This window comes from Oncorhynchus clarkii, chromosome 18 (assembly GCF_045791955.1).
Source record: "Oncorhynchus clarkii lewisi isolate Uvic-CL-2024 chromosome 18, UVic_Ocla_1.0, whole genome shotgun sequence".
In the NCBI taxonomy this organism is placed as follows: domain Eukaryota; kingdom Metazoa; phylum Chordata; class Actinopteri; order Salmoniformes; family Salmonidae; genus Oncorhynchus; species Oncorhynchus clarkii.
In genome coordinates this window covers 6012784-6129478 of record NC_092164.1, presented here as the reverse complement: position 1 = coordinate 6129478, position 116695 = coordinate 6012784, and the positions used below count along the sequence as shown (strand labels likewise).

Below are 116695 nucleotides of genomic sequence, written 5' to 3'. Positions count from 1 at the left end.
ACAGTAGGCTAAAGTTAAGCACATTAGAGTAGTCTAAAGTTATACACATTATAGTAGGCTAAAGTTATACACATTATAGTAGGCTAAAGTGATACACATTATAGTAGGCTAAAGTTAAGCACATTAGAGTAGGCTAAAGTTATACACATTAGAGTAGGCTAAAGTTAAGCACATTAGAGTAGTCTAAAGTGATACACATTAGAGTAGGCTAAAGTGATACACATTATAGTAGGCTAAAGTTAAGCACATTAGAGTAGGCTAAAGTTATACACATTAGAGTAGGCTAAAGTGATACACATTATAGTAGGCTAAAGTGATACACATTACAGTAGGCTTAATATCTCATACAATATCTGTCAGATCTCTCTGTGTGAACATACACATAGTCTCTAAAATAACCCTGCTGTGGCTTTTCTGTGTGGTTGGAGGGTAATATTGAGTCATGTGCCAACATTGTGTGGTGGCTTTATGATCTATGCTGTCGTTGTTTTGTCAGCTCTACTATCCTCTCATTGAATGATACTAGGAAGTCTGAAACTTACTACTAATTTACATTATGAATGGACGTTATACAATAAAGTAATCTTCTTCTTAAAACTTATTTCCTTCTTCTTCATCTTCATTCAGCGTAGCATACAGGCAGAGATTTTCTACAGGGCCCTAAAACAGATGAAAGGGCTTTAGTTATCATAATCTTTGGCCCTATTCATGAAATCAAAATGGATGCAATTGCGCCCCCATGAGAGTTTTAAGGGGAAAAAACAGACAAGATAAGAGCGTATGCAAACGACAATGACGAAGAGCACAACTTTTGCCTCTGTCAAAAAAGCGGCAAGTGTCGAATACATGACGTGGAACACCATTTAGTTGACAAACCGAAGATGGCGGAGTACCTGGCCTCCATTTTCGGAACAGAGAAAGACAAGTAGGTTATTTCGTCTTTTTGTGAAACTGCTGAAATAATAATGCTAATAAAATGGCTATTCTGTAGAACGTGCACGTTTTAACCCAAAAAGCTATCAGGTTACTTACAAATACGACTGCTACTGCACCCGTTGCTTTTCATTCAGACCTGTGTGGCTAGCTAGCGTAGCTTCCTGACTATACTGTAGAAGGCTAGTTAACTTGCTTGAATGGAGGAGGCGGCGGCTTGGTTTGAAAATGCGGCATGTGCTGCGTCGCGTCAGTATCCCTCCAAATCGGCCAGACTAAGCTAAATCAGTCTTTATTTTCTAGATCAATTTAGTATCAAATGTTTTACGAGTCAGTAGCTAAATGGTTTGCTATTTAGTATAACCTCAAAGTTTGGTTTGCTAAGCTAATCTGCAGCTAACTAGCGTGCTACTGTAGCTAGCTAACTCTTTAGCATTGTCTCGAGACGACTCCAGTGGCTAGGTTGGCTACTGCACAAGTATACACCGAATCATGTTTTTGTTTTCCATTGTAGCTAGCTAGATGCAGCAACAAACCTATACAAAGCGAACACTAACCTAGCCATTTATCAACATCTAATTTGTTTACTTTCTTGTCCATGTTCAAGGGTCAATTGTTCATTCTACTTTAAAATTGGAGCGTGCAGACATGGGGACCGCTGCTCTAGGTTGCACAACAAGCCAACTTTCAGCCAGGTAAGCGTACGTCTTGAATATGATTAGCTAGCTAGGGGTTTATGGCAAGCAATTGCCCGATGCTTGTGATATAGCCCACTAGAACGTATCAGGACTTCCTTAGGTTTCTTTGTTAGCTAGCTCGCGTTACTGATTATACTCACATTTGATTGTTTGTGTGGAGATTGGACTTAACCTTGTGTAGGATCAAATAATCATTCATGAAGTACTGAAACATGCAGTGTTGTCAATTAGCCCTAATTCCATTCACGTGTGCAATGTTGCTTCCATGTTCCAATGGGCCTAGGTACATACTGCAATAGCATCATGTGGAAGAACAGGTTGCTGAGCAGATGTAAAGTAGACCTAAATGTTTGCCGATCTGTTTCCTCTAACCCTGTGCACGTTTGCATTTCAGATTCCACGATTGGCTTACCTACAGAAGTGTGTGTGTATATAACATTGTGTTATGTTGCCTTTCAGAGAACCTGCATTATGATTGATGAGGATAGGCTTGGCAGCATGTCAATGCTTCTCAGTCAATATTTATCATCAGAAGAGAAGCAACTGCTGTTGGTAGGGTGACCACATGTTTAAAATACCCACATGCGGGACAACAGGATGATTTTGCGAGACGTGGGCTATACTGTCCCACGAACGTGAATACATTTTTTTTTGCAGCTGCACCAGGGTAATCGAAGCGCATGAAGCCTACTCTTTTTCCGGGCTCGCACAAAATTTGGTGACGCAAAAGAGACCACATGTGTGGCTGTTATGAAAATCAGGGAATATTTGGCCAAGGAACCATTTCTGTTTTGTCAGAGAATTTAATACATTTAGGAAGGAAGACTTAAAACGGGATTGAGTGAAGTACCAGCAATTACGTTGAATGAGCAACTGAGTATGGAGTGCCTTACAAGTGTGACAAAATTACCTTCTGTCAGTCTAATGTTTACTCTTGTAGCTATTCATCAGAAGCACACTTTTTGTAAGTAGTTTACTCACTGTCAGCAGCAAATCCCGAAAGGATTTGACATATGATTTTGGTTGACAATATGACATTGGCCTTAGTCTCGTCTTGCGCTGTGCAGAATATCAGAGATCCTCAACGATTGGAGAAGTGTTCAACGTTACCAGTACCACGGCCTTATAATATATCTTGTCAAAAGTGCAACATGACTACAAAAGAGACGGTTAAGAAAGTCAATTCTCATCAAATGAATAGAAAATCTGACTTAAATACAGACATCTAACTTTTTTGTAAATTAGTGGTGTTTTAATTGAATTTAAATGTGGGAGTGTCCTGCACAATCCGGGATATGTGGTCACCCTAGCCACTGGTAGGCTACTGCTGATTATGGTATGCATGATGCAATGGCAGATGGCACAACCTTGATGAAAGGAAGTAGTGTTATCCTGAATGGTATATATTTTCCTCCAGCCTGGTTCTTTTGACTATGCTCACATGGACATGCGGCCAACCTGCTCCCCTCCTATAGACGGCTTGTCTGGCTCTTTGGTAGACACGGTGGCAGCTCAATTCCCCTGTCCTTGTGCTTCATTAAACAGCTCAGCCACTTCATATCGAAAGACTCAATCTGACCCAACCCTAGGTCTCCCAACTCAGGATAGTTGTGCTTGGCCCTATGCCGAACCATGAGAAACAAAACAAAGCTTTCTATCAGTAGACTGATTGGATGATCCTCCTCTACCAGAGCATGTGGGCGGAGTTGAACCGGTCAGAAATCCCGCTCATGGAGTGGTGCTTGCGCGGCGATCCAGGTCCTTTCCAATTGCTCCGCTAAAAAACCGCTCCGCAGACACAGAAGGAAAAAAAACAGCCGCTCCATTCGTTTAAATCACAATTTAACAAATAATCCTATAATAATTGAAAGCTTGAAAGAGGTAATATGCCAGACCTATTGAGCCAAAATCAATTATGGCATATTGTATAGATAATAGAACCAAAATTTACAAAACTTAGTTTATAAATACTTTGCTACAATAACACTCTTAGCTAGCTGCCCACCTCGTTCCTTTCTGTTAGCATGTACACGTAGTAAGTTCCCCATCATGCTTTCGGGATTTCTTTCAGATTCCAAAATGATTATTTTTTGGTGTCATTTTTTACCCCCTTTTTGTCCCTGATTTCGTGTTCACTATTTTGTCTCGTCACTGCCACTCCCCAACGAGCTCAGGAGAGGTGAAGGTCGTGTCGTGCGTCCTCCGAAACATGACCCGCCAAGCCGTGCTTTTTCACACCCGCTCGCTTAATACGGAAGCCAGACGCACCAATTTGTTGGAGGAAACCCCGTTCTACTGATGCCCGAAGTCGGCCTGCAGGCGCCTGGCCTGCCACAAGTCACGAGCACGATGAGCCAAGTAAAGCCCCCCCGGCCAAACCCTCCCCTAACCCAGATGACGCTGGGCCAATTGTTACGCCACCATATGGGACTCCCAGATACGGCCGGTTGTGACACAGCCTGAGATCGAACCCCAGGCTGTAGTGACTCCACATCACTGCGATGCAGTGCTTTAGACCTGGGAAGCCGCCAAAATTATTCTTTAGTTGTGGACACTACATCACCGCAGTCTCTCTTGGTCTTTGTAAGTCACCTTGATTATTATTTAAAAACCTTTTTTTTTTTTATGGAAATAAGTAGCATACTTGATGGCAGTAGCTAAAGCAAGGGGCTATAGCAGCACACAGGTAGACTACAAATGCATGCTGGGCTGGGCATGCTCGGGAAGTGAGCGCTATTGGAATCGGGCAAGAAGGCTGACGCTCCAGCCTTTGGAAACTCGCTGCATTCTCCAGTCAAATTGAGCTCGCTCCGTTCACATTCTGTCCTCTACCCCAACTTCTCTGAAATACAGCCCATAGATTCTAAGGAGAGATTCGACTCCTAAGTCAGTAAACACAATAGCGTATCTACGTCAGTAATCAGGGACCTAGACTCATTTGGAATTTACACAAATTTAATGATTTATCTCTTGTATTCTTGTCATCCCGGCAGACCATCTTGATTCAAAACATCTACCGTAACCCCCAAAACAGTGCACAGACGGCCGACGCCTCTCGCTGTAAGTCCAAAGATCTGTTAGCCTCAGGGGTTCAGAAATCCCTCCTTTCCCCCCTCCTGCTCTCCATATGTAGGTCACGTAGCAGCCGAGCTGTGAGGGACTGCCTCACCTCTGTTAGCAGGGAACCCAACATTACAGTACCTCTCTCACACTTCAGCTACTGTAACTGCTCCTCCCAGTCCCCACCCCGAATGGCAAACCATTACTATCAGATAAATAAACAGGATGCTCCTCAATCTCTTTTGTATCGTCAAATATTTCTGTTTCCTCTGCCTCAGTCTTTGACCTCTTATACACAATCTCTCAGCCACTCAAAACAAAAACATATTCCATAATGCTATAGGCTATATTGACCAATTTATATCCCAAACTACCTTGAGTACAAGTCTTATAATTGGGTAGACCTAGTTGCAACCATCCACTGTGTGAGCAGTACCCAGTGTTGAGCCCTGTCTTACCAGAGCTGACGCCTCTCCTCTCACACAGGTAGGTATGGCTGTGGACTCTCACAGGAGACTCTGTCTGGGCCACGGTTCTGTTCTCTTCTGATGACTGACTTTCCAAACAAGGACCTCAGAACTAGCCAAACACCTCCCTCCCTCCATAGCCCAGAGATGGCTTCACATGTGCTTACTTAGATGACTTTTGTACTGTGGCCTATTCACAAACAGCTATTTCCTTTGGGAAAATGTGTTGGATTGAATGATCAACACATGAATATACCAGAGTCCTTGCTACTTCTCCAGTAACACTTGTCAGTAATGTCTCTTTTTAACTGGCATTACTTTGATTCGTTCTGAGTTCCTTGTGATTGCAGCCTCCTGTGAAGCCCTGGCAGAGACGTCTGTGGTCAGGAGACACGCCGTTACCTTCTCTTTCAGCATTTCAGATCACACCATGCACTCTATGGTTCAGAGCAGAGTTCCATAGAGGGGACTAATGAAGCTAGTTATGGCTTCAAATGTGTCCATTGAGGAAGTATTAGCTGACCCAGTGTGTTCTCTTCAGGGCCAGGAGCATGATACTTTATCTAATTTAACTTTCTTCCCCCAAAACCCCATTTCTGCTTGACATGTATCACAAAAATGTACGTTTTGTATTTCAGACCATTGCCCTGTTGAACATTTACCGTAACCCTCAAAACACTGCCCAGTCTGCCGATGGTATACGCTGTAAGTTCCCCCTACATTTGCAAGGCCCTGCGGCATGGACTGCTCATTATATTATAGTTATCTGGTGTACACCTACCTACACTACAACAACACCTCTATATTATTCTGTTATCTGGTGTACACCTACCTACACTACAACACCCCCATTATATTATACTGTTATCTGGTGTACACCTACCTACACTACAACAACACCTCTATATTATACTGTTATCTGGTGTACACCTACCTACACTACAACAACACCTCTATATTATACTGTTATCTGGTGTACACCTACCTACACTACAACAACACCTCTATATTATACTGTTATCTGGTGTACACCTACCTACACTACAACACCTCTATATTATACTGTTATCTGGTGTACACCTACCTACACTACAACAACACCTCTATATTATACTGTTATCTGGTCTACACCTACCTACACTACAACAACACCCCCATTATATTATACTGTTATCTGGTGTACACCTACCTACCTACACTACAACAACACCTCTATATTATACTGTTATCTGGTGTACACCTACCTACACTACAACACCTCTATATTATACTGTTATCTGGTGTACACCTACCTACACTACAACAACACCTCTATATTATACTGTTATCTGGTGTACACCTGCCTACACTACAACAACACCCCCATTATATTAAACAGTAGCAATACCTTTGATTTTTTTTCCTGGGAAACATTTCGTTTGTTTTTAGTAGCCTGGACCTGAATTCAATGTGCCCAGACAACACCCAGATGCTATTATATCCAAACATGTACACTGTCATCCCTGTAGGCATCACTGATGTGAGCCTGGTGTGATGGGCTCAGTGTGGATAGCTTTCCCCATGGCACACAATAATGCTGTTGCTCATGCGAAATATAAATTAAGTAGTGTTTGTGTCATGGAGAAGGCCAGACATGTCACTTGATCAATAGCTCTGAAAAGCATACCATTCCCACAGACCCCCTCTGACTGGCAAGATATCAGCTATATATTTGCCTAGGTTCTTATGTCGATTTAGTATGAGTAAATGTATCATGCTTGCATTATATTGCTTCTTGCATGAGGGTCATTCAGTTTAATACCAAGACCACAGGCAAGGGAGAAATGGGGAGCCGTCTGTCCTGTCCTTCAGGTTGAACGTTATGGGTAAAATACTCCTGAAATGCAGTAAATGTTTCTGTATATTTCTAGACTTTCAACTTCTAAAATTGACTAGTTTGCATGCATTTCTTGCTCATACTAGCTTCGTTGGGACTCATTTTCAGCACCAGCCAGCTCCACTGTCATACTAGCTTCATACTAGCTTCATCGGCACTCATTTTCAGCTCCACTGCCAGTGTTCTCAAACGCCGTCATTGGAGCTGGCTGGTGCTGAGACACTGTCATTAAGGTTGTTGTTCCAAAGTGGTGTCATCTTAATGTGTGCACGAACTTGGCTTAATTGATACAAATTTAATAGATCACTGGCCTGATTTACTAAGCTGTTGCACCATTGTAATGTTTATCTGGGGATTTCCAAGGGGGGTGAATTAACAGGGAGTTAAAATGGTGGCTATAGGACATGTGTGAAACGTACACAAAGTTAACTTGTATGTTAGTTTCATGGTTCAGCTTGGTATGTTGTCTATATATTCTCGTAAGTCGTTGGATGTGAAATTGCACTGATGCAGATGCTTAGTGACTCTGCCTCCTCCGCCTAGCTGCTTTCTGACTGGTTATTTGTTCATGGTTTTAGGTGCCGTCAGCGATGTGGAAATGCAAGAGCACTATGACGAGTTCTTTGAGGTGAGTGACCTCGGCACGAGATACTTGTGATGTTTCACCTCATCTCTGCCAAACCTGCCTGTTGCGCACCGTATCAACCTCCTCTCTCCCATTTACTTTTCACAACAGGATCAATACTGCTGTGCCAATATTGTCCCTGTTCACCGATGTGAAAGGGTCAGTATTTGTACAGTAGAGGATATGTAGTTGGGTAATGGAGAAGACCCTCAGTGAGTCTTGTCAGCCATGTAGAAACCATGGGTATGTTCCACATTGCAGATGACTTTGAAGGTCGAGGCGTAACTGACATACAAATCGCCTTGTATCATAAATAACTACTCAATAATATTCGTAGATTACTCTGTCACAATTTACCCATAATACACCATGGTTTTGATGCTCTCAAACAGGGCCTGTCAGTGCGTTATGTCATTGGTTTGACCTGCGGTGATGACCTGTCCTAGAGTATTAATAGACTCATGTTGGTGTCGTTTCCAAGAGCAGACTGTTGTTTACTGCTGCTGCTTTGAACACACTTAAAGAAAAGAGTCTAGACTAGTGGGTCTCTAGATAGTCTAATGATAAAAGGATCTAGTTATTAATTGGATCTCTAAATAAAGTGTTGGTTTCATGAGCTGAAATAAAAAAAATCCCAGGAATGAACCACACGCACAAATTTCTCTACAATTTTGTGTATAATTTCGTTTACATCCCCGTTAGTGAGCATTTTTCCTTTGCCAAGATAATCCATCCACCTGACTGGTGTGACATATCAACAAGCTGATTAAACAGCATGATCATTACACAGATGCACCTTGTGCTGGTGACAAAAGGCCACTCTAAAATGTGCAGTTTTGTCACTCAACACAATGCCACAGATGTCTCAAGTTGAGGGAGTGTGCAGTTGGCATGCTGACTACAGAAGATGTCCACCAGAGCTGTTGCCATAGAATTGAATGTTAATATCTCTCATTAGCCACCACTAATATAATTTTAGAGAATTTGGCAGTACTTCCAATCGCGGACCACGTGTATGAGGTCGTGTGGGCGAGTGGTTTGCTGATGTCAGCATTGTGAAAAGAGTTCCCTATGGTATGGGCAGACATAAGCTACGGACTACTAACACAATTGCATTTTATCCATGGCAATTTGAATACACAGCGATACGTGATAAGATCCTGAGGCCCATTGTCGTGCCATTCATCCACCGCCATCACCTCGTGTTTCAGCATAATGCACTACCCAATGTCACAAGAAGCTGTACACAATTCCTGGAAGCTGACTGTGTCCCAGTTCTTCCATGGTTTGCATACTCACCAGACATGTCACCCGTTCAGCATGTTTGGGATGCTCTGGATTTACGTGTACGACAGCGTATTCCAGTTCCTGCCAATATCCAGAAACTAAACTTTGCACAGCCATTGACGAGGAGTGGATCAACATTCCTCAGGCCATAATCAACAGCGTGATCAACTCTATGCGAAGGAGATGTGTCGCGCTGCATGAGGCAAATGGTGCTCACACCAGATACTGACTGGTTTTCTGATCCACGCCCTACCTTTTTTAAGGTATCTGTGACCAACGGATGCATATCTGTATTCCCAGTCATGTGAAATCCATAGATTAGGGCCTAATGAATTTATTTCAATGACTGATTTCCTCATGTGAACTGGAACTCAGTAAAGTCTTTGAAATTGTTGCATGTTGCATTTCTATATTTTTGTTCAGTGTAGTTCTTAGTGGATCTTTTAAAGTGGGTCTCCATGGTGCTGCTTTACTTATCAATCAGTGATTGTTTTGTCAATGACCCTAACCCCATCTTCTGACCCTAACCCCTACAGGAAGTCTTCACAGAGATGGAGGAGAAGTACGGAGAGGTGGAGGAGATGAACGTGTGTGACAACCTTGGCGACCACCTGGTCGGCAACGTCTATGTGAAGGTGAGGGTCAGAGATCCCATGTCAGCCATGTTAAATTCTCCCTGCATCCATCTTCGGTGTGATTGCGTTAATCTGTCTGGAGAAACAGGAGAAAGTCCTGTTTTTATAGTAGCTCATCGACCTTCATTAGAGCATAAATCTGTCTAAAACATGGCCTCTCTTCTCTCTGTGTGTGTGTAGTTCCGTCGGGAAGAGGATGCAGAGAAAGCGGTGATGGACCTGAACAACCGCTGGTTCAACGGTCAGCCTGTCCACTCAGAGCTCTCCCCCGTCACTGACTTCAGGGAAGCCTGCTGTCGGCAGTATGAGATGGGGTCAGTGTCGATCTCTCTTTCTGATGAATGTCTATACACTGCTGTGTGTGACAGTCGGTGTACCTGCAACAATAACCAGGCGCCTTGTTTCACCACTGCATTCCACCATATTTTTACAGTTCCACCATGTAATCAGTAGTCCTAAAACTATTTTCAACGTAAACCATTTACACCAAACGGAAAACGTTTTACACCCGAAAACTAGAGTTTCTATTGGACAAATTCAGAATCCTCCCTGTTTTGTTCCATTTTCTTCCAAATGAATACACCCTTGGCTTGAGGCTTGAGTTGCCACCTCTTATCCGACAGGAAGAATGTAGTCTTGTTTCCCTGCAGCATATTAACTCAGGCTGTGTTGGGAAATGGCATCCTATTTCCTATGGGCCCTGGTCAAAGTAGTGCACTATATAGGGTGTCATTTGGGATGGTGCCTCAAGTGTTTTTCCATTGGAACACCCATCGTTTGCTTAAAGGCTACAGTTGAACTGTTTGGCTAACTCCAGCAGGAGAGATACATGTAGCTAGCTAGGCCTCTGCTTTGGAGTGTAGGGTGGTAAACGTGATAGTCAGTGGATACAGGTGGAGATTGGAAAAGCTTTTCTCACACGCGGTAACAGTATTAACCCCCTGCTTGCCTACCATCCACAGAGAGTGCACCAGAGGAGGCTTCTGCAACTTCATGCACCTGAAACCCATCTCCAGGGAACTCCGCCGGGACCTGTATGGACGCCGCAGAAAAGGGTAGGACGCATTCTAGGGAATGTTTGTATTCCAGGAAGACCTTGTTCTGTGTCACGGTCAACTGTTTCATGGGATTGAATGGTGAAGCATCCAATACTGTACTTGGCAGTGGTGTAAAGTACTTCAGTAAAAAATACTCTAAAGTACTACTTAAGTAGTTTTTTTGGGGGTATCTGTACTTTACTATTTGTGTATTTGATTGCTTTAACTTTTACTCTACCACATTCATAAAGAAAATGATGTACTATTTCCTCGTGATATTTTCCTTGACACCGAAAGGTACTCGTTCCGTTTTTAATGCTTAACGGGACGGGGAAATTGTCTAAATCACGCAAAGAGAACATCCCTGGTCATTCCTACTGCGTCTGATCTGGCGGACTCACTAAACACAAATGCTTTGTTTGTAAATGATGCCCGAGTGTTGGAATGTGCCCCTGTCTATTTGTAAATGTAAAAAAAAAGAAGATTGGTGTCGTCTGGTTTGCTGAATATTAATATAAGGAATTTGAAATGATTTATACTTTTACTTTTGATACTTATGTATATTTTAGCAATTTACTTTTGATAATTATATTTAAAACCAAATACTTTTAGACTATTACTCAAGTAGGATTTTGCTGTGTGGCTTTCACTTTTACTTGAGTCATTTTCTATTAAGGTATATTGTACTTTAACTCAAGTATGACAATTGGGTACTTTTTCCCACCACTGGTACTTTTTCCCACCACTGGTACTTTTTCCCACCACTGGTACTTTTTCCCACCACTGGTACTTTTTCCCACCACTGGTACTTTTTCCCACCACTGGTACTTTTTCCCACCACTGGTACTTTTTCCCACCACTGGTACTTTTCCCACCACTGGTACTTTTCCCACCACTGGTACTTGTGTAGTTGACTAAAGTAAGAGCCTCATTTTTAGTTGAGGTTTTTGAGTATTCTCTAGGCTGGTTAAGTTGTGCTGTGGTTCAAGCATTTTATTTCTCCCTTTCTAGCAAAGGAGGAGGAGGAGGAGGAGGAGGACACCGCTCTCGCTCGCGATCCCGGGAAAGGCGTTCTCGCTCCCGAGACCGTGGCCGTGGTGGCGATGGTGGAAGAGGTGGCGGACGAGACCGCGAGAAACGGAGGTCCAGGGACCGGGAACGTTCTGGAAGGTTTTAAGATGAGCCAAGACCTAATTATCCCCCTCTTCCAACCCCTTGTCCCCCCTCCTCCTACCTCTCTCTCCCGTGATGAAAAATGTGTGTAACATGTTGGAATCCTCGTTAATTTCATTTCTTTTATCCCTTTTTTTAAAGACACAAATACAAGCTTCCGTTGCTTTCTCAATAAAACAGACTTTGTAGTGATTCTCTGCTGTGTCCTCTTTCATTGGTTGGTGTTGGAGTTACAATCTAGCAGGGATAAGACTGGGTGAAAGGGTTTACTGCACGGGCCAGGGCTCTCCAACCATGTTCCTGGAGCGATACCCTCCTGTAGGTTTTCGCTCCAACCCCAGTTGTAACTAACAGCTTATCAACCCAGAGGATGGTAGCGCTCCAGGAGCAGTGTTAGAGAGCCCTGGTATAGGCAATGAGCTTAAGAAATCCTTCTGCATTTATCACACGTTTGAATGTAATGTATGCAAGTGTGGCCGATGTGAAATGGCTGGCTAGTTAGCGGTGGTGCGCGCTAATAGTGTTTCAGTCGGTGATGTCACTCGCTCTGAGACCTAGATGTATAGCTTCTGTCCCTCTCCTCGCCCCAACCTGGGATCGAACCAGGGACCCTCTGCACACATCAACCACAGTCACTCACAAACTTGTTGTTCCCCTTGCTCTGCAAGGGCCGCGGCTTTTGTGGCGAGATGGGTAACGATGCTTCGTGAGTGACTGTGGTTGATGTGTGCAGAGGGTCCCTGGCTCGAGCCCAGGTTGGGGCGAGGAGAGGGACGGAAGCTATACTGTTACACAGGGTTTCCCCAAACTCGGTCCTGGGGCCCCATCTGGGTGCATGTTTTGGTTTTTATCCTAACACTACACAGCTGGACAGAGTTTGTCTGTTGGTTTTGGGGTTTTCCTTTCAATTAAGACCTAGACAACCAGGTGAGGGGTGTTCCTAATTAGTGACTTAATTGATCAAGTACAAGAGAGGAGGGAAAACCCGCAGACACTTGGCCCTCTGGAATGAGTTTGACAGGTAGAGTAAAGCTACTGTCACTGGGCATTTAAGAGCTGACCTTAAGCTTACTGACGTCATGATTTGACTTATTTTTCAGAGTTCCCAATTTTGAATGGAGCATTTGAACTTGGAAAAATACGAGGTCAAATCATGACGTCATTTGGAGCTCTAGAAAACGGCCTGAGATCCGGGGTTGGCTCGCCCCCCCTCCAAGTTCCCAGTTATTTGAAGTTATTTAAGTGTGTCGTGAGTTGTACAGTTGCCCGGTTCAAAACAACTGGGAACTCGGTGGGGGGGGAAACGAACTCCGACTGGGAAAAATCTTGTGAACGGTCACCCAACTCGAACTTCAGCCTCTTTCTAGACTCCGACCTGAAGGTCACTGACGTCATGATTGAACCTATTTTTCCGAGTACCCAGTTGTTTTGAACTCAGCAAATGTAATGACCGTGTACCCAAATGTATCCATCCGTATTATGTCTAATGGTTACGCATGGAAATGACCTTGGACAACCAAGATCAACAGTTGGAAAAATACAGTCCTCACAAAGAATAGTGACCTAAAAAAAAAACAACATTTACGACCATAAACCATGCGTGAAAGGCACGTTAACGCATTGAATGGCACACTGGGATGCGCGAGTTGCGTATAGGCTCCGATGTTTCTGAAACTAATATTTGAAAAGGTTCTTTACTTTTTGGAAATTAATATAAATAGATCCCTGGTAAACTTCCATACGTTTTCGCCATGTACTATTTGTTTCACCAAATCTGCATCTCTTATTGGAGGAGGGGCAGAAATAGACTCCCTTGCTGCAGCCAATCAAAGTGCGCCCTAAACATGCATTCTTCCCCAACGATTGGCTAACCTCCTCGCGCTGATGGTCATCTTTATTATCCAACTGTTGTTACCTAAGTCTCTTTCTATCACCGGAGGAAGATTCTTTACCTCTCCAGATTCCCAGACCATCAGATACATAATAGGTAAGTTGAAACTGATCGACCACTTGCATGATGATGTTAGTGCAACTTTTTTTTAATGCACATGTATTTTATGATGCCATGTTCCATTCATCGAAATAAGGTTCTGTGTCCTTGTAAAGTTGTGTAATTATGCTGTACCTACCTTCTGAGTCATGGCAATCAAAATAATAGTAAGAGGTGGGTACTACAATGACCGTTCGTGTTTTAAACAAGCACATGGGTTTATTTCCGGGGTCCATAAACCCTCGACCATATGGGGTCATGGCTAGAAGGGATGCAACGTTTGTCAAATTAACGTCAGATTTGACTTTTCGTAGTACAGTAGGTTAGGAGTTATTGTGTTTTTGACTACGCTTGTTTATTCCATGTGTAACTCTGTGTTGTTTGTGTCGCACGGCTTTGCTTTATCTTGGTCAGGTCGCAGTTGTAAATGAGAACTTGTTCTCAACTAGCTTACCTGGTTAAATAAAGGTGAAATAAAAAGGAACATGATGGTACATTTAGGAAACGGGTTTGGGTTAGCAAAAAGGCACACACAAACATCTGCCTTTGACCCACCATATGGGACTATTTCTGGGTCCTACTGTCTATCATCAGTTACCTGAATACAAGATCGCTTTGTGTTGAGAAATGAAGTTATAATTTATACCTGTGAATCCTCCATCACACTTGTCTCTTTCTGTTCTGGTGACTGAGGGCTGCAGGTAATGAATTTGAGCTGCACCATTAGTTCATTTTGCCCACCACAATTTGCCATAGTTGAGTGCACTCTTGTGCCATGACTAAACAAAATAAATGTTTCTTGTATGGCCCTAAAAAGACATTGCCTGTCATAACTATTCAGAGGCAGAGCCCATCTAGTCATAGCTCGATTCCAGAGAGTCGTCAGAAACTTCCTTCACCATGGTGTTTAATCCGCTATTTTATTTTACCTTTATTTAACGAAGCAAATCAGTTAATAAGAACGAATTCTTATTTTCAATTGCGGCCTAGGAACAGTGGGTTAACTGCCTTGTTCAGGGGCAGAACGACAGATTTTCACCAGCTCGGGGATTCGATTTTTACAACCTTTACGTTTACTAGGCCAACGCTCTAACCGCTAGGCTACCTGCCGCTATGGCCTTCATGGCTCTGAATATAACTATTCAGGCGTTATTGGACACTGTCTTGGTAGGGCAGTTATATGTAGTATTATATGGTTGTAAATCCTGTCCTTTTTGTTATTTACCCTTGTTTTTAGCCAGGCTATATATCATCGCACACTATCGTTTAATTCCACTTTTGGGAATTCTGAAAGAGATTTAAAAAACAACATACTTTGTGGTAGAAGGTATTGAGAATATCTGTTGAGAGAAGCTCCAAAGGCAGTTTATCCCATGTAGTAACTGTTACAACCGGCGGGTTGGGTCTGGAGGGTGTCAGCTCAACTGGTTTGGTTACACAAGCAAGGCCAGCTGTGACGTAACACAACCCTCTGAACATTTCAGCCTCAACTCAGCCTCATTGCCACTCAGTGAACCTGTCTGCAAGGGGGATCAGATTGCAAATGAACCTACCCAAGGAACACTCAAACCTCTGCTCCCATATCTGTCATAGCAGTAGTTAGACAGACGCTGTAACAGCAGTAGCATGACCAGCAGTAGTAGTTCCATTAATAAATGCGCTGGCTCAGGAGGGAACGTTTCCTTTGGTCTCTCTCTGTCTCCAACCCTACGTTGTTTTCCTAAGGACACAATGCTCTCCGGTGGGTTTATTGTGTGCTGGTCATTTGGTGTCAAGCCACTCAGGCGAGGTTTGTGTCTTCAGTGCAGTTCAGAAAGAGGTCCATTTGAACAGCTGCTTGGAAGTGTACACTGCCTATTAGTATTAGACAGGAGCAACACAACAGACTGAACTCTCTGTCTGGGAATCCAAAGAATTAGTACCATTTTAATACGTTAGGGACAGTATGTTGTCTTGTTAATATGTTAGGGACAGTATGTTGTCTTGTTAATATGTTAGGGACAGTATGCTGTCTTGTTAATATGTTAGGGACAGTATGTTGTCTTGTTAATACGTTAGGGACAGTATGTTGTCTTGTTAATATGTTAGGGACAGTATGTTGTCTTGTTAATACGTTAGGGACAGTATGTTGTCTTGTTAATACGTTGTCTTGTTAATACGTTAGGGACAGTATGTTGTCTTGTTAATATGTTAGGGACAGTATGTTGTCTTGTTGATACGTTAGGGACAGTATGTTGTCTTGTTAATATGTTAGGGACAGTATGTTGTCTTGTTAATACGTTAGGGACAGTATGTTGTCTTGTTAATACGTTAGGGACAGTATGTTGTCTTGTTAATATGTTAGGGACAGTATGTTGTCTTGTTAATACGTTAGGGACAGGATGTTGTCTTGTTAATACGTTAGGGACAGGATGTTGTCTTGTTAATACGTTAGGGACAGGATGTTGTCTTGTTAATACGTTGTCTTGTTGATACGTTAGGGACAGTATGTTGTCTTGTTAATATGTTAGGGACAGTATGTTGTCTTGTTGATACGTTGTCTTGTTGATACGTTAGGGACAGTATGTTGTCTTGTTAATATGTTAGGGACAGTATGTTGTCTTGTTGATATGTTGTCTTGTTGATACGTTAGGGACAGTATGTTGTCTTGTTAATATGTTAGGGACAGTACGTTGTCTTGTTGATATGTTGTCTTGTTGATACGTTAGGGATAGTATGTTGTCTTGTTAATATGTTAGGGACAGTATGTTGTCTTGTTGATATGTTAGGGACAGTATGTTGTCTTGTTAATATGTTAGGGACAGTATGTTGTCTTGTTAATACGTTGTCTTGTTGATACGTTAGGGACAGTATGTTGTCTTGTTAATATGTTAGGGACAGTATGTTGTCTTGTTAATATGTTAGGGACAGTATGTTGTCTTGTTAATATGTTAGGGACAGTATGTTGTCTTGTTAATATGTTAGGGACAGTATGTTGTCTTGTTAATACGTTGTCTTGTTGATACGTTAGGGACAGTATGTTGTCTTGTTAATATGTTAGGGACAGTATGTTGTCTTGTTAATATGTTAGGGACAGTATGTTGTCTTGTTAATATGTTAGGGACAGTATGTTGTCTTGTTAATATGTTAGGGACAGTATGTTGTCTTGTTAATATGTTAGGGACAGTATGTTGTCTTGTTAATATGTTAGGGACAGTATGTTGTCTTGTTAATATGTTAGGGACAGTATGTTGTCTTGTTAATATGTTAGGGACAGTATGTTGTCTTGTTAATATGTTAGGGACAGTATGTTGTCTTGTTAATATGTTAGGGCCAGTATGTTGTCTTGTTAATATGTTAGGGACAGTATGTTGTCTTGTTAATATGTTAGGGACAGTATGTTGTCTTGTTAATATGTTAGGGACAGTATGTTGTCTTGTTAATATGTTAGGGACAGTATGTTGTCTTGTTAATATGTTAGGGCCAGTATGTTGTCTTGTTAATATGTTAGGGACAGTATGTTGTCTTGTTAATATGTTAGGGACAGTATGTTGTCTTGTTAATATGTTAGGGACAGTATGTTGTCTTGTTAATATGTTAGGGCCAGTATGTTGTCTTGTTAATATGTTAGGGACAGTATGTTGTCTTGTTAATATGTTAGGGACAGTATGTTGTCTTGTTAATACGTTGTCTTGTTAATATGTTAGGGACAGTATGTTGTCTTGTTAATATGTTAGGGACAGTATGTTGTCTTGTTAATATGTTAGGGACAGTATGTTGTCTTGTTAATACGTTGTCTTGTTAATATGTTAGGGACAGTATGTTGTCTTGTTAATATGTTAGGGACAGTATGTTGTCTTGTTAATATGTTAGGGACAGTATGTTGTCTTGTTAATATGTTAGGGACAGTATGTTGTCTTGTTAATATGTTAGGGACAGTATGTTGTCTTGTTAATATGTTAGGGACAGTATGTTGTCTTGTTAATACGTTGTCTTGTTAATACGTTAGGGACAGGATGTTGTCTTGTTAATATGTTAGGGACAGTATGTTGTCTTGTTGATACGTTAGGGACAGGATGTTGTCTTGTTGATACGTTAGGGACAGTATGTTGTCTTGTTAATATGTTAGGGACAGTATGTTGTCTTGTTAATACGTTGTCTTGTTAATACGTTAGGGACAGTATGTTGTCTTGTTAATATGTTAGGGACAGTATGTTGTCTTGTTAATATGTTAGGGACAGTATGTTGTCTTGTTAATATGTTAGGGACAGTATGTTGTCTTGTTAATACGTTGTCTTGTTAATACGTTAGGGACAGGACGTTGTCTTGTTAATACGTTGTCTTGTTAATATGTTAGGGACAGTATGTTGTCTTGTTAATACGTTAGGGACAGTATGTTGTCTTGTTAATACGTTAGGGACAGGACGTTGTCTTGTTAATTTGTTAGGGACAGGACATTGTCTTCTATAACCCTGGGTCTTTAGGCAATACAAATTAGCTGGACACACACAATTACCTCCATTAATGATTAGCCCTTCTGAACAGGGGTCATTTCTTTTAATTGTAGCGCCTCACACCTAGCAACTCGGGTATAGGAGCCAATCTCACATTTGACCTTTCACATATTTTAAGTGATTGTTTTGTTCATTGACCTGAGGATGTTCACTGACTTAAACATCAAACGTGTTGAGGTAGTGCGTCTGCCTGAGTAATTTGTACCTGAACTGTGGGGCTCCCAGTACCACTCTTCAGAGGGACGTACAGCATGGCATGGTGGTGTCAGGTGTGCAGGTTAATATGCACCTCACTAGGCCTCTTGGGGTCAAACGTTTTAGATTTTTTTTTTGTGTCATTTTTGTCAGGAATGTTCTTAATGGTTTCCTGACTGTAATTAGTTTGAAGTCGTCAGTCTGTCCAGCAGTGTGTATAGTATGAGACAGACAACAGCAGCAGCTCCTCGATTCCCTCAGATATTCTGAAGAGTGGCCTTCTGCTGCTCCTGTCCCTCAGACCGCTAGGTGGTGTTGAAACGTCTGGACGTTGGACTCTTAAGTAACCCCAAACCACTGATACAGGGTCAGATCACTTATTGTCCAGCTAACGGTTACAATTAGGACTGGGGTAAGGGGAATATGATCCTAGATCTGTGCTTACGAGCAGGACAGAGCCTATGTGCCATTTACTAGCCCATGTGCCATTTAACTTCCTAGGTGAGACATGCCTGCGGTCCCCTCCCTTAAAGACAGCAGCGTCCTGGGCCCTGTGTGCCCGCACGCTGCCAGGCTACGCGTCATCAACGGCAATGGGGACGCCAACGGATCCTCCAAGGTCCAGGAAGGGCTGTTACAACTCCCAACCAAGGGGGGCGTCAGAGACAAGCTAGAGGTGGAGGACGTGACTGGAACCATCCAGGCGGTGGGGGAGAGGAAGTGGATCCGTCCCGACCTTCCCAGCCGGTGCACCTGGAGACTGGGGGGCAACCACGCCGACTCCCCCCACACCCATCCTCAACAGTAAGACTGGTCACCCTAACCGTAACCCTCAACAGTAACAATGGTAACCCTCAGCAGTAAGACTGGTAACCCTCAGCAGTAAGACTGGTAACCCTCAACAGTAAGACTGGTAACCCTCAACAGTGAGACTGGTAACCCTCAACAGTAAGACTGGTAACCCTCAGCAGTAAGACTGGTAACCCTCAATAGTAAGACTGGTAACCCTCAACGGTAAGACTGGTAACCCTCAACGGTAAGACTGGTAACCCTCAACAGTAAGACTGGTAACCCTCAACGGTAACACTGGTAACCCTCAACGGTAACACTGGTAACCCTCAACGGTAACACTGGTAACCCTCAACGGTAACACTGGTAACCCTCAACGGTAAGACTGGTAACCCTCAACGGTAAGACTGGTAACCCTCAACGGTAAGACTGGTAAACCCTCAACAGTAAGACTGGTAACCCTCAACAGTAAGACTGGTAACCCTCAACAGTAAGACTGGTAACCCTCAACGGTAAGACTGGTAACCCTCAACGGTAAGACTGGTAACCCTCAACGGTAAGACTGGTAACCCTCAACGGTAAGACTGGTAACCCTCAACGGTAAGACTGGTAACCCTCAACGGTAAGACTGGTAACCCTCAACGGTAAGACTGGTAACCCTCAACGGTAAGACTGGTAACCCTCAACGGTAAGACTGGTAACCCTCAACGGTAAGACTGGTAACCCTCAACGGTAAGACTGGTAACCCTCAACGGTAAGACTGGTAACCCTCAACGGTAAGACTGGTAACCCTCAACGGTAAGACTGGTAACCCTCAACGGTAAGACTGGTGACCCTCAGCGGTTAGACTGGTAACCCTCAACGGTAAGACTGGTAACCTTTTATGTTATTCCTTCCACCCGTCTCCTCCTCTACTCATTTCCACTTTATTCCATTATCCATCTTTTAGTCAGATTCATGTCAATGTGGAATGAGCATTGATCATTCATCAACGTCGAGTTAGTCAGTGACATCATAAACTCCCCTCTTCCAGGACCAAAGCTCCTAAAATCCTCACCAACATCCTCCGGAGGATCGGTGACACCCCGCTGGTGCGCATGAACAAGATCCCCAAGACCTTCGGCCTCAAGTGTGAAGTCTGTGAGTTTATCAGGGAGTCTTTTCTCAGAACCCTTTTGAGATTAATGGTTGAACCTTAACTTGCTACATGGGTGCAAATGTTTCCCACTCAATGTTTCAGCCTTGTTTGTGCACTTTTCTCACGGAGAGTTACCAATTTATTTGTGCCTCCATGATAAAACCTATCCCTGAACCTTGCATTATCTGCCAGTCAGACATAGTCCTGAGAATACCGTTCAGACAGTATTCAAGGCTGTCTTCCCCCTCCACGTCTCTTTCTGTTGAGGCAGACAGTCCTGAGAATACCGTTCAGACAGTATTCAAGGCTGTCTTCCCCCTCCACGTCTCTTTCTGTTGAGGCAGACATAGTCCTGAGAATACCGTTCAGACAGTATTCAAGGCTGTCTTCCCTCCATGTCTCTTTCTGTTGAGGCAGACATAGAACACAGGCAGTCAAAAACCTTTTTCATTGAATTTGGATTTACTTTGGGGCGTCTGTGTTCAGCTTCTTTGTAGATTTCTTTATGCTTGACTCCATGATCCCATTTGGGATTTATTGACAGTTATATTGTATCGAATGTAACAGTTTAATTATATTGTTGGCTTAGGACTTTTGCACAGAAAATGACCCCACTTGTGATCCATACATTTTATGGTACCATTGGAACCAATGGAATAGCTACAAAAGTGCAAACTCTAAACTAAATGAGATGAACATGTTTGACCCAGGTCTGGTTACGTTATCAGATGTTTTCAGACAAGGTGCTATTTTAATTCAGAATTAAAAACATTTTAATCTGTGTGTGTGATCCAGTGTGTACCGTTCTGTTTTGTCTCTGTGCAGTGGCCAAGTGTGAGTACTTCAACGCGGGCGGCAGTGTGAAGGATAGGATCAGTCTGCGTATGGTGGAGGATGCAGAGAGGGCAGGACATCTGAAACCAGGAGACACCATCATAGAGCCCACCTCAGGCAATACAGGTAACTGTGTGTGTCTCAGTAAATGAATAGGAATGTGTCTCACTAGTGGTAGATTCACTGAATTGTGTGTGTGTCCCTGTGTGTGTCCCTGTGTGTGTCCCTGTGTGTGTCCGTGTGTGTGTCCGTGTGTGTGTCCGTGTGTGTGTGTGTGTGTGTGTGTGACAGGTATCGGTCTGGCTCTGGCTGCAGCTGTGAAGGGTTACCGCTGTATCATTGTCATGCCTGAGAAGATGAGCATGGAGAAGGTAGGACTGCTGTACGCCTGCCTCATCAATCTCCCCTCCGGGAATTTGACAGGACCTCTTTGATTGTGAAGTCTGCACAAGTGGTCATGAAAACGCTGCCTGTCTGTGTGTCTGCATGCACCCAGGTGGATGTTTTGAGAGCCCTGGGCGCAGAGATCGTCCGTACTCCCACCAGCGCTCGTTTCGATTCACCAGAGTCTCACGTGGGCGTGGCTTGGCGCCTGAAGAACGAGATCCCCAACTCTCACATCCTGGACCAGTACCGTAACCCTAGTAACCCCCTGGCCCACTATGACACCACAGCAGAGGAGATACTGGAGCAGTGTGATGGTGAGACAGACTTCCTCTCGGCTCCCTCCCTCTATTCCTCCCTCTCTTGTTCTCTCTTTCCTTCTCTCTTGTCTTGCTGGTATTCTCTCTCTCTCTCTCTCTCTCTCTCTCTCTCTCTCTCTCAAAATACTGTGATTGAAGAACATTTGTTCAGAGATTAAGTTATTTAGAAATGTAAATTCATAATTTCTATACACTTTCTACCTGGTTTAGTTTCAGACTGGAGTATTTTTTTCATAGAATAAGTAATAATAAAATATATATAAAAACACTTATTTTTGTATTATTACTCAGACACCCGCTACCCATTCAAAACCTCGTCGTCATCCACTAGCTGAGAATCGCTGTTATACAAGCGTGTGTGTTTGAATAAGGTTTAACTCATGGTTTTGGTCAACAGCAAAGCATTGTCTGAGCAGTTGTGTGGGCTTGTAGCCCTCATAGAGACACTGTTCATGATCTGTATGAGCTAACCTGACACCCTCCACGTCTGTGACCTGGCAGGGAAAGTGGACATGCTGGTGGCAGGCGCTGGCACAGGCGGCACCATCACTGGCATTGCCCGCAAACTGAAGGAGAGGTGCCCAAACATCCAGGTGAGTGAACTCTGGGTGTCCACCTGGAATCAATTCCCATCCCCAGGTGGCTTCTGACTAGGGTTGTGGACAGTTCAATTGAAATTGCTATTCAAGTATGGAAAGATCCATACAAATAGAATCAGTCTCAACTTGGATCTTCACATCCACTACTTCAACATGACGGAATAGAAACGGTTCTGGTTCTGATCACAGGCTATGGCCGTCCTTACTGGGTGTTAACTTGTGTCTGACGTGGTGTGGTTCAGTCTGTTGTGGTTCTGTGTGGTGTGGTTCTGTCTGGTCTTGTCTGGTGTGGTTCTGTCTGGTCTGGTGTGGTTCTGTCTGGTGTGGTTCTGTCTGGTCTGGTGTGTTTCTGTCTGCGCCGGTTGTGGTTCTGTGTGGGTGGTGTGGTTCTGTCTGGTCTGGTGTGGTTCTGTCTGGTGTGGTTCTGTCTGGTCTGGTGTGTTTCTGTCTGCGCCGGTTGTGGTTCTGTGTGATCTTGTGTGATTCGGTGTGGTTCTGTCTGGTCTGGTGTGGTTCTGTCTGATCTTGTGTGATTCGGTGTGGTTCTGTCTGGTGTGGTGCTGTCTGGTCTGATGTGGTTCTGTCTGTGTGTGTGGTCAGATCATCGGTGTGGACCCTGAAGGCTCCATCCTGGCTGAACCAGAGGAGCTGAACAAGACAGACAAGACCCAGTACGAGGTGGAGGGCATCGGATACGACTTCATCCCCACTGTACTGGACCGATCAGTGAGTCAGATGGACACACACACACACACTTAAACACACACACACACACACACAAACACACACACACATAAACACACACACACACACACTACCTCACCAGGGTGTATCTACCTGTAGGTGGTGGATAGCTGGTACAAGTCCAACGATGAGGAGTCCTTCAACATGTCCCGTATGCTGGTCAGAGACGAGGGCTTGCTGTGTGGTACGTTTGTCACCGTTCTGTTTCTCTGTCATTCATCTCACTGTCACCAGTGGTGACTCTGTGGCCGTGTTGCAGGTCATCCGTATTGCACATCAAATGAAGGTGGTTCCTGAGACATTCAGTACTTCTCCAGGGACTGGGATATCTGCACATTACCACTTCAATAAAGACCACCTGGGACGCCACCTATGTCATGTTCTGATTTGTGGGTTGACCTGGCCACGGGTCGTCATGCCAACCAGTGTGCCCGTCTCTTGTCCCCTGTGCCAGGTGGCAGCTCGGGCACGGCCATGGCAGCGGCGGTGAGGGTGGCCAAGGACCTGAAGGAGGGCCAGCGGTGTGTGGTCATCCTGCCAGACTCCATCCGCAACTACATGTGAGGAACCAGGGACTAGAATATACTGTTATATTATGACTATAATATACTGTAGTCCTATAGTAAATCTAATGATCTGTCAGCGTTTAGCTTAGCCTGACCCCTTGTGGCCATGTCTGAATATTGCCTCTTGGGAATCACTGATTCATGATCCCCTCTTTAATCTGAACCTTTAACAGCTGTTCCTAGTGGATGAAGTAACTAACAACCCTTCTCTTTAATCTGAACCATTAACAGCTGTTCCTAGTGGATGAAGTAACTAACGACCCTTCTCTTTAATCTGAACCTTTAACAGCTGTTCCTAGTGGATGAAGTAACTAACAACCCTTCTCTTTAATCTGAACCTTTAACAGCTGTTCCTAGTGGATGAAGTAACTAACAACCCTTCTCTTTAATCTGAACCTTTAACAGCTGTTCCTAGTGGATGAAGTAACTAACAACCCTTCTCTTTAATCTGAACCTTTAACAGCTGTTCCTAGTGGATGAAGTAACTAACAACCCTTCTCTTTAATCTGAACCTTTAACAGCTGTTCCTAGTGGATGAAGTAACTAACAACCCTTCTCTTTAATCTGAACCTTTAACAGCTGTTCCTAGTGGATGAAGTAACTCACAACCCTTCTCTTTAATCTGAACCTTTAACAGCTGTTCCTAGTGGATGAAGTAACTAACAACCCTTCTCTTTAATCTGAACCATTAACAGCTGTTCCTAGTGGATGAAGTAACTAACAACCCTTCTCTTTAATCTGAACCTTTAACAGCTGTTCCTAGTGGATGAAGTAACTAACAACCCTTCTCTTTAATCTGAACCTTTAACAGCTGTTCCTAGTGGATGAAGTAACTAACAACCCTTCTCTTTAATCTGAACCTTTAACAGCTGTTCCTAGTGGATGAAGTAACTAACAACCCTTCTCTTTAATCTGAACCATTAACAGCTGTTCCTAGTGGATGAAGTAACCAACAACGACTCTTCTCTTTTTTTCAGGACCAAGTTCCTGAGTGACAAGTGGATGTTCCAGAAAGGCTTCCTGAAGGAGTCAGACATCATGGTAAACAAACCCTGGTAGGTCTGAACAAACCCTGCTTGGTCTGTGTCTCTGAATAAACCCTGGTGGGTCTGTGTCTCTGAACAAACCCCGCTGGGTCTGTGTCTCTGAATAAACCCTGGTGGGTCTGTGCCTCTGAATAAACCCTGGTGGGTCTGTGTCTCTGAACAAACCCTGGTGGGTCTGAACAAACCCCCCTGGGTCTGTGTCTCTGAACAAACCCTGGTAGGTCTGAACAAACCCCCCTGGGTCTGTGTCTCTGAACAAACCCTGGTAGGTCTGAACAAACCCCCCCTGGGTCTGTGTCTCTGAATAAACCCTGGTGGGTCTGTGGGTCTGTGTCTCAAACAAACCCTGGTGGGTCTGTGTCTCTGAATAAACCCTGGTGGGTCTGTGTCTCTGAATAAACCCTGGTGGGTCTGTGTCTCTGAGCAAACCCTGGTGGGTCTGTGTCTCTGAGCAAACCCTGGTGGGTCTGTGTCTCTGAACAAACCCTGGTGGGTCTGTGTCTCTGAACAAACCCTGGTGGGTCTGTGTCTCTGAATAAACCCGGGTGGGTCTGTGTCTCTGAATAAACCCGGGTCGGTCTGTGTCTCTGAATAAACCCGGGTGGGTCTGTGTCTCTGAATAAATCCTGGTGGGTCTGTGTCTCTGAATAAACCCGGGTGGGTCTGTGTCTCTGAATAAGCCCGGGTGGGTCTGTGTCTCTGAATAAGCCCGGGTGGGTCTGTGTCTCTGAATAAACCCTGGTGGGTCTGTGTGTCTGAATAAACCCTGGTGGGTCTGTGTCTCTGAATAAGCCCGGGTGGGTCTGTGTCTCTGAATAAGCCCGGGTGGGTCTGTGTCTCTGAATAAGCCCGGGTGGGTCTGTGTCTCTGAATAAGCCCGGGTGGGTCTGTGTCTCTGATTTAAACCCTGGTGGGTCTGTGTCTCTGAATAAACCCGAGTGGGTCTGTGTCTGAGCATGTCTTCATCTAGTGCTTCATTGTCTATTTGTTTGTAGTTTTCTCTTAAAGGTGCAATATGAAGCTCTATGGGCGACCTGACCAAACTCACATAGAAATGTGAGTTATAGATCTGTCATTCTAATTGGAAGCAAGTCTAAGAAGTAGTAGATCTGTTCTATGTGCTATTTCTGTGCTTCCTGTCCTTAAGTGTAGTTTTGCGTCTTTTGACTTTCGGTTTGGTACACCAGGTTTAAACAGTTAAATTCTATATATTTAGTTAATTGAAAATATGTTTCACAGCGGTTTAGATGGTACAATGATTTTTACACATTGCTTGTTTTGTCACAAACTGATATCAGGTGTAAATTGTAGAGTTTTAGCAACCAGGCAATTGTGGGGTGATTTCTGTGTATTATGCCTTTTAAAGGTTGTCTTTTGTTTTTATTTATTTAATTGGTTGTCTCTCTCTCTGTCTCTCTCTGTCTCTCTCTCTCTCTGTCTCTCTCTGTCTCTCTCTCTCTCTGTCTCTCTCTGTCTCTCTGTCTCTCTCTCTCTGTCTCTCTCTCTCTCGCTCTCTCCCTCCCTCCCCAGGTGGTGGAACCTGAAGCTGCAGGGGTTGAACCTCTCTGCCCCTCTGACCGTCCTGCCCACGGTCAGCTGTCAGAAGACCATCAAGATCCTGAAGGAGAACGGCTTTGACCAGGCCCCTGTAGTGGACGAGGCTGGGTGGGTGTCCTCCTCCACTGTCTCATCTCCTGCCTCTTTCATTAACCAGAGGACGTTTCCCAAATGGCACCCTATTCCCTTCAGAGGGCACTAATGTTGACCATGTAGGGAATAGGGTGCCATTTTGGACATGTCCATTATCTTTGTGTCGCTTACTAGTTCACGGTGAAGAAATTAAATGGTTGTAGAGAATCTGAAGATATCTTCCATTGAAATAACCCTGGAATTAAATTCATTAGTATTGTTGATTTGTAAATGTTGTAGACCCATGTTCCACCTGTGGACACTGACCATCTGATTCAAGTCATTCAACTGTTCTGGTGACATTATCCATGGGTTAGTGTTGTTCTGCTGCTAAAATAACTGTGTGTGTGAGTGTAGGCTGGTCCTAGGAATGGTTACTTTGGGGAACATGCTGGCCTCTGTGCTGGCTGGGAAGATCAAACCCTCAGACCCAGTCAACAAGGTGATCTACACCCAGTTCAAACAGGTCAGTCTCACACACACACACACACACACGTGTTTGCAGGCACACTTTTTCTGTAAGTAGTGCAAATAGGTCTCACACACACTGAAATCACCCATGTTTGTTTATATAATGAAACGGTCCTCTCTATCTTACGTCTGACTGATAACCTCACGTCTCATCCTATTCTCAGATCCGTCTGACTGATAACCTCACGTCTCATCCTATTCTCAGATCCGTTTGACTGATAACCTCACGTCTCATCCTATTCTCAGATCCGTCTGACTGATAACCTCACGTCTCATCCTATTCTCAGATCCGTCTGACTGATAACCTCACGTCTCATCCTATTCTCAGATCCGTCTGACTGATAACCTCACGTCTCATCCTATTCTCAGATCTGTCTGACTGATAACCTCACGTCTCATCCTATTCTCAGATCCGTCTGACTGATAACCTCACGTCTCATCCTATTCTCAGATCCGTCTGACTGATAACCTCACGTCTCATCCTATTCTCAGATCCGTCTGACTGATAACCTGGGGAAGCTCTCTCGTATCCTGGAGACGGACCATTTTGCCCTGGTGGTACACGAACAGATCCAATGTAAGACTTTCTGCCTGCTATAATGGTGAACATGTTGCGATAAGAGGAGTGAAGGTTCGTTGACCTTTTTCTGAGGGCAGTAACAAGGTGGTAAGGTGGCTGGTCTGAACCCATTTAAACCAGTCTGGTTTAATGTCTGCTGTGTGCATGTGACTGGTATACAGCGCATTTGGAAAGTATTCAGACCTCTTGACTTTTTCCACATTTTGTTACGTTACAACCTTATTCTAAAATGGATTAAATAAATAAACAAGTATCATCAATCTACACACTATCTCATAATGACAAACTGAAAACTGGTTTCAAGAAATTTTACCACATTTATAACAAACAAAAACATACCTTATTTACGTAAAGTATTCCACATTTATAACAAACAAAAACATACCTTATTTACGTAAGTATTCCACATTTATAACAAACAAAAACATACCTTATTTACGTAAGTATTCCACATTTATAACAAACAAAAACATACCTTATGTACGTAAGTATTCCACATTTATAACAAACAAAAACATACCTTATTTACGTAAGTATTCCGAATTTTTGCTATGAGACTCGAAATTGAGCTCAGGTCCTTGCTGTTTCCATTGATCATCCTTGAGATGTTCTACAACTTGATTGGAGTCCACATGATTTGGAAATGACACACACCTGTCTCTACGTAAGGTGCCAGAATTGACAGTGCACGTCAGAGCAAAAACCAAGCCATGAGGTCGAAGGAATTGTCCGTAGAACTCAGACAGGATTGTGTCAAGGCACAGGTCTGGGTAAGGCGACCAAAAAATGTCTGCATCATTCTTAAATGGAAGAAGTTTGGAACCACCAAGACTCTTAACTAGAGCTGGCCGCACGGCTAAACTGAGTCTTGCCAGGGAGATGACCAAGAACCCAATGGTCACTCTGACAGAGCTCCATAGTTCCTCTGTGGAAATGGGAGAGGACAACCATCTCTGCAGCCCTCCATCAATCAGGCCTTTATGGTAGAGTGGCCAGACGGAAGCCACTCTTCAGTAAAAGGCACGTGACAGCCCGCTTGGAGTTTGCCAAAAGGCATCTAAACAAGATTCTCTGGTCTGATGAAACCAAGGTTGAACTCTTTGGCCTGAATGCCAAGTGTCACGTCTGGAGGAAACCTGGCAGCATCCCTAAGGTGAAGCATGGTGGTGGCAGCATCATGCTGTGGGGATGTTTTTGAGGACTGGGATCGAGGGAAAGATACAGAGATCCTTGATGAAAACCTGCTCCAGAGCATTCAGGACCTCGGACTGGGGCGAAGGTTCACCTTCCAACAGGACAACAACCCTAAGCACACAGCCAAGACAACGCAGGAGTGGCTTCGGGACAAGTTTCTGAATGTCCTCAAGTGGCCCAGCCAGAGCCCGGACTTGAACCTGATTGAACATCTCTGGAGAAACCTGAAAATAGCTGTGCAGTGATGCTCCCCATCCAACCTGACAGAGCTTGAGATGATCTGTAGAGAAGAATGGGAGAAACTCCCCAAATACAGGTGTGCCAAGCTTGTAGCGTCATACCCAAGAAGACTCAAGGCTGTAATCGCTGCCAAAGGTGCTTCAACAAAGTACTGAGTAAAGGCTCTGAATATTTATGCAAATGTGATTTCAAAGAATAAATTTTCTTAGCAAACATTTCTAAAAACACTCTTTTTGCTTTGTCATTAGGGGGCATTGTGATGTCATTAGGGGGCATTGTGTGTAGATTGATGAGGCGGGATAAAACTATTTAATACATTTTAGAGTAAGGCTGTATCGTAACAAAATGTGGGACAAGTCAAGGGGTCTGAGTACTTTACAAATGCACTGTATGTGCCAGTCTCAAAGTCCTCAGTTGTTTGGTCCCAACATTGATTTGGGCCTGCAACCAACCATAACCCCACCCTCCCCTCGTCCAATGATGGCTGTAAGAGGGAGCTAATGCCACCCTCTCTATCCTTCCCTCTCTCCTACTTTCAGACTTGACGGATGGCTCCCCCAGCCTGAAGCAGATGGTGTTTGGTGTGGTGACGGCCATCGACCTGCTCAACTTTGTCACGGCCAGGGAGAAGAGGGAGAGGTCCTTCTCTGAGTGCAGTGACCTGTGACCGTGTCCCCGTGACGGCTGGGTCATGTGTGCACAAACACCTTGTGTACACACACACACGTGGAACACGTTAATTACACCCACAGCCATACACAAACACACTGTGATATTAACGACAATATAAAGAATATGAGGTCGTATGAACTTGATTGGTGGACAAACTGTTGTTGCTGCTTTCTCATATGACATGTGAGTCATTTAGCAGATGCTCTTATCCAGAGCGACCTACAGATAGTGAGGACATACATTTTCATACTGTTCCCCCCCAACTGGTCCCCCGTGGGAATCCACCCACAACCCTAGCGTTGCAAGCGCAATGCATTCATATGAAAGTCTTAAATCTTTGCTATATTTTGCGAGCTTGATCATAGAATGTAGACACTGCCTACAGAGGGATTTCCCATGTTGCTTTGTGATGGGTATTTAAATGATCAGACTGTACCCCATCCCATGTACTGAACCAATAATTGTGAAACCAATCTTTTACTGAAAAAAAATATGGTTTTAATTGTGAAAACATCAATCAACGCATTTCAACGCTATGCATAATGACACAACCCTGCACAATTACAACAGGTTTGGGAAACAGACCTGTATGTTGATGTGTTTTTTAAAGGTTCAATGCAGCTGTTTTTATCTGGATATCAAATCATTTCTGGGTAACAAATAAGTATTTTACTGTGATTGTATTCAATTAAAACAAGTAGTTTCTTAACAAAGAGAAATTTCTCAAGCAAGACTTTAGCTAGGACAGTTTGGGTGTGGTCTGAGTGGGGAGGGGAAAACTCAAAACTAGCTGTTATTGGGAAGAGAGGTATGGAACATTTTGCTGTTGGTCTATTAAAAAAAATGTATCGCATGATGTCACAATGGAAAGTCTAACCTCCCGCCCATACAAACCTGCTGATTAGAAGGCCCTGTGTAGATTGCATTTTCAACCAGCAACTATCAGGAAATAACACTGTCAGTTTCATCAGCTGTATGATATTAAACACAGGAAAAACAGAATTTTCAGAGTGTTTTTTTCTGTGTTTATATGCTGTCGCACCAAAACAGGCTGTGATTTCAAGGGCATCAGAATGTTCGCGATTTACATTCAAGTTATTTAGCAGACGCTCCTATCCAGAGTGATTTACAGTAATGAGTTATTTAGCAGACGCTCCTATCCAGAGTGATTTACAGTAATGAGTTATTTAGCAGACGCTCCTATCCAGAGTGATTTACAGTAATGAGTTATTTAGCAGACGCTCCTATCCAGAGTGATTTACAGTAATGAGTTATTTAGCAGACGCTCCTATCCAGAGTGTATTACAGTAATGAGTTATTTAGCAGACGCTCCTATCCAGAGTGATTTACAGTAATGAGTTATTTAGCAGACGCTCCTATCCAGAGTGATTTACAGTAATGAGGGCAGACTTTTTCAGTCAATCTAATGTATTTATAAAGCTCTTTTTATATCTGCAGACGTCACAAAGGACTTATACAGAAAACTCAAAGAGCAAGCAATGCAGATGTAGAACATATTAAATGTACCGTACTCTTCAACGATGAAAAATCTGAGGTTTTGTTCTGGAATGGTCAAATATGTCTAGCTAGTAACTACCAAAATATATTTTTTTACAAATATGTCTAGCTAGTAACTACCAAAATAGCCTTTTTGACAAGATCATATGAAATAGAATGATTGATATGCCAGTATAATACAAAGTCAGAGTTAATTTGGTATGCCAACAATGTATTTGTACGGTTGTTTATGCTTTTCACTTAGGACTTTTTACTCTGATACATCCAATCTGGATTTGTGTGCTATAAAATCACTTTATAATCTTATGAAAAATAAAGTTGTTAAAACATCTCAATTTATATTTGCTATCAGTTTGTTTGTGTGTAGAATGTGTAAAGTGCAGCGCCAGCTGTGCCATCAGAGACTCTGGGTTCGCGCCCAGGCTCTGTCGTAACCGGCCGCGACCGGGAGGTCCTTGGGGCGACGCAAAATTGGCCTAGAGTCGTCCGGGTTAGGGAGGGCTTGACCGGTAGTGATGTCCTTGTCTCATCGCGCACCAGCGACTCCTGTGGAGGGCCGGGCGCAGTGCGCGCTAACCAAGGTTGCCAGGTGCACGGTGTTTCCTCCGACACATTGGTGCGGCTGTGTAAAGAAGCAGTGCGGCTTGGTTGGGTTGTGATCGGAGGACGCATGACTTTCAACCTTCGTCTCTCCCGAGCCCGTACGGGAGTTGTAGCGATGAGACAGATAGTAGCTACTAAAACAATTGGATACCACGAAATTGGGGAGAAAAAGGGGTTAAAAAAAAAAAAAAGAATGTGTATAGTGAAAATGCATGAGCTTTTAATAGTAGTTTTAGATTCCATTGTGATTAAGATAAATGGTACTCTAATTATGTTGACCCTAAGCCATAGTAGTTTGAGATTCCATTGTGATTAAGATAAATGGTACTGTAATTATGTTGACCCTAAGCCATTACCTGTTTAGAATGTACAAAGTGGCTGCGTGGCCGAATTCTCTGGACATCTCTTCTCGATAGCTAAACAACCGAACCTTCTGTGATAAAATGTGTAGCCGAGCTGTGCATATGAATAACAGTATCAGCAGTTACACCACCCTACCACTAGGCGGCAGTGAAAGAGCATAGATTTGGTTGGTCTAACATTCTATGTATGACTGCTCTCGAGTCTGCTTGGGCTTGCAACAATTTAATTATTTAAGGTACTGTTTAGGGTTTTAAAGGGTACATCCATTTTTTGACTTTTAATTAATTACATTTCTTGAATACAACTTATAAATGCCCCATGAGCTTAGTTCAACTGACACTCTACCAGGGGTATCCAACTCTTACCCTACGAGGTCCAAAGCCTGCAGGTTTTCTGTTCTACCTGATAGTTAATTGCACACACCTGTTGTCCCAGGTCTAAATCAGTCCCTCATTAGAGGGAAACAATGAAACAATACAGTGGAACTGGCTTCGTGGTCCAGAGTTGAGTTTGAGGGCTCTATATCATCCAAACATGGTTAAAACCATAATATTGATAACATGGATGGTGAGTCCTCGCATAATTGTCAGTCTTGTAGGCTAGAAATGTCCTTCAACCATGCAAACAGCAAGCTGTTTAGTTATTACATGTTAACACATTATGACCAATCCAAATCACACTTCAAATAGCAATGGAACATATACGCTCATTGATCATTTCAACCATTGAAATAAAGACCGCTCATTGAGTTTTGAATAACAGTGACTTATTAATGCCTAAACTAGTCAATTCCGGAAGTATTGTAGCTACTGTACAACTAGGGGGTCCAAAACCCCCCAATTTAGCTCAGTGTGCTAAAACAGTCTTGTTGTGCACAGGAGACCTGGATTCAAACCTTGTCTACCACATTTCCTTCCTGTCCTATTTCCCTACTCACTATCATTTTGTGATCACCTAAAGGAAGGAATACAAATCAGACTGTAATGGTAACGTACACAGTCGGCATGTATAAAAGGTGCAGTGAAATGCTTCTGTGCTAGCTCCCTCAACATTCCAGTACACAAATCAATATCCCCAACACCCTCAGGTTAGCCCCAGGTTAGCCTCAGGTTAGCCCCAGGTTAGCCCCAGGTTAGCCTCAGGTTAACCCTAGGTTAGCCCCAGGTTAGCCTCAGGTTAGCCCCAGGTTAGCCTCAGGTTAGCCCCAGGTTAGCCTCAGGTTAGCCTCAGGTTAGCCCCAGGTTAGCCTCAGGTTAGCCTCAGGTTAGCCCCAGGTTAGCCTCAGGTTAGCCCCAGGTTAGCCTCTGGTTAGCCCCAGGTTAGGTTACACACCGCTGTTCCAACCAGAGCTGACGATGAATAGCCTGACCTGTCTAGCGTACTGTAGGATATACACAGACCAGGGCTTCTATTGTCTGGCTCATTGATAAAACCCTCTCTGCCCCTAAACCTGCTGACAGGGCTGTAACAAGGCCCAACCCCCGCTACGTCCGGCACCCCTATCCTCTCCCCCATCCCCCTCTGGCCTCCATCCAGCCCCACAACGTCCCCTAGGCGCTCAGCCCTGGCCGAGGCCGGTTGGTCTTGGCGGGTGCGTCTGTGGGCTGGAAAAATGGCCTGGCCGGTGCTTTGTGTAAGCCTCTGTGCTGGACCGGGTGAAAGCCCAGCGGGATTAGGTTAATACAGCAGGGGGCGAGGCCCGGAGGGAAGTCACCGGGAGAGGGATCAGAGCCATGGGAACTGGGGGTGGGTGCAGTGGGCGTGGAGGGGTCTGTTTGGGTGCATAGCTCCTCTCTCTGAGTTCTTAGGCTTTAATACACACACACTGGTTCAGACACACACACACAATTGTTCAGACACAAACACACACAATGGTTCAGACACACACACACAGGTTCAGACACACACGCACTGGTTCAGACACACACACACACACACGGTTGCTTTAGAAACAATTTTGCACGCTACTTCACACAAACACAATGATACAGACACACACACACACACACACACACACACACACACACACACACACACACACACACACACACACACACACACACACACACACACACACACACACATGACAGACAAAATGAGAGAAAAAAATCCAGAAAATCACATTGTAGGATTTTTTATGAATTTATTTGCAAATTATGGTGGAAAATAAGTATTTGGTCAATAACAAAAGTTTATCTCAATACTTTGTTATATACCCTTTGTTGGCAATGACAGAGGTCAAACATTTTCTGGAAATCTTCACAAGGTTTTTACACACTGTTGCTGGTATTTTGGCCCATTCCTCCATGCAGATCTCCTCTAGAGCAGTGATGTTTTGGGGCTGTTGCTGGGCAACACAGACTTTCAACTCCCTCCAAAGATTTTCTATGGGGTTGAGATCTGGAGACTGGCTAGGCCACTCCAGGACCTTGAAATGCTTCTTACGAAGCCACTCCTTCGTTGCCCGGGCGGTGTGTTTGGGATCATTGTCATGCTGAAAGACCCAGCCAAGTTTCATCTTCAATGCCCTTGCTGATGGAAGGAGGTTTTCACTCAAAATCTCACGATACATGGCCCCATTCATTCTTTCCTTTACACGGATCAGTCGTCCTGGTCCCTTTGCAGAAAAACAGCCCCAAAGCATGATGTTTCCACCCCCATGCTTCACAGTAGGTATGGTGTTCTTTGGATGCAACTCAGCATTCTTTGTCCTCCAAACACGACAAGTTGAATTTTTACCAAAAAGTTATATTTTGGTTTCATCTGACCATATGACATTCTCCCAATCTTCTTCTGGATCATCCAAATGCTCTCTAGCAAACTTCAGATACTGCTGTTTCCCCTGCTGTTTCCTCTGCTGTTTTCCTGCTGTTCCCCTGCTGTTTTCTCTGTTGTTTCCCTGCTGTTTCCCTGCTGTTTCCCTACTGTTTCCCCTGCTGTTTCCTCTGCTGTTTCCCTGCTGTTCCCCTGCTGTTTCCCTGCTGTTTTCTCTGTTGTTTCCCTGCTGTTTCCCTACTGTTTCCCTTGCTGTTTCCTTTGCTGTTTCCCTTGCTGTTTCCCTGCTGTTTCCCCAGCTGTTTCGCTTCTGTTTCCCCTGCTGTTTTCTCTGCTGTTTCCCCTGCTGTTTCCCCTGTTGTTTCCCTGCTGTTTCCCTGCTGTTTCCTCTGCTGTTTCCCTGCTGTTTCCTCTGCTGTTTCCCCTGCTGTTTTGCTGCTGTTTCCCCTGCTGTTTCGCTGCTGTTTCCCCATCTGTTTCCCTGCTGTTTCCCTACTGTTTCCCCTGCTGTTTTCTCTGCTGTTTCCTCTGCTGTTTCTCTGCTGTTTCCCCTGCTGTTTCCTCTGCTGTTTCCCTGCTGTTTCCCCTGCTGTTTCCCTGCTGTTTCACTGCTGTTTCCCTGCTGTTTCTCTGCTGTATCCTCTGCTGTTTCTCTGCTGTTTCCCCTCTACTTTACATTCCATACTGGTCAATCGGACAAATACCCATCCTCACAATGTTTGACCGCTGTTGTTGTGATGTTGACCTCTCCACGCCCTCACACAGCCACCCCCAGACTGTATTGTGACTGAAGTCTGCTCTTCATCCTAACAAAGTACCAGAACAATAGTGTGTGTATGTGTGTGTGTGTGTGTGTGTGTGTGTGTGTGCGTGTGTGCGTGTGTGTGTGTGTGTGTGTGTGAAAGACAGAAAGGGAGGATGAGCATGTCGGTGCTCCACACCCAGACAGATTTAATTCCCATCCCCCGTATCCAGTGTCAGAAACCCCACCAACCACAGGAGGCTGCTGAGGGGAGGACGGCTCATGATAAACCATGTTTTTGATTTGTTCAATAACATTCTATTTATTCTTTCCAGCGATTACTATGAGCCAGTCCTCCCATATTAAGGTGCCACCAATCCATTTATTTTCACCCCTGACCTCCTGATTCTCTCTCCGTCTCCCCCTTTTCCTCACCCTCTTCCTCACCCTCTCCACAGGCTTGTTTTGTCAGAGCCTTGTCGTCCGGTTGGCGCTGGCACAGGTCCCGCCACGTTACGAGGGCCAGGCTGTAGCTGGACGGGCCAGCGGGCACTCCACCCACCGATTCTGCTGACTGAGCCCGTCCCACCATGAGATAATGCCATTCCACAGAGATCCGCACTAAAGCCCCTCTTTTCTGCCCCACAGGTATATAAAGAGGGGGCGGCTGCAGAGGAGAGGACACGCACCACTTGGGACCCCTACTCCTCTCTACTAGTACTGCTACTACTACCTCTAGTCCTCCCTCACGCCTCTCTCTCTCTACTCCTAACAGAACACAGGCACTAGCGAGCCGAGCTAAAGCAGAGCAGCAGGAAATCGTCTGTATTGAGCTTGGGCCCGTCGAGCTAAAACCTAACCTACACTAGTATGGATATTGCCATCCAGCATCCCTGGTTCAGACGTGCCATGGGCTCCATGTATCCCGCTCGTCTCTTTGACCAGTTTTTCGGGGAGGGCATGTTCGACTATGACCTGTTCCCCTACGCTGCCTCCACCATCAGCCCCTACTACAGACAGTCGCTGTTCCGCAACTTCTTGGACTCCACCAACTCTGGCATGTCTGAGGTAACAACTAACCTGTTCAACCTGACTGATTGATCACTGTGCTCAGCATTGGAAGTGTTCAGTCTGGTTTACCAGGCTAAGCTGCTCCGTCCTCTGGGGAAGAATAGGATCCACTAAGACCTATTCATTCACCATCACTCTAAATCTGTAGTCCCTTTAGTTTAGTTCAAACTACCCAAATGTATGATTTGCATGTTTCTTGTTGTCTATCTTTATGGATAGAAAGCAGACTTGTTTGTCAGTGTTTGATGGGGAAAGATGTAATACTTCATAGACAGAAGTTGTCCTGGCTAACAGAGAGAGCTTGTGTGTCCTTGGGGGAATCGAATCATCCCCAGGTCGTTGCTGTAAATGAGAATGTTGTCTCAGTCAACAGACCTGGTAAAATAAGGGTAAAATGAATCAATTGAAGCCGAGTTATTAGTGCCATGATGCATTGGTTACATCCTCTACAGTTTCATTGGTTGAACAGTATGCTGTTTTCCTATAAAAAAGAGGATTCACAAAATGGACTGAGATTGGACAGATTTGACTCATACTGTAATTGGCCCTAAGGTGGTCTATGTGTACATATCTAGGAGGCCTTCACTGAATTCAGAAGAGAAAGCTGAGTGGGGGAGACAAGGACATGACCCTGGGGAAGTCGCTATACTAAATCAGAGAGAAGCAGTAGCACTAGCCAGATCTGTTATTGAATGGCTATGACAGCAGTAGCACTAGCCAGATCTGTTATTGAATGGCTATGACAGCAGTAGCACTAGCCAGATCTGTTATTGAATGGCTATGACAGCAGTAGCACTAGCCATATCTGTTATTGAATGGCTATGACAGCAGTAGCACTAGCCATATCTCTTATTGAATGGCTACGACAGCAGTAGCACTAGCCATATCTGTTATTGAATGGCTACGACAGCAGTAGCACTAGCCATATCTCTTATTGAATGGCTATGACAGCAGTAGCGCTAGCCAGATCTGTTAGTGAATGGCTATGACAGCAGTAGCACTAGCCATATCTGTTATTGAATGGCTACGACAGCAGTAGCACTAGCCATATTTCTTATTGAATGGCTACGACAGCAGTAGCACTAGCCATATTTCTTATTGAATGGCTACGACAGCAGTAGCACTAGCCATATCTGTTATTGAATGGCTACGACAGCAGTAGCACTAGCCATATTTCTCATTGAATGGCTACGACAGCAGTAGCACTAGCCATATTTCTTATTGAATGGCTATGACAGCAGTAGCGCTAGCCATATCTGTTAGTGAATGGCTATGACAGCAGTAGCACTAGCCATATCTGTTATTGAATGGCTATGACAGCAGTAGAGCTAGCCATATCTGTTAGTGAATGGCCATGACAGCAGTAGCACTAGCCAGATCTGTTATTGAATGGCTATGACAGCAGTAGCGCTAGCCAGATCTGTTATTGAATGGCTATGACAGCAGTAGCACTAGCCATATCTGTTAGTGAATGGCTATGACAGCAGTAGCACTAGCCATATCTGTTATTGAATGGCTATGACAGCAGTAGCACTAGCCAGATCTGTTATTGAATGGCTACGACATCCTGCTATCCTATACCGCTGTAGTAGATGTTGCTGATTGTCATAAGAGAGTACAGAGAACAGGGAGGTCAAATACCCCTACTACTGGATCTGTAAACAACGATCAGAAGTGCATTTTGCAGTTTGCAAGACTATTGCAAGTATGTTGAAAATTAGCGGCAAATGGAATGCACTAATCTTGAGTGATTCTCAGCAGGGAAGAGCTCAGAGACTGCTGCAGTGTTATCCACCAAGTCTAAACCATGCTCTGTCCTGCCCATAATATACTGACTCATTCCATTACTAGCTCAAACTGCATTTCAACGTGGGTTAAATGCCAGGATATCAGAATTCCGATGTCCAAACAACATGTAGTGTTTTGGTGACTAGTGACACACATTTTGTTTTGCAGCATCTATACTCACTTCAGAAATGGATCATCGTCTTCATATCTCTCTGAGATATGACTCCATGACAACATATAGAACTGAACTGATATGGGGAAAAAATACATTTCAGAAGATGAGCATCACTGTGGTTACCAGGTTCCCGCCACCCGTGACCTTTAACCTTCAACCCCTTTCCCTCTATCTCTCCAGGTGAGGTCCGACAGGGACAAGTTCTCGGTCTTCATGGATGTGAAGCACTTCTCTCCTGATGAACTCAACGTAAAGGTGACTGATGACTATGTGGAGATCCAGGGAAAGCATGGAGAGAGACAGGTGAGACCTCCCACCATCTGGTGACCCCTGGTTGGATGGGTTAAGATTCCATCCCATCTAAGCAGCACACACCCTAATCTCTCTGGACGGACAGGCTGAGCTAGCTCAAAACTACCACTGTGACTTGTGGTAGTACACCCACTCCTGAGTTCAAACACAATCCCTCTACTATGGCTTGGAACACCAACGCCTGGTTTCTCACATGTGCACATATATATCAGTGGGGGCTGCTGACGGGAGGACGGATCATAATAATGTCTGGAACTGAGCCAATAGAATGGAATCAACACCATGGAAACCATGTGTTTGATGTATTTGATACCATTCCACTGATTCCACTCCTGTCATTACCACGAACCCATCCTCCCCAATTACCAACCTCCTGTGACATACTGTCTATACTGTACATGTATAGTGTGAGTGCCTGCACGCCTGTCACATGGAAACACCCTGTGGCAGTAGTTGAAGCAATAAGCGCACCAGATACTGTCATCACTGTGCTTTCCAGGTCAGTGCATTCATCCTTAGGCAGGTTGCTCCTTCCAGCTACCTAGACAGAGCCACTGCTACAACAACCAGCTTTAACCAGCCACGTCCTCAAAGAGATGCTAACAAGATGTGTTATTAGATTCAACATGTTGAGTCAGAGGAGAATTTCTCAACCTAATTAATGTGTGTCGAGCACACCCACCCACAGCTTTGTTTTGTTTATTCTGGGAATTGGTCGGCTTACGCGCATTGCCCCTCATACGTATTAAATTCGACCCTTTTCTAGGCCCATGTTCAGCCAGGATGAAGTCAAACAACCAAGCAGTTACGTGTCCTCAGATGAAACTATACACACTGACACACTTTGCTGGGAAAAACATCTCCAATGATAGGGATTCCTACATAAACAATGGGACACATTGTTTGGGATCATTTCATTTTCTGGGGCCACACGGTGACACAGAACAAATGTGATGTATGTTAGTCATAAAGGTGAACGTGACCCACAATGTTTTGAGTTTTCCTTTGTAAGAGTTAAGAGTCATTAAATTAGATTACAATATGCTACTTATCTCTCTCTTTTCTCTCTCTCTTCTCTTTCTTTCTCTCGTCATTTATTTTCATTCTGGATGTTAGTGGCCTCCAGGGACAGGCTGAGTGGGGGAGCCGTTGTAACTAAGGAACGTTTTGCTTTCTCTCACGTCCTTTCTGCGTCATTCCCAGCAGCCGCACATGTTTTTTTCTTAGAGTGCTGAATTCCTATGGTTAGGCCTGTATCTGACAGTGTGAAGGGATAATGATTTAAAAAGCACCATAAAAAACGTTCATCATTTTCCATCTAAAGTGTTGAACGTGGACACTACATCGTTACTCTCATCCTCATTTGTCTCTCTCTTGTCCCCAGGACGACCACGGTTACATATCACGTGAGTTCCACCGCCGTTACCGCCTCCCCTCCAGCGTGGACCAATCGGCTATCTCCTGCACACTGTCCACCGATGGCCTCCTGACCCTTTGTGGCCCAAAGGTCACCGGTGGCGGTGGCGACCTCGGCCGTGGCGACCGCAGCATCCCCGTCACCCGCGACGACAAGACTAACGCCACCCCCTCCTCTTAAGAAGATGGGCGTGCTGCCGGCTGGGTGGCACTGGGGATGCGGGGGGTGTCGAAGGGCGGAAGGGGGCATGCAGGGGGGGGCTTCTCTTCCAAATAAAGCAGCCGTGTGGCTGGGGCAGGGTGCGGGGGGCTGAACAACACATTCCTTTACCCCCAAAGTCTCCCCACCCCCTCGCCCCTCCCCTCACCTTACCACCCTACCCCAATCCCTCTCTCCCTGACTCCACACTTAGAAGATATCAGTGTATTTCTAGTCTAATATTTTCTCCTTTTTTAGACTACGCTAGACTATTATGGCAGTGTTAATATTCTGGCTCTGATTATGACTCATGACCCATGAGGATGGATAAAGAGAGGGATGGTTGGGGCTTGGGGGGGACAACAAAAACAAAAGGATTTAAGAGAGGGTCACATGACTTAACCCTGGCTTTCTACTTCCTGTGTAAACAAACAACAAATCGGTCACCCCAGGGGTACCGTGGGTAATATTTCACCCAGTGAGGAAGCTGCCGTCTTTCTCCTGGCTGTACTGAAGGGCTTTACTGAGCAACTCTTTCTCAGAGAAAGAGAGGGAGGGAGGGAGGATAGGGGGGAGTTAGGGTTAAGTACGTACCATTGTCTGGTCCTATAGGACTGCTGTAGTACTGAAAAGGGCTTCCATCATTGGGCTTATACCACCACCTGGCTTTTTTCCATTCCTGTGTCGCGACTTTTTCCAAACCCTTCTCTCTTGTCCTTGAGTATTTCCTGTCCTGTAGCGTTAGCCCTGTTCAGCTGATATCTGCTCACTTCCTGAGAAGTAGAAACAATAAAACTGTAATATTAACCAAGATGCAACCCCTTGTCTGTACTTTCTCTGTTTCATCAAGTATTCATTGGATGTGAACGTATCCGTTGCGCAGGTCAACCACAAAGCTACTGAGCAAAACTAGACCACATATTCATTGTAATAGAGGTGAGTGTTTACTCTCTAAGAGCTGTGATTAATCTTATCCTCTTCTTAATCAGTCAAGTGGCACGAGGGCAAAAGAGTAAGACAGAGAGAGAGAGACTGAGACAGAGAGAATGAGACAGAGAGAGAGTGAGACAGAGAGAGACAGACAGAGAGAATGAGACAGAGAGAGACTGAGACAGATAGAATGAGACAGAGAGAGAGAATGAGACAGAGAGAGAGAGAGAATGAGACAGAGAGAGAATGTGAGAGAGAGACTGGGAAAGAGAGAGACTGGGACAGAGAGAAAGAGAGAGAGAGAATGAGAGAGAGAGACTGGGACAGAGAGAATGAGACAGAGAGAGAATGAGACAGAGAGATAATGTGAGAGAGAGACTGGGAAAAAGAGAGACTGTGACAGAGAGAATGAGACAGAGAGAGAATGAGACAGAGAGAATGAGACAGAGAGAATGAGAGAGAGAGACTGGGACAGAGAGAGACTGGGACAGAGAGAATGAGAGAGAGAGAGAATGAGAGAGAGAGACTGGGACAGAAAAACAGAGACAGTGAGAAAGAGAGACAGAGATAAAGATAAGGGAGTGAGAGGAAAATAAATAGCAGAGCCAGGGTCAGTGGTGCCAGTGGTGTTAAAGTACTACTTAAGTCGTTTTTTGGGGGTATCTGTACTCTACCTTACTATTTATATTTTTGACAACTTCTACTTTACTACATTCCTAAATAAAATGATGTACTTTTTGATCCCTGACACCAAAAGGACTTTTACATTTTGAAAGCTTAGCAGGACAGGAAAATGGCCCAATTCACACACTTATCAACAGAACATCCCTACTACCTACTACCACACACACAAAACACACACACACACACACACAAAACACACACACACACACACAAAACAACAAAAAGGATGTGTATGTGATATAAAACAGAGAGGTCTACTTTCTTGGGGACCTGAATATTGACTGGTTTTCATCAAGCTGTCCACTCAAGAGGAAGCTTCTCAATGTAACCAGTGCCTGCAATCTGGTTCAGGTTATTAATCAATCTACCTGGGTGTTTACAAACACTACAGGAACAAGATCATCCACATGTATCGATCACATTTGTACTAATACTGTAAAACTTTGTTCTAAAGCTGTAAATGTGCCCATTGGATGCAGTGATCACAATATAGTGGCTATATCCAGGAAAGCCGAACAGCTGGGCCTAAAATAATGCATAAGAGATCATACACAAGATTTTGCTGTGACTCTTATGTGGATGATGTAAAAAACAAAATTGTTGATCTGATGTGATTAATGAGGAGCATCCAGACGCTGCACTTGATGAATTTATGAAATGTCTTCTTCCAATTATAGATAAACATGCACCTGTTAAGAAACTGACTGTTAGAACTGTTAAGGCTCCATGGATTGATGAGACATTTAAAAACTGTATGGTTGAAAGAGATGGGGGCAAAAGGAGTGGCTAATAAGTCTGGCTGCACATCTGACTGGCTGACTTACTGCACATCTGACTGGCTGACTTACTGCACATCTGACTGGCTGACTTACTGCACATCTGACTGGCTGACTTACTGCACATCTGACTGGCTGACTTACTGCAAATTGAGAAATGATGTGAATAAACTCAACAAAAAGAAGAAGAAACTGTATTATGAAGCCAATATCAATGATATAAAGAAGCTACTGAGGATGGTAACTGACTCTAAACCACTCCTATCTGTCATATCTTTAATCTGAGCCTAGAGGAAAGTCTTTGTCCTCAGGCCTGGAGGGAAGCCAAAGTCATTCTGCTACCCAAGAGTGGTGAAGCAGTTTTACTGGTTCTAACAGCAGACCTATCAGCTGGCTGCCAACAATTAGCAAACGGTTGGAAAGAATTGTGTTTGACCAAATACAATGCTATTTCTCTGTAAACAAATTAACAGTCTTTCAGCATGCTTATAGAAAAGGGCACTCAACATGTAAATTGATAATAAGAAGATTGTGGGAGCTGTAATGTTAGATGGCAGTGCAGCCTTTGATATTATTGACCATAATCTGTTTTCAACCTCTGCCATATTGTGGATTCAGAGCCATCTATCTAATAGAAGTCAACGGGGTTTCTTTAATGGAAGCTTCTCTAATGTCAAACATGTAAAGTGTGGTGTACCGCAGGGCAGCTCTCTAGGCCCTCTACTCTTTTCTATTTTTACCAATGACCTGCCACTGGCATTAAACAAAGCATGTGTGTCTATGTATGCTGATGACTCAACCATATATGCATCAGCAACCACAGCTAATGAAGTCACTGAAACCCTTAACAAAGAGTTGCAGTCTGTTTTGGAATGGGTGGCCAGTAATTAACTGGTCCTGCATATCTCTAAAACTAAGAGCATTGTATTTGGTACAAATCATTCCCTAAATTCTAGACCTCCGCTGAATCTGGTAATGAATGGTGGGGCTGTTGAACATGTTGAGGAGATTAAATTACTTGCCGTTACTTTAGATTGTAAACTGTCATGGTCAACATATAGATTCAATGGTTGTAAAGATGGGGAGACGTCTGTCCGTAATAAAGAGTTGCTCTGCTTTTTTGACACAACACTCCACAAAGCAAGTTCTGCAGGCTCTAGTTTAATCTTATCTTGATTATTGTCCAGTCATATGGTCAAGTGCTGCAAGGAAAGACCTAGTTAAACTGCATCTGGCCCAGAACAGAGCGACATGTCTTACTCTTCATTGTAATCAGAGGGCTGATATAAATATAATATATAAATGCATGCCAGTCTCTCTTGGCTAAGATTTGAGGAGAGACTGACTGCATCACTTCTTCTTTTTAGAAGAAACATTGTGTTGAAAATCCCAAATTGTTTGCATCGTCAATTTACACACAGCTCTGACACACACACACTTACCCCACCAGACATGCCACCAGGGGTCTTTTCACAGTTCCCAAATCCAGAACAAACTCAACAAAATGTACAATATTATATAGAATCATTATTGCATGGAACTTGTGTTGTCTCTTCCGCATTTAACCCAACCCCTCTGAAACAGAGAGGTGCGAGGGGGGGGCCTTAATCAACATCCACGTCATCGCGCCCGGAGAACAGTGGGTTAATTGCCTTGCTCAGGGGCAGAATGACTAATTTTCACTTTGTCAGCTCGGGGATTTGATCCAGCAACCTTTCGGTTACTGGCCCAACGCTCCTGCCCACCAGGCTACCTGCATTAGGTCATTAGGGCTAGGCGTTAGGCTCTGCTTCTTCAGGGGAACTCTCTGCCAGAGCAAGGCTCAATCATTCCAATAATAACAAACTACAGGCAGTGAGGGAGGTATAGCAATACCAACCCCCTGACTGGAACCAAAGCAGAGCCAGACAGGTGGAGGCTGGGCTGGTGGTGGTGGGCCAGCTGAAAACAGACAACCAAAGCAGAGCCAGACAGGTGGAGGTGGGCTGGTGGTGGTGGGCCAGCTGAAAACAGACAAGTCATACAGAGCCAGACAGGTGGAGGTGGGCTGGTGGTGGTGGGCCAGCTGAAAACAGACAACCAAAGCAGAGCCAGACAGGTGGAGGTGGGCTGGTGGTGGTGGGCCAGCTGAAAACAGACAACCAAAGCAGAGCCAGACAGGTGGAGGTGGGCTGGTGGTGGTGGGCCAGCTGAAAACAGACAAGTCATACAGAGCCAGACAGGTGGAGGTGGGCTGGTGGTGGTGGGCCAGCTGAAAACAGACTACCAAAGCAGAGCCAGACAGGGGGAGGTGGGCTGGTGGTGGTGGGCCAGCTGAAAACAGACAAGTCATACAGAGCCAGACAGGTGGAGGTGGGCTGGTGGTGGTGGGCCAGCTGAAAACAGACTACCAAAGCAGAGCCAGACAGGTGGAGGTGGGCTGGTGGTGGTGGGCCAGCTGAAAACAGACAAGTCATACAGAGCAACAGCAATAAACAGTAAAGACCAGTAATAGCTTTTTTCATTCCTTTGTTATTAAAAAAATGATCCAACAACGTATGAAAAAGTATTCAACTACAAATCTCAATTTACAATGTTCGACAAATACAAAAAACGTATTTCAGAGAGGTTTGTTGAGTCTGGTCCACTCAATACAATAGTCTTCTTGTTTGTTCAAAAGGCACAAGGCGGGTCTGAATTCAAACTGCATGAGAAAACACTTATTTTAAGTCGTCTTCCTCATGCCAACTGCACTGAATCAAAGACAGTTTATGGAAGACGACAGGGAGACAACAACTACCACTTAACCGAGTTTGTAATAGGATAATAGGAGAATACTGGGAGTTGTGCTTCCTGGAAAAGACTGCTGTCTCCTCAGTTATTGGTATTTTCAGTTCCCATAACAACAGACATGACAGCACATGATCAGAATTGCATTATTTAAAAAAAAAAGTAGAGTCATTTAGCAGACACTTTTATCCAAAGTGCATTCATATTAAGATAGCTAAGTGAGACAATCACATATCACAGTCGAAGTAAATACATTTTTCCACAATATAGAGGAGTTATCAGCTAAGCCAGTGCTAGTAGGAAAAGAGAAGTGCAAAGAATTTAAGACAATGTTTGAAGAGGTAGAGTTTCAGTTGTTTTCGGAAGATGGGCAGGGGCTCTGCTATCCTAGCTTTAGGGGAAGCTCATTCCACCAATGGACTCACAGTCCATCCTAAGGAAGGTCCCACTGATGTCATCCATCTTTATTAACGTCCACTGTTGCCAGAGCATCGTGGCATTGAGTCATTGGGGACATCAGTCTGAGGCCCAGTTCCACTTCTCCAGTCTCTCTCTCTGAGTCCTAATGTTAGCCTTGAGACCGTTGCTGTCCAACAGCTGCTAGGCCTGTAGTCCTGGGTGCTTCCTACGGTCCGTACGCAGGATCCATTCTCCCTACTGGGCATGGAGGCAGACGTGGCTGGCGCTGGAGCTGGGGCCGCCTGGAGGTCTGGGAGTGGGTATAGAGGTGGTGGTTGGCCCAAGGCCTTGGCTGAGGCTGGGGGTCAGAGTGGGAATACAGTATCTGAGGCTGAGACTGGGGGTCTGGGTAGTTGTGGGGGTGGGAGTGGGGTTGCTGTAGCTGAGACTGGGAGTCTGGGTGGTTGTGGGGGTGGGAGTGGGGTTGCTGTAGCTGAGACTGGGGGTCTGGGTAGTTGTGGGGGTGAGGCTGCAATAGCTGAGTCTTGAGGTCTGGGTGGTTGTGGGGGTAGATGTGGGGGTGTAGTAGTTGAGACCGGGGGTCTGGGTGGGGGTGTAGTTGTTGAGACAGGGGTTCTGGGTGGGGGTGCAGTAGCTTAGGCTGAGACTGGGGTTTCGGGAGGGGGAACTGGGGCTGAACAGGGAGGTGAGGAGCGTCAGGGAAGGGTGGGGTGTGGTTCTCAACCCGAGGAGAGCTGATATGGAGGTGGGTCTCCAAGAGGTGGCCAGCCGACGCCACCATGGCTGAAGAAGAGAAGGAGGAAGAGGAGGAGGAAGGGGATAAGTCTAGCGGTTGCTCTGAGCATAGAGATAGGTAGGATTGTGGTTGTGGATGTGTCTTTTGGTGTAGCTGTGAGTGTAGCTGTGAGTGTGGGTGTAGTTGTGGCTGTAGTTGTGGCTGTAGGTGTAGTTGTGAGTGTAGCTGTGAGTGTGGTTGTAGTTGTGGGTGTAGTTGTGACTGTGGGTGTAGTTGTGGCTGTGGGTATAGTTGTGGGTGTAGTTGTGGCTGTGGGTGTAGTTGTGGGTGTAGTTGTGAGTGTGGGTGTAGTTGTGAGTGTAGTTGTTGGTGTAGTTGTGTCTGTGGGTGTAGTTGTGAGTGTAGTTGTGGCTGTGGGTGTAGCTGTGAGTGTAGTTGTGGGTGTGGGTGTAGTTGTGGGTGTGGTGAGTGGTTCTGTTGAAGGGAGGGTGTGAGGAAGTCATGTGACAGTGTGTGTGTGGAGAACAGACCAATGGGAGGACGAGGAGGAGCGGGAACGTTAGGAGGGACGGGAGGAGACAGGAAGAGGTGTGGTGGTGGGGAGGAAGACGTGGGGTGGCGTGGAGGAAGAGGTGTGGTCGGGTGGAATTGGCACAGTGGAATCTGGATCACTCTGGGGGAAGACACAGAGAAGAGTCAGTAGAACAACAGGTGTCTAATATTTTCAAATACTTGGGGTGCACTTCTTTTAGTTTGCTCCAATACAATGGAACCGGTTGCAGGTGCAACGTCCAAGACAAATCAAGCAAATGTTTAAAAGCTTTTGACAAATGTATTTAACCCACATCAAAATGGCTTGATAATAATTTGAGTCACAATGATAAGAAACAAAAGGGTCTGCCTCACTTCTGCTGCTGGAAGCCTTCCTCTGACAGTGGTGTGGTGGGGACACAGTGGGACAGGTCTCGCACCCCCCAGGCAGGTGGGCAGGGTGCAGAGCCAGAGGCTGGGGGGGACCACCCGTGCCGGACCCCGGGGCTATTCATCTTGTTCAGTCCCAGCAGGCCCTTGGCGCTGGCCTCCATCCTCAACTTCTGGCGGAACACCCTCAGACCTGGAACAGAGGTCAAAGATCACGACATCATAAACCTTCATGAAAGCCACCAAGAATAGATCTATAACTAAATTTTTTATAACGGTTACAGAATGATGTTCATTTTAGAGAGTAGTTTGTGTGTGCAAACTGACAGGTATCTTAATATCTTGTGGAGTTCCTCAAGGATCCATTCTAGGACCTTTGTCGTTTCTGATCTACATCAAAGATGATTAAAACTCAAGAGATGTATCCAATGTGTAACACAGGAGCTAATGACAGTATACATAAGAAGGTTTTCTTCTTTCCATCTGTCATACTTGATCTGTGCTTTAATTTTGAAGTGGTCGTCCATACCTTGTGTTAGAGCGCCGGTGTCCATGTCGGAGGCTCGGCGGCCCTCCTGGAAGCTGGGTACGGGGAGGCTATCCTGGGGAGGGGGCTGCAGGGTGGACGACAGGGCCAGATGACCGGTAGTGACCAGTAACTGATAGGGGCCGTCAACAGTGCTGGGCACGGTAGAGGACAGGGCCAGGGGGGACTCTGTGGGGCTATAGGTCCCAGGGCCATCCACAGTAGTGACAAGTAACATATAGGCGTCCTCAATTGGGCTGGACAGGCTGGGACTGGCAGAGAAGGAAGAGGAGGAAGAGGAGAAACTATCTGAGGAAGCTTGGTCGGATGAGTTTACCACAGCACCTGTAGATGAGGAGAGAGTAGGGAACTTTAGCCCTGTAACTTGGTGACAATGTGAAAGTGGGCTATGTATAGTGGTGTGTCTATAGTGGTGTGTATAGTGGTGTGTGTATAGTGGTGTATCTATAGTGTTGTGTCTATAGTGGTGTGTGTATAGTGGTGTGTTTATAGTGATGTGTCTATAGTGGTGTGTCTATAGTGGTGTGTATAGTGGTGTGTCTATAGTGGTGTGTCTATAGTGGTGTGTGTATAGTGTGGTATCTATAGTGTTGTGTCTATAGGGGTGCGTGTATAGTGGTGTGCATAGTGGTGTGTCTATAGTGGTGTGTCTATAGTGGTGTGTCTATAGTGGTGTTTCTAGTGGTGTGTATAGTGGTGTGTCTATAGTGGTGTGTCTAGTGGTGTGTCTATAGTGGTGTGTCTATAGTGGTGTATCTATAGTGTTGTGTCTATAGGGGTGTGTGTATAGTGGTGTGCATAGTGGTGTGTCTATAGTGGTTTGTCTATAGTGGTGTGTCTATAGTGGTGTGTCTATAGTGGTGTTTCTAGTGGTGTGTCTATAGTGGTGTGTGTATAGTGGTGTGTCTATAGTGGTGTGTGTATAGTGGTGTGTCTATAGTGGTGTGTCTATAGTGGTGTGTCTATAGTGGTGTCTATAGTGGTGTGTCTATAGTGGCGTGTCTATAGTGGTGTGAATTTTTTTATTAATTTTATTTCACCTTATTTTAACCAGGTAGGCTAGTTGAGAACAAGTTCTCATTTACAACTGCGACCTGGCCAAGATAAAGCAAAGCAGTGCGACACAAACAACAACACAGAGTTACACATATATAATAAACAAAAGATACAGTCAATAACACAATAGGAAAAAAAAGTATATATACAGTGTGTGCAAACGAGGTAAGATAAGGGAGGTAAGACAATAAAATAAGCCATAGTTGCAAAATAATTACAATATAGCAATTAAACACTGTGATAGATGTGCAGAAGATGAATGTGCAAGGAGAGATACTGGGGTGCAAAGAATAAAAATAACAGTGTGGGGATGAGGTAGTTGGATGAGCTGTTTACAGATGGGCTATGTACAGGTGCAGTGATCTGTGAGCTGCTCTGACAGCTGGTGCTTAAAGTTAGTGAGGGAGATATGAGTCTCCAGCTTCAGTGATTTTTGCAATTCGTTCTAGTCATTGGGAGTAGAGAACTGGAAGGAAAGGCGGTCAAAGTAGGAATTGGCTTCGGGAGTGACCAGTGAAATATACCTGCTGGAGCGCATGCTACGGGTGGGTGCTGCTATGGTGACCAGTGAGCTGAGATAAGGCGGGGCTTTACTTAGCAAAGACTTGTAGATGACCTGGAGCCAGTGGGTTTGACAACGAATATGAAGCGATGGCCAGCCAACTAGAGCGTACAGGTCGCAGTGGTGGGTAGTATATGGGGCTTTGGTGGCAAAACGGATGGCACTGTGATGGACTGCATACAATTTGCTGAGTAGAGTGTTGGAGGCTATTTTGTAAATGACATCGAAGTCAAGGATCGGTAGGATGGTCAGTTTTACGAGGGTATGTTTGGCAGCATGGGTGAAAGATGCTTTGTTGCAAAATAGGAAGCTGATTCTAGATTTAATTATGGATTGGAGATGTTTAATGAGAATCTGGAAGGAGAGTTTACAGTCTAACCAGACACCTAGGTATTTGTAGTTGTCCACATATTCTAAATCAGAAGCGTCCAGTGTAGTGATGCTGGACGGGCGGGCAGATGCAGGCAGCGATCGGTTGAAGAGCATGCATTTACTTTTACTTGCATTTAAAAGCCGTTGGAGGCCACGGAAGGAGAGTTGAATGGCATTGAAGCTCATCTGGAGGTTAGTTAACACAGTGTCCAAAGAAGGGCCAGAAGTATACAGAACGGTATCGTCTGCGTAGAGGTGGATCAGAGAATAACCAGCAGCAAGAGTGACATCATTGATGTATACAGAGAAAAGAGTCGGCCCAAGAATTGAACCCTGTGGCAACCCCATAGAGACTGCCAGAGGTCCGGACAACAGGCCCTCCGATTTGACACACTGAACTCTGTCTAAGAAGTAGTTGGTGAACCAGGCGATCCAGTCATTTGAGTCTGCCGATAAGAATGTGGTGATTGACAGAGTTGAAAGCCTTGGCCAGGTCGATGAACACAGCTGCACAGTATGGTCTCTTATTGATAGATGTTATGATATCGTTTAGGACCTTGAACGTGGCTGAGGTGCACCCATGACCAGCTCGGAAACCAGATTGCATAGCGGGGAAGGTACGGTGGGATTCGGGTCGGTGATCTGCTTGTTAACTTGGCTTTCGAAGACCTTAGAAATGGAGGGTAGAATAGATATAGGTCTGTAGCAGTTTGGGTCTACATTGTCTCCCCCTTTGAAAAGGGGGATGACCGTGGCAGCTTTCCAATCTATGGGGATCTCAGACGATACGAAAGAGAGGTTGAACAGGCTAGTAATAGGGGTTGCAACAAGTTTGGTCTCTAAGTTTAGAAAGAGAGGGTCCAGATTTTCTAGTCCTACTGATTTGTACGGGTCCAGATTTTGCAGCTCTTTCAGAACATCAGCTATCTGGATTTGGGTGAAGGAGAAATGGGGGAGGTTTGGGCAAGTTGCTGTGGGGGGTAAAGGGCTGTTGACCAGGGTAGGGGTGTCCAGATGGAAAGCATGGCCAGCCGTAAAAAAATGCTTATTGAAATTCTCAATTATCGTGGATTTATCAGTGGTGACGTGTTTCCTAGCCTCAGTGCAGTGGGCAGCTGGGAGGAGGTGCTCTTATTCTCCATGGACTTTACAGTGTCCCAGAACTTTTTGGAGTTTGTGTTGCAGGATGCAAATTTCTGTTTGAAAAAGCTAGCCTTTGCTTTTCTAATTGCCTGTGTATATTGGTTCCTAACTTCCCTGAAAAGGTGCATATCGTGGGAGCTATTCGATTCTAATGCATAACGCCACAAGATGTTTTTGTGCTGGTCAAGGGCAGTCAGCTCTGGAGTGAACCACGGGCTATATCTGTTCCGGGTTCTACATTTTTTTAATGGGGCATGCTTATTTAAGATTGTGAGGAAAGCATTTTTCGAGGATAACCAGGCATCTTCTACTGACGGAATGAGATCAATATCCTTCCAGGATACCCGGGCCAGGTCGATAAGAAAGGCCTGCTCGCTCAAGTGTTTTAGGGAGCGTTTGACAGTGATGAGGGGTGGTCGTTTGACCGCAGACCCATTACGAATGCAAGCAATGGGGCAGTGATCGCTGGGATCCTGGTTGAAGACAGCAGAGGTGTATTTGGAGAGCAGGTCGAGAGCAGGCCTGTGTTTAGGGATTTGGGTTTATACCTGGTAGGTTCATTGATAATTTGTGTGAGATTGAGGGCATCAAGCTTATATTGTAGGATGGCTGAGGTGTTAAGCATGTCCCAGTTTAGGTCACCTAACAGCACGAGCTCTGAAGATAGATGGGGGGCAATCAATTCACATATGGTGTCCAGGGCACAGGTGGGGGCAGAAGGTGGTCTATAGCAAGCGGCAACAGTGAGAGTTGTCTCTGGAAAGGTGAATTTTTAAAAGTAGAATCTCAAATTGTTTGGGCACAGACCTGGATAGTAAAACAGAACTCTGCAGGCTATCTCTGCAGTAGATTGCAACTCCGCCCCCTTTGGCAGTTCTATCTTGTCGGAAAATGTTATAATGTTATATAGTTAGGGATGGAAATTTCAGGATTTTTGGTGGTCTTCCTGGAACCAGGCACTGCAGGGCCTGGATTAACTTCTACATCACCAGAGTAGCGGAGGAGGAGTAGGATAAGGGTACGGCTAAGTCTATAAGAACTGGTCGTCTAGTACGTTCGGAACAGAGAGTAAAATAAGCAGGTTTCTGGGCGTGGTAGAATAGATGCAATGCATAATGTACAGACAAAGGTATGGTAGGATGTGAGTACAGTGGAGGTAAACCTAGGCATAGAGTGACAATGAGAGAGATATTGTCTCTAGAGACATCAATTAAACCAGGTGAGGTCACCGCATGTGTGGGAGAGGGTTAGCTGAGGCATATTGAGCAGGGCTGGAGGCTCTACAGTGAAATAAGAGCACCTTTGTGCTCTAGACAGCTAGCGGGCCGCGGCTAGCAGATGGGCATTCAGGAGACATCGCAAAAGGGGAGCAAATTGAAAAACCCCCTCGGGCGGATTACGTTGGTAGTCCAGTCGATTGATACGAGGGGCTCCGTATTGGCAATAAAAATGGTCCAGGCCAATTGGCAAAATAGGTATTGTAGCCCAAGGAGTGGACCTCTTCAGCTAGCCGGCGAGATGGGCCTAGCATAGACTCGCTCCAGGCTAATTGGTGCTTGCTTCGGGACAGAGACGTTAGCCAGGAGAAGCCAATCGGATAGCAGCTGGCTAGCTACGATGACCCAGGTGAAGAGGTTCAGCGCTTGCGTTAGGAATCCGGGGATATGGAGAATAAGAAGTCCGATACGATAAGCTCTGGGTTGAATCGCGTTGTGCAGACTGGCAGGAATTATCTGGGCTAAAGGTTAGCTGATGACCACTAGCAGTGGCTAGCTGGCTACTAGCTAGAAGCTAGTTAGCTGGCTAGCTTCTGCTGTGGGTTCCGCTTCTGAAGTAAAGAAAATAGCAGATCCATACCACATTGGGTGAGGCGGGTTGCAGGAGAGTAGGATTAAAGTTGGGGTTAAGAATTTCAAATATATATATATACAGTGCCTTGCGAAAGTATTCGGCCCCCTTGAACTTTGCGACCTTTTGCCACATTTCAGGCTTCAAACATAAAAGATATAAAACTGTATTTTTTTGTGAAGAATCAACAACAAGTGGGACACAATCATGAAGTGGAACAACATTTATTGGATATTTCAAACTTTTTTAACAAATCAAAAACTGAAAAATTGGGCGTGCAAAATTATTCAGCCCCTTTACTTTCAGTGCAGCAAACTCTCTCCAGAAGTTCAGTGAGGATCTCTGAATGATCCAATGTTGACCTAAATGACTAATGATGATAAATACAATCCACCTGTGTGTAATCAAGTCTCCGTATAAATGCACCTGCATTGTGATAGTCTCAGAGGTCCGTTAAAAGCGCAGAGAGCATCATGAAGAACAAGGAACACACCAGGCAGGTCCGAGATACTGTTGTGAAGAAGTTTAAAGCCGAATTTGGATACAAAAAGATTTCCCAAGCTTTAAACATCCCAAGGAGCACTGTGCAAGCGATAATATTGAAATGGAAGGAGTATCAGACCACTGCAAATCTACCAAGACCTGGCCGTCCCTCTAAACTTTCAGCTCATACAAGGAGAAGACTGATCAGAGATGCAGCCAAGAGGCCCATGATCACTCTGGATGAACTGCAGAGATCTACAGCTGAGGTGGGAGACTCTGTCCATAGGACAACAATCAGTCGTATATTGCACAAATCTGGCCTTTATGGAAGAGTGGCAAGAAGAAAGCCATTTCTTAAAGATATCCATAAAAAGTGTTGTTTAAAGTTTACCACAAGCCACCTGGGAGACACACCAAACATGTGGAAGAAGGTGCTCTGGTCAGATCAAACCAAAATTGAACTTTTTGGCAATAATGCAAAATGTTATGTTTGGCGTAAAAGCAACACAGCTGAACACACCATCCCCACTGTCAAACATGGTGGTGGCAGCATCATGGTTTGGGCCTGCTTTTCTTCAGCAGGGACAAGGAAGATGGTTAAAATTGATGGGAAGATGGATGGAGCCAAATACAGGACCATTCTGGAAGAAAACCTGATGGAGTCTGCAAAAGACCTGAGACTGGGACGGAGATTTGTCTTCCAACAAGACAATGATCCAAAACATAAAGCAAAATCTACAATGGAATGGTTCAAAAATAAACATATCCAGGTGTTAGAATGGCCAAGTCAAAGTCCAGACCTGAATCCAATCGAGAATCTGTGGAAAGAACTGAAAACTGCTGTTCACAAATGCTCTCCATCCAACCTCACTGAGCTCGAGCTGTTTTGCAAGGAGGAATGGGAAAACATTTCAGTCTCTCAATGTGCAAAACTGATAGAGACATACCCCAAGCGACTTACAGCTGTAATCGCAGCAAAAGGTGGCGCTACAAAGTATTAACTTAAGGGGGCTGAATAATTTTGCACGCCCAATTTTTCCGTTTTTGATTTGTTAAAAAAGTTTGAAATATCCAATAAATGTCGTTCCACTTCACGATTGTGTCCCACTTGTTGTTGATTCTTCACAAAAAAATACAGTTTTATATCTTTATGTTTGAAGCCTGAAATGTGGCAAAAGGTCGCAAAGTTCAAGGGGGCCGAATACTTTCGCAAGGCACTGTATATATGCGAAGAAAAAAAGATATAAAAAGATATATACACGGGACATGACAAGATGAAGACAAAAGACGCCGGTCTGCTATGCCATCTTGGATTCTATGTGGTGTGTCTATAGTGGTGTGTATAGTGGTGTGTCTACAGTGGTGTGTATAGTGGTGTGTCTACAGTGGTGTGTCTAAAGTGATGTGTATAGTGGTGTGTATAGTGGTGTGTGTAGTGGAGTGTATAGTGGTGTGTGTATAGTGGTGTGTCTATAGTGATATGTCTATAGTGCTGTGTCTATAGTGGTGTGTATATAGTGGTGTGTATAGTGTTGTGTGTATAGTGATGTGTGTATAGTGGTGTGTGTATCGTGGTGTGTCTATAGTGGTGTGTATAGTAGTGTGTATAGTGGTGTGTCTATAGTGGTGTGTCTATAGTGATATGTCTATAGTGCTGTGTCTATAGTGGTGTGTATATAGTGGTGTGTATAGTGTTGTGTGTATAGTGATGTGTGTATAGTGGTGTGTGTATAGTGGTGTGTATAGTGGTGTGTATATAGTGGTGTGTCTATAGTGGTGTGTATAGTAGTGTGTATAGTGGTGTGTCTATAGTGGTGTGTCTATAGTGGTGTGTCTATAGTGATATGTCTATAGTGCTGTGTCTATAGTGGTGTGTATATAGTGGTGTGTATAGTGTTGTGTGTATAGTGATGTGTGTATAGTGGTGTGTGTATAGTGGTGTGTATAGTGGTGTGTATATAGTGGTGTGTCTATAGTGGTGTGTATAGTGGAATGTATATAGTGGTGTGTCTAGTGGTGTGTGTACAGTGGTGTGTATAGTGTTGTGTGTATAGGGGTGTGTGTATAGTGCTGTGTCTATAGTGGTGTGTATAATGGTGTATATAGTTGTGTGTCTATAGTGGTGTATACAGTGGTGTGTCTGTAGTGGTGTGTCTAGTGGTGTGTATATTGGTGTATGTCTAGTGGTGTGTGTATAGTGGTGTGTGTATAGTGGTGTGTGTACCTCATGCAAATGTTTGTATCTAAATTAACATAGTTCAGATTTTTGCGTGTGCATGTGCATGTGCATGTGTGTGTCTCAGTACTCACAAGATGGGCTGCACTGCTGGAGGCTGGCAGAGACCTCGGCCAGAGTGTGTCTGTGGGAGGGGTCTAAGGAGAGGGTTGCTGCCCCTCCCTCCTCTTGCAGCTCCCCTTCCTGTGGCTCCTCCCCCTGGTTTCCATGGTGATCCTGATCACTAATGCAGGTCGGTAGCAGAGTGTCGTGGTCAGGGTTGGGGGTCACCTTTTCGGTGCCCTGGGGGAGTCTGAGGGAGCGGAGCTCTTTCACCTTCTCCAGCATGAGACGGTAGATAGCAGAGAAGTGGTTGTAGCTGCTGCTCTGAAGAGACTATAGAGAGAGAGAGAGAGAGAGAGAGAGAGAGAGAGAGAGAGAGAGTGGGAGAGGAAGAGAGAGAAAGCGAGAGAGAGGGAGAGCGAGAGAGATGGAGAGAGAGAGAGGGAGCGAGAGAGATGGAGAGAGAGAGAGAGGGAGAGAGAGAGAGAGGGAGAGGAAGAGAGAGACAGCGAGAGAGAGGGAGAGAGAGGTAGAGCGAGAGAGATGGAGAGAGGGAGAGAGATAGAGAGAGAGAGAGAGAGAGAGAGAGAGAGAGAGAGAGAGAGAGAGAGAGCTATTGAAATTACAGTAGAAAATGTAGCTACACAGATATGGAGTTACACATAGGACTCACACTGGTTTCTTAGTATTTCTCCCACTCACCTCAATGGTCCTCTGCCGGTCGATGCCCAGGGTCTGCATGAGGCCAAGTACCGGCTCGCTGTAATTCTCCACCAGACGGGGCTCTGCATCAGGGGCGGGGGTCGGCTGGGGCGTCTCTGGAGGGGCTGCCGTGGCCGGGGGGTCCCACTTCATCCAGCGGTGCTTCTTGATCCGGGCCGCCGTGATCCGCTTGGCCGGTTCAATTACTAACATCCTCCGCACCAGGTTCTCACAGTCTGATGGTATGGAGGGAGATAAGGGACAAAATGAAGAGGGTTTCAGAACCAGTTGAGGTCACTGTTGTAGTTTGATTGGTTTTAGTGTTCTATGACCTAAGGAAAAGTTTTGTTGGTGGTGACAACAGCAGTGCTTGGTTGATGTAACACAACATGGATTTATAACATCTATAATCATATCTAACGTTGTCTGTGAATGGGTCCGAAATGGCACCCTATTATCAAGGGCTGGGAATTACCAGTGACCTCACAATGCAATATTATCACCATACGATATGTATTGAGAGTTGATGTACCAAACATATTGCTCACTATATGTCTGCTGCAGAGAGACAAGCGAGAACGTGAGAATATGAGATTTGATCAGTCATGGAAATAAAAGTGCTGAAAACATGTTGGCTCACTATTTAAAAAGAAGATGGAGAATAAGCTATAGGAGGAAAAATACCAGAGTTTTGGCACAGCTACAGTCAACTAGCACTAGCTAACGCTACCTAGCAACAACAAACAAAATATATACAGTACTAGTCAAAAGGTTGGACACACCTACTAATTCAAGGGTTTTTCCTTATTTTTACTATTTTCTACATTGTAGAATAATAGTGAAGACATCAAAACTATGAAATATCACATGGACTTGGTATTTTACCAAATAGGGCTATCATCTGTTTACCACCCCTACCTTGTCACAACACAACTGATTGGCTCAAACGCATTAAGAAATGAAATTCCACAAATTAACAAGACACACCTGTTAATTGAAATGCATTCCAGGTACCTTATGAAGCTGGTTGAGAGAATGCCAGGAGTGTGCAAAGCTGTCATCAAGGCAAAGGGTGGCTACTTTTAAGAATCTAAAATCTAAAATATATTTTGATTTGGTTAACACTTTTTTGGTTACTACATTTTACAGGGTAGAAAATAGTCAAAAATAAAGAAAAATCTTTGAATGAGTGGATGTGTCCACACTTTTGACTTGTACTGTATATATACCTTTTTTTTAATCGATACTTGGAGTCAAAGTATCGATATAATATCTTCCAAAATAATATTGCGATATGTAACTGTATTGATTTTCGCCCCGATCACTACTCTAATCTATACACAGCACTAACGTATTGCACTACTACAGAGTAGCATACAAAATAGGGAATAGGGTGCGGTTTCAGCCTTGTGCCGTGAGAATCTGTCATGTCACCAGTCCTGCAGGACAGTACCTTGGGACATGTAGAAAGGGATTCTGAAGCGGCCCTCCCGGACCCTCTGTCTGAGCGCGGGGAGGGAGGGGCCGTCAAAGGGCAGGACGCCACACACCAACACGTACAGCACCACGCCCAGACTCTGAACACCAAAAGAGGGGGGCGAGATGAGCACCACAGTCCTGCTACTTCCTACTACTATTAGTACTACTGTCACTACCAGATAAAGATATAGAATTCATGATGAATCATCTCTGCACCACAATAACCACCTATAAGGTTATTACAGTACAAGAGGGATTCTGAGATCTGAAAACATACAACCTTCATCTGCACTTTCATTCCCATGATATTCCAATGGGTTAAATAGAAATAATCAACCCAAAGCAAGAGAATAGGAGAGAAACCATCCCTTCCTGGTCCCTTACCCAGATGTCTAGAGGAGGCCCCTCGTACTCAATCCCCTCAAACACCTCTGGAGCGGCGTAGGGCGGGGACCCACACCAGGTGGACAGAAATTGTCCTTCACTGAAGAAGTTCCCAAAACCAAAGTCTACAGGGAGGGAGAAGAAAAAGTCCATTAATATCAGAGGATACTATCCCTAAAGCCAGGGCTGTTCAATCCTGGAAAGCCAAAATATTTCTGTTTTTCATCCTCTCCTTCTAATCAGGGACTGATTCAGACCTGGGATACCAGGTGAGTGCAATTAACTACCAGGTAGAACCAAAAAACAGAGATGTTTTGGCCCACTAGGACTGGAATTGAAAAGCCCTGCCTAAAGCCCTTGTGAATCCTCTGGAACATTCTCATTCATATCATAGGACACATATGCACATGACAAGGGACACCATAGCAACCATACTGTAGGTGAAAAATTGTGTCATGACGTTGGCCTGGGGGTAGGTTTATGACAGTCATAAATACCTCTTCCCCCCTTTTTCCTCTCTCTACCCTACTGATGTGACATTTGAAATTCCCTTGGTTAACATAGAGATTCTGGGAACATCAGAAGGTGGGGGGAAATGAACTATATTCTGGTAATCCGACCAATTGAACATATGCGGTGGTACTTAATGAATATGATGTCAGTTCGGTTGTCATCTGGGACATTCTCATCAATGATAGGATGACAAACTCTACAGTGGAAAGTCTGCACATTGTAGTTATCGGAGTCACATGGAATTGTTGTTCACTTTAAATGTTTGAATATAAAATGATTGGTGAAGAGATTATAAGTAATTTTAGCTTCCAAATGAGAGATTTGGGTTTTCATAAGTTTAGGGCTCTGCTCAATTAGTGCCCGCCCCTGTGAAGAGACATGGGTTATAAAACTTTTCAAACACACCCTTCTCGCTCCACGATATAAAGCCTTGACGAAAATGTAACCTCCTGTTCCAAGTACATGAGGTCTGCAGCCTCTGCGTTAAAAGGACTAACATGTCAACTACAGAACTAAGCCAACCTCAGCGTGAGCTTTGGTTGCGAATGGTATGAACTTTGAACTCTTATTCACTACAGAAGTGATACCTCCTAGCCGTTGAGTTAGCCACAGCAGCTGCAAACGCCGGCTAGGAAAGAACAGACCGAGTATCCCGTCTACCACACAACGACGTTACTACAACGTATCCAATTGACCACCAGAGACATTCTTCAAAGGACAAAGGACTCGTTTTGGCAACACGGCCTTCCATCTACCACCAACCTACCGAAGCGCAGCTCAGAGTAAATATTTATTGCATTTTCCTTTTCCAAATGGGCGGTAATTTAGAATGCATAAGATACTGTATTTACAATAGCACAGCTTCTTCCCTTTGTCCCTCAGTCTTCCCACTCTTTCACTCAAACCCAGCCCCTTTTCTTTTGTGTAACCAGCTGTCATATCTGTTCTGCCCGCTAGGGACGTTTTCCTTTATGACATAATTTGTAATCAAGGTATGATTCATTCTGTGTATATGTAATTCTGTGTGATTAATTAGGTATTTAGTAAATAAATAATTGAACCCAATTTTGTATTGCTGATTCAACTTGTTAGCCAGGGTTCGTGAAGATAACCAAGAATTTACAACTTTCAGATGAGACTGAATTAAGGTGACGATTAATATTGACTGCTATTGATGTCAAATATTACTAGGTCTTTAAGAGTTTATTCGGAAGATAACAGCTCTATAAATATTATTTTGTGGTGCCCCGACTCTCTAGTTAATTACATTTACATGATTAGCTCAATCAGGTAATATTAATTACGGAGAAAGGATTTTATAGAATAGCATGTCATATCACTTAATCCAGCATAGCCAAAGACACGACAATTGTTTACATTTTTTAAACCACCACCTTTAATAGAATCTAATAAAATATTATATAATATACAGTGCATTCGGAAATGATTCAGGCCCCTTGACGTTTTCCACATTTTGTTATGTTACAGCCTTATTCTAAAATTGATCAAATACATTTCCCCCTCATCAATCTACACACAATACCGCATAATGACAAAGTGAAAACAGGTTTTTAGAAATGTTTGCAAATTTATTACAAATAAACAATAGATATACCTTATTTACATTTTGGATTGATGAGGGTAAAAACGATTATATCAATTTTAGAATAAGGCTATAATGTAACAAAATGTGCAAAAAGTCAAGGGGTCTGAATACTTTCCGAATGCACTGTGGCTTAATTACTAACTAAAGCAATTCTATTTGGCCTGTTTTTTAAATATCCATCTTTCTGTGATTCAAGGTTGATTGATTTCCGAGCCTCTCCTTTCTGCCTGTACCTGCTACTTTGATGTCCATGTTGGAGTCCAGCAGAAGGTTCTCAGCCTTCAGGTCTCTGTGGACGATGTGGTTGCTGTGGCAGTAGTCCACCGCTGACAGGATCTGACAGAACTTCCTGCGAGCCTCACTCTCACTCAGCCGCCCCGACGACAACAAGTAGTCTACAGAGGGTGGGATATAGGGAGAGGGGATAGAGGGTGGGTGGATGGGAGAGGAGGGGATAGAGGGTGGGTGGATGGGAGAGGAGGGGATAGAGGGTGGGTGGATGGGAGAGGAGGGGATAGAGGGTAGAAGGATGGGAGAGGAGGGGATAGAGGATGGGATGTAGCGAGAGGAAGGGATAGAGGGTGGAAGGATGGGAGAGGAGGGGATAGAGGATGGGATGTAGGGAGAGGAGGGGATAGAGGGTGGGAGGATGGGAGAGGAGGGGATAGAGGGTGGAAGGATGGGAGAGGAGGGGATAGAGGGTGGAAGGATGGGAGAGGAGGGGATAGAGGATGGGATGTAGGGAGAGGAGGGGATAGAGGGTGGGAGGATGGGAGAGGAGGGGATAGAGGGTGGAAGGATGGGAGAGGAGGGGATAGAGGGTGGAAGGAGGGGAGAGGAGGGGATAGAGGGTGAATAATGAGGAATGTAATTGATTGGTTGGTTCAGATTGTTTGATTGAATCATTGTAAATAATTAGTGATCAAGTACACATGTGCACATACACACTGTTCTAAGAGATTGCACCAAGCATCATGGACACCTCTAGAGCGACACCCTTCCACTTACCAAACATCTCTCCGTTCCTGGCATACTCCATCACCATGTACAACATGTCCTTAGTTTCCATGACCTGCAAGACACAAGAGAGGCACACTCACTGATAAATACAACTTAAATATACATTTCCCATGTCATTATTACATGTAAGCCTGTGGAAGAGGGTGCCCAAAGCGTAATGCGAGAATATGACAGCAGGGACCATATTAGAATCCTTAAAAACCATTACAAAAAACAAGTTAAAGATTCTCTGTTTTAAGAAATATTTGCTTTGAGACCATATTGGAAGTAGGGGTGGGTTGACGGGGTCGTCATTTTCCATTCTGAAAATCCCCATGTGACTCATAGAGCTGGGGGTGGCTGGGCTGAGGGCTGGGAAACAAACATACACTTAACCCCTATTACAAGATAAACAACCTGACCTTTCAAAATCTTCCATGTAGAGAATGAGAGAGAGGGGGCAGAGAGAGAGAGAGAGAGAGAGAGAGAGAGAGAGAGAGAGAGAGAGAGAGAGAGAGAGAGAGAGAGAGAGAGAGAGAGAGAGAGAGAGAGAGAGAGAGAGAGAGAGAGAGAGAGAGAGAGAGAGAGAGAGAGAGAGAGAGAGAGAGAGAGAGAGAGAGAGAGAGAGAGAGAGAGAGAGAGAGTAGTTCCACAACTCTCTCCTCTACCTGATAGAGCTCGATAATATGTGGATGGTTGAGGAGCTACTTGATAGAGCTTGATAATGTGAGGATGGTTGAGGAGTTACCTGATAGAGCTTGATAATGTGCGGATGGTTGAGGAGCTTCATCACCTCGACCTCTCTGTAGATCTTCTTCAGGTCAGAGGGCTCCAGTCTCTTTTTATCAATGATTTTAATGGCCACCTGTGTGTACAGAAAGCAGATAGTTAATTTCAAAATGGCACCCTAACCCCTATACAGTGCACTACTTTTGACCAAAGCCCTGGACCCTGTTCAAAAGTAGTGCACTGTGAATATACAGGGAATAATGTGCCACTTCAGGCGCTGCCAAGGTCCCATTCCAGCCTGGTCACATATACTAGACGCAATATAGTAAATGTAAATCCGGGGACACTCAAATTAGTAGGATATGATACTTTGGGATTTTGTCAAAGAGGCCCTTTATCCACTTCCCCAGAGTCAGGTGAACTTGTCGATTCCATTTGTATGTCTCTGTGTCCAGTATGAAGTAAGAGGTCATTTTGAGAGCCAATGCTAACTATCATTAACACAATGACTGGAAGAGGTGGAGTTGAATATTGGAGGTTAATGGTGTAGGGAATACATGTTTCATATGCATTATGCATGCGTAATTACGCACCTGGGTTTTTGTGACTTTGTGACAAGCCAGTTTAACTACAGCGAAGTTTCCCTTCCCCAGCGTCCTGATGATCTCGTAGAAACCGACCTGAACCGGCCCCCCGGGGCATGGCTGGCTCAGGGGCGAGCCATCGGATAAAACCACCATGTTGCAGAGGCACCCAGTGACTGGATAAACCTATTGTCCATTTCCCAGGATTAGAGTACCGTTATTAGGCCACTCCCGTAAACACAATTGAGAGAACATATGTTGTCAATATATAGGCTGCATATAGTAGGAAAGAAAAAATATACAATTGTGATATTAAATCTAGTAGTCCTAGGCTATACATCTCAACACCTTCCAAAAAGTGTAATTCCATTTAACTATTTATGTGAGAAGACTATAGCCTACGTAACAGCGTAAGACAAACAGATATCCTTTAGCCAACAAGTATTGAAATAAAAACAGACCATATCTTATTATTAATTTGCAAAACAAAATCATGTAATTTACCTTCACAGAAACTCTCCAGTTCAGTACATCCACCTATGTTGTTGGAATCCTCCGCCGTTCTAGAACAGTGTGCGCATCCAGGCTACTTCCCTAACTGCGCACAGACGATTTGTTCCTCATATTTTGTTAACGGGGGATAAATCTGGTATGCAATAATCCACACAACCTCTGTAACTCAAACTCGGCTGGAAATCTTCTCCTGCCATAATGAACTAAAACACACTTAATTAACGTCAAGCTTGCGTCAGAGTTGCCGAGCAACTGTCCCGCGCGCTTCTCGTGGAGCGGGAAAGGTAGCTTGGAGCTGGACACGGTGACGCCAAAGTGGTCTTCACGAGGTTTGCACAATGAATAGGCTGTGGCAGCCGCTCAGCGTACAGTAACGCCAAACAATAACACTGAGCAGCAACGTCTCTTTATTGAATTAGACCATCAACGCTTCTAGTAGACTAGAGGCTCACTAGTCTCCTCCCTATAAGCAGTTTAACGAACAGGCATACCGTTAAGTGGGTCATGATGACCAATGTCGCGATGACTCATGAGCCAAGGCTAACATTGTTCAACTCAATTTGCGACACTCAGCAGCATGATATTTTGTTGGATTCTAGCCACCATGTAGTTGCTATGTCAATGTTGCATTGAGCTTGTATGATGCAACATACGTTGTATTGTCCATTTGCATTGGAATTGTACTGTATACATGACAGAAAGGAAATACACAAATTCAATAGACTATAATATTATGGAATACAAAGCAAACACACCCAGTACCCTGTATAGCCTACTGTCTGGCCATGTCATGTAAATGGTGTCCTATGTCCCACTATTCAATAGGATGGTGGCTGTTAGGATGAAGCTTGCCCTGCTTCTGTTGTTACGGAACCCATGGGGACCTTGTAACCTTGTAGTTGTTTTGTTGTTACTGAAGCCAGGGACCTTGTAGTTTGTAGTCGTTTTGTTGTTACTGAACCCCGGGTCCTTAGAGCCTTGTAGTTGTTTTGTTGTTACTGAACCCCGGGTCCTTAGAGCCTTGTAGTTGTTTTGTTGATGCTGAACCCCGGGACCTTGTAGCCTTGTAGTTGTTTTGTTGATGCTGAACCCCGGGACCTTGTAGTTTGTAGTCGTTTTGTTGTTACTGAACCCCAAAATATTTAGCCTTGGAGTTGTTTTGTTGTTACTGAACCCCGGGTCCTTAGAGCCTTGTAGTTGTTTTGTTGATGCTGAACCCCGGGACCTTGTAGTTTGTAGTCGTTTTGTTGTTACTGAACCCCAAAATATTTAGCCTTGGAGTTGTTTTGTTGTTACTGAACCCCGGGTCCTTAGAGCCTTGTAGTTGTTTTGTTGATGCTGAACCCCGGGACCTTGTAGTTTGTAGTCGTTTTGTTGTTACTGAACCCCAAAATATTTAGCCTTGGAGTTGTTTTGTTGTTACTGAACCCCGGGTCCTTAGAGCCTTGTAGTTGTTTTGTTGATGCTGAACCCCGGGACCTTGTAATTTGTAGTCGTTTTGTTGTTACTGAACAACAAAATATTTAGCCTTGGAGTTGTTTTGTTGTTACTGAACCCCGGGTCCTTAGAGCCTTGTAGTTGTTTTGTTGATGCTGAACCCCGGGACCTTGTAGCCTTGTAGTTGTTTTGTTGATGCTGAGAAGTAGGAAGTTGTTTAAGATGGAGAATAACACTGGGGAGAGGACCGTTAGATATACACAATGAGAGGGATTTGGAGTTGTTGATTTTGACATGCAACTTTATTGTAGGTCTAATGTAATTTTGATGCGTGATGATTCTGAAAGTTCTTCACAATACACTAAGGAACCGTGGGTTCCGTAGTCGGCACAGAGTAAAAGTTCAATGTTTCTTGTCTCCTTTCCTTTCCTCAAAATACAGGAAATCGATCAGGAAGCAGGCTCCCAGCAGCACAGCCTTCATCTTCACATCCAGGTCCATTGGGAACACGATCCCAAAATGATCTGCGTCCGTGTAGACTTCGCGCAGGAAGCCGGACCACTGCTTACTGATGTGCCCTATCAACATTGAGTCATCCAGAGTCTTCACCTCAAATGTGACGTCTCTGCAACAACTACAGAAAAACAGCGGCCCTTTGATCCTCAGCTGAGGCTGTCTCCTCTCGTTCAGCACAGTGAGTTTGGGCAGGAACGGGTGACACTCCTGCACCACATACCCTATGGGAATACCGGGGGGACTCTGCACCTCCAGGTCTTGCAGGCAGCAGGGGAAGCAGCAGTAGCTGCACGCAAGAGGGCGTGTCAGGGTCAACACCTCCTGCCCCAGTTTGTCCTGGATGTGAAAGGTGAAAGGTCGGCTGGGGCCAAAGCACTGTAGGGTACAGCAGTTGTTCTCCTCTTCCGCCAGAAACACTTGTTGCCCGATGCTGTTCTTCACATTGTAGGAATTTCTAACCTCCCAACCCAGCAGTTCGGCCAGATGAAAAGTCTGATGGACGAGAAGCTGGTCGACATGAATCAGGTATTCCAGTCCTGGGGGGCAGCCGGTGGGTCGGAGATCAGGCGGAGGGGCAGGCATCATCGCAGGGACCGGAGGGGGCACGTAGCCTGGGGGTACTGGCGGGATTCCGGGGTTCGAGGGCGCGGGGTGGACAGCATTAGGGTGTCCGAAAGGGGCAGGCATCATCGCAGGGACCGGAGGGGGCACGTAGCCTGGAGGTACTGGCGGGATTCCGGGGTTCGTGGGCGCGGGGTAGACAGCATTAGGGTGTCCGAAGGGGGCAGGCATCATCGGAGGAGCGGAAGGGGTCACGTATCCAGAGGGTGGGAATCCAGGGTTTGTGGGAGCTGGGTAGACAGCATTGAGTGGTCCGAGAGAGGCAGACATCATCATATGAACCGGTGGGGCTGAAGGTGTCAGGTAGCTTGGGGGTGGTGGCACCACGGTGGGCGCTGGGTACACAGCATTGTGACCAGGCGGAACCTCTTTGGAGTAAGCTGGGGGTAACCGTCCTGAGTCGGTGTCGCCATGTCCTTTGGAGGCCATTGAAACAATGCACTTCCACGTTCTACAAGATCAAACAAAAAGGTTCTTCCTTATTTTTTAACTACAAAACCAAGTTACACCTTTATAGCTTCACATGCTCTGACACATACATTTTCTACACGTTAGCAAGGTATTGGAAACACATCTCTTCTGAGTGTGAGCAAGTTCCTGTTGCTTCTTGAGAGGATTTGCAAATGACTATTATTAGCAGAGATCCTTAGCGGACACAGTCCAGCCCAGTCTTTTAGCCCTCTCATCTTGAGTGTACAGTAACACTTCAGAGATCCAACCATGTTGGGAATTGAGGTCGGTCAGAATATGGAAATGTTTTGTAACTTTGAAATGGACTGTAAACTCAACAGACTGAGGCTTGACTGTATGTGTACAGAGACTTACTTGCTTCAATACCCTACAGCCTGGTGGACACGTGCCGAGTCAGCTTACTCAGTGTCACCCCCCTCAGACACTGAAAGGCTTATCCACTTTAGGTGGCTCCTAATGACCAGGCCAATCTCTACGTCATAATCTGTTTATCTGGGAGTCGGAGGCTCAGTTGGTAGAGCATAGTGCTTGCAGCACCAGGGTTGTGGGTTCGATTCCCACGGGGGACCAGTATGAAACGATATGCCTGTACTGTAAGTGGCTGTGGATAAGAGCGTCTGCTAAACGACTGACATGTAAACGTAGCCGGAGTTAGGGAGTCACGTGTGAGGTGGTCCAGGATGTGGTGGTGGGAGAACAGGACAGTCAGACAGATTCATACACACAAACCGCCCCTAACCTGGGAAAAATAGGCGACATATCATATATAAATGAATGTTCATTTGGAAAAGTTTTGAACAACATTTTATTGTCTGTAACAATGGTAGAACACAACACACAAAAATAAAACATCCTCCATTGTTACTTGACCTCAAGGTATTTGACCTACTGAAATAAGGCCATGAGTCTGATATGGTATTAGCTGGTATTAGGTCAACAGGCTAACAGGTAGAAACAGATCCAACTCACCTCACAACAGTAGATACATGTTTTAAACAAACAGACAAGCCGTCTCTTTAACATATGGCAAGCAGAAGTCATCCTTGCTTTGGACCATGTCAACACGTTTTAATTTGACACACACCATTTTTGTAGTTCTAATGTATGTTCTATGTATGGCTTATGAATGTGTTATGGAGCCCTTATGTACAGTTATGGGGTTCTACTGGTCCGGAACATCTGCTGTGGTGGGATAGGAACCAACCTGACTAAGTCCCTGGACCCGAAGGAAAAACGAGAAAGGGACACGATGGAACCAACCTCTTCCACAGTGCATCATGGCAGCTCTCCTGAGTAGAGCTCTCTCTAATCAGAGAAACGTTTACTCTACAGTAGGAAAGCATCATCATCATCACGTGAGTGGGATGTGTCGCTAGTGCTGTGTGTTTCACTTTGGGTTGGATGTATTTATACATGTACTTGGTCAGAGGAGGAGGTGCCGTGGGGGTCCAGGAAGGAGGTGCGGAGGGAGCCCAGGTCATCCAGTGTCTCCTGGGCCGTCTGCCTCAGGGCCGGGTGGCGGCTGGAGGTGGCCAGCGTGCGTATGCGCTCCAGTGGAAGAAGGGGGTCGTCCAGCAGCAGCCCGGGCCCCACCAGGGCCTCCTCCAGCAGCACTGACTGGAGCAGCCGCAGGGCGTGGAGGCAAACCTCAGAGTCCCCATCTCAGGAGGGGAAGAGACAGCAAAACGAGAGAGATAGAATGAAACAGAAAGGGTGAGGGAAGAGAGGATGGGCAGAATCAGACAGAAACAGCATGAGAGGAAGGGAAAAGAGAGAGATAGAATGAAACAGAAAGGGTGAGGGAAGAGAGGATGGGCAGAATCAGACAGAAACAGCATGAGAGGAAGGGAAAAGAGAGAGATAGAATGAAACAGAAAGGGTGAGGGAAGAGAGGATGGGCAGAATCAGACAGAAACAGCATGAGAGGGAGGGAAAAGAGAGAGATAGAATGAAACAGAAAGGGTGAGGGAAGAGAGGATGGGCAGAATCAGACAGAAACAGCATGAGAGGGAGAGAAAAGAGAGAGATAGAATGAAACAGAAAGGGTGAGGGAAGAGAGGATGGGCAGAATCAGACAGAAACAGCATGAGAGGGAGGGAAAAGAGAGAGATAGAATGAAACAGAAAGGGTGAGGGAAGAGAGGATGGGCAGAATCAGACAAAAACAGCATGAGAGGAAGGGAAAAGAGAGAGATAGAATGAAACAGAAAGGGTGAGGGAAGAGAGGATGGGCAGAATCAGACAGAAACAGCATGAGAGGGAGGGAAAAGAGAGAGATAGAATGAAACAGAAAGGGTGAGGGAAGAGAGGATGGGCAGAATCAGACAGAAACAGCATGAGAGGGAGGGAAAAGAGAGAGATAGAATGAAACAGAAAGGGTGAGGGAAGAGAGGATGGGCAGAATCAGACAGAAACAGCATGAGAGGGAGGGAAAAGAGAGAGATAGAATGAAACAGAAAGGGTGAGGGAAGAGAGGATGGGCAGAATCAGACAGAAACAGCATGAGAGGAAGGGAAAAGAGAGAGATAGAATGAAACAGTAAGGGTGAGGGAAGAGAGGATGGGCAGAATCAGACAGAAACAGCATGAGAGGGAGGGAAAAGAGAGAGATAGAATGAAACAGAAAGGGTGAGGGAAGAGAGGATGGGCAGAATCAGACAGAAACAGCATGAGAGGAAGGGAAAAGAGAGAGATAGAATGAAACAGAAAGGGTGAGGGAAGAGAGGATGGGCAGAATCAGACAGAAACAGCATGAGAGGGAGGGAAAAGAGAGAGATAGAATGAAACAGAAAGGGTGAGGGAAGAGAGGATGGGCAGAATCAGACAGAAACAGCATGAGAGGGAGGGAAAAGAGAGAGATAGAATGAAACAGAAAGGGTGAGGGAAGAGAGGATGGGCAGAATCAGACAGAAACAGCATGAGAGGGAGGGAAAAGAGAGAGATAGAATGAAACAGAAAGGGTGAGGGAAGAGAGGATGGGCAGAATCAGACAGAAACAGCATGAGAGGAAGGGAAAAGAGAGAGATAGAATGAAACAGTAAGGGTGAGGGAAGAGAGGATGGGCAGAATCAGACAGAAACAGCATGAGAGGGAGGGAAAAGAGAGAGATAGAATGAAACAGAAAGGGTGAGGGAAGAGAGGATGGGCAGAATCAGACAGAAACAGCATGAGAGGGAGGGAAAAGAGAGAGATAGAATGAAACAGAAAGGGTGAGGGAAGAGAGGATGGGCAGAATCAGACAGAAACAGCATGAGAGGGAGGGAAAAGAGAGAGATAGAATGAAACAGAAAGGGTGAGGGAAGAGAGGATGGGCAGAATCAGACAGAAACAGCATGAGAGGGAGGGAAAAGAGAGAGATAGAATGAAACAGAAAGGGTGAGGGAAGAGAGGATGGGCAGAATCAGACAGAAACAGCATGAGAGGGAGGGAAAAGAGAGAGATAGAATGAAACAGAAAGGGTGAGGGAAGAGAGGATGGGCAGAATCAGACAGAAACAGCATGAGAGGGAGGGAAAAGAGAGAGATAGAATGAAACAGAAAGGGTGAGGGAAGAGAGGATGGGCAGAATCAGACAGAAACAGCATGAGAGGAAGGGAAAAGAGAGAGATAGAATGAAACAGAAAGGGTGAGGGAAGAGAGGATGGGCAGAATCAGACAGAAACAGCATGAGAGGGAGGGAAAAGAGAGAGATAGAATGAAACAGAAAGGGTGAGGGAAGAGAGGATGGGCAGAATCAGACAGAAACAGCATGAGAGGAAGGGAAAAGAGAGAGATAGAATGAAACAGTAAGGGTGAGGGAAGAGAGGATGGGCAGAATCAGACAGAAACAGCATGAGAGGGAGGGAAAAGAGAGAGATAGAATGAAACAGAAAGGGTGAGGGAAGAGAGGATGGGCAGAATCAGACAGAAACAGCATGAGAGGAAGGGAAAAGAGAGAGATAGAATGAAACAGAAAGGGTGAGGGAAGAGAGGATGGGCAGAATCAGACAGAAACAGCATGAGAGGAAGGGAAAAGAGAGAGATAGAATGAAACAGAAAGGGTGAGGGAAGAGAGGATGGGCAGAATCAGACAGAAACAGCATGAGAGGGAGGGAAAAGAGAGAGAGAGAATGAAACAGAAAGGGTGAGGGAAGAGAGGATGGGCAGAATCAGACAGAAACAGCATGAGAGGGAGGGAAAAGAGAGAGATAGAATGAAACAGAAAGGGTGAGGGAAGAGAGGATGGGCAGAATCAGACAGAAACAGCATGAGAGGAAGGGAAAAGAGAGAGATAGAATGAAACAGAAAGGGTGAGGGAAGAGAGGATGGGCAGAATCAGACAGAAACAGCATGAGAGGAAGGGAAAAGAGAGAGATAGAATGAAACAGAAAGGGTGAGGGAAGAGAGGATGGGCAGAATCAGACAGAAACAGCATGAGAGGGAGGGAAAAGAGAGAGAGAGAATGAAACAGAAAGGGTGAGGGAAGAGAGGATGGGCAGAATCAGACAGAAACAGCATGAGAGGGAGGGAAAAGAGAGAGATAGAATGAAACAGAAAGGGTGAGGGAAGAGAGGATGGGCAGAATCAGACAGAAACAGCATGAGAGGAAGGGAAAAGAGAGAGATAGAATGAAACAGAAAGGGTGAGGGAAGAGAGGATGGGCAGAATCAGACAGAAACAGCATGAGAGGAAGGGAAAAGAGAGAGAGAGAATGAAACAGAAAGGGTGAGGGAAGAGAGGATGGGCAGAATCAGACAGAAACAGCATGAGAGGAAGGGAAAAGAGAGAGAGAGAATGAAACAGAAAGGGTGAGGGAAGAGAGGATGGGCAGAATCAGACAGAAACAGCATGAGAGGGAGGGAAAAGAGAGAGATAGAATGAAACAGAAAGGGTGAGGGAAGAGAGGATGGGCAGAATCAGACAGAAACAGCATGAGAGGAAGGGAAAAGAGAGAGATAGAATGAAACAGAAAGGGTGAGGGAAGAGAGGATGGGCAGAATCAGACAGAAACAGCATGAGAGGGAGGGAAAAGAGAGAGAGAGAATGAAACAGAAAGGGTGAGGGAAGAGAGGATGGGCAGAATCAGACAGAAACAGCATGAGAGGAAGGGAAAAGAGAGAGCGAGAGAGAGAGAGAGAGAAAGAGAGAGGGAGAGAGAAAGAAAGAGAGAGAGAAGGAGAGAGAGAAAGAGAGAGAGAGAATGAGAGAGAAAGAGACAGAAGGAGAGTGTGAGAGAGAGAGAGAAAGAGAGAGGAGAGAGAAAAAGAGAGAGAGAAAGAGAAATATACAGTCTTAATCCTCCTAACTGACCACAACACGAGTCCTTCTTCGCTGATCTGAGTTAAACACACTGATGCCAGCTCTCTGACCTCTGATTCAGGCTCTGTCTTTCGGACACACACTGGACTCTTGGACGATTAGCCCCATTGTGGGCAATAAGAGATCCAAATTAACAAACAAACGCTTTTGAATGCACACATTTTATAACGCCACATACAAAGCACACAAGCCCACCCCTCACTCCCCTCTTACCTTCCAAAAGGGTCCAGATGAGAGAGAGAAGTCCTGGAAACTCCCTGATATACTTCAGTCCCTTTACACTGATACTGACATTATACAAAGCCATCAGCATCAACCTGTAACACAGAGAAACTACAATAACCACCATCATTCATCAACTTGCAGATAAACTACAACAACCATCAGCATCCACTTGCAGATAAACTACAATAACCATCATCATTCATCCTCTTGCAGATAAACTACAATAACCATCATCATTCATCCACCTGCAGATAAACTACAATAACCATCATCATTCATCCTCTTGCAGATAAACTGCAATAACCATCATCATTCATCCACTTGCAGATAAACTACAATAACCATCATCATTCATCCACTTGCAGATAAGCTACAATGGACATCCACATCCACCTGCAGAAAAACTACAATAACCATCATCATTAATTTACCTGCAGAAAAACTACAATAACCATCATCATTAATTTACCTGCAGAAAACCTACAATAACCATCATCATTTCTCCACCTGCAGAAAAACTACAATAACCATCATCATTCATCCACCTGCAGATAAACTACAATAACCATCATCATTCATCCTCTTGCAGATAAACTGCAATAACCATCATCATTCATCCACTTGCAGATAAACTACAATAACCATCATCATTCATCCACTTGCAGATAAGCTACAATGGACATCCACATCCACCTGCAGAAAAACTACAATAACCATCATCATTAATTTACCTGCAGAAAAACTACAATAACCATCATCATTAATTTACCTGCAGAAAACCTACAATAACCATCATCATTTCTCCACCTGCAGAAAAACTACAATAACCATCATCATTTCTCCACCTGCAGAGAAACTACAATGCCTAGTTCATTTATTATTGTAGGTATGATTTGATCTGGATTCAGATGGCTATGTATATTGATGTTGGGCCAACATAACTGCTGAGGAGACCGTGTGTGTGTGTGTGTATGATTATTAATGTGAGTGATTTAGAAGTCCTCCAGTCTTACACTTTGAGTCTGGGGAAGACCCCAGGCTTCAGGAGCTCCAGCAGCTGCATCAGAGTCTCCAGGAGGACGTGGGCGGAGCTGGACAGGTAGTCCCGTCCACATGTCACCGCCGCCACGTCTGAGTGGACAATCAAACAGCAGAGAGGTCACCGATTGGAGAGCTAAAGATGATAACGCTGAGCAGGGTGTGCCATTTATTATAAACTGGGTGGTTCCAGCCCTGAATGCTGATTGGCTGACAGCCATGGTATATCAGACCATATTTCACAGGTATGACAAAACGTTTATTTTTACTGCTCTAATTACATTGGTTACCAGTTTATAATAGCAATAAGGCACCTCAGGGGTTTGTGGTGTATGGCCAATATACAGTGCCTTGCGAAAGTATTCGGCCCCCTTGAACTTTGCGATCTTTTGCCACATTTCAGGCTTCAAACATAAAGATATAAAACTGTATTTTTTTGTGAAGAATCAACAACAAGTGGGACACAATCATGAAGTGGAACGACATTTATTGGATATTTCAAACTTTTTTAACAAATCAAGAACTGAAAAATTGGGCGTGCAAAATTATTCAGCCCCTTTACTTTCAGTGCAGCAAACTCTCTCCAGAAGTTCAGTGAGGATCTCTGAATGATCCAATGTTGACCTAAATGACTAATGATGATAAATACAATCCACCTGTGTGTAATCAAGTCTCCATATAAATGCACCTGCACTGTGATAGTCTCAGAGGTCCGTTAAAAGCGCAGAGAGCATCATGAAGAACAAGGAACACACCAGGCAGGTCCGAGATACTGTTGTGAAGAAGTTTAAAGCCGGATTTGGATACAAAAATATTTCCCAAGCTTTAAACATCCCAAGGAGCACTGTGCAAGCGATAATATTGAAATGGAAGGAGTATCAGACCACTGCAAATCTACCAAGACCTGGCCGCCCCTCTAAACTTTCAGCTCATACAAGGAGAAGACTGATCAGAGATGCAGCCAAGAGGCCCATGATCACTCTGGATGAACTGCAGAGATCTACAGCTGAGGTGGGAGACTCTGTCCATAGGACAACAATCAGTCGTTTATTGCACAAATCTGGCCTTTATGGAAGAGTGGCAAGAAGAAAGCCATTTCTTAAAGATATCCATAAAAAGTGTTGTTTAAAGTTTGCCACAAGCCACCTGGGAGACACACCAAACATGTGGAAGAAGGTGCTCTGGTCAGATGAAACCAAAATTGAACTTTTTGGCAACAATGCAAAACGTTATGTTTGGCGTAAAAGCAACACAGCTGAACACACCATCCCCACTGTCAAACATGGTGGTGGCAGCATCATGGTTTGGGCCTGCTTTTCTTCAGCAGGGACAGGGAAGATGGTTAAAATTGATGGGAAGATGGATGGAGCCAAATACAGGACCATTCTGGAAGAAAACCTGATGGAGTCTGCAAAAGACCTGAGACTGGGACGGAGATTTGTCTTCCAACAAGACAATGATCCAAAACATAAAGCAAAATCTACAATGGAATGGTTCAAAAATAAACATATCCAGGTGTTAGAATGGCCAAGTCAAAGTCCAGACCTGAATCCAATCGAGAATCTGTGGAAAGAACTGAAAACTGCTGTTCACAAATGCTCTCCATCCAACCTCACTGAGCACGAGCTGTTTTGCAAGGAGGAATGGGAAAAAATTTCAGTCTCTCGATGTGCAAAACTGATAGAGACATACCCCAAGCGACTTACAGCTGTAATCGCAGCAAAAGGTGGCGCTACAAAGTATTAACTTAAGGGGGCTGAAAAATTTTGCACGCCCAATTTTTCAGTTTTTGATTTGTTAAAAAAGTTTGAAATATCCAATAAATGTTGCACTTCATGATTGTGTCCCACTTGTTGTTGATTCTTCACAAAAAAATACAGTTTTATATCTTTATGTTTGAAACCTGAAATGTGGCAAAAGGTCGCAAAGTTCAAGGGGGCCGAATACTTTCGCAAGGCACTGTACCACGGCTAAGGGCTGTATCCAGGCACTCGTAAGAACAGCCCTTAGCTGTGGTATATTAGCCATATACCACGCCCCCTCATGCTTTATTGCTTAATTATATGATGCAAAATATGTTATATAACACAGCATAGACTGGAATAACTCACAGTGAGATGGTGTATTTATAAACTGTGGTTATCAAAATACATTCAATAGACAGTTTGGATGGCATGCCATGGTGACATAGCCGCACACTCACTGGTGACGACTCCGGCCAGCGCCAGAACAAACTGGTGCTCATGGGAGTTGGAGTCTTGCTGCTCGGCCTTGGCCTCCCCATCCAGAGACTTGACAAAGCTCTCCAGGGTCTGGCCCGCCACGCTCAGGAAGGACTGCAGCTTACCCTACAATTAGAGTAATGAGGCAGGGTCAGAGGTGGCCAGAGGGAAAGGGGAGGAATTAAGGAGGGGAACAAGGAGGGTGATGGAAGAGGATAAAGGCAAAGAGAGCCAGGACATGGACTAGAGTTCAAAGAGAACCAGGACATGGACTAGAGTTTAAAGAGAACCAGGACATGGACTAGAGTTTATAGAGAACCAGGACATGGACTAGAGTTTAAAGAGAACCAGGACATGGACTAGAGTTTAAAGAGAACCAGGACATGGACTAGAGTTTATAGAGAACCAGGACATGGACTAGAGTTTAAAGAGAACCAGGACATGGACTAGAGTTTATAGAGAACCAGGACATGGACTAGAGTTTAAAGAGAACCAGGACATGGACTAGAGTTTAAAGAGAACCAGGACATGGACTAGAGTTCAAAGAGAACCAGGACATGGACTAGAGTTTAAAGAGAACCAGGACATGGACTAGAGTTTAAAGAGAGCCAGGACATGGACTAGAGTTTAAAGAGAACCAGGACATGGACTAGAGTTTATAGAGAACCAGGACATGGACTAGAGTTTAAAGAGAGCCAGGACATGGACTAGAGTTTATAGAGAACCAGGACATGGACTAGAGTTTATAGAGAGCCAGGACATGGACTAGAGTTTAAAGAGAACCAGGACATGGACTAGAGTTTATAGAGAACCAGGACATGGACTAGAGTTTAAAGAGAGCCAGGACATGGACTAGAGTTTATAGAGAACCAGGACATGGACTAGAGTTTATAGAGAACCAGGACATGGACTAGAGTTTAAAGAGAACCAGGACATGGACTAGAGTTTATAGAGAACCAGGACATGGACTAGAGATCAAAGAGAACCAGGACATGGACTAGAGTTTAAAGAGAACCAGGACATGGACTAGAGTTTAAAGAGAACCAGGACATGGACTAGAGTTTATAGAGAACCAGGACATGGACTAGAGTTTAAAGAGAACCAGGACATGGACTAGAGTTTATAGAGAACCAGGACATGGACTAGAGTTTATAGAGAACCAGGACATGGACTAGAGATCAAAGAGAACCAGGACATGGACTAGAGTTTAAAGAGAACCAGGACATGGACTAGAGTTTAAAGAGAACCAGGACATGGACTAGAGTTTAAAGAGAACCAGGACATGGACTAGAGTTTAAAGAGAACCAGGACATGGACTAGAGTTTATAGAGAACCAGGACATGGACTAGAGTTTATAGAGAACCAGGACATGGACTAGAGTTTAAAGAGAACCAGGACATGGACTAGAGTTTAAAGAGAGCCAGGACATGGACTAGAGTTTATAGAGAACCAGGACATGGACTAGAGTTTAAAGAGAGCCAGGACATGGACTAGAGTTTAAAGAGAGCCAGGACATGGACTAGAGTTTATAGAGAACCAGGACATGGACTAGAGATCAAAGAGAACCAGGACATGGACTAGAGTTCAAAGAGAACCAGGACATGGACTAGAGTTTAAAGAGAACCAGGACATGGACTAGAGTTTAAAGAGAACCAGGACATGGACTAGAGTTTAAAGAGAGCCAGGACATGGACTAGAGTTTAAAGAGAGCCAGGACATGGACTAGAGTTTATAGAGAACCAGGACATGGACTAGAGATCAAAGAGAACCAGGACATGGACTAGAGTTCAAAGAGAACCAGGACATGGACTAGAGTTTATAGAGAACCAGGACATGGACTAGAGTTTATAGAGAACCAGGACATGGACTAGAGTTTAAAGAGAACCAGGACATGGACTAGAGTTTATAGAGAACCAGGACATGGACTAGAGTTTATAGAGAACCAGGACATGGACTAGAGTTTAAAGAGAACCAGGACATGGACTAGAGTTTAAAGAGAACCAGGACATGGACTAGAGTGGAAAGCATCAGAGGCAGAGGAATAGTTTCAGATGAGTGCTGACCCCTGAATCTTTATTTAATCAGGTAGGCCAGTTTAGAGCAAGTTCTCATTTACAACTGCGACCTGGCCAAGATAAAGCAAAGCAGTGTGACACAAACAACAACGCAGAGTTACACATAAACAAACGTACAGTCAATAACACAAATTAAGTAAACATCAAAAAATCTATGTAATCTATGTAAATTGACCCCTAGGCCATCGGTACTTCTGTGTCGGCGCTATAGAGTAAAACACCACCAAGTCTATTAAAGAGTGTGATGAAGCTACTGTCATCATGTTATAACTATCCAGTCCTCTCAGATCTCCACAGGTGTGATAAAGCTACTGTCATCATGTTATAGCTATCCAGTCCTCTCAGATCTCCACAGGTGTGATGAAGCTACTGTCATCATGTTATAGCTATCCAGTCCTCTCAGATCTCCACAGGTGTGATGAAGCTACTGTCATCATGTTATAGCTATCCAGTCCTCTCAGATCTCCACAGGTGTGATAAAGCTACTGTCATCATGGTATAGCTATCCAGTCCTCTCAGATCTCCACAGGTGTGTAAGCGGCTAGGGGTTGGTTTGGAATTGGGTGAAAGGTTTTGTAAGGTCTGTGGATGAATGCCTCTCACATCAGCCAGGATGTCTTTGACTGCCTCCTCCTTACTGGAGGTGCTCCACAGCAGGGTGCAGGAGGCAGCCCCCAGCCCAGTACAGAACTCAGCCTGCTGCTGCAGCTGCTCCCGACTCTCCCACAGCTGCTCCCTCAGAACAAGCTTCTCCTGCAGGGGCATGCAGCAGACAGGTTAACATGATGACACACACACTTACACTCAGACACACACACACTTACACGCATACACACACACTTCCACTCAGACACACACACTTCCACTCAGACACACACACACTTCCACTCAGACACACACACTTACACTCAGACACACACACTTCCACTCAGACACACACACTTACACTCAGACACACACACTTACACTCATACACACACACTTACACTCAGACACACACACACTTACACTCAGACACACACACTTACACTCAGACACACACACACTTACACGCATACACACACATACTTACACGCATATACACACACACTTACACGCACACACACACACACACATACTTGTCCCAGGAACCATCTTCTCTTGGTCTACAAGTGAGGCCTTAAGACATACTCTGACACACACAATGTTACCTAGGGAACAGGTTACCTCTCTCTTTATCTCTCCATCTCTCACCTCTCTCTCTTTAATATCCCTCCATCTCTCACCCCTCTCTCTTTAATATCTCTCCATCTCTCACCTCTCTCTCTTTAATATCCCTCCATCTCTCACCTCTCTCTCTCTAAAATCCCTCCATCTCTCACCTCTCTCTTTAATATCCCTCCATCTCTCACCTCTCTCTCTTTCTGACACTCGCTCTGCGCTGCGTCCAGGCGAGAGCGGAGGTGCAGACACTCCTGTCTCAGTTGCTCCTGCTCCTGACCAAGGCGCTCCTTCACTACACACACACACACACAATTTTCCCTTTCACTGTTTAGGCTATTTCCCAATACAAACATTCATGTTATTCATTATCAGCCTACTTGTATGATAACATCCGCGTAGAGCCGTTTCAAGGGCAGCTTACTTGTCTCTGCAGCACGGGCTTTCTGCAGCATCTCAATCAGGTCTCCATTCACTACTTTGGGTAAGAACTCTCGGAGCTGCATGACCTCTGTAGTCAATCTCTCCAAGTCTCTTTTTCTGATTTGGACCAGGCCATCTCGGCTGTCAACCTAGAACAGAAAATCAATAGCCAGTCATGTGCATAAATGTTTTGTTACAGCTTTTACTTGATTTTTGCAAGGTGTGGCTTATTTTTGCCAATGTGCCAGGCAAATACACTACTGTTCAAAAGTTTGTGGTACTTAGAAATGTCCTTGTTTTTGAAAGAAAAGCACATTTTTTGTCCATTAAAATAACATCAAATTGATCAGAAATACAGTGCAGACATTGTTAATTAAGGCCAGCATCCCTGAGCCGCCTCTTCACTGTTGACGTTTAGACTGGTGTTTTGTACTATTTAATTATGCTGCCAGTTGAGAACTTGTGAGGCATCTGTTTCTCAAACTAGACACTCTAATGTACTTGTCCTCTTGCTCAGTTGTGCACCGGGGCCTCCCACCCCTCTTTATTTTCTGGTTAGAGCCAGTTTGTTGCTGTTCTGTGAAGGGAGTAGTACACAGCGTTGTACGAGATCTTCAGTTTCTTGTCAATTTCTCGCATGGAATAGCCTTCATTTCTCAGAACATGAATAGACTGACGAGTTTCAGAAGAAAGGTCTTTGTTTCTAGCTATTTTGAGCCTGTAATCGAACCCACAAATGCTGGTGCTCAGGATACTCAACTAGTTTAAAGGCCAGTTTTATTGCTTCTTTAATCAGTCAACCGTTTTCAGCTGTGCTAACATAATTGCAAAATGGTTTTCTAATGTTCAGTTAGCCTTTTAAAATTATAAAATTGGATTAGCTAACACAACGTGCCATTGGAACACAGGAGTGATGGTTGCTGATAACGGGCCTCTGTACGCCTATGTAGATATTCCATTTAAAAAATCTGCCGTTTCCTGCTACAATAGTCATTTACAACATTAACAATGTCTACACTGTATTTCTGGTCAATTTTATATTATTTTAATGGACACATTTTTTTTGCTTTTCTTTCAAAAACAAGGACATTTCTAAGTGACCTCAAACCTTTGAACGGTAGTGTATGTGTATGCAGTAGTCATATCTGTAGTCTCCCTAGGCACAAAGGGTGCCTTCACAATGTGAACAATGCTCCTCGTGCTGTTGCCCGAGGTCTGGGATTTCCTGAGACTATCATATCTGTAATATTAGGTGGTATGCAGTAGGCATATCTGTAATTTTAGGTGGTGTGCAGTAGTCATAGCTGTAATATTAGGTGGTATACTGTAGTCATAGCTGTAATATTAGGTGGTATGCAGTAGTCATAGCTGTAATATTAGGTGGTATGCAGTAGTCATAGCTGTAATATTAGGTGGTATGCAGTAGTCATAGCTGTAATATTAGGTGGTATACTGTAGTCATAGCTGTAATATTAGGTGGTATGCTGTAGTCATAGCTGTAATATTAGGTGGTATGCAGTAGTCATATTTGTAATATTAGGTGGTATGCAGTAGTCATATCTGTAATATTAGGTGGTATGCAGTAGTCATAGCTGTAATATTAGGCGGTATGCTGTAGTCATAGGTGTAACATTAGGCGGTATGCAGTAGTCATAGCTGTAATATTAGGTGGTATGCTGTAGTCATATCTGTAATATTAGGTTGTCATTTAAGAGTCCCTGTATGCATACAGATCACTAGAAGCAGACCATCTTTGCTAGCTCTGAAATAGTTATTGCAGGTCTGGCATCTAGTGGACAAATCTGAAAATTACAATGTAAATGTCAGGACAAGGACGGACAGAACTTTCAGGTAAATTATCTCTTCACACGACAAATAACGGACTCGCTCCTGACCAGACCGAAATAGTAACCTAATCCAACATTACTCGACCTACAAGGCTAGCTGACAGTGACTCTTCAACTTTGTTTGCTGAGATGGTTGTTACAAAGAGAGAACTTACTTGTGAATAAGTAGTAACTTCATCGTCATGTAAGTAAGTACCTGTGTATTCGTGTCTGGTTAGCTCTTGTTAGCTAATTACAGTAGCCAGCGGTAGCTAGCAAACGTGCAGCTTCATGGAAGCTAATCTGCGAGCTCAATATTTTTGTTTTACTATAGTGATAGTCAAAAATATGATATAAATACCTTTCCTTTCTTGCACAAAGCCCACATCTTTGTGTCTATGAATTGAGTCATTTTTAATTTATCTGAGGTTTGTTTTGAGATGAGTTTAGTGCACTTGTCACTAGTGATGGGCATTCCGAGTCTTTTCGGTGAGCAGAGCCGGCTCATTTGGCTCCGTTCAGGTAAAAGAGTCGGCTCATTTGGCTCCGTTCAGGTAAAAGATTCGGCTCATTTGGCTCCGTTCAGGTAAAAGAGTCGGCTCATTTGGCTCCGTTCAGGTAAAAGAGTCGGCTCATTTGGCTCCGTTCAGGTAAAAGAGCCGGCTCATTTGGCTCCGTTCGGGTAAAAGAGCCGGCTCATTTTGCTCCCAAATGGCTCCTCGTTCAAAATGTTTAAATATATCTAGAACCAAGGAAAACGTGCAAATGTCCTATGTAAATCACAAAAGTAGGCTACCATTATGTCAGATCGTGAAATGCGTGTTCAAATGCATTTTTACCTGGATAAATTATTCAGTTCTTTTAAACGCACTGCACATTTTTAGGATGGACCAGAATGACGCGCTCTCCCCACTATTGATTGTTTCTGCAGTGAGAATTCACCCTCTTTAGATAATTATTTAGTAACTTATTTACAGGTAAATTGTTTTGAAAAAAACTGTTTGTAGCTGTATGTACATCACCAAAAAGAGCCGTTTGTTTTGCTCAAAGGTTTATTGGTGGAATGTTTAATTACTCCAGCATAATTTCCAATAATCATACATAATCTCTATGCAACGGCACTGTTTCACTAGGACACCAGTATCTTTTGTAAAGATACACCCACCCCCAAACATCTTCCTGCACTATGACCCCTGGGCCCTGACCTACATCATGTCACGTTTGACCTTTCTAGCTTCCAGTGGGCTAGCTACAGTTCAGTTTCAAGAGTTCCTCCGTCATGTACTAAACATCTACAGTACTCGCTGTATATTTGACCTCTCTCTCACGGTTCAAATGTCTCATTCTCTCTGGGTGTGCTGTTGTTAAAGTGTACGAACGCAGTACGGCGGCTGGACCTCCTAAACAAGAAATTGTATGTCTGAGACCAGCCCCTCACGCCTCATGGAGGGGGCAGTACCTCCGCTGACCGGGCGTCCACTGTTTCTACAGAGGGGAGCCGTGTTCTTGAGGATTGTGGTTGACTGAGTGGTAGCTGTAGATGGAGAAACTACCACGTCATGTTCATTAGAACAGGTACTGACTGTTGAATGACAGCTCTTCATCAGCCCAATACACACACCTTATCTTTTGAGCTAGTCCCTCAGTGGTAGTGATGTCTGGGTGGATTCTACAGTTAGCTGAAGTGTCCTGCTCCCTGACAGAGGGAAAGGTGCAGAAGGCTGTGCAGTACGCTGCTGGGGACACCAGCATCAATGCAGGTCTTCCAGACCCCAGAACCTGTAAAAGTGCTGCGTCTCTAGCATGGTAAACACATTTAATGCAAAACCTTAAACTGACATACTACTGTTCAGGAGTATTACATTTTCTTATTTTCTGAGTGACATTGACGATTATGCGTTTATCTTTGCATTAATTTCAGATGCCTGGTTAAATATTGTACAGAGAAAGTGTATGCTATTCACCCTGACATAAAGCATGATTGCTCAATGTGAATGGATTTGTCCCCTGTAATGTCAGTTCCAAAACAGACCACTAGATGGTGGCATTTAGCATTGAATACTTCTTAGGTTTCAAGAACTGGTACACCGATGACCCCAAAAATTGCATGACTTTATTCAATAAGTACAGCCAAATATTTACATTTACACACAAGGAATGAACACATAGCAGAAACATTTGTTAGGTCATTCATTGTCTATCCCCGAGGACAGGGTCCAGGCCACAGTCCCATATCTTTCATAACTGCCCCACTGGACGCAATATAGAGGAATATGTACCTTTAACCAAAAGCAGACATGGCCCACTGTTTAACATCTGTGGGGCATTGTGGGTATTTCTGCAGGGCCTCCATGATCTGGCTGTGGTCCAACAAAAGTTTCATCAGCTGGTACTCCTTCTGGATCTTTGCTGTGGAGCTGTCCATAGACTTAATCAGCTCCAACTGCTGCAGGTGTTCAAACGCCTGGAACAGAGTGTTGTTGGGTTGAGTAAATCTTGAGTATCAAATAATACAATGGCATACATGTGGCTAAGACTGTATGTATACAATAAACTTTAGTCAGGGGTATTACAGAGAACGGACAACCAACGGCATTACATACTGAACAAAAATATAAACGCATCATCCAACAATTTTACTAAATTACAGTTCAAGGAAATCAGGCAATTTAAATAAATGAATTAGTCCGTAATCTATGGATTTCACATGACTGGGCAGGGGCTCGTCAATGGGTGGGCATAGGCCCAGCCAATCCAAATCAGTTTTTCCCCACAAAAGGGCTTTATTAGAGACAGAAATAATCCTGTTTCATCAGCTATCCGGGTGACTGGTCTCATGCGATCCTGCAGGTTAAGAAGCCGGATGTGGAGGTCCTGGGCTTGTGTCTGGTCTGCAGACACATGGTCTGCAGTTGTGAGGGCGTACTGCAAAATCCTCAAAAATGCCGTTGGAGGTGGCTTATGGTAGAGAAATTAACATCCAATTCTCTGGCAACATTCCTGGTGGACATTCCTGCAGGCAGCATGCCAATTGTATACTCCCTCAAAACTTGAGACATCTGTGGCATTGTGTTGTGTGACAAAACTGCACATTTTAGAGTGGACTTTTATTGTCCCCAGCAGAAGGTGCACCTGTGTAATGATCAAGCTGTTAATCAGCTTCTTGATATGCCACACCTGTCAGGTGGATGGATTATCTTGGCAAAGGAGAAATTATCACTAACAGGGATGTAAACAAATATGTGCACAAAATAACAGAAATAAGCTTTATGTGCTTATGGAACATTTCTGGGATCTTTTATTTCAGCTCATGAAACATGACCCCACTTTACATGTTGCGTTTATATTTTTGTTCAGTATACATCAACATTCAGCACATATCCACCCTTCTTCATTGTGAAATAAACTTACCTTGAGAACGATCTACAAAAACATTATAGGATTTTTATGAAATATACTATTGGAAGGGTCTGATGTCATTCTACTGAGACCATGATGTCATGCAGACCCACCTTTATGACGACTGGCTTGTCAAAGTTATGTATAGAATGGGATTTCCTCTGCAGGAATTTCTTGAACTCTGACAAAAAAATAATAATATTTATTAACACAAACGTATGTCATTCCCAACTATTACACACCAGCTCTTACTAACTGTTGATCCTTACCATTGTGAACCATCTGGAAGTTAAACGGCTCTCCTTCATAGATGTCATTCAAGTGTTTCATGGCAATTATCAGGCACAGTTCGAGAATGGACAGGCCTGGAAAGACCAACAAAGCAAAATGCAGGCCAAATTATCAATGTTTCATCAAATGGTCATGTGTCCATCAAAGAAATCCTCTAATAATGACCTCTACTCCTAATGGCTTTAGGCTTTAAATTACCATGAAGTATGTTTGCTTTAGAGTCCACCATACAGACTCTACTGGCCTCCAGGAGATCAGTGGGCTTGATGGCAGGTTTAGATGCGCTCACTCGGCTCAGAGTCAGCATCTGCAGAGAGGGGTCCACACACACACAAAGCAATATTTAGAGGTTTTTTTCCCCCACTCTTTGCTTTTATACTACAGATACAAACTCTTACCAGTAACAAGTGCAGGGAACGGAAGTCTTTGCTGGAGTTATAATGACTTTGTAAAACGTCCACCACTAGTTGGTCTTCACATAGCGTCTGAAAGAAAGTCAGAGAGCATTGTGGGTAAGAAGAAAAATGCCTTTCAGATAAAAACCAACTACAGCACATCACAAATCTAGTACTGTTAAAAAATATATATATAATAATAAGTTTACAGTCCTGGACTGGCCTCACCTTGATGCCGTCATTCCACTCGTCATAGAACTTGGTGTCGGGGAAGTCTTGTGGCAGGCTGAGCTGTGAGCGGACGTTGTCCAGGTACTGTATGAAGCTCAGGGAGCTGAGCAGGTGGATCTGTCTGTGGCTGAACCTGGACTTGACCCTCTTCTCTAGCAGCTCCAGGACATCCTGCAGCAAGCAGAGATGAGACCAGTTGTGATCACCAGAGAAGAAGGTAGAGTAAAGTCACAGGAGACTGCTGAGGGGAGGATGGCTCATAATGCCTGGAATGGAGTAAACAGAATGGTATCTATACGCATGCAAACCATGTGTTCGATACTATTCAATTTATTCTGTTCCAGCCATTACTTAGAGCCCGTCCTCCCCAATTAAGGTACCACCTGTGAGTAGAGTAGAATATAATTAGATTGAAACCTATCCTTTTGAAGCTAAAACTAGTTCATCACTGGAGAGGTCTAAAAGCTAGATAGTACACAACTGAGGTAGAAGAGACCCTACCAGTCTGCAGGTGAGGCCGATCACAGCGACGGGAGCCTGGGCAGACTGGGAGACATCCAGGAGGTTGTAGAGCAGAGTCTGGTTCTTATGGTGGGCAAACAGGTCAAACTCATCCAGAATGAAGAGGACAGGACGACTGCTGCTACGATCACCTGGGACAAAGAGAGAACAGTACACTGTAGAGACATACTGTCAGCATAAAGAGGGAGGATTCTTCAAAATTATAGTGAGGGCAATGTGCAGAAATGATTACCTTTCTTTAACGCCTCAAGGAGGAAGGCCAGGTTTTCTGCAAAACTACCCTGAAAATAACAATAAAATGAAGAGCAAGCAACAAATTACAAAGGGACAAATCATACAGCATAACTTCTGTAAACACTTACAAACACTTTGTCTCCAACAACATTCTCCAGATTGAGCTGGCGTGTGATTTCTTTGAGCGCTATTCTATCATCAGTCTGTAAAAGACCTAGAGAGACAGTAAAGAAGAGTTGGGGAGAGAATTAACAGAGTGCAGAAACAGACAGAGAATCAACAGACACAGAAACAATCACAGACATCCTACTACCAACCATTCAGGTGGACAGGTAACACATTCTTATTGACATCCTTCACCTCCAGCAACTCTCTCAAGACACAGTTAAGGAGCTGGAGAAAACAGAAGAAAGTCAACATGCATGACGACGACAATAGGAGTTGGCTATACAGCACAAACAGATCTGAGACAAGGCTATCCTCGTAGCATTCCATACCATTGTTTTCCCAGATCCCCTGGGTCCAACGATGAGTACAGAATTACTCTCTCCATGGACAGCTGTCCTCCTCAGCAGCTCCAGCAGGTGTCTGGAACATCAACACAAGGACCGTTACCCACAATGCCCCACTCTCTGCAGATCAGTAAACAACCTGGCCAATTGCCACGTTCAAAACAACTGAGAACTCTCCGACTTCAGCGTGTTCAAAACAAATGGGAACTTGGGGGAAAAAAACAAGCTTCGACTGGGAACAATCTATTTAAACGGTTATCTAACTCGGGAACTCAGGCCTCTTTCTAGAGCTCTGACCTCGTATTTCTCAGAGTTCCCAGTTGTTTTAAACGTGGCCGATGGCCGCCACACAGAAACTAGCTTGACAGGTGTAGGTGGGGCTGGAGACAAATAATAAACAACAGCTGGGTCCTTGTGAAATTGAAAATCTAAACAGTTAATCTTATTATGCTGAGACTTTCACCCCCCAACAAAATGCACATTGCCATGACACTGTGGAGTACCCCTCATAAAACACACTTGTCATGTGTTATGGCAAATAGACCCAACTCATACCATTACCCTTACATTAATCAATCTGCTACAGTAGTCAGTGAATGTCACGTTTGTCAATTAATAAAACCTTAGTTAGCAGGTCAGCACCACCAAGGAACCTACTTGTGTTGTGACTCCATTCCCACTGGCTTTTCAGGAAGTCTCTGATGACAGAATCTCTCCCTCAATATCATCTGAACCTGAAAAATATATCCATACTAAAAACAGTCATTATTAAGTATTTGCGAATAATGTTGTCCATGGGACATCATACCTTAATGTGTTATCTGGGTAAGGTTTAAAAAAAAATGTTTAACCTTTGTTTAACTAGGCAAGTCAGTTAAGTACAAATTCTTATTTACAATGACGGCCTAGGAACAGTGGGTTAACTGCCTGTTCAGGGGCAGAACGACAGATTTTTACCAGCTCGGGGATTCGATCTAGCAAGGTCACCACAACCAACTCATGTAACAAACGAATACAAACCTGAGAAATACATTCGCCGACTGGCATGTGTGTTTCCTTCACTTTTCGTTTACTCATGGTGGCAACAGTCTAGAATGGACAAAACACAAGAGACTTGCGCTGAAGCTAACTACAGTAACGTTAGCTAGCTAGCAAGCAACATGGCATGCAGCGCAAACAACGCGATATATTTCTCTATTATAGGAACTAACGTTAGCTGCTGACTCGCCTTATAAAAATACAAGAGTAAGATGAAACATATAACTAAGTGATATTTACAAGTTTGGTGACGTTAATAATAATAACTATTTACTTTTTTTCCCGATGACAGTGGTCTAAGCGCGAAATTGGAATCTTTGCGAAGACATTTCTCATTTAACAATCACAACTCCGACCCACTTCCGGGTCACCTAATTATTGGACCTACAATAGGAGGCTATATTACTGCACAAAACAATCTACACACATTTAAATTAATAATTCCAGTATGTAAGATTCCCTGCATCTAATTAATATCAAATGTACTTAATCAAGGAAGGGATGTTCTCTTCCAACAGTGATTATTTTACCACCGCCACCAAGTTAGCACTTGTGATGGGAATGCATAATGAATGGTCCAGACCTTTTGGTAGACAGAAGTAGTAGTATGCTCTTGGAAGCTTTACTTATTCTATGTCAGGTCAGACACATATGTGTTGAGCCTTTTATCAGTGGTGGAATAAGTACCCAATTGTCATACTAGAGTAAAAATGAAGATACCTTCATAGAAAATGACTCAAGTAAAAGTGAAAGTCACCCAGTAAAATACTACTTGAGTAAAAGTCTAAAAATATTTGGCTTTAAATATACTTAAGTATCCAAAGTGAAAGTATAAATAATTTCTAATTGCTTCTATTAGGTAATCCAAACGGCAGAAATGTATTTTATTTATTATTTACGGATAGTCAAGGGAATACTACAACATTCAGACATCATTTACAAACAAAGCATTTGTGTTTAGTGAGTCAGCCGGATTGGTGGCAGTATTGATGACCTGGGATGTTCTCTTGATAAATGTGTGAATTTGACATTTTTCCTGTCGTGTTAAGCATTCAAAATGTAACAAGTACTTTTGGGTGTAAGGGAAAATGTAAAAATTACATTATTTTCTTTAGGAATATAGTGGAGTAAAAGTTGCCAAAAATATCAATAGTATAGTACAGATACACCCCAAAAAGTTGTTTTACTTAAGTACTTTACACCACTACCTTTTATTGAATCAGCAGAAGTGAAACGTGACAGATTTGTAATTTAATTTGAATTAATATCTGGACAGACACTTTTCTGTTGGGTTCCATGTGTAACACGATGTGTTTCTTGTTTTTGCTCTTTGCTCTAGTCCTGTCAGATAAACATCTCCCCCCACTGTGCTCTCGGGAAAATACTAAATGGAATCCTTGGGACATCCCAATTCTGACGTCACTCCTTTAGAGTTGCAATTTAAAAAGACAAAGGCAAAGGCAAATAGGAAAAAAAGGCAAAGGAGGCAAAAAAGGGCAAAGGAGGCAAAAAAGGGCAAAGGAGGCAAAAAAAAGCAAAGGAGGCAAAAAAAGGGCAAAGGAGGCAAAAAAGGGCAAAGGAGGCAAAAAAGGGCAAAGGAGGCAAAAAAGGGCAAAGGAGGCAAAAAAAGGCAAAGGAGGCAAAAAAAGGCAAAGAAAAAGGACAAAGACAAAAAAGGAAAAGAAAAATTGCAAGGTTTAGAGTTTAGGGTAAGGACGTCCCAAGGATTCCGAATTGCGCTAACTCTGTGCTCTCCAGCTCTCTCCTCATCTCTCTGAGGCGCAGGAGCAGTAAAGCACTCCATCTTTATCCCAAGCCTAGGGAGAACCAGCCGAGACATTTGATGGGTAGGCTTTTTATTTTTATTTTTAAAGGGCCAGAAGCAAATTGGAGGGAGTTGAAATATACTATTTCAGCCACCATGGACTTTCAAGGAATCATTTGATACTCTGAAAGATGGAAAAACGTTTTTATAGGCAATAAGATTGGAATCTCAAAAGCTCCTGTCTTTGCAAAGCAACCCTCTGCTCAGCTATTCTTTCACTGGCCTGTCTCTGCCTCGTCCCTAGCTGGAGACGTTTCACATTGGAAAATACGCTCAACGCTCCCCAGTTACGATTTTAAAAAAACTTCGACTTTCAATTCGGGATATACTTTTTTCGTACAGTGGAATATCGTTAAAGGCATGTTAATGTTTTGGAGTTTGTGTTAGATTACACGGGTATGTTTATTTACAATTGCTTTTCGGTTAACGTTAGCTACTTACTAGCATTAGCATTCTGCTAGTTAGCTAGCTTAGCTAAGTTGGTTACCTAGCCTGCCATCGATAAATCATGTTTGGCTAGCTGTCTACTAGCTAACGTTAGATAGCTAGTCATTATCGGTGGGCTAAATAAGGCCCGCTAGTGGTTGTTTTTCTTCGTTAAAACAACCGTCTTATATAGACTTTGTAACGTTAGACCGAAGAGTTAGCTAACTGTTAGTGAGCTAATATCAGGTGACTAGATATCACCCACCTACCAGTAAACATGTTGATTCTTTGTAGCTAACGTTAGCTAGCTAGGTTAAGTAACGTTGGATATCAGCTGATATGCTAGTTTAGTAGCTAGCTATGTAGGTAGTTCAGTTGGCAAGGTAGCCAACTATGCCACTATCTAGCTAACGTTAGCTAGATAAAAACTCTGTATGTCCCCCAAAGCTAGCTAACGTTATCTGGGTAGCTAGCTAACTTGTAATAATTTATAGTAGCTAGACCTTTTTGATTCTGCAGACGAAAAGGAGTGCTCTATGTACAGTAACGTTATGCTATATGATGCATTGATCGAGCCATTTCCACAAGCCATTTGATTTGGCATTTCAGATTTCTTTGGTGCAATAGCTTGCCATTATAGATCGTGCCAATTATTAACAATAGCCTAGTTTCGCAGCTGTACAGGTGTGTGTCTTTCTTCCTCATCTTCGTGTGGTTGTCAGTTTAATAAGAGTTAGTGAGCTACCTGCTGTCATTTCTCAAAATATATTGTGGAAATGCAGCACCTGACTCACAGAGAGCTGTGCAATGCCATTATGCCTGCTGTCATAAATGGGTCGTTGCTTTTCTGCAACCCAAAATGGGCCCAGTCTGATGTGTCAGCCCCATGACATTCCAGAGGTTCAGCCAGTAGATCTTTCACCAAATGAAATCCTCACGCAGGAGATTTGTCATAGATGTATTAGCCCTGTAACACCTCCCTATTCATATTCAGTGTTTTTGGCATGATGATTTCCATAAAGACGATTAGGTGTTCTTTGACAGTGAATAGAGGTTTTACATAATCAACTATCATAAGTAGTAAGTAGCCTTGGCTTGTGCAAGTGGAGCGGCTCATCTCCTGTTTCTGTATTGTGAGGCAGCTTGATGTACACTTACACCTTCTGGACAAGACGCTAGTCTATAGCAGGGCCTTTACCCGCAATCAATCTCCTTAACGCTGAGTGCCAAGCAGAGATGCATCAGGTCCCTATCATAGCTACATCATATAATACAGAGCCTTCTCTCTTCCCATCTGCTTGTTGTGACCCTGGGCGCCTCTCCACCCGTCCGCCCATACCTTGACTCCAGATAGAACCTGATGCTTGTGTTGCCTCTTTAGCTCTCCCCCTCCCTCCATCCTTACACAGGGACAGTTATGAGTCAGCACACAAGGGCTTGGATTAGTAGCCTGTGACAGTACAGCACTGAGCCTTCCGACAGTCAAGGCCAACGCATGGCCACACAACAATAGTAAGATCCTTAGTCTTTAGAAAATACATTTACACGCCCAGAGTGCCACTCTTATATCTTTGACAGAACTTGTCTGCAATGAATTATTCAGTGTATCAAACTGATGTTAAATCTGCACCGTTAGATAATGGTGGGTAGGTCTGAATTGGACATAACATAAATGTAGGCTACAACAACTGCACATACACAAACCTTTCAGTTTTTTGTTGCATGTAGTTTTGTGTAAATGTTGGTTGATGTCATACAACAATGTTTTCTAATACTTTTCTTTATTTGTCCCAATCAGGAACCATGGGAATCCCTCAAATAACCTGCCCCAGAAGGATGTCTTCATGAGCCACTCCTGGTTCCATCTGTTGCCCCAGCCTCTCTGAATCTGATTCAGTGTCTATGGCTCTGAATGACCGAGACAAATATGGAAATCTCGTTGGTGTTCAGTAGTAAAACTATGAAGGGTCTGAAAGGTTAGGATTCACAGTGAGCTTGCCTCACATCACACAGACCCCAGCCCATACTTCATCCAACTTTGAGAGTGAAATTGTAGTGCACTACAAAGTCCTCTTTATTGGAAGACAAAGATGCCATGTACTCTGAAGTCTCTGGTTGATGTGTGATATGCTCTAAGGTGTTGTGTACTAAACCAACTAGAACAATGAATGGAGGAAAGGACTGTAAGGGAGGGGTCTCAGAGGGGGTGGGGCATACAGCCCCTGTCCAGGTCCCTATTGGCTGGCATCGCAAGGTGGATCCAACTAACGGAGTCCTCTACATCAGGTAAGACCCATTGCAGTGCTCTGTTTTTTTTTGTAATGATACCACAATAATGCACTTCTATTTGGTTTGTAACCTACAGTCTTGGTGGGCTAGTATCATCTATCCAACCTGTGTGTTTCTTTCAGAGAGGTTGGGATAAAGTAACAGATACATTTCCTTATGAGACACTCATGTATATTAGACGATAAATGTTTTTCTTCTAAACATTAGTTTTGGTTTGTAACCTCCAGTCCCAGTGGCTCGGCGCTGTCCTGTCTAGACCAGGTGAAGAGCTACCTGCTCACAGACGGGACCTGCAAGTGTGGCCTGGAGTGCCCACTCATCCTCCCAAAGGTACGTTCACTAACCATCTTGGTTGTCCTGTCTGTCTCAGTCTTTAGCTAACCTAAATTGACTCTCTGAATGCGTAGCTGCCAAAGAAACACCACACAAAGCTTGAAGGGATACTTTGGGATTTTGTCAACAAGGCCCTTTATCTACTTCCCCAGAGTCAGCATGCTAGCAGAGTTAGCAACTGCGCTAGTAAGCAACTTCATTCAAACCGCACGCAGAGAAATAAAACTGGTATCCACAAGTTTATCAGACTCTGGGGAAGTGTCAGGCCTCATTTCCAATATCCCAAAGTATCCCTTTTAAGGGTGGAGATTAAGGTTTACTCCCAAGTGATGCAATGAACAGTTTTGTTAAACCTAGATATTCAATTAAACAGAGGCTGTTTTCCCACATATAGCAGGTTATATTTAAAAAAAACATATAGCAGGGTTATATTAAAAAAACATATAGCAGGGTTATATTAAAAAAACATATAGCAGGGTTATATTAAAAAAACATATAGTAGGCTATATTTTCTGCTGCATACAGTCTTAATTTATACTTTTTTTGTGTGTTGCGTTATATTGAAACTGAGACTGGGAAAGGAACTGCGTTCCTATTCAAGGCAAGGCCAATATGTATTCATATGCAAATGTGATGTGGTCTTCTGGAGAAGCAGGAGGCTTGGAGGAGGATATGACCTGACAAGTAGCGGACGTTCCATTTTTTACTGATGTTTACTTTATGTACTTGTGGATAAACGCCGCTCCTTTCACCAAGACAGGCCAGGTAACAGAGAGCTGACTCTCCTTTCCTCAGGTGTTTAACTTTGATCCGGGGGCTGCCGTTAAACAGAGGACGGCAGAGGACGTGAGGGCAGATGAAGACGTCACCAAGCTGTGTATCCATAAGAGAAAGCTGCTGGCTGTGGCCACTCTACACAAAACTATGGCGCTACCACACCCTGCTCTGACCCTTACCAGTCCCGGTGGAGGTACAAGTAAGTATCCTAGTGACTGTGTATCACTACTGTTTTGGTTGTTTTCCAATGATACATTTCTCACAGATTTCAGACTGTTTCATGGGTGATATAGAACAAGGTCAGAAAAAAAGGTGGACATTTTGAAATTGGCTTCACAGTGGCATTATACACTTTCAATGTTTTAAAGCTGAAAACTGCTACGTCTCTTTGCGGTATTACAAAAACAGAGATGATGCTTCAAACAAACAAACACTATTTATTTCACTCTGACATTGTATGAGCGATAAAACAATCAAGCCTTTTTTTCTCTCCCTCCACAGTGGTGAATCTCCTCTTCTCTTTCATCAACAATAACAGATGTCCTCAGGCAAACAGTGGTGCTGTTTCCTCTATTGCAGATTTCAGCTTGAACACTCATTTCACTTATCTTCCCCCTCAGGTTCAACATCAATGGCCCCGTCACATTCCACGAATCCCCGAGCAATACGGAATACATCTCACCAGTCACCGCTACCCAACTCTGTGGTTCCCAACTGCAAGAACCCTTTCAAAATGATGATGGCGGCTGCAGCAGGTCACCGGCACTTTCCCCAAGAGCTAGGAGGTCCACCCCAGCAGCTGGAGCTTTACCCTGGTTATCCCAACAGACAGCAGAGACTGAGCAGTGAGCCTGGGCCCATGTCTTCGTACTGTTCTGGCTATGGTAGCATGCTGAGTCCAGGGGGCCCCGGCTCCCAGCTCTATGGGCCCAGGGACGGGTCACCACTCCCCCCTAGCCTAAGGTCTGATCCTCTGGGGAGCCCAGATGGGTTTAGAAACAACCCCTGTGGCTTCCCTGGAGCCACCAGCTCCAGCCCCATCCACGGGGCCAACAGAACGCCTCTCTCCCCACCAGGGATGCTCCTCCACGGTTCTCCGACTGGGACCCAGACGTCCTGCGCTATGGCAGGAAGGACTAGCACACCCCTCTCCCCTACCGCCACTGCCAAAAGCCCAGTCATGATGAAGAAGCCTGTGTGTAACTTCCCCAGATCCCCCAGTATGGATATTTCCATACGACCACCGTTTCACCTCAATACACAGCCCAGCGCCCCACACCCTGGCCCCCCGTCTGCCATACCTCTCTCCTGTACCCTCCAGAAAAAGCAGATGACCTCTGAAAAGGACCCGTTAGGCATCCTAGACCCCATCCCCAGCAAGCCTAGCATCAGTATCAGCCAGACAAACTCCAAAACAAACTCCAACTTCCACCCTAGTGTCCACTCCTCTCAGGTACCAATGATGAATGTAAACATGAACAACCACCCTCCTCCCGCCATTGTCCCCTTGCCAAGCAACCTCCCTCTCCCCACTGTCAAACCCGGCCCAGTGGGCCACAGCCATGGAGGTCACATGCAGAGGACTCAACATCAGACCTCCATAACCACCTCCATGTCCCCCTCTCCCGTCACCTCCCCAGTCCACATGTCAGGCCCTGTCCTGGGCAGCAGGATGGAGGCCTCTCCCCAGCGCTCTCGCTCCTCCTCCACCTCCTCGGACCATGGGAGCTTTGCCATGCCCTCAGGCCCCAGTCAGGGTCCGTGTGGCGGGATGAAGGCTCCTCCTCGCTCCCCCCGGCCCGCCATGCCCTCCAGCCCCTCCTCTGCCAAGCCTGACTCACACCCACTCCACCAATACAAAGACCTACCCAGTCAGCTGCTGGTTGAGATGAGTAACCAGAACGCTATCAACACCCAGCACAACAACCCCGGCATGTACCCCCCTGCCACCTCCTCTGGCCCCTCCATCGCTGCTCCTCACCAGGCCCAGAACCAGAAGGGACAGAACCACCCAGGACTGTTAGGGATGCCCCTCAACCAGATCGTGAACCAGCAGAATGCTGCGTCTTTCCCCGCCAGCAGCCTACTGTCAGCAGCAGCCAAAGCACAGCTAGCAAATCAAAACAAACACGGTGACAACAGCAGTGAGACTGGCAGTAGAGGTGGAGGCCCAGGTAGGGTTGATGGTAATGGTGGTATTAGTGGAGTTGGGCATCCCAGTGGCCCTCTCAGCGGCATAGAGAGGCCCAGTAGCAGCACTTTAAACCCCATGCTTCCCCCTAACCCCACCATGCCCTCCACTGCGGAAGCAGCAGCAGCAGGGGGCCAGAGCGGTCGGGCTGCCCTCCGGGACAAGCTCATGGCCCAGCAGAGAGACAGAGGAGACCCCCTGCTCCGTAAGCGCAAGCAGCAGCCGCCAGTCCCACCACCGCCCAACAACCCCCTCAACCACCACGACAGCATGGTCTTCAACATGCTCAACAAGTCTCCTAACATGGGTGGAGGTCCAGGTCCCAGGCTACCACTACCAAGCTCAGCAGAACAGCTGAGGAAAGTGGCCCGGCTTGGGGGCCTACAGACCAACACCTCCATGGCCCAGCTGCTTCAGTCCATGAGCAACCACAACAACCACCATAACCAGCACCAAGGCCCTGTAGGCCCCCCAGGACCTGGTCAGATGCACTACAGCGATGTGGCTGGGATCATGCCTCCTGGAGCCTCCCAGCAGCAGAGCCTACTGGCCCAACAGAGGATGCTAGGCCAAGGGGAGGGTCAAGGTATGTACTGCCGGAGTATGGACTCTGGAGGCCCTCATTCTCACAGCCCTCGGTTCCCAGGGTTGATGAACCAGATCCAGGCCAATTCGTTGGTGAACTGTGGCCCTCTGGGGCCCGGTGGACAAGTGGGCCTTGGCCCAGGGAACATGCCCCTGAGCCACCATCCTAACACTAACCCACCACCACTGTCCCACCCAAGTCAACATCCACATCCGCAGCAGCAGCACAGTCACCTTCACGCTGCGCTGGGAAGGACTAGTATGTCAGGAATGACACTCGGCAACAATGATGGGAGTTGTGGTCCAATCATCTCGGAGCCAGGTGAGCTACTGAGAGAAACGCACACTTTGTTCGATGATCGCGCTTTGCTCTGTGATGGTGTGTGAGTTTGATAAATCCACCTAGATGGCCTTTGAGTTGAACGACAGTCTTTAGTCTCTCGTAGAGAGTGTACGTTGAGAGGCTGGCCCTCATGTTTGTATAATCATTGTGGCTTCTCTCTTTATTAGCATGCTAGTTGCAGTGCTCAGCTCAGTGGCAGAATAACATGAAAACATATTTTTTTCTCCCTCCTTTTTAAGAAACAAGCTCTTGACCAGATATAGTGAAGAGCTGGTGTGAGCTGGCTGGTAGCTATAGTAACGCTTGCTTCTGAATGGAGGCCTGGGTGAAGCCTTTGGAGAAGGGTTGTGTTCCTTCATTAGCCTTATTATGTGTCTGCTCTGATATAGGCCTAACTGAATAGATACTTTTTTTCCTTTGGCCCACTGTGTTACACATGGCTGTATTTGGCCTACTGTTGTGTGAACACGATAGCAGGAAATAATGCTAAATACTATAAGATATGGCATATGTTTATCAGGAAGCATAGTGGCTATCTTTCATCTCTTTGTGGACTGCTAGCCTATCTCCCTTAAATGGGTTCATTCCAACCAAGCACTTCTCTTCTCCTACCTCATGCCCAGACAGCTCCCCCTCCCCAGCCACCACCATCCAAGCATCCAGCCCTGCCTCTGACCCCATCCCCCTGCCTAGGCCATTAAATCACATCCCTTCCTCAACCCCCAGTCTTCTTCCAGGCTGCAACCTCTGAAATAAGCCACGGCTCAGACAGCACCACCAATCACACCGTTCCCATAGCAACCTCCCCGGCAACCATCACCACTATATCATAGCAGTGCAGCCACACTGGTTGAGCACTGCGGAGGCTAGTGGGAAGGGAGGGGAGGCTAGTGGGAAGGGAGGGGAGGCTAGTGGGAAGGGAGGGGAGGCTAGTGGGAGGGGAGGCTAGTGGGAGGGGAGGCTAGTGGGAGGGGAGGCTAGTGGGGGAGCTGGGGAGGGAGGCAGGCTAGTGAGAGTGGAGGGGAGGCGAGTGGCGTCTAGTGGGGGGAGGTGAGGAGCTTGGGAGGGGAGGCTAGTGAGAGGTGAGGCTGAGGCAGAGGCTGGTGAGAGGAGGAGAGGAGCTAGACTGGTGAGAGGAGGAGAGGAGCTATACTGGTGAGAGGAGCTAGACTGGTGAGAGGAGGAGAGGAGCTAGACTGGTGAGAGGAGCTAGACTGGTGAGAGGAGCTAGACTGGTGAGAGGAGCTAGACTGGTGAGAGGAGGAGAGGAGCTAGACTGGTGAGAGGAGGAGAGGAGCTAGACTGGTGCGAGGAGGAGAGGAGCTAGACTGGTGAGAGGAGCTAGACTGGTGAGAGGAGCTAGACTGGTGAGAGGAGCTAGACTGGTGAGAGGAGCTAGACTGGTGAGAGGAGCTAGACTGGTGAGAGGAGGAGAGGAGCTAGACTGGTGAGAGGAGGAGAGGAGCTAGACTGGGGAGAGGAGGAGAGGAGCTAGACTGGGGAGAGGAGGGGAGCTAGTGAGCGAGGAGGAACTAGACTAGTGAGAGGAGGGGAGCTAGTGAGCGAGGAGGAGCTAGACTAGTGAGGGGAGCTAGTGAGCGAAGAGGAGAGGAGCTAGACTGGGGAGAGGAGGAGAGGAGCTAGACTGGGGAGAGGAGGAGAGGAGCTAGACTGGGGAGAGGAGGAGAGGAGCTAGACTGGGGAGAGGAGGGGAGCTAGTGAGCGAGGAGGAACTAGACTAGTGAGAGGAGGGGAGCTAGTGAGCGAGGAGGAGCTAGACTAGTGAGGGGAGCTAGTGAGCGAAGAGGAGAGGAGCTAGACTAGTGAGAGGAGGGGAGGTAGTAAGCGAGGAGGAGAGGAGCTAGACTAGTGAGAGGAGAGGAGCTAGTGAGCGAGGAGGAGCTAGACTAGTGAGAGTAGGGGAGCTAGACTAGTGAGAGGAGAAGAGCTAACCTAGTGAGAGGAGAGGAGCTAGACTAGTGAGAGGAGAGGAGCTAGACTAGTGAGAGGAGAGGAGCTAGACTAGTGAGAGGAGAGGAGCTAGACTAGTGAGAGGAGAGGAGCTAGACTGGGGAGAGGAGGAGAGGAGCTAGACTGGGGAGAGGAGGGGAGCTAGTGAGCGAGGAGGAACTAGACTAGTGAGAGGAGGGGAGCTAGTGAGCGAGGAGGAGCTAGACTAGTGAGGGGAGCTAGTGAGCGAAGAGGAGAGGAGCTAGACTAGTGAGAGGAGGGGAGGTAGTAAGCGAGGAGGAGAGGAGCTAGACTAGTGAGAGGAGGGGAGCTAGTGAGCGAGGAGGAGCTAGACTAGTGAGAGTAGGGGAGCTAGACTAGTGAGAGGAGAAGAGCTAACCTAGTGAGAGGAGAGGAGCTAGACTAGTGAGAGGAGAGGAGCTAGACTAGTGAGAGGAGAGGAGCTAGACTAGTGAGAGGAGAGGAGCTAGACTAGTGAGAGGAGAGGAGCTAGACTAGTGAGAGGAGAGGAGCTAGACTAGTGAGAGGAGAGGAGCTAGACTAGTGAGAGGAGAGGAGCTAGACTAGTGAGAGGAGAGGAGCTAGACTAGTGAGAGGAGAGGAGCTAGACTAGTGAGAGGAGAGGAGCTAGACTAGTGAGAAGAGCTAGACTAGTGAGAGGAGAGGAGCTAGACTAATGAGAGGAGAGGGGCTAGACTAGTGAGAGGAGAGGGGCTAGACTAGTGAGAGGAGAGGGGCTAGACTAGTGAGAGGAGAGGGGCTAGACTAGTGAGAGGAGAGGGGCTAGACTAGTGAGAGGAGAGGGGCTAGACTAGTGAGAGGAGAGGGGCTAGACTAGTGAGAGGAGAGGGGCTAGACTAGTGAGGGGAGAGGAGCTAGACTAGTGAGAGGAGAGGGGCTAGTGAGAGGAGAGGAGCTAGACTAGTGAGAGGAGAGGAACTAGACTAGTGAGAGGAGGGGAGCTAGTGAGCGAGGAGGAGAGGAGCTAGACTAGTGAGAGGACGGGAGCTAGTGAGCGAGGAGGAGAGGAGCTAGACTAGTGAGAGGAGAGGAGCTAGACTAGTGAGAGGAGAGGGGCTAGTGAGAGGAGAGGCGCTAGACTAGTGAGAGGAGAGGAACTAGACTAGTGAGAGGAGGGGAGCTAGTGAGCGAGGAGGAGAGGAGCTAGACTAGTGAGAGGACGGGAGCTAGTGAGCGAGGAGGAGAGGAGCTAGACTAGTGAGAGGAGAGGAACTAGACTAGTGAGAGGAGAGGGGCTAGACTAGTGAGAGGAGAGGGGCTAGACTAGTGAGAGGAGAGGGGCTAGACTAGTGAGAGGAGAGGGGCTAGACTAGTGAGAGGAGAGGAGCTAGACTAGTGAGATTAGGGGAGCTAGTGAGCGAGGAGGAGAGGAGCTAGACTAGTGAGAGGAGAGGAGCTAGACTAGTGAGAGGAGAGGAACTAGACTAGTGAGAGGGGGGGAGCTAGTGAGCGAGGAGGAGAGGAGCTAGACTAGTGAGAGGAGAGGAGCTAGACTAGTGGGAGGAGAGGAGCTAGACTAGTGAGAGGAGCTAGACTAGTGAGAGGAGAGGAACTAGACTAGTGAGAGGAGGGGAGCTAGTGAGCGAGGAGGAGAGGAGCTAGACTAGTGAGAGGACGGGAGCTAGTGAGCGAGGAGGAGCTAGACTAGTGAGAGGAGAGGAACTAGACTAGTGAGAGGAGAGGGGCTAGACTAGTGAGAGGAGAGGGGCTAGACTAGTGAGAGGAGAGGGGCTAGACTAGTGAGAGGAGAGGGGCTAGACTAGTGAGAGGAGAGGGGCTAGACTAGTGAGAGGAGAGGAGCTAGACTAGTGAGAGGAAAGGAGCTAGACTAGTGAGAGGAGAGGAACTAGACTAGTGAGAGGAGGGGAGCTAGTGAGCGTGGAGGAGAGGAGCTAGACTAGTGAGAGGACGGGAGCTAGTGAGCGAGGAGGAGAGGAGCTAGACTAGTGAGAGGAGAGGAACTAGACTAGTGAGAGGAGAGGGGCTAGACTAGTGAGAGGAGAGGGGCTAGACTAGTGAGAGGAGAGGAGCTAGACTAGTGAGATTAGGGGAGCTAGTGAGCGAGGAGGAGAGCTAGTGAGCGAGGAGGAGAGGAGCTAGACTAGTGAGAGGAGAGGAACTAGACTAGTGAGAGGGGGGGAGCTAGTGAGCGAGGAGGAGAGGAGCTAGACTAGTGAGAGGAGAGGAGCTAGACTAGTGAGAGGAGAGGAGCTAGACTAGTGAGAGGAGCTAGACTAGTGAGAGGAGAGGAGCTAGACTAGTGAGAGGAGAGGAGCTAGACTAGTGAGAGGAGAGGAACTAGACTAGTGAGAGGAGGGGAGCTAGTGAGCGAGGAGGAGAGGAGCTAGACTAGTGAGAGGACGGGAGCTAGTGAGCGAGGAGGAGCTAGACTAGTGAGAGGAGAGGAACTAGACTAGTGAGAGGAGAGGAACTAGACTAGTGAGAGGAGAGGGGCTAGACTAGTGAGAGGAGAGGGGCTAGACTAGTGAGAGGAGAGGGGCTAGACTAGTGAGAGGAGAGGGGCTAGACTAGTGAGAGGAGAGGAGCTAGACTAGTGAGAGGAGAGGAGCTAGACTAGTGAGAGGAAAGGAGCTAGACTAGTGAGAGGAGAGGAACTAGACTAGTGAGAGGAGGGGAGCTAGTGAGCGTGGAGGAGAGGAGCTAGACTAGTGAGAGGACGGGAGCTAGTGAGCGAGGAGGAGAGGAGCTAGACTAGTGAGAGGAGAGGAACTAGACTAGTGAGAGGAGAGGGGCTAGACTAGTGAGAGGAGAGGGGCTAGACTAGTGAGAGGAGAGGGGCTAGACTAGTGAGAGGAGAGGAGCTAGACTAGTGAGAGGAGGGGAGCTAGTGAGCGAGGAGGAGAGCTAGTGAGCGAGGAGGAGAGGAGCTAGACTAGTGAGAGGAGAGGGGCTAGACTAGTGAGAGGAGAGGAGCTAGACTAGTGAGAGGAGAGGAGCTAGACTAGTGAGAGTAGGGGAGCTAGACTAGTGAGAGGAGGGGAGCTAGTGAGCGAGGAGGAGCTAGACTAGTGAGAGGAGAGGAACTAGACTAGTGAGAGGAGAGGGGCTAGACTAGTGAGAGGAGAGGGGCTAGACTAGTGAGAGGAGAGGGGCTAGACTAGTGAGAGGAGAGGGGCTAGACTAGTGAGAGGAGAGGAGCTAGACTAGTGAGAGGAAAGGAGCTAGACTAGTGAGAGGAGAGGAACTAGACTAGTGAGAGGAGGGGAGCTAGTGAGCGTGGAGGAGAGGAGCTAGACTAGTGAGAGGACGGGAGCTAGTGAGCGAGGAGGAGAGGAGCTAGACTAGTGAGAGGAGAGGAACTAGACTAGTGAGAGGAGAGGGGCTAGACTAGTGAGAGGAGAGGGGCTAGACTAGTGAGAGGAGAGGGGCTAGACTAGTGAGAGGAGAGGGGCTAGACTAGTGAGAGGAGAGGGGCTAGACTAGTGAGAGGAGAGGAGCTAGACTAGTGAGATTAGGGGAGCTAGTGAGCGAGGAGGAGAGCTAGTGAGCGAGGAGGAGTGGAGCTAGACTAGTGAGAGGAGAGGAACTAGACTAGTGAGAGGGGGGGAGCTAGTGAGCGAGGAGGAGAGCTAGTGAGCGAGGAGGAGAGGAGCTAGACTAGTGAGAGGAGAGGGGCTAGACTAGTGAGAGGAGAGGAGCTAGACTAGTGAGAGGAGAGGAGCTAGACTAGTGAGAGTAGGGGAGCTAGACTAGTGAGCGAGGAGGAGAGCTAGTGAGCGAGGAGGAGAAGAGCTAGTGAGCGAGGAGGAGAGGAGCTAGACTAGTGAGAGGACGGGAGCTAGTGAGGAGGAGAAAATAGACCTGTGAGGAGTGGAGAACAGTACTACAGCCTAAGCCATCAGGCTCTCCAGTTTATTTGTTCAATTACAAGAATTTCCATTATCCCACTCTTCTTCCATCATTTGGCTCAGAATTGAGTTACCCCTCTGACCTGTCTTCTCCAGGCAGTTAAGGTGTGGAATTTCCCTGATTTGAGAATAACAATGAACAGTATTATTCTTCCACCCCAACAGGAGACCCATCTAACCTCGTAAACTGCAGCATGACCAGCCTCCAGCCCCACGTCATCAACAGCTCCAGCGGTGGTACCCAGGTGTTCCAGCAGCGTCATGCCCAGCAGCAGCAGCTTCATCAGGGCATTCAGCGGGCCATGCAGGGCCTCCCTCCTGGCTACCAGGGCTCACAGCAACCTGGCTTCCCTGAAAACAACAACTCCTCCAACGCCCACCCTATGGCCTGCCTGTTCCAGAACTTCCAGGTTAGTCTGTCTGTTTGAAGGGTGTGTTCAGTGACGTGAAACGCTCTGAGCGTTGCAGATAGAAATAGAATGAATAGAGATGACAAGATTATCTGCTTCACTCTTCACTACGGGTGGATGATCTACATGATATATTCCGTCCTCCTTCTCTGACATGCTAGGAGTGATAATGACACGTTTTCAGTTTTCTCTCAATGAACTTTACGTCTGTGTTGTTTCAGGGGTGTTTGCCAGACAACAGCATTTCAGTCCCTCACTCACAGATGATCTCTCAGTCTGGTATGACATCACTTCCTGAGTCTCAGGGGATGCTGTCACACACCCAGTTTGGTGTCAGCCAACAGGAGATGCAACAGACTCAGGGAGAGGGGCTTCCCCCAGGGATGCACGGCTCTGATAGGCTACCCAGCGGAGAGGTGGAGTCTGTAGATGCCATCTACAGGGCTGTGGTGGATGCGGCCAGTAAAGGAATGCATGTAGTCATCACCACCACGGTTAGTGGCACTACCCAGTCCAGCCCGGTACCCACTCTCAGCACCATGACTGCCTTCACTAACTCCGTAGGGGAGCCGGTCAGCATCAACCACAACCTCCCTCACAGCCATGCTGCAGTCAGCCATAGTGGCCACCTGGTGGCGCACCAGGAGGGGGAGCAGACACCGACCCTGAGCCAACAGCCCAGACCCAGGCAGGTCAGAGCAGGACGGCCCCGGAAGCACTCTGGTCAGGGGAAGAGTACTGTTAGCATCCCCGAGGGTCAGGGAGCACTTCCAGAGGCCTCCCACCAGGACTACTTCAGATCCCCAGGCCATGGCACCCCCAGGGGGCAGTGGGAAGGCGAGACTGGGTACTCCGGAAGTCTGGACAGAGGTCACACGGCATGGGGCGGTGAGGAGTTCCTAGAGTGCTCCACTCATGTCCGCAGCAGCCCCTGTATGGAGAGACCTGGGAGTCTTGCTCCTGCACCCCCCTGTCCAGCCGACAGCTCCCCCCACGAAGGTCACCACCACTCTCTCCCCGTCTCCTCAGACAAGGCCTTCCTGGAGGATGGATTCAACCGCTTCAACAACTGCAATCGGACGGCCGTGAACATCGTTAACTACAAAGAGAGGTTGGATCAGACTGTGGAGAGATGCGCCCATATGAACGGAGGTGGCGTCGGACCCCCCCAGGTCCAGTTCTCTCTACGGGGGTACGGTGTGTCTGACCCCCTCGGCCCCCCCAGACAGGGGGACCTAACCGGGGACGACCAGTCTCCCAGCTCCTCCACCAGCCTGGAGGGTCCGTTGGTTAAAGAGTACGTGGGCCACTACAACGGGCACTTCAACGGAGGCTGTGCCCCCAGCCCGTCTGACACCAAGTCCCTGAGCAGCGAGGAGGACCTGAGGCAGCCGGACAGCCCATCGTCAGAGATGCTCCACTATAGACCCAGGACGTTTAACATGGGGGATCTGGTCTGGGGACAGGGCTTTAAAGGGTTCCCATCCTGGCCTGGTAAACTGTCAGGGGAGGAGGCGGGGCACAACCATCACCATGGCAGCCTGCAGCTCAGAGAGGACAGCAAGGTGAGATGTCTTCAGAGACAGGTGAAAGAGAAATACACACCCACAAATCTAGTTTTCTTTCACTATTTACTTGACTTTTGTACCTTTTTAGATGAAAGTAACTCTCTGCGATCACTACTTCTGCTACTGATGGTCATGTTGATGGGACCTAGTCAGGCTTTTGGTCCTATTCTTAGACCCAACATAATGTCTGACATCTGTTATTACCCCAGGTGGAGACGGAGAAGCTGACAACACTGTCTGACATCTGTTATTACCCCAGGTGGAGACGGAGAAGCTGACAACACTGTCTGACATCTGTTATTACCCCAGGTGGAGACGGAGAAGCTGACAACACTGTCTGACATCTGTTATTACCCCAGGTGGAGACGAAGAAGCTGAACACTGTCTAACATCTGTTATTACCCCAGGTGGAGACGAAGAAGCTGAACACTGTCTGACATCTGTTATTACCCCAGGTGGAGACGGAGAAGCTGACAACACTGTCTGACATCTGTTATTACCCCAGGTGGAGACGGAGAAGCTGACAACACTGTCTGACATCTGTTATTACCCCAGGTGGAGACGGAGAAGCTGACAACACTGTCTGACATCTGTTATTACCCCAGGTGGAGACGGAGAAGCTGACAACACTGTCTGACATCTGTTATTACCCCAGGTGGAGACGGAGAAGCTGACAACACTGTCTGACATCTGTTATTACCCCAGGTGGAGACGGAGAAGCTGACAACGCTGTCTGACATCTGTTATTACCCCAGGTGGAGACGGAAAAGCTGACAACACTGTCTGACATCTGTTATTACCCCAGGTGGAGACGGAGAAGCTGAAAACACTGTCTGACATCTGTTATTACCCCAGGTGGAGACGGAGAAGCTGAAAACACTGTCTGACATCTATTATTACCCCAGGTGGAGACGGAGAAGCTGAAAACACTGACACATGACCTAGAGGCCCTTGACAGAGCGACCAAGAGGAACAGAAAGTAAGTTTTATATTGCTGTAGGATGGATGGTACTGGACATGTGATTATTTACATCAGTGTGTATGTGGAACCAGTTTCTCCTGTGTTTTAAAAAGATGAACAGATGTGTTTTATTTGCTCTATTTTAAGAGTGGAATTCCATTCTAGAATGTTGATGGGCCAGGTTTGTTCCATCCTGGCTGGTTAGTTCCATCCTGGCTGGTTAGTTCTATCCTGGCTGGCTAGTTCCATCCTGGCTGGTTAGTTCCATCCTGGCTGGCTAGTTCCATCCTGGCTGGCTAGTTCCATCCTGGCTGGCTGCTCTGTTTTGAGGAGAGGATACCACTGACTACTGAATCACCTGTCTGTACTCTCTGTCCCACTCTGAGCCCTGGTCAAAGTAATGCACTGAATAGGGTGTTTTTGGCACTGCTGCTTCCCTGATGATGCCCTGGCTGGCTAGTCATTACCCCCCGATGATGCCCTGGCTGGCTAGTCATTACCCCTGATGATGCCCTGGCTGGCTAGTCATTACCCCTGATGATGCCCTGGCTGTCTAGTCATTACCCCTGATGATGCCCTGGCTGGCTAGTCATTACCCCTGATGATGATGCCCTGGCTGGCTAGTCATTACCCCCTGATGATGATGATGCCCTGGCTGGCTCGTCATTACCCCCTGATGATGCCCTGGCAGGATAGTCATTACTCCTTATGATGCCCTGGCTGGCTAGTCATTACCCCTGATGATGCCCTGGTGCTGCCCTGGCAGGATAGTCATTACTCCTTATGCTGCCCTGGCTGGCTAGTCATTACCCCCTGCTGATGCTGCCCTGGCTGGCTAGTCATTACCCCTTGGTGTTGCCCTGGCTGGCTAGTCATTACCCCCTGTTGATGCCCTGGCTGGCTAGTCATTACCCCCTGTTGATGCCCTGGCTGGCTAGTCATTACCCCCTGATGATGCCCTGGCTGGCTAGTCATTACCCCCTGCTGTTGCCCTGGCTGGCTAGTCATTACCCCCTGTTGATGCCCTGGTGTTGCCCTGGCTGGCTAGTCATTACCCCCTGTTGATGCCCTGGTGTTGCCCTGGCTGGCTAGTCATTACCCCCTGGATGCCCTGGCTGGCTAGTCATTATCCCCTGGATGCCCTGGCTGGCTAGTCATTACCCCCTGGCGTTGCCCTGGCTGGCTAGCCATTACCCCCTGTTGATGCCCTGGTGTTGCCCTGGCTGGCTAGTCATTACCCCCTGTTGATGCCCTGGTGTTGCCCTGGCTGGCTAGTCATTATCCCCCGGATGCCCTGGCTGGCTAGTCATTATCCCCTGGATGCCCTGGCTGGCTAGTCATTACCCCCTGGCGTTGCCCTGGCTGGCTAGTCATTACCCCCTGGCGTTGCCCTGGCTGGCTAGCCATTACCCCCTGTTGATGCCCTGGTGTTGCCCTGGCCTGCTAGTCATTACCCCCTGTATGCCCTGGCTGGCTAGTCATTACCCCCTGTATGCCCTGGCAGGCTAGTCATTACCCCCTGGATGCCCTGGCAGGCTAGTCATTACCCCCTGGATGCCCTGGCTGGCTAGTCATTACCCCCTGATGATGATGATGCCCTGGCTGGCTCGTCATTACCCCCTGATGATGCCCTGGCAGGATAGTCATTACTCCTTATGATGCCCTGGCTGGCTAGTCATTACCCCTGATGATGCCCTGGTGCTGCCCTGGCAGGATAGTCATTACTCCTTATGCTGCCCTGGCTGGCTAGTCATTACCCCCTGCTGATGCTGCCCTGGCTGGCTAGTCATTACCCCTTGGTGTTGCCCTGGCTGGCTAGTCATTACCCCCTGTTGATGCCCTGGCTGGCTAGTCATTACCCCCTGTTGATGCCCTGGCTGGCTAGTCATTACCCCCTGATGATGCCCTGGCTGGCTAGTCATTACCCCCTGCTGTTGCCCTGGCTGGCTAGTCATTACCCCCTGTTGATGCCCTGGTGTTGCCCTGGCTGGCTAGTCATTACCCCCTGTTGATGCCCTGGTGTTGCCCTGGCTGGCTATTCATTACCCCCTGGATGCCCTGGCTGGCTAGTCATTATCCCCTGGATGCCCTGGCTGGCTAGTCATTACCCCCTGGCGTTGCCCTGGCTGGCTAGCCATTACCCCCTGTTGATGCCCTGGTGTTGCCCTGGCTGGCTAGTCATTACCCCCTGTTGATGCCCTGGTGTTGCCCTGGCTGGCTAGTCATTATCCCCCGGATGCCCTGGCTGGCTAGTCATTATCCCCTGGATGCCCTGGCTGGCTAGTCATTAACCCCTGGCGTTGCCCTGGCTGGCTAGTCATTACCCCCTGGCGTTGGCCTGGCTGGCTAGCCATTACCCCCTGTTGATGCCCTGGTGTTGCCCTGGCCTGCTAGTCATTACCCCCTGTATGCCCTGGCTGGCTAGTCATTACCCCCTGTATGCCCTGGCAGGCTAGTCATTACCCCCTGGATGCCCTGGCAGGCTAGTCATTACCCCCTGGATGCCCTGGCTGGCTAGTCATTACCCCCTTGATGCCCTGGCAGGCTAGTCATTACCCCCTGGATGCCCTGGCCGGCTAGTCATTACCCCCTGATGATGAAAAACCTCCTCCACTGCACCTGTTCTCTCTCTCTCTCACACACACACACACAGCGCTTACCTTAGCTCTTCTCCCTCAATGTTCTGTAAAAATGTACCTGGACCACAGTCAGTGTCATTGCTTACAGTTCATGTTATAATTGCATACTTTATCCCTGCGTAGCAGGAGGCAGAGTTGAACAAATCTATTCATGTTTTTGTCCAAAGCGAAAAAGAAAACGCTGAGTATTTAGGTATGGACTTATTGATGTTTCTGAGACATGATTTTGTTTTCATTGTTCCCAACAGAGCTGGGAAGTTGAATAATCATTTAGAAGCTGCTATACATGAGGCCATGAGTGAGCTGGACAAGATGTCAGGGACTGTGAGTATACTAGTACCATCTAGAAAGATTAGAACACCATGCTCTCGCAGATGGCCTCTCCTCTCTGTCTCCCTCTGCCCTCCTTCTCTCTCCCTCTGCCCTCCTTCTCTCTCCCTCTGCCCCTCCTTCTCTCTCCCTCTGCCCCTCCTTCTCTCTCCCTCTGCCCCTCCGCCTCTCTCCCTCTGCCCCTCCTCCTCTCTCCCTCTGCCCCTCCTCCTCTCTCCCTCTGCCCCTCCTCCTCCCTCCCTCTGCCCCTCCCTCCCTCTGCCCCTCCTCCTCTCTCCCTCTGCCCCTCCTCCTCTCTCCCTCTGCCCCTCCTCCTCTCTCCCTCTGCCCCTTCTCCTCTCTCCCTCTGCCCCTCCTCCTCTCTCCCTCTGCCCCTCCTCCTCTCTCCCTCTGCCCCTCCTCCTCTCTCCCTCTGCCCCTCTACCTCTCTCCCTCTACCCCCATCCCTCTACCTCTCTCCCTCTGCCCCTCTACCTCTCTCCTTCTACCTCTCTCCCTTTGCCCCTCCTGTCTCCCTCTACTCCCTCCCTCCCTCTCTAGACTGTCCCCCAGGCTAAGCTGAGCAGAACTAAGACTACAGCCACTGTTGATCAAAGAGCTGTCTCTGTGTCAGCTGGGAGACACCTCACACACACACCCCAGTCAGAGGATTACATAAACAAGCTGCAACAACCCCTCAACCAGCACCACATTTCAATTTGAAAAGGATTCACTGTGCTGTTAATGCATCTTGCTGCCTTTCCTCTGAATTCAGACAGGCGAAATATGAAACCAGACACTTTGAGTGGAAAAGAGGACAGCTTAGTCAGATTAGGATGTCTGTGGAGTTCTGTCTGAACTCAGGTGCTATTAAACACTGTAGAATGTACTCTACTACCCGCACAAGCCAACAGAGACTGGGTTGTTTGGTTGCTATTAATACATCTTCTATTGTCTTCTCTGTCCTTAGGTTAGGGTTAAATGTTAAGGTTAAAAGTTAGGGTTTGGGTTAAAAAATAAATGTCATACCTGGGTATACAGTCTGATTATACCACGACTGTCAGCCAATCAGCATTCAGGGCCGGAACCACCCAGTTAAATTAGAGCCCTGGCCATGCATTAATGTATTATGTCTTCTCTGTCCTCAGGTTCATCAGATCCCTTCCAGAGACAGACAGGTGAAGCTGCCCAAGCCCAAGAGGAGAAAGATCTCCAGATAACGTTGAATGTGTTTGGTCAGCTAATGACAGTCCAGTATCTAGCCAGTGCCCAGCCTTGGAACAACGGTTCAGACCGCCCCCGCCGCGACCTTTGAACTCCAACCAGGTGCTACAATATGGATAGTCGTGGTACATTATCGTCCCACGACCTCCCTAGCTGACTGACATTGAAAGTCCTGGAAAAGACAAACAAAAATATGACAGTTTTGAATTTCAACTGTAAAAAACAACGGTTGTAATTTGTCTACAGCTAGCTGAATGACAACTATTTTTTCTAGAATAACGTATAAAAAACCTGATAGAAGAAAAATACTACATTGTAAAGAAGATAGACAGTCCAAATATTTCTGATACATTTTCAATATGTATATAGGTAATACGGAAGATTTCATGAATATTAAGAAACGTATGTAAATGTTGTACACTGGTAATGTACAACATACTTAATAATGCACATGTGAACTTGTATTGTACAAAGCAGCAGCAGCAGAAGTGCACCGATGTCCTGGTTTTTATTCAGCACACGCAGACGTTCTGACTGTATGCAAGGGACATGTAAAGACGAGATACATACAGCCGGAAGCTTTTACATGGTGATGTTATAGACCTGCTGTTTATTGGATTGACCAGCAGGGTCTGTATTCAGAAAGCATTCGGGGAGTAGGAGTGCTGATCACGGATCAGTTTCACTTTTAATATTATAATGAATAAGATGACATATACAGAGGGGGGCCTGCTACTAGATCATCACTGGCAGTAGGATCAGGTCCCCCCCCACCTTGTCCACATCATCTTAATTAGGATCTAAGAGGGGCGAGACTGATCCTAGTTCAGCACCCCCAACTCTGAGACGCTTTCTGAATCCAGACCCAGGAGAAACGGGCTTCACTTCAACACCACTAAGTGGTTGTTCATTTTATGCGTTTTAAAAACAGAGTCAACTTTACCAGCTGAAAGGCTTTCTGTTTCTACGGTTACCATAGAAACAGGATGATTGGAATGAAGCATCCTTCTAATTCCAGGATCTCAACCTACTAAAACCACAGACTGTTGTCAAATACCAGTCAGCTGTTTTTGCATCATTTAAATGTTCTTTTTGATGTGATTTTATTTTTCTTAATATCATTTTCAAACAGTGTCATCATTTTATCACACAGCTATAGCTTTAGATCACGTAACCAACCACAAGCATATGACGTAAGAGTGGATTGTGAAAATAACACTAACTGCCTGAGGTAAAATGGTGGAAAAGAGTTCATCCTACAATTTAGGGGCCTTATGTGTAGTTTATTTGTTATAAATTATTTATGTACAGTATTTCATATTTATTTTAAGCTTTACAATATTCTAGATGGCAATAATACAACCGAGAGTTATAAACTCAAAGCCTTACGTGTTTATTTGACACAGAAATATGCTGTATTCAGTTTAGCCATTAACCTGACTGTTTTTCAGTTTGATTTCAAATGTGTTCTTTTTGGATCCCGTGACGTTGTGTCCTACTGTGTTTTTCCCTTCTGCTAGCTATCTCTTCTGTCGTGTTTGTTACAGTAGATCATGTCCTGAAGAGGTCATTGACTGCCTCCTTCCAGAAAGTTAAGGTGGCGTATCTCCAGTCTCTGGGGACCATCCTTATTTATAAGCATAAGGTCTGAAAAGGCTTTACTATATATTTAGGCAGCATGCGATCTTTAAAAACAAATTATGATTCAGAATCAACTTTTAACAACCTAAATGATTCATTAAAATCAGTGCAGATAGTACAATAATAGTTAAAAGGATAGAAGAAACGTTTAAAATGCATAATGGGCAGTATGTCATATTAGTATGGAAAGAAAGAAGTGTCGGTTTGGGCCTTCAGGCCGAGCCCTGTCGGTTTGGGCCTTCAGGCCGAGCCCTGTCGGTTTGGGCCTTCAGGCCGAGCCCTGTCGGTTTGGGCCTTCAGGCCGAGCCCTGTCGGTTTGGGCCTTCAGGCCGAGCCCTGTCGGTTTGGGCCTTCAGGCCGAGCCCTGTCGGTTTGGGCCTTCAGGCCGAGCCCTGTCGGTTTGGGCCTTCAGGCCGAGCCCTGACGGTTTGGGCCTTCAGGCCGAGCCCTGTCAGTGCTGTCGTGGAGTTGTTTAGTAGAGAAATCACTACTGAATACAATTCCAATAGAAGTGTGTTAATCGGAGACTGTCCCCATATAGAACAGCTTCACTACGTTTTGTGCTGATGAGATTTGGATGCGTTTTATTGCCCCATTGAAAACAGACTTGTTATATTCACTACAGCGTGTTGTGTGCAATACAAATAAGTTACATCATAAATCATTAAAACAACTTCAGAACGTCAACCTTTAAAAAATATAAAAAATTATAATCTGTGTAACCGTTCATGTTATTCAAACCATGTCTAGATGGATCAACTGTAATTCACTCCAGACAGAAAAGTATTTCACTCTACTTCTAGAAAAGTATTCATGCTTTTAATGAAGCCTTTCCCAAATACTCTTGAGAGCAGTCGAGAGAACACGTGAAGTTCCTTCTGCCCTTGTGCAACGACCGACAGACCCAGTCAGTCTCATGTTCAAACCCCATGTTGTATAACGTCTTTTCACTTTTACCTTTCTGTTGTCGGTCAAATGGTCAGTGCAGCACAATTTATTCACACGTGTGTGTGTGTGTGTGTGTGTGTGTGCGTGTGTGTGTGTGTGTGTGTGTTTTATTTTTGGAGGTGTGTGTGTGTGCTGTTTTTCTTACCCTTGCTTGCTCTTTGAATCTTTATTTGTGTGTTATTAACATGTTGCTGTTGTCAGTGTTGTTTTTTCCACATGTAACTAAGTTCTCACTAATGTGTGTGTGTGTGTGTGTGTGTGTGTGTGTACTTTACAAAAGTAGACTACTTTGTAAAGTGTGTTGTGCACTTGATGTCATTTGTTGCATTGTGGGTGCTAGGACAAATAGTGTGAAGTTCCATATTTTCTCATTGTTTGGCGTTGTCTATTATTTCATGTCAGCAGCCGTTTTTTATTTTGTAAATATTGTAAACATGACAGGTCATACAGTGATGTAACGTTTGAACAATGTTGCACAGATGTTTTAAGATATTAAAAACTGGTCACTCCTACTTTAATTATCTGGCGTTTAAGTGCACTCTTATTGAACCTTTTATGTATTGATACACATGATACTGTTTTAAACGTTCATGCACATCCAATCGTCACATTCTATCATAAAGGAATTTAAATATATTGCAATTAATTGCAGGTAGTAGTTTTTTTCCATTGATGGGCAATAGAATTTCAAATTTGAAACGATTCATTTCCTTTAGAGTTAAACACTGACCTCTAGCGGTTATATCGAACAGCGAGATGCTTGGCTCCAGCCCAGAGGGAGGGGGGAGGAGGAAGGGGAGTGGTACTGATGCTGATGCAGTGTGGAAGAGAAGAGCGCAGAGCAACGTGCAGTACGATGCGGGGGTTTCTCAACTCCGCGGCACTCGTCTCTTCTGAAGGATAGGCTTTACCTATCCCTTTGTAAATTATATTTTTGTAGGATTTTTATAATTTTTTCTTCCAAGACTGTCTCCGGACCAATATTTTGCGTTCTGATCGGAATGGACGATTGCAGTTGATTTCTCTGTCTCAACTAAATGCCCGTGGCGTAGAGAAATAGAGGCACTTTGAGTGAAGGACTAGTTGGTTTACTTACAATCATTCAACAGATAAAAACCATCCGCGGATCAAAGTTGCTCTGGATATCTTCTTGCCTGGATAGAACGCAACCATGGCGGATGCTGCAGCCGAATACGGCGTGAAAGTAATGTGCCGATTCAGGCCACTAAATGAATCCGAAATAACAAGAGGAGACAAATACATCCCCAAATTCAAAGAAGACGACACCGTGGTTATAACTGTAAGTGCTGTATCTAATAGTTCATGTATCTGCTGTATATAACGTTGCTTGTGTAGGTCTATTGTTGCCACAACTAGACGACTCAAACACTAGCAAAACGCGCAGAGGCAATGTGCAATGCAGTGAGCATTTGCAATAGAGAGCGCCCAATGTATTGACAATCTTTACACGCAGCACATTGGATTGTAGCCTATGGGTTTTTGTTTAAAAAAAATGTTTGTTGCAACTTCCACAAACATTCCAAAAAATGTTTGTGACCCCCTGCAGAGGATTTGTTGGTAGCCTACATGTTTTGATTGTGTTGCGCTGTAGCTATCTCCAGCGGCAGCTGATGGCCTGAGAGATGGAGTATTGGGAATTGTTGTCAGACAGGACCTGGGCCATTGTCAGAGAGAGACAGGGACCCGAGGCTGTTGCCAGAGAGAGACAGGGACCCGGGGCTGTTGCCAAAGAGACAGATTGTGCTTTGACACTGCTGTTATGCGGTATTCACTCTGCTGAGGTGGCAGATTCCAGGTGGCTAACATACTGTCCTTCTCTGTCACCTGTGGTGAATGGAAGCACTCATAATAGGGAAATAAACACCATATAAGGCATTTCCTCTCATTCTACTAACTACAAAGCACACGCAGCCTATACCTTTGAACGTGTTGATTGGATTGGATCTAATAGGATTTATTTAATGTTACCATTTTAAAAGTGGCAAGCCTGTTAAATTGATGTCAATGGATTACAGTACAGTAGTTGGATGACTGGCTTGGCTTGAATGATTCTTCAAGTTCAGGTTTTCAGCTAGTGACAAGGGAGTCATATACACTTCTCCAGCCTTACGCTGTGTGTGCCCATCACCTGCCTAATCAAGATACACTATATATGCAAATGTATGTGGACATCCCTTCCAAATAATGGATTCAGCTATTTCAGCCGCACCTGTTGCTGACAGGTGTATAAAATCGAACACATAGCCGTGCAATCTCCAAAGACAAACATTGGCAGTAGTATGGCCTTACTGAAGAGCTCAGTGACTTTGAATGTGGCACCATCATAGGATGCCACCTTTCCGACAAGTCAGTTGGTCAAATGTCTTCCCTAGTGGAGCTGCCCCAGTCAACTGTAAGTGCTTTTATGGTGAAGTGGAAACATCTATGAGCAACAGCAGCTCAGCCGCGAAGTGGTAGGCCACACAAGCTATCAGAACGGAACCGCTGAAGCGAGCAGCCGCACACAAGCCTAAGATCAACATCTGCAATGCCATGCCTCGGCTGGAGTGGTGCTCGCCGCCATTGGACTCTGGAGCAGTGGAAATGCGTTCTCTGGGGTGATGAATCACGCTTCACCATCTGGCAGCACGACTGACAAATCTGGGTTTGGCGGATGCCAGGAGAACACTACCTGCCCGAATGCATAGTGCCAACTGTAAAGTTTGGTGGAGGAGGAATTATGGCCTGGGGCTGTTTTTCATGCATCGGACTAGGCCCCTTAGTTCCATTGAAGGAAAATCTTAACGCTACAGCATACAATGACCTTCTAGATGATCATTTGCTTCCAACTTTGTGGCAACAGTTTGGGGAAGGCCCTTTCCTGTTTCAGCAAGACAATGCCACCGTGCAAGGTCGATAGAGAAATGGTTTGTCGAGATGGTGTCGAAGAACTTGACTGGCTTGCACAGTGCCCTGACCTCAACCCCGTCAAACACCTTTGGGATGAATTGAAACGCTGACTGCGAGCCAGTCCTATTCACCCAACATCAGTACCCGACCTCACTAATGCTCTTGTGGCTGAATAAAAGCAAATCCCCGCCGCAATGTTCCGACATCTAGTGGAAAGCCTTCCCAGAAGCGTGGAGAGGCTGTTACAGCAGTAATGTTCCAACATCTAGTGGAAAACCTTCCCAGAAGAGTGGAGAGGCTGTTACAGCAGTAATGTTCCAACATCTAGTGGAAAGCCTTCCCAGAAGAGTGGAGAGGCTGTTATAGCAGTAATGTTCCAACATCTAGTGGAAAGCCTTCCCAGAAGAGTGGAGAGGCTGTTACAGCAGTAATGTTCCAACATCTAGTGGAAAGCCTTCCCAGAAGAGTGGAGAGGCTGTTACAGCAGTAATGTTCCAACATCTAGTGGAAAGCCTTCCCAGAAGAGTGGAGAGGCTGTTACAGCAGTAAAGGGTGGAACAATTCCATATTAATGCCCATGAATTTGGAATAAGACGCTCAACGAGCAAGTGTCGACAGATTCTTGCAAAACATCTAGATAAGAGCTAAAGGTCTTATTTTGCATGCTCACGGGCAGCATCTTATTAAAATGTCTTCTATACAGAAGGCCTACAGAGTTCTCATCACAATAGCTTGTCTGTCTGTAAACAGTATCTCGTCATTAAGCTCCTCCCCTTGCTCAACACCCGTTCAGTGTTCATGTATTATGCATAAGGTTGCCTGCCATCATAATGAAACATTGTGTTAAGGAAGTACACTGTATACCACATATTTACCTAATATAATATGAAATTGAGGCCTAATGCAGTTGTGTATTATGAAGGCCTATGAGATCTCACATCAATCACTTTAGTTCCAGAGAAAGAACAGAAGCCTCTGTTTAAAGCAGTAGGCCTGCTAGCTGTTACAGACATCTCCTCATTCTCCTGCAGCCTGCATATAGCTCAGCTGTTACAGACATCTCCCCATTCTCCTGTAGTCTACAGACAGACAGCTCAGCTGTTACAGACATCTCCTCATTCTCCTGTAGTCTACAGACAGATAGCTCAGTTGGTACAGACGTCTCCTCATTCTCCTGTAGTCTACAGACAGACAGCTCAGCTGGTACAGACATCTCCTCATTCTCCTGTAGTCTACAGACAGATAGCTCAGCTGGTACAGACATCTCCTCATTCTCCTGTAGTCTACAGACAGACAGCTCAGCTGCTGACAGGCTGGTTGTCTTGTGTTGTGTCCGTCCCCATAGACCAGGCTGGATCGTGTTGATTAAACCTGCTGCTTGTAGCTCTATTGTAATTGTCTCACAAGCTCTGCTATTGATTATTAATTATCATTCACAAGCTCTGCTATTGATTATTAATTATCATTCACCAGCTCTGGTATTGATGATTGATTACCATTCACAAGCTCTGGTTTTGATGATTGATTACCATTCACCAGCTCTGCTATTGATGATTGATTACCATTCACAAGCTCTGCTATTGATGATTGATTACCATTCACAAGCTCTGGTTTTGATGATTGATTACCATTCACAAGCTCTGCTATTGAATATTTATTACCATTCACAAACTCTGCTATTGATGATTGATTACCATTAACATAGTGTTAGAGAGAATAAAGTATGAGGTGGTGTTTACCCATTACCTCTTTC

The 116695-nt window shown here is 45.5% G+C and overlaps 9 protein-coding genes and 1 pseudogene across 11 annotated transcripts in view; 6 read left to right on the top strand and 4 right to left on the bottom strand.

Moving 5' to 3' along the window:
• The first annotated feature begins 871 nt into the window (after positions 1-871).
• Positions 872-11986, top strand: LOC139372929 (splicing factor U2AF 35 kDa subunit-like). The gene is made up of 8 exons (XM_071112803.1): positions 872-925; positions 1541-1628; positions 5797-5863; positions 7613-7662; positions 9483-9581; positions 9762-9895; positions 10544-10636; positions 11630-11986. The coding sequence occupies exons 1-8, from the start codon at positions 882-884 to the stop codon at positions 11793-11795; spliced, it is 741 nt and encodes a 246-aa protein (XP_070968904.1). The 5' UTR covers positions 872-881; the 3' UTR covers positions 11796-11986.
• Positions 11987-13678: 1692 nt separating this feature from the next.
• Positions 13679-31592, top strand: LOC139372927 (cystathionine beta-synthase-like). 2 transcript variants are annotated; one of them, XM_071112799.1, is made up of 15 exons: positions 13679-13778; positions 18971-19273; positions 20292-20398; positions 21222-21356; positions 21522-21601; positions 21727-21931; positions 22436-22527; positions 23134-23259; positions 23377-23461; positions 23732-23837; positions 24821-24898; positions 26420-26554; positions 26936-27044; positions 27542-27626; positions 29603-31592. In XM_071112799.1, the coding sequence occupies exons 2-15, from the start codon at positions 18978-18980 to the stop codon at positions 29728-29730; spliced, it is 1767 nt and encodes a 588-aa protein (XP_070968900.1). In that variant the 5' UTR covers positions 13679-13778; positions 18971-18977; the 3' UTR covers positions 29731-31592. The 2 variants fall into 2 exon arrangements, with proteins under 2 accessions (XP_070968900.1, XP_070968901.1); XM_071112800.1 differs by having other exon boundaries at positions 13766-13955; positions 29603-31586.
• Positions 31593-34990: 3398 nt separating this feature from the next.
• Positions 34991-35785, top strand: LOC139373936 (keratin-associated protein 10-8-like; annotated as a pseudogene).
• A 622-nt stretch (positions 35786-36407) lies between these two features.
• LOC139372410 (alpha-crystallin A chain) lies at positions 36408-40679 on the top strand. Its single transcript, XM_071112120.1, has 3 exons — positions 36408-36804; positions 38951-39073; positions 40467-40679. The coding sequence occupies exons 1-3, from the start codon at positions 36607-36609 to the stop codon at positions 40677-40679; spliced, it is 534 nt and encodes a 177-aa protein (XP_070968221.1). The 5' UTR covers positions 36408-36606.
• Positions 40680-45582: 4903 nt separating this feature from the next.
• Positions 45583-64198, bottom strand: LOC139372926 (serine/threonine-protein kinase SIK1-like). Its single transcript, XM_071112798.1, has 12 exons — positions 63723-64198; positions 63228-63404; positions 62654-62770; positions 61915-61978; positions 61140-61301; positions 58788-58912; positions 58378-58501; positions 56925-57160; positions 56255-56555; positions 48463-48804; positions 47919-48126; positions 45583-47685 (listed from the first exon to the last, which is right to left on the bottom strand). The coding sequence occupies exons 2-12, from the start codon at positions 63372-63374 to the stop codon at positions 46482-46484; spliced, it is 3030 nt and encodes a 1009-aa protein (XP_070968899.1). The 5' UTR covers positions 63375-63404; positions 63723-64198; the 3' UTR covers positions 45583-46481.
• Positions 64199-65570: 1372 nt separating this feature from the next.
• Positions 65571-66734, bottom strand: LOC139372409 (phospholipid scramblase 2-like). The gene is made up of 2 exons (XM_071112119.1): positions 66401-66734; positions 65571-66295 (listed from the first exon to the last, which is right to left on the bottom strand). Exons 1-2 carry the CDS (start codon positions 66732-66734, stop codon positions 65571-65573), a joined length of 1059 nt encoding a protein of 352 aa, XP_070968220.1.
• A 1203-nt stretch (positions 66735-67937) lies between these two features.
• LOC139372408 (heat shock factor 2-binding protein-like) lies at positions 67938-81588 on the bottom strand. Its single transcript, XM_071112118.1, has 8 exons — positions 81442-81588; positions 79256-79403; positions 79023-79126; positions 78235-78384; positions 75538-75682; positions 73310-73427; positions 72285-72388; positions 67938-68437 (listed from the first exon to the last, which is right to left on the bottom strand). The coding sequence occupies exons 1-8, from the start codon at positions 81586-81588 to the stop codon at positions 68184-68186; spliced, it is 1170 nt and encodes a 389-aa protein (XP_070968219.1). The 3' UTR covers positions 67938-68183.
• A 1583-nt stretch (positions 81589-83171) lies between these two features.
• LOC139372928 (origin recognition complex subunit 4-like) lies at positions 83172-88024 on the bottom strand. 2 transcript variants are annotated; one of them, XM_071112802.1, is made up of 14 exons: positions 87978-88024; positions 87685-87753; positions 87322-87398; positions 86650-86740; positions 86470-86545; positions 86281-86366; positions 86151-86199; positions 85898-86049; positions 85394-85567; positions 85169-85255; positions 84969-85077; positions 84749-84844; positions 84593-84660; positions 83172-83544 (listed from the first exon to the last, which is right to left on the bottom strand). In XM_071112802.1, exons 2-14 carry the CDS (start codon positions 87739-87741, stop codon positions 83362-83364), a joined length of 1305 nt encoding a protein of 434 aa, XP_070968903.1. In that variant the 5' UTR covers positions 87742-87753; positions 87978-88024; the 3' UTR covers positions 83172-83361. The 2 variants fall into 2 exon arrangements, with proteins under 2 accessions (XP_070968903.1, XP_070968902.1); XM_071112801.1 differs by lacking the exon at positions 87978-88024 and having other exon boundaries at positions 87685-87811.
• Positions 88025-91813: 3789 nt separating this feature from the next.
• Positions 91814-112095, top strand: LOC139372925 (methyl-CpG-binding domain protein 5-like). Its single transcript, XM_071112797.1, has 9 exons — positions 91814-92239; positions 92470-92572; positions 93371-93551; positions 93973-96450; positions 102498-102742; positions 102964-104307; positions 105216-105289; positions 108159-108234; positions 109368-112095. Exons 1-9 carry the CDS (start codon positions 92118-92120, stop codon positions 109437-109439), a joined length of 4695 nt encoding a protein of 1564 aa, XP_070968898.1. The 5' UTR covers positions 91814-92117; the 3' UTR covers positions 109440-112095.
• Positions 112096-113203: 1108 nt separating this feature from the next.
• LOC139372924 (kinesin heavy chain-like) overlaps positions 113204-116695 on the top strand; it is a 27107-nt gene continuing 23615 nt past the window's right edge. The window contains exon 1 of the mRNA XM_071112795.1: positions 113204-113332. Coding sequence (XP_070968896.1) covers positions 113204-113332 — 129 coding nt within the window. The remainder of the gene's footprint in view (positions 113333-116695) is intronic.

Coding starts and splice junctions, on each gene's coding strand:
- LOC139372929 (XM_071112803.1), top strand. CDS start 882: ATGGCGGAGTACCTGGCCTCCATTTTCGGAACAGAGAAAGACAA. Junction 926..1,540: donor TTCGGAACAGAGAAAGACAA/GTAGGTTATTTC, acceptor TCCATGTTCAAG/GGTCAATTGTTCATTCTACT. Junction 9,582..9,761: donor TCGGCAACGTCTATGTGAAG/GTGAGGGTCAGA, acceptor GTGTGTGTGTAG/TTCCGTCGGGAAGAGGATGC.
- LOC139372928 (XM_071112802.1), bottom strand. CDS start 87,741: ATGAGTAAACGAAAAGTGAAGGAAACACACATGCCAGTCGGCGAATGT. Junction 86,367..86,469: donor GTTACCTGTCCACCTGAATG/GTTGGTAGTAGG, acceptor CTGTCTCTCTAG/GTCTTTTACAGACTGATGAT. Junction 84,845..84,968: donor TAAAGCAAACATACTTCATG/GTAATTTAAAGC, acceptor TGGTCTTTCCAG/GCCTGTCCATTCTCGAACTG.
- LOC139372408 (XM_071112118.1), bottom strand. CDS start 81,588: ATGAGCCGGCTCTGCTCACCGAAAAGACTCGGAATGCCCATCACTAGT. Junction 79,127..79,255: donor AGCCCGTGCTGCAGAGACAA/GTAAGCTGCCCT, acceptor GTGTGTGTGTAG/TGAAGGAGCGCCTTGGTCAG. Junction 68,438..72,284: donor CATCTGGACCCTTTTGGAAG/GTAAGAGGGGAG, acceptor TCCCCTCCTGAG/ATGGGGACTCTGAGGTTTGC.
- LOC139372409 (XM_071112119.1), bottom strand. CDS start 66,734: ATGGCCTCCAAAGGACATGGCGACACCGACTCAGGACGGTTACCCCCA. Junction 66,296..66,400: donor AATCCCGCCAGTACCTCCAG/GCTACGTGCCCC, acceptor CAGTACCCCCAG/GCTACGTGCCCCCTCCGGTC.
- LOC139372410 (XM_071112120.1), top strand. CDS start 36,607: ATGGATATTGCCATCCAGCATCCCTGGTTCAGACGTGCCATGGGCTCC. Junction 36,805..38,950: donor CCAACTCTGGCATGTCTGAG/GTAACAACTAAC, acceptor CTATCTCTCCAG/GTGAGGTCCGACAGGGACAA. Junction 39,074..40,466: donor GAAAGCATGGAGAGAGACAG/GTGAGACCTCCC, acceptor TCTTGTCCCCAG/GACGACCACGGTTACATATC.
- LOC139372927 (XM_071112799.1), top strand. CDS start 18,978: ATGCCTGCGGTCCCCTCCCTTAAAGACAGCAGCGTCCTGGGCCCTGTG. Junction 21,602..21,726: donor AGAAGATGAGCATGGAGAAG/GTAGGACTGCTG, acceptor GCATGCACCCAG/GTGGATGTTTTGAGAGCCCT. Junction 23,462..23,731: donor AGACGAGGGCTTGCTGTGTG/GTACGTTTGTCA, acceptor CCCCTGTGCCAG/GTGGCAGCTCGGGCACGGCC.
- LOC139372925 (XM_071112797.1), top strand. CDS start 92,118: ATGAATGGAGGAAAGGACTGTAAGGGAGGGGTCTCAGAGGGGGTGGGG. Junction 92,240..92,469: donor AACGGAGTCCTCTACATCAG/GTAAGACCCATT, acceptor TGTAACCTCCAG/TCCCAGTGGCTCGGCGCTGT. Junction 102,743..102,963: donor GCCTGTTCCAGAACTTCCAG/GTTAGTCTGTCT, acceptor GTGTTGTTTCAG/GGGTGTTTGCCAGACAACAG.
- LOC139372926 (XM_071112798.1), bottom strand. CDS start 63,374: ATGGTGGTTTTATCCGATGGCTCGCCCCTGAGCCAGCCATGCCCCGGG. Junction 58,502..58,787: donor GGCCTCCTCTAGACATCTGG/GTAAGGGACCAG, acceptor TTTGGTGTTCAG/AGTCTGGGCGTGGTGCTGTA. Junction 57,161..58,377: donor CCCTTTCTACATGTCCCAAG/GTACTGTCCTGC, acceptor CCATACCATCAG/ACTGTGAGAACCTGGTGCGG.